The 144,179-nt window shown below is 35.5% G+C and overlaps 2 protein-coding genes across 2 annotated transcripts; both read left to right on the forward strand.

Moving 5' to 3' along the window:
* The first annotated feature begins 832 nt into the window (after nt 1-832).
* LOC145677996 (sorting nexin-24-like) lies at nt 833-69,474 on the forward strand. The gene is made up of 4 exons (XM_081748197.1): nt 833-1,151; nt 16,091-16,248; nt 63,987-64,168; nt 69,315-69,474. Exons 2-4 carry the CDS (start codon nt 16,105-16,107, stop codon nt 69,472-69,474), a joined length of 486 nt encoding a protein of 161 aa, XP_081604323.1. The 5' UTR covers nt 833-1,151; nt 16,091-16,104.
* A 14-nt stretch (nt 69,475-69,488) lies between these two features.
* LOC145677980 (uncharacterized) lies at nt 69,489-75,229 on the forward strand. Its single transcript, XM_081748194.1, has one exon. It carries the CDS (start codon nt 69,489-69,491, stop codon nt 70,770-70,772), a length of 1,284 nt encoding a protein of 427 aa, XP_081604320.1. The 3' UTR covers nt 70,773-75,229.
* Nucleotides 75,230-144,179: the final 68,950 nt, after the last annotated feature.

Below are 144,179 nucleotides of genomic sequence, written 5' to 3' on the forward strand. Positions count from 1 at the left end.
AGAGATGATTAGCTTATCAAATGAGATAAAGAAATCGGCACAATTAATTGCTCCTCTCGTAGCTGACTTTCCTAATGTTATAGAATAGAGTAAATTGTAACAAGTAGACACAGAAGACGGTTATTGCGAAACACAGATTTGAATTAGGTTTCTGTTCAAGATTTTTGAATGCTTGTCAGGAGCGTCATTTCAGATTTTCCTTAGGGGAATAAGACCCTTTGTTATAAGTAAACTTTCGCACATTTCATTGATTCATTACTATTCTATTGATAAAATCAATATAAATCTCCGACTCAGTTAGGGCAATTGCCCCTCCCCGTCCTTCCTAAATGACGCCTCTGATGCTTGTTAGTAAAAAAAAGAAGTAGATAGCCTAACCAGTTAATATTTCCGAATTTATCCACATTTGTTATGTATTTGCTCTGCCTTCCTCAAGTGTCACTGTAGAAAAAAGTGTTTTCAATCGTAAATTTGATGAAGGCGAAACAGACAGACTTGATACCCAAACATTGTAAGGATTGCTGCACACAACAAGGCTCACTTCTAACAACTCATGCTAGGATCCCCTGTGAATCGCTCTCTGACAGCAGAGTCAATGTTGGCATGTACGCAGATAAAGATGATTAACCTTTTATTGGTAAGTGTAATCATTGATGGGTTGACTATTTGCCTTGTAAAAGAAATAATCATCCTAATTAACATCTTTAGATTTTAAGTTGTATCTCCTGGATTTTTCCTGGATTTTGAATAAGAATTTTCCTGATTTTTCGAAAAATTGGTTGGCAACACTGGTTTGCTGTTGCCAACCTTCCAAACTTCTTATCCAAACTTCCGAGGAGAAAGGAAGGAAAATACCTTGAACCTGAACCTGAACCTGGGTACTGGAGTAAACATATAAGCTGTCAAATTTGCGCAGGCTGTTCTATTAGTTTTATATTGTGTTACAAGTAGTATAAATCAATGGTAGTAATGTAAATGAACTTGTATAGCTGTAAAATTGCGAAGTAGATTATGTTACGTAAATGAAAGTAGGACTGTTTTTTGATAACTTGAGTCGCAGTACTGAAACTATTTTTACTTCTGTAGTGATTCACAACATAAAGCAAGAAGTTGTAATTGGGCTGCAAGGGAAAGCATAAAACAACAGTGAGGTAATAAGAGAAGCTTTTTATTTTTTTAAGTATGGTAATCTATTGCTTAGTAAGTTTGGATGATACTGTAAAGTAACAAAACTGAAAGGTTGGTAAACAGTTTATCTATCCGTTATCTATTATTGGAAACTTCGTTACCTTGTGAATAAGAATTTTATAGTTTTTGCGATTTACCATTATTAGATAGTTTAAGATGCCTTTAGTGCAGGTTTACTTTTGGTACACCATGCGAAATAATTGTTGAAAAATTAGGATTCTTTCACTAATTTCCTTTTTATTCTTTCGTAAATGATTTACGCTGAACAATGTGAAAATATCTCAATCGGCAACGGTCTGTATACGCGGGTAGTGAAAGCTAGTTGGATTTTACAGTGATTTGAGTTTCAGTACTACTTGTCGTCGTTTCATACTAACGCTCCAGTTGTAAACATGAAATATAGCTTCTGTACGCTGTGTAGGAATACACCCCCGGTGGAAAATAGTATCTAATCTTTCATATGCACTCACTCATTTATCCTTCGTAAAGCACTGGTAATGATTTTACACTAATCCTACACTTGTAAACCTTAAAACACAGGTGTACCTTATTACTTTACATATAATTCGAACACCTGCAGAAATTTGTTCTTTATAAATATGTCTTTTCATGCAAAGTATTGACTTTTACCGTAGTTCTTCCAAAATGTACTGTGCCAAAAGTAAACCAGCACCATGCCATTTTTCATTTACGGGTTTTCTTGTTCTTGGGAACTCGATAGTTTGAATTGATTGTATAGTATTTTATGGCACCATTGCTTCGAGACCAAATATTTTACCGGTCCAGGTGAACAGAAAAAATATGTTTTGGCATTACTCGAGCAGACGGCTCTACAAAATTTTCATACATTTATTGCATTTTCCGATTTCTTCTTGCAGAGCATGCACTATATGAGGAGCTAATACATAAACCACGAACCAACATGTGCTAGGTGGCCACTAAAAACGAATGCTATCTAAGCGAGTGAGGGCAGGAGTGTAGCAGGGGGGCCCGAGCCAGGGTTTGAAAAAACCCAACCCACCTGGGCCCATGTGGGTTTTTTCGGGTTTTTTCGAAATATTTCAATCTCTTTGGGGTAAAAATGTTAAAATGTGATTTATATTTCATGAGTGTCATTGTCACAACTTGCAACAACTCTCTATTTACTGCTGTTTTGAAAAAAAAATGCCGCCATTTTGAAATTTTATATTGGATCGCCGAAAAAATCCATACAGCAAATTTAGAATGTCTTGTTCTTCTACCCTCAAAATATCAACTTAAAAAGTCCGAAAATTGCACCTTGTAGCATGGATACCCGCTATTTTGAAAAATGGACGCCATTTGAAATTTTATGCCGCCAAAATATATACAGCTAATTTAGTCTTTCGTGCTTTCTACTTTGAAAATTTCAACTTGAATGACCTAAAATCGCGCTTTGTAGTGTGGATATCAGCAGCGGCGCAAATTTGTCTTCAACATTGGGGGGACGGGTAACGGTATATGCGATGTACAAAATATTTATGAAGGCGAAAAACAATGCTGAGAAGGATTACCCATGTCGGTCTCGGCGTCCTTCATAGGGGACATAAAATATGACATTATTATTGCTTTATAACTTTAAAATCCGCCCGGCAACATTGAAAACTGTTTACAAGGGATAATCCAAGTATGATCATTCCCTGTAAACAGTTTTCAATGTTGCCAGTCTGATTTTAAAGTTGTAAAGCAATAATAATATCGTCATATTTTATGTCCCCTGTGTGGGACTCCGAGACAACATGGGTAGGGGAGCAGACTTGTCTTCAACATTGGGAGGCGGTCAGATTTGAGGCTTATTCTGGGAGGTATCAATTTCATCTCACTTTCCTTTGTGACAGTTGGACACAAATCATCACATTTCTTCCTAAAAGACACATTTCCAATCGGATTATTGAGGGGAACAGTTCCAAGATTGTAGGGGATATGTCCCCATCATCCCCCCGGGAGTTTCACCAGTGGATATCAGCTATTTTTTAAAAAAAGCTCGCCATTTTGTAATTTTACGTTGGTATGCTGCCAAAATCTAAACAGAAAATTTAGAGTGTCTGTGGTTTGTATCCTGAAGATTTAAAAGACCGAAAGTTGAACACTGTGTGGTAAAGGCAGACAAACTAACAAATGTAGATCGAGTCATCCTAGGAGCCTCAGTGACGTTCGCCAAATATGAATACCAAATAGCTATATTAATTTAGAACAAAGACATAATTCATCAAAATGTCTTAAATATTTTTCAACGTAAAATAAATGGTCTTATTGTTGAAGTTCACTTTCGATGCTTTGTGCATTCAATTACGGGAATTACCCGAGCACTTGTTGCAAGACCGCTCTTTTCCGAAAATTAATTTAAAACAATTAACAAAGATAGGCCTATAATTCATCTATCTATATAAAAGAGAACGTACAAATCCTTTGTCCGCTCATCACGCTAATACGGCTGAACCAATTTCTTTTATTTTTGGGGGGTTATTAGGATTTGGACCCTAGATGGTTTTTATCATATCACTTTAATTTTCAATTACCAGTGTCTTGAGATAATTGACCATTCAGGTGTCCATTACGTACAAATCCTTTGTTAGTTCATCATAGGTATAAAAATAAACGTATGTATATGCAACCCGCATGACCGTGTCACTTGGCGGGTTAACATAAATGACAGGCGTTATAATGGTTTTTATCATATCACTTGAAAGCGAAAAAGTAAAAATTATCTAAGTAACAAAGTTTATTGCGTTCGGGGGTGACCGCAGCGAAGCGGGGCGGGTTAACATAAATGACAGGCGATATAATGTTAACATTTACTGCAATCTTCTATGGTTTTTATCATATCACTTGAAAGCGAAAAAGTAAAAATTATCTAAGTAACAAAGTTTATTGCGTTCCGGGGTGACCGCAGCGAAGCGGGGTGAACGCTGCTAGTCTATATATATAAAAGAGAACGTACAAATCCTTTGTCCGCTCATCACGCTAATACGGCTGAACCAATTTCTTTTATTTTTGGGGGGTTATTAGGATTTGGACCCTAGATGGTTTTTATCATATCACTTTAATTTTCAATTACCAGTGTCTTGAGATAATTGACCATTCAGGTGTCCATTACGTACAAATCCTTTGTTATTGATATACCACATTGACTTGATCCCTAGTCTTCCGTTGCAAGCGCTGCTATCGGCTGAAGGAAATCCACTCGCTTTCTCTCGCTTAGCAACAGCTGAACCCTTATTGGCTGAACGCGTGGGTGTGTGAGGGTGTGAGCGTTAGTTCGCATTTTTGCCACGGCTCAAGTCATTTTGGCAGCACAATAGTTCATCATAGGTATAAAAATAAACGTATGTATATGCAACCCGCATGACCGTGTCACTCGGCGGGTTAACATAAATGACAGGCGTTATAATGGTTTTTATCATATCACTTGAAAGCGAAAAAGTAAAAATTATCTAAGTAACAAAGTTTATTGCGTTCGGGGGTGACCGCAGCGAAGCGGGGCGGGTTAACATAAATGACAGGCGATATAATGTTAACATTTACTGCAATCTTCTATGGTTTTTATCATATCACTTGAAAGCGAAAAAGTAAAAATTATCTAAGTAACAAAGTTTATTGCGTTCCGGGGTGACCGCAGCGAAGCGGGGTGAACGCTGCTAGTATTTTATAAAGTAAATGTTTCAAAATGTCTAAAATGAAATGAAATATCCTCCAACGTAAAATAAATAGATTTATTGTTGAAGTATTCACTTTCGATGCTTTGTGAGTTCAATTGCGGGAATTTCCCAAACACTTCTTTCACGACGGGTTTTCCCTGAAAATGCAGCTTGCTTTACTGTACATCGAAACTTCCATTAATACTGAAGTTTGAATGCAACACTTGAAATAGTAAGCGTTATGTAGTCTTCGGAGCTCCGACCATTAAGCTTCTTAATTTTGACAAGAATTTTTACGTTATTGCTAGTGTTGATTCTACAGAATGCTTATTTGAAGGCTAGCAACAAATGACTGAACTTAACTGTTGTTGTTGGAGAGCCAAATTTTACTGAATACTTTTGTTACCATCAAAGGTAAGAAATAAAACTAATAGTTTTACTAATGTATTTACATATTTACTGTTAGTACCGGCACCTATGACCTTAAACCCGTCAACGTATGAGGGATAACGTCCCTCGGTGGCGCCGAGTCAGGAAACACCTTATTCACGGAAAGTATTTTCTAAAATATACAATCGCTTACTTTACTTCAAATAGGCTGTAAGCATAATCCGCACATTAATTTGTTCTACAATTATCTCAAGCTAAGGTGAGGTTTTTATTTATTTATTTATTTATTTATTCAGTGCATTTAGAGCTTTATAAAGGTCTTATGTTGATTATTGTTGTCTATCTTAACATCTTAACATGAAAGCCATATAATTCGCCCAAAGAAAGTTTAAAATCTGATAAAAATAACTTTCAATGTGATCACCTTAGTTGTACCAATAATACACTAACAAAAAAGTCAAAAACCCAGGTGGGTTTTAAGATGGGTTTTTTCAGGTGGGTCCAACCCGAAAAAACCCGGTGGGTTTTTTCGGGCTGGGCCCACTTGGGCAAACCCTGGCCCGAGCGGAGCGAGGGGGTTCGTCTGTAGGGAGCAGGCGCGTCAGCGACGGGGGGCATGCGCATAAACAAGGAAAGTGGAAAAATACATAAAATATCCGCAGTAATTTTTACCTTCAAAAACACTTAAATAATCGTAATGACTCTTACTTTCAAAGTGGCTTCACTGGTTTCCCGGATACAAATGGCCCGCTGCGAGGAGAAATTCGTCTGTTTTGAGTTTTTACTTCTTTTTCACACTTCGCATAGTTGATTTTACGCTTCAACATACCATGACGCTGCAAAAGCTTTATAATATGACGCTCTTTATCACACAATTCTTTGTAATAAAATCGTATGTTTACATTATATCCATTGCTAACACGAACAGAACATCCCCTCCGTTTATTTCCACCTGTTTCGCATTCTTGTATTCTTACGCCTTTCGTTTCAGTAAATAGTTACACTTAGAATACGTTCACTCCCATTCAAAATGTATTTCAATATGATATCTAATGAGAAATTACTTATATTCACACTCTACTTCTTTTACGAAAAGTGTTTGACATCGTATTTTACCTACAAATTTGGTTTTTGGTAGAGCCGTCTGCTCGAGTGAACCCATATATTTCATTCGTACATACATACATAACGAATGGCATTTAGTATCTCCCCCAACTCTTTTCATGGTTCCAGAACCGAGTCCCTTGTTTTTGTCTAAATTGTGATAAGGTAGAAGTACAAGGGCCCTGGGGGCTTCTAATTCTCTTCGGTAGCTGTCCCTAGCTCAGCTATATTTTGTAAACTAAGTAACACACTGTAAATCTTATGTGTGGAAGATTGGGGGAGATACTAAATATCAGCCTATATATATATATATATATTGTATTTTATATCTTCGTTACAAATGAAATGTCTGTTACTTGGAAAAAGGAGTGAGATGAACTTTACAATGTCGACTTCAGGTTTTATCCTTACACTAACAGGAGAAATTACATTAAAATAATTTTAAGAACATTGCTCCAAACTTTTCCAGCGCTAAGCTAACTCTTCTATACCATTTTGTAACGGTCGTACTTATTGATGTGCAGCTGGAGCATGTATTGTGAAGTTTACACAAGGAGGATAAAATTAATCAAAATGTATGAGATCTGTATTACACTGTTATATCTAATAATGTAAGGAAACGTAATCTGAAACGTGTGCTTTACACCATGTAATAGTCTATAAAGGAGCTCTGATGAACTGAATTTCTTTGTAAGTACACTGTCGTAAGTCATAATCCAAAACGCTCTCCCATACGTAAAACATCTAGTAATACGAGGAGCAATCGGCTAATCTTCTGGTGATGACGTCTTCGGATGACACCCAGGTGAACCCGTTTTCAACGTTGTATTACTAATTGTTTGCTGATATTTTAATACCGGTATATCTTACCTACAATTATTCTGTTTCATTTTCATCCTTCAGTCCTAAATGTTAATCACAAGTATTTCTTATTTGCGTGCTTTGCTTGCTCTTCCCTAAATACGTATGAATCTTTATTGTATTATTGCTCAAAATTAATACTTTTACCAACGTTCATTACTACACGATGTCAACCAATAATGAAAACACTGATTCCTTTTCAATCTCGCTTGAATGGAAAGTATAGCTTCGAAATAGCAAGTGAGAATTTGTGAACGATGTTAGTCTTTTTGTTGCGCTTTTGAATAGATATTCCGCAAAATATCCATTCCAACTGTTTTTTTTAGGGAGGGGTTGCATTACTTGGTGCAGATTCACCTTAGCAGACTGAGTAAATACAGCGTCTGGACATATAGTGTATAAGACACGAACTAACTTAAAAACACAAACCAACTTGTGCCAAGTGGGTACTAAGAAGCACGAATTGTATCTAAGTCAGAGGACGAGCACAGCAGAGGGCCCTCGCAGAGGTGCATCCGTAAGTCTGAGGAAGTCAGCGACATATGAACGAGTATATTGGGAAGAGACATCTAATGGTATAAAAACATATACTTTGCGCGCACGCGTGTGTGTAGGGGGAAGGGGAGTTTTCTTGGTTCCTTCAGGAATTATCAAGGAGTGACTTTTGTTCATAAACGTATTGTCCCACTTCACATGCACATGATGCTGCATTCATAAAGTAAATCTTAACCACATTTAATTAAGATTAATCTTTGGTTCCTTCTGTTTTCTCCCCGTTATTGCAGCATTTTGAAAACTGACACATTACACTCTGTTTATGGTTCAAGATGTTGCTATTATTGCCTTACTTGCAACTAGTAGCGTGTATTTATAACTCCTAATTTCCAATTCATTCTCGTGTGTCCTATATTGTTTCCTGCCCGTTGAGCACCAAACTTGCGTTTGGAGACCGATTGCTGTTCATCTTCTCTATTACTCACCTGCCACACGTTCTCTCTTACTTTCCACCAGTACATTGCCAACAACATCTGAATATGGATTCATGTTGGTCATAAGTATAATCTGGGAGAGAAGTTGAGCAGGTACAAATATTACAATTGGACACGTGTCCTAGCGTTTTCAAAAATGGAAAAAGGTATTTTTTTTAACATAATTTTCCTTCTGTTTTCAAACCAATGTCTCCTCATGATAAGAAAAATAATAAAAAGCTGAACCATTTCAAGTGGATTTTTTTATCATGTAACTTTTATTAAAATGCTTATCCAAAAGGGAATTTAAATATATTCTAAAAATAGTGTGTCTCTCGAGCCCCTCATATTCAGAAGATGAAACTTCGTATATAACTTCCTTGTTATAATTAAGTGACCAAGGGGTGAGACAATATCTGTTGTTCTCAATATATACAAATAAAATCAACGTTGTCCCTTTCATCACAGGAGAGTGGATGAAATGAATTTTTGAGCATAGTTAGCACTTGACTCTTGTCAAGTTTTTATCTTTTAACTTTCACCAAAATGCATATCTTATGGAGGAAGGATTCAAAATTTATGACATCATGTATATCTCATGAGCCCTTCAAACTAGGCACATAGAACTTGGCGTATAAAATTATTGATCCCTGGTTCGATTCCCTGTGAGAACACTGGGTCGAAAACATGTAACAGCTTTTTCGGGCCAGCCATTCTGAGTGAGATTTTCCTGAGTTCTCCTTGTTCACACCAGGGAAATGCCGGGATGTGCCGAACATACAGATCCTATGCCGCTTTTGTCCTTTCCCAATCCTTTCTTCTTTCCGTTTCCTCGGATAGTATGGTAATCCTTCATGCGTGACGGGCTTACATGGCCATATATGCCGAAAGGCCAGAAATCTAATTCCTTCCTAAAATCCTTGTTGAGTCGTGTCCCAGGTTTTTCGAAAGTTCTTCCTCGAAGGAGAAACATTTGTAGTATTTTAATTTCTTATTTGATATTCATAAAATTTGGAAAGTGAGGGCATGTTTAAACCGTTTAAACATAACTTAGATTGGCCTCGTTAAACTTAATTAAAAAATATTCTCAGCTATCAGTCATTAAATAAATAACTCAGTTATTGATATCTAACCATATACTTATTTTATTTCTATCCGCCAGTATGTACACATATACAAATAAAAACATTTCTTCTTGTTTTTTTTTTTTTTTTTTTTTTTTTGGTTCGTGTGTGTGTGTGTTTGTTTACTACTACTTTTAGGAAACATTTCCCCACCAACCTACTTTATTGTTTAATTAATTTATTTATTTTTCTATTATATCTCCATCTGTCCAGCAAATTTTTAGTTCTGGGGCTCAGTCTCTGAGTACCTTCCGTATGTTTTTTATGAGTCTTACCTTCATTCGAAACCACTTTATCCGTGACATGATCTGTCTAATCCGGTTTTAAAGTTCTCTCTCAACAAATTAGCATTGTTTCTCAGCTCATAATCTCTCTCTTTGGCTTTAGAAATGTGATTTCTATGCACCCTTTGCATATTCTGTGCACATTTGTGTCACAACAACCTAGACTGCCTTCCAGAGACTAAATCCGAAAAAATGACCCTAAATGCTTGTGAATTTTCTTTAGGTCTTTATCATTTTCCCTGCATTTTTGCTACCGTCAGGAATGAAAATTGAATGATAATATTGCAGTATGCATATGAAAATCTCATTGTAGATAAACAAAATAGCTATAATACTGGAAATTACGGTATATATATAAATGAAAATGACTATGCTTGTGACTTCATACCTCTTGAACCACCCGACCGGTTTCGATCAAAAACATAGATGAGGTTCGGGCCTGGAATGGCTTTTATCATTTCACTTTGACGGTGCAATTTAGAGGAGGAGGAGATGAGAGATACTTAAAAATGATCGAAAGTGACTGATATTGTTGTCGAATCCGTAGTTTTCGGGGTCGCTGAGATGAACAGTGACACTTCCAGTATATGTATATATATGATTTTTTTTTTTTTTTTTTTTTTAAAAGGGCATCAGTCAACGAATATAAAATTTTGGAGAAAAAAAAAACTGCCCAAATGAAAGTAGAGATTTCGTAGCCTCCAATGGTTTGGGCTGGTGATTTGTTATCTTTTACTAGGCATTTTAACATAATTATTAACTATGCATACATGATGTATATTATGGTGTGATGGTGCAAAATTTGCAAAATGATGCCCTTTCAACACAAAAGACGCAAATTATGTTAAAACTTGACAATTTTTTTTATTACTAGACTACACATATTACTTGTTACAAAATAGTTATACTATTTAATAAAGAAAAGTTCATATCTATAAAGACAGTTCATATCTATATCATGGGCAAAACAGTTTTGTATATACAGAGTGTTTCAAAACAACACCGACAACATTTGGGAGTTGATTCCTGACACCAAGATGAGACGAAAAGTATAGACCAACCTGCGAGGACAAATGCTCCTTTTCGGAGTTATAGGCTGCCGAAAGCATAAAGAAATGAACTTTAAAGGTCCATAACTCCAATACTATGGGATCTTCCGTAGTCGGGTCAACACTTCGTTTAGGAACTAATATGTGCCCTATCCAAATATAAATGTTTCAGAATCTTGCGGCACTTCCGCAACGACTTTTATAGAGGTAGTTGGTGAGTACTTCATATTATATGCCCGTAGTCAAACAGCCTCTATAAAAACTGTTGCTTGAGTACCTTAGGATTCAGGAACATAGACTTTTGGATAGGGCACATATTCCTAAGTGAAGTCTTGGTCCGACTACGATAGGTCCCATAGTTTTGGAGCTATGGACCTTTAAACTTCATTTTTTCATGTTTTCGGCAGCCTATAACTGCGAAATGAGGCATTTGTGCACCCAAGTTGGTCTATACTTTTCGTTTTGTCTTGGTGTCAGGAATCACCTCCGAAACGTTGTCGGTGTTATTTGAAACACCCTGTATATAGGAAAAGTGGAAACCTGGTTTTGTGCCCATCCCTAATAAAACACAGTTCAGAAGTCACATAAAGTGATTTGTTGAACAAAATGTATTATCGAAATTCAGCATACCTAATTATCATCTTTGTCAGTGACTAGCGCAGAAGTTCACAATAAAGCTACGTCTTCTCCGCAGGAACATGTCTTTCATTTTACATTATTTAATGGGAACTTTCCCTGTAGGATAAACTTTCTCGTGTGCAGGTTGAATCACGTGATGTCGCTGGAAGTGTCATTTGAAATATAGATATGACGAATGAGACCATTGATTGTTGTGTAGCCTTTGACAACCTTTCCCTTACTTTTCTAAAACGAAGTGAAACAGAGTTGATATAGTAAATGACACTCGTTCAGTCGGTGGGTTTGTTCACTTTCAATGGAAATAGGTATCTTCTTGTAATAGTAATCCATCCACTACTGCTTGTAGTTGTAGATGTCGCAAGCTTCCTTAACTGTAAACTTGCCAGGTTTATCTGTATTTAAGTAGCATATATTTTTTTCCTGAATATTGCGACTCCTTCACCGGAAATTCAAAATGGTTGCGAATCATCAACTCGATGTCACGTAGAATGGCATTAAACACAATTCTCCCTCTTCGTCTTCTGGCTATTTTCTCACTAATTTTAAGTCACGAATTCCTTTTACGTTTACATGCATTTGTTACTTTCCTCCTAGTCTCTTCAAGATTACCTTCCGTTGCTAGACACATGAAAAGAACAACATTTTCGTCAGATATACTTCAGTGAATCTAATGTGAATCACAATTGCCAGCTATTAACAACTTCCAGTTTGCATCAGTGTCCAAATTTTGTGTCTTCATCTTTCCGTATTAGCAACTGGAAATGGCCTTTTCTCAGGCCACAATCTCTCGTTCGATTCAAGTTCCATCAGCACAGTATCATACTTATGCTAATAATACATGTTACTGGCAAAGAAAGCAATGAAAATGTGTTCACCAATTTACGCTTCTGAAGACGTTATCAAATTTTGTGCTAAAACGCAGTGACTGATGCCCTTTCAACACAACTTCGCTTTTTTCCGCCTTGTTTTTTAGCATTTCCATCCATCAGTTTTATGCCTCTGTAACATCAGTATATGGACATATGGTCGATGATTATGAATTCGCACAAAACTCAATTTCGGTAAAATTTTGACTGATCCCTTTCAAAACAAAGCGATTCATATATATATATATATATATATATATATATATATATATATATATATATATATATATATAAAAGGAGCTTGCTTCCAAACACCACCTAATTCTTTTTATTTTTTATTTTCGTGTTTGCGCTTTATTTGTGTTTTAGGAGTCGATACACATGCCTAACTATATAACCTCTCAAAACTCACGTAAGTCGTCTCGAAATTAAATGTAAAAAATCAAATTTTTTTCCAAAATGCGCCTAAGTCATTAAAAATATTAATTCCAAACTCCACTCAAGTCACGTCGGTATTATTTATCTCCTTTGAAAGTTTGATATTCATTGTTACCATTTCTCTGATTGGGGAGCATTGGGTGTGTAAGGACTTTAAGAGATTTTCCAAAGATGCGTTGAAATTAGCGATGCCAATAAAACTATCACAAGTGCGTGTACTTTCGTTCTGCAAATATAAATCTATTGGTATAGAAATACTTATGCAGGGTCAAACTCTTACTCAATTGTTTTAAAGAGGAGCCTTACAAAAGTTCCAAGCTTCAGAATTGCAACTACTTTTCCCAGTGTAAATTGTGTAAGTGATGTAAAGAAAGAAGACGTAAAAAAACTTTTAAAGTTTATAGAGCTCAGTGACGACGACCAAGCTTGCTCTCGACGTAAGTGATCCCTTGCTCGATAACTGGTGGGAGAGTCTTGCAATTTGAATGCATTACGGTGATCCGGATTCCATCTTAAACTGAAAGTCCATGTCTTGTATAGCCTCGGGGCTGAAAGAGGAATCTAAACTTCAACAAATAAATGCGTGTGTGTTTATTAATAGTGGTGGTAGTTGTAGGAGTATGAATCGAAAGAATAAGCTTCGGTAAAGTTTGGCTATTTCAGTGTGTCTTTGGAAAGAATGAGAAACATACTTTTAACCCATCCCCTTTCCCTCTTGCGTGAGAGAAGTTTGTTATTTAGGAAAACAAATTAACGATTTTGAGGTGTTAGCCTCTTCTCCTTTCCAAGGGGACAGAGAAGAAAGTTCACATGTCTTTTCGAGTCTTATCATCAAATCTTCGATTATTTTTATCGAGTGAGCTTTCTCATGGCTAAAACTGTTAGTGTATGCGCTTTTGAAGTGAGACACTACGTTTCGATTCCCGGCGGGATCTCATGTTAAGCTGTAGGTCCTCGTCTCATATAGCCTTGCTGCTGATAAGGACACTCAACTCAAAATCAAATTAAACATTTGTTAAATAAATAAATAAGAATGAATACTTCGAGTCAGGAACTAAGTATAAGAGCATAAAGTTGTATAGTTGTGAGATTTTGTTATAAAAAGACGTATTCATGCTCATTTTTCTCTCAAAAATCTTAAGTATAGTGGTTTTCAAAGCTAAACCAAGTTTTCTTATCAGCAGTAAAATATCATATGGTTGTTAGCGGCCACGTGCGGTTTGTCAACCAGTTGGATGTTACCGGCATTACAAAAGCTTAGCCGCTGTCCCTGTCACCAGGGTAAACAATGAAGTCTCTAACTATTCTTTCTGAGTATTGCAAACCAATAAGCAGATACATAAAACCAGAATAACCATTTAAAATAGGAATAAAATACGTACAGGTTATTCAACAAGTAATTTTCTCTCCTATTAATATAATAATAATAACAATATGATAGTTTTTACGTCCGAGCTGTTTCGGGCTACTGTGCATTTTCGGTAATGCTCGGAAAATAGACTAGATCCTGGACCGCCCGTTGGACCGATATTGTATTTTTGCCCGATTGAACCGTATGAATAGGGATGACCTGATAATCCCGTTTTAATGAAAACAAGCTTAGTCTGTCATTATTGTAAATGTGTTGTTTCACTTTATTATCATAACACAAATTGTTCTAATTATCATGTACGAACTCGTAACGAGTCTATCGGGTCAAACGGTCCAAACAGGGGTCAAACGGGTTTATCAGGTCTAAGGATCGAGTAAACCAAACGCAATGGGTATCGGGCGGGTACAGTTTACCCGAAAAGTTCAAGCACTAATTATAGGTTAAAGTCAATACTTAAGAGGTCTAATTGTTTGCATTCACTTTTTCTTTTTTTCTTTCTTTTTTTTAGTAGCCGACCAACGAACTTGCGGATACATAAATATTAATGCTCAAGTCTAAATTATTGCAATGAGCATCAATGTGATTTACTATTAGGAGCTAGCGTGATGCACTAATGTTAGTCTTTTATAAATATTATTATTATTATTATTATTATTATTATTATTTATTATTATTATTATTTATTATTATTATTATTTGTTGTGTTGATTTTGAGTTTAACGTCCCGTTCAGCAGCGAGGCTATATGAGACGTGGACCTACTGATTAACGTGGAATCCGAACCACATGAACTCCCGCCGGGAATCGAACCCGGGTCTCCCACGCCAAAGGCGCGTACGCTAACCGCTTAGCCACGGAGGAGCTCTATTATTATTTGTTTATGACCTTCATGCAACTTAGAATCAATCTCACATAAAGCACTATATCAGACCTGATTGAACATTATTTTGAAAATTCTCACATAAATAGATAAAATAAACAATTGGAACTTAACACTTCAAGAGTTCAAAACATGTCCTCGTTTTCGTTTTCCTCAGTTTCTGAGGACGATTGATGTATCTCGATGACAACATGATCTTTGTCTCCATCAAAAATATTTTGCAAGACACGATAACTTTGTTCAATGTCCTGGGAAAACATTATTATTATTATTATTATTATTATTATTATTATTATTATTATTATTATTATTATTATTCGACAGGCCATCTGCCTATAATGACAATTTAAAACTTTTTTCTTTTTAAAAAAAGAAATGATTAAAAAGCATTCTATTAAGTACCTAAATCCTCATATGTATTAATGTATTCAGGTTAATATCTGAGTAATAAAACTATCATTATTAATTTCCTGTGTATAGTATCCTAATTTGTAGTTTGTCCAGTTTTTATACACATGACGAATCACATTAGAAAGAAACTGATATATTGACCTGTATCACTATATCTTAAAGTTAGAAATAATATACTTACAAGCAGAGCAGATAAACAGGCAGAATCTTTATTAAGTCTATTACTAATATTACATATTATTATTCGCAATAATAATAATAACTAAATTCCTGGTGCAACAGCCTTTAGAAGGCCTGGACTTATGGCACTCATTTCTGTGGGGTAATGTGTTTAGAGGTCTGCACGGGCTCGGGCTAGTATGATAACCGTAATGGGGTTAGCCATACTGAGAGCTTTATACAGTTCTACCTGAGTTGGAGGGGCAACGCCGGAATCTAGTTACAAGAAAGGATTTATGGTAGGGACAAGTAAACCCTTAGATCTTGACCTTCGAGGGAAAAATTGGTTATGTTTTGTCGCGTGCTATACTTCGTAAGCTTCGTCTTTGGTCTATATCACCATTCCTACGAGTAAGATTGTATAGTTTAACATATAGAGAGACAGTACACCAGATTTTCTAAAGCTAACAACACGTGTAAGATAAGAAGACTTGAGAAAGAAACCAAAATTACTTCGTTTTACTAGTTATAGTTAAGTAGTATTAACTGTAGTTTTGTGTAGTTGCTTTACTTCTTGAATTTCCGAAGTAAATGCTTATAGGGAAAATAAGTAATGTAATAATTTTATTATTATTATAAGGTTTTTATGTTGTACTTGTAACCTAATTCTGAATTACATTACTACACTGTTTCTTTTTACAGGCAGAAATTATGATATGAGTCAGATCTCTATTCCCCAGTATAAATTAGCTGAAGACTCCGATAAACCTCATTATGTTTATGTAGTAGAAGTGTTAGATTGTGGGAGATACCAAAGAGTGGAGAAGAGATACAGTGCTTTCCATTGCCTTCATCGAGAGGTTAGTTCGTATTATTTACATTATGTCTTTATAAAACATAAATTAAGAAGTTCCATTCCGTTTATTCCTTTATTGTACAGCTATCTTCAGAAATAAATGTCTCTCATATATGAGAAATCTAGTCAGTAACTTTTGAATAAACTGATTAGTAAGCATTATTTAGTTGTGGACTACCATGAAAGGTGGAACAAGGTGCAGGAGAAATGTATTTCATGCGAAATTTTCAGACGTTGAACACATAGTTGCTGGCTCTTTGCTTCAGAGAATACACCATTCACTAGCATAAAGTCGCTGGGGCCGGTGGCGTATTCCTATAATCCAGCTCTCTCAGAGGCGAGGTCATATGGTGGGGAACGTCATATAATGTGAGAGTTGATCCCATGTACCCGCCAACTACACTGGATTCAAGCCACACTTATTTACTATACAGAGAAACCCACTATGTCCACTTTATATTTGTCCATTTCCACTTTTAAATTTTCAAGTTTCCCTCACGTCGTAGAGTCCGTACGTTCCAGGTTCCTATGCTGAAATTAAAGTTATTATTTTCTCCTCTGATGATTCTTCCCGGAGTAGTCCCCATCCGGAGATCCGAACGGGGGACTATTTTACCTCCTGAATTTTTTACCTCAGGAAGAACCATCATATTTATTTATTCTCCTCCTTCGCCCCTTCTGGGAAAAAGATAATGTAGTAATATTCCCATTTTCTTTTCACATCTCCATGCCGTTGACCATCTAGTGGTTCATCCGTCTTTCAGGACAGTTTCCCCTCCTAAGGACAAAAAGGTTTCCTGACCTCCACCCGCTCGTCCGCCCTCCGAGAAGGCCGTTGGCACTTGGTAGAAGCTGGCTCCTTATCCCGGGAGTCGGTCGGTTCCCGCCTACGTTAGCCGCCAAAGACGTTGCCCGCTTTCTCCCGCAAGGAGGTGTATGTTGGGATTTTACCTTCGTTTAGGATGAGACCCGAAGGCTTTTCTCAAACCTCTCCAGTACTTGCAGGTTTTTTGCTGCGGACTGTACAATAGGGTCAGGTTAGGTAAATTTCTTCTTTCAACTAACGTCAGCCATGACAGTTTTTTATAGAATCATGTGAGATGTTTCCTGTAAGTTAAATTGAAAATAAATCTAATGCAAGCATTTTGCACTCTCTGCGAGCGCTTTGATTGATTTTCATGCAGATCGGAATAGACTGAGTCGCAATAGTCAAGATGTGGAAACATCAGTACCTTGACAAGATTGATCTTTAGACATACTAGTAACAAATTTCTTAGTCGATTTAATGTATGCAGGGCACCAAATGCTCTCTTACAAACTGCATTTATTTGATCTGACCAAGAGAGATTTTGATTTAGTATGATTGCGGCACTCCACTGTTAATACAATGTCATGTCGATTTGTGATCCTGATTGATCACTACTCTTTGTTTACTTTGGTCAAGGTAAGAGTGAAACCATTTAACCACTGATTCAGAAAAATTAAACAATAATGATAATTTATGAAGTACCTCTCTAAGTTGGCCACCTGCTTATCTTGGCCTAGTTCGTCTTGAACCTGCATTTTACCATAAGACATTCGTTACTTACTACTCTATTAGTTGGCCATCTGTCTATCTTGCAAGTTGGCCACACTGAAGCACTGTTTACCCTATGATAATAATGATAAATTTACCTGCGTATCTTGGCCACGCAAAATACAGTTTTATTATTTTTCTTAACTCTTTCGAATTCCCATATGAGAGGCAGATGTTCTGTATTTATAACTGGACACAAAGAAGCATAGATTCGCACGATTTGTTCTTGGAGGTCAATGGCCAGAACACTACCCTCATAAAGGGGTGGTGAAGGAAGATGTGAATAAGAAAAAGCACGTACAGGAATTCAGGAAATGATTGTACGTATTTGTTTACCCTGTCTGTTTTGGTAAAACCATTAGCTAAATCAACTTCTCTCATCAGTGAGGAGCTTTAGTAATTCCGGAAAATTCTCAAGGTTAAAACTAACCGTCTCAATTGTCAACTATTGGCACCTGTCGGCTTGTCAAAAGATAGCGGAGTTTTTGAGATATGAATTCCCTCAAGAATTTTTCAAAACATCTTTTGCTCCGAGGGAAACACTTCTAGCTCATTAACAAGAGGTAGTTAACTACAATATTAGAATGTGCATATCTGCCAAAAAGAATAAAACAAATACGTCTAGAATGAACCACCATTCAGTAACAACTGAAAAGAAGTCATATAAATTGCATATAACCTTTCTCAATTTATAACTTAGATTTTCTTGTTTTCAATCTGAATAACTCAGTGTGCTATAATATCAATTTCAATAAACTGCGTACGTACGCTTCCATTTCATGGTTGTTTGTGTTATTGTGTTTTCAATCCGAATAATTCAATGTACCAGACTAATTTTCAGGAAGAGAAAGGTATGCACATATATTAAACATACTATAGTAATATTTTCTAGTACTATATATTTTTATGATTACTCTATATACATTATTTATAAGTAGCTGTCGTGCCACTGCTTATTAAAATTTTACAATAAAGTAATACTAGAAATCCTATTCTAAAAATACACAAATCACACTTTTATGTAAGTTGGCCACCTGTCTAAATTGTCCACCTTTCGATGGAACCGATGGTGTCCAACATAGACAGGTTTGACTGTAATATGTCAAAATCAATCGTTTGAAATGCCTTGCTATAGTGAAGTAGAGTAAGGAGCGTCAGTTTTCTGTTATCAATAGCCGGTCTTATATCATCCGTTACGTTTACTAGCGTAGTATATGTGCTATGATTACTTCGAAAACCAGATTGAAATGTATCCAATAAATTATTTGTTGTTAAATATTCCCGAATTTGATCATTTACAATATATTCAAAAACTCTGGAAAACACGGAAAGGACACTGATAGGACGGTAGTCTGCAATTTTGTCAGCGTTGTTCTTTTTCGGAAGTGGGCGGACCTTAGCGAGTTTCCATACTGTGGGAAAAGTACCTGTGAAAAGAGAGTAATTAAATATGTCAGTGATATGATTAAGTACATGCGGTAGGTTTTACCTGATCATGGTTATTGAAATAATATCTGTGCCAGTAGCTTGAGATTTAATCTTTTGGATCGCTTTCAATACATATGTAGGCTGTACGTGAGAAAACGAGAACAAAGAGTTCATTTCCGAAGCTACAATATTATTCATTGTTTACAGTTTCATAGAGGCTGGTATCATTTGGCTTTGACAGAAAAAAAAATGTTCAGTTCATCTGGTGTATAGTTAACTGCGCTGTTGGCTATGTTTCTCCCAACACCTAACATTTTGAGTCGTTTTCAAAGAACTGCTCCATTATTTTCGAGTTCAAGTATTTCATAGGCAAAGCGCCGTTTTGCCTTCCTTACTTCTTGAATGCAACGGTTTCTTAATATTCTATAGTTTTCGAATTTTGTATTGGGGTTTATTGTGCTATCATTAGAAGGATCATTATTTTTAACATGTCTCCAGTATATTCAATAAGTTTTATCTTTCCGCGCCATTAACGAATGTAATTCATCGGTTAACCATGGTGATGGAGGTCGCGAAACGCGTTTCTTAACTACAGGGGCGTGTCTATCATACACAATTATTATTAAAGAATTTGGAGTATTTACCTGCTCATCAACTGTAGGGAGGCAGTTTATTGAGTGCCACGGCAAGTAGGCAGCGTTGATTTTCAGGTCTATTTCATTCATGTACCTAAAGTCTCTGTGTGATGTGAATTTAGTTTTATATTGCGGAACTCGAAGTTTGTAAGATATCGATATATATATATATATATATATATATATATATATATATATATATATATATATATATATATATATATATAGTGTGTGTGTGTGTGTGTGTGTGTGTGTGTGTGTGTGTGTGTGTGTGTGTGTGTGTGTGTGTGTGTGTGTGTGTGTGTGTGTGTGTGTGTTCCCGCATTCCTATCCTTGTTGGCACCTGCATATGGTTTAACACCTTACCAGTTGGGACCGGAAAAATTGTTGGGACAATTTCCGGTGCCAACAATTTTTAAGCCTACAGGAGCTTCGTGGCGACGCCCTGGGCCTCCTGGCCGAATTTCGGGAAGGTCCCAATAATTATAGAAAAATGTAAGAATCTGTGTATACCGTGTGTATGCTCTACCGAATTAGCTGCCTCCTGGTGGTCTCACACTTTAACTAAGAAACAGTGTGTAAATATGACGTATACCGCATTTATTGGCACTGCCCTGCTTACGGGATGGAGAAACGTAAGGGGAGTGGAAAGAGGAGGTGAGTCGTGCGGGGGAATAAACACACAAGCAAATTTACACAGTGCTTGTTGGTACCGACGCAACCTTGAAATTTTCGTTTGCGCAGTCGCGTCTACTCACAGTAGCCTGCCTGTCACATGACATAGTTAAAGAGCAGAAGGTGGGTTGAAATCAGGGGGAGGCATTGATCACAATTGGAGAAACGTATATGCATATATTTACAACTCGTACTTCCAGAAACGGTGGGAACAGAAACAAAGATTGTGATAAATGAATGGAAGATAGGCTAGCGTAAAACATATACACAGAGCGTTATCTTATCGGGACACAATTATTGTTTCTATCTACACACGTAGTTCGATTTTCTGTTGCTCCATGTAAGAAGGTCTGGGACCAGTGTCTGAAGCGAAAGTTAATTTATTTGAACAAGAGCAAAAACAAATGTATCCTAAGAGGTACACTAGAATTGTCTAAGATTGAAGACTTACAAGCACATTGGCAGAGCACAGATTTGTACATACCTACATACTATATGTTCCAACTTTCACACTATTTTATTTCCTTCTTTTGTCAAACAGAACTCATTAGTTTAAAAATATACACCGTGCTCGTGGGTTTTCTCGGTGTACTCCCGTTTCCTCCCACTTTCTTCATTCCACCATTTCACTCATCTCTCATTATCATCGTCTCCTTTAGCCTAACCGGCATAACCGTGGGACGTAAAACTTACAGATTTCATTTCATTTTTTTAGTTTAAAAATAATAATAAACTAAATATTTATTTTAACCTTTAACAAATAAAAAAGCACAACCGTAGTTTACAGATATGTCGCATACAGATTTATTAAATTAATTCAAACATATGGAGTAGGAAACATGTAAGATGTCTGGGTTGGCAAAGGATATGCAGCGACCGCAGCCCTTGATTGTTGGTGGGGGTGATAGGGCTAACTACGTATTCTGTGAGTCTCAGTAGAAAAGTAGTGTGCCTGTATCGAGCAAGCGGTCATAAAGTAAAATAAATTAACTAATTTCCAAAGAGGCCAAACTATTAAAGCTCGGATATATGGTGTTAGCGGGTGAAAGTGGTAAGTATGCTGAGTGTCGCGAGTAACAACATTTAGGTGACGGTCAAAGTGATGAAATTCTACAAAATTTACGGGGAAACCACATCCTCAAAGAGGAACAGGGGTTAAAAAATATTTGGTGACAGGTCCCACGTACAGCTGTGCGATATTACGATATATCGATTGGTAGATATTTTTAAGTATCGAAAACTTTTAAGATCGGTGTTTTTATTATTTCAATATTTTTCAATATTTCGGTATTTTTCAGTATTACGATATTACGATTCTTCGATACTTTTAATGCTTTAATATGTCCATGTTTCACAATATGTCGATATTTTCTATTTAACCTCTTCAATCCCAGGTAATTATCTGCAATTATACAAATTTATATATTTGTGTATTTGTATCGTAGGAAAAACAAATTTGTATATTTTAAAATTGGAGTGTTATAAAACATAGAAATGACGTTTTGTAAGAAGACAGTACCTAGGTATATTTATTTAAATAACCCGAACCTGCCTAATCGAAAAAATAAAAACCTGTGAATTTCAGTATATTTGTTATCTAGTGCACTATGTATATTAGAGTTGTTCAACTATCAAAATACGAGCACAATATGTTAAAGGTGTCTACCAAAGGCGCCTTGTAAGGTAAATTACGACAGTAAAAAATAAAATGATATAGCGTAAAACAAACAGATGTATTACTTTCTCGTGTTCTGACTGTTGATTACAAAAATAGAAACAGTAAGTAACATTTCTTCTCTCAGTCTGATGCGACAAAACTTTTAAGCTTTACGGACATGACTTCCCTCCGGAGCCGAGTCTGGTGTTGAAATTGCAATAGTTATTATTATTATGTCCCTTCTTTCTTCTGTATTTCATATCTGTTTTACTTTACATGCAAATCATCAGGACGGTTTCTGTTTTCTCAATACACACAAAAAAATCTTTCACTTAGCGCACTTGAAACTTTTTGATTTCGAACACCCAAACTTAGTCCATCTTTGGCAGTTTTTGTCTTCAGCTTTCTTTCTTTACATATCTGCATCACATTCATCCGTTTCTTCAGATCCTTACGCAAGAGTTGTTGGTTGATTCAGGGCCTAGCATCCTATACAGCACCGAGACTATAGGAAACATGAAATGCAGCTTAACGCGGGATCCTAACCACATGAGGTCCCACCAGAAATCGAACCCGGGTTTCACGCACTTAAGGCGCGCATACTAACCATGTAACCACTAGGGAATATGAAAGCGGAAGTCCAGTAAGTCTTTCTAAGAGTATCCGAAATTAAAATTGTATTTTCTATGGACTATCAACGAATTCACTAAATACGCTTCCACTCAATTCCCATATACCCAACGTACCAATATTTGTTCTTCCAGATCTACAAATGCTTAACTATTTAACAGTCACACCTGGAGTTGGAAACACGTCATATATCTGGGTCACCAAAGATTACGCGGCCACCACAGATCTGAGACGATGGTAGTGACGTGTTACGGGCAACTCCATACTACGTGAGGGGTAGTAGAACGTGAATGGACAGTGAGCTTAGCAGTGTTAGTGTAAAATGAGAGTTCTATTTAGTTTTCAAGGAAGGAAAATTGTTTCTTCGTCAAGTTCTGCAAGCGCGACAAAACTTACAGACCTGTTAGGTGTGCCGCAAAGGACAGTGTCCAAAGTGATTACAACCTACAAAACTGATGGCAAATCCTCATCCGCGAAGTGAAACAGTGGATGGAACAATACCGCCGTTGACAGATCTCGCCAAGCCTTACGGCGTATTGTCACTTTGAATCATCGTCTGAGTGCGGAGCAAATAATGGAGAAACAAATAGCACCTTCCTCAACCGGCGTCGACAATCAGTCTGCCAAGTTACATGACATGAATATGACCTGACATGGATGGCCTTCATAATGGACCATGACGCTTTGGCACAATGTCAACAGTGAAACATGTCGACGGTTGTGTGTCGTTGTTGTCTCAAATATGCTGTTTTCAGTAGATTCTGTGCTCACGCCAGTGCCCGTGATTATGTTGTCATTTTTGGGAATCAGGTATTTTATGGTCCAATTGTGTCCGTTATGGAACAGAAGAACACCGAGAAAACCCATTGAATACAAAGAAGTTTTTCCGCACCTGAGGTATGAGTAGGTAATGCAAAAGCTCAACCCTCCTAGCATCCTGCAGACAGAGCAAAAACATTAACACGCTGTTTCAAATCTTTACAGGGAAAAATAACTGAAGAACGAGTAATTTCGTTGAGAACTTGTACCAAAATTGTAAACCAAGTATTCCAAATCCGACTATCAACAAAGGTCATGATTTTTTGAAACTGTTCACAGCTGAGAAATTTAGAAACGAAGAAAAATGTTATTTTATAGAAAGAACTCGACTAAAGAAAAGATAGCAACCGTCTAATTAACGTTTGAGGAGTCCAGGGGGAAATGCGGGATGTCCACTTTTGGGCGAAATTTCGATTTTCATGCCATCTTGTTGAGCACGCTGTGAGTTTCATTCAATATATCGAAAAGGGGGAAAGGGTTACTGTTAGCCTGCTATAGCAGTTTAAAAATCCTTTTAAAATGGAAGGAGATATCGTCATCACTTGCAGTGGAAGAAAGGGGAATTCATTTTACTCTTATTTTTCTGTCTCTTTTGTCGATAACGTTCAACTGTATTTATGTTCCAGTGTTGACTGATCATACAGCTAAATGTAGCTTCAACAATCTATTTCTTTAAAAAATAGTAAGACAAATCATCTCCCAACATTCATCTTGAGCATTTCTGTTACTCTTGAGCATTTCTGTTACTCTTACAGTAGTCAAAATAAGGATTATACTTCATTCAGATGCCTTCATTGCATTGCACATGAAAGGCAGGGGTTCATTTTCTTTCAAGTGACATTCCCAGTTCGTGTCATTCCTACCTTGAACGTGATAAGAACATGAGACTGGTTAACATAAAATCAAGAGATCAAATACCAGAGGATTAGAATAATGTAATCAAAGGCAGCAGAGTGAAAGGTACACCATATAAAAGTAAGTGAATTTACAATTTCATAATTCGAGATTTGATATTCTTACAATCACTGTACTTGCGAAAATGCTCATTCCATTCTAGGCCAATAATGAGCTTCGAGTAGAGAAAAGTCACCCATGTTTTGTGATACCTAGGGAGACTTATAATGGACTTTAGTTTTATTCTTTGATTCACGTACTATTAACAAATGGCCCACCACAACCAGATTTATTGGAGGGAGAATTCTTTAATCCATAAATGACTCGCGTCGGAAAGCTGGACGATTTTACCATAAATTGTATTAATGTTGAAATATAGTACTATAACACTGCACGAGAGACCCGGGTTCGATTCCCGGTGGGAGCTCATGTGGATCGGATTCCACGTTAATCAGTAGGTCCACGTCTCATATAGCCTCGCTGCTGAAAGGGACGCTAAACTGAAATTCAACTCAACAACTCAATAACACTGCAATAATGCGCAAAGGACCGCATATACTTGTTTCACTCTCCCATACTTGATATTGATTAGAGGATAAAAGTACATTTCCAAGATTTTTCGTTGTACATTAAGGAACTAGGTTAAATCGGTTGAGAACAGTTTGAATAGAATGCTATGACCAACATCAATTATTGGTAGGATTTACAAGATCGTTTCCTCTTTCTTAAAGGGAAGTTGCCTATCTAGGAAGAAAAATGGTAGGATCTGTATGCTTTGAATGTCTTATGCAGCCTATACGCTTACGCCTTCTATACGAAACTCAAAAGAGAAGTAATTAGCGGAGTAAAGGAGAACAAAGATGTCATATTTTTAATAATATTATTTATAATTTGATAAACAATTGCCTCTTTTTTCCGTTATTTTGCCTGCAATAGACCCGTTTTTCCCAGTATATACCTCATGTCAGTTTTCTTGTATTCTTTTACTTACAATAATATACATTGAACATAAGATTTTGTAAGCTAGTTTCCAATATCATAAATAACTTGTAAACCAAATCTGAAGCATTTTCCACGACTAGTTTCCGAAATAAAATGTTTTGAACTTTAAAAATCGTTTCCTGAAAAAATTGTAAAAATGGACATCCCCTTTTCCACTAGACTCTTTATTTATGACAATTTAAGAAGGGACTACTCGGTAGCCTTATACAAGCTCATGCAAACGATAAGCATACCTGCGACATGAAAGCATTCGACCTATGTTTGCGCCATGAGTGACAGTATTTCTTGTCGAATGGCCTTGCCGTCTGATTGTCTTTGTATGGTGGTGCTCTAAAGCTATTTGTAGGTAGCGCGTATACGCAATAGTAGCGTTGGTTAATTTAGTTTATTCAGTAATATGAGTAATGTTTTTCGAATCCAGGTTTTCTGCATCCAAGACTGTAACGACAGTGATTTAGCTACAAGGGAACTAAAGAAGGAAACTAAAATTATCCAAAATTTTTGTGTTGGAAAAAATGCGACCGTAGCTATGCAAAACATAAAACCAAAGAGCCCATTGGGAATGAAACGAAATCTTTTACGTGCCACAGTTATGCCGGCTAGGCTAAAGGAGACAGTAATGGTTATGAAATGGTGTAATGAAGAAAATGGGGGAAAACTGAGGAACCCCCAGAAAACCCACGCACACGGTGTTTGTCCACCACGAAGTTTATTTGGCGTAATCAAACCAGGGATCCCACTCACAGGAGCCCATAGGGAATAATATGGAAGAAATGGAAGTAACTTGAGACAAAAATAGGTTAGGCCATCACTGCTGAACAAATTGTATTGTGGGAGAGTCGGTAGTACATGGGAGAGGAAAAGGGATAAATACTACAATTTATGATGGTATAAAAGCATGGTCACTTACTCTGAGGGAAGAACATAGACTGAAAGTATTTGAGAACAAGATCCTGAGACGAATATTCGGACCCAGGAGGAACGGTAATGGGGAATGGCGGAAACTTCATAACGAGGAACTACATAAGTTATATGGTCTACCCAACATTGTTAGGGTCATCAAGTCTAGGAGGCTTAGGTGGGCGGGTCATGTAGCTAGATTTGAAGAAAGTAGAAACGCTTTCAAAGTCTTGACTGGAAGACCAATTGGAAAACGACCATTAGGAAGACCTAGGCGCAGATGGGAGGATAATATTAAGTATCTCGCAGAGATTGGAATACAAAGTAGAAACTGGATGCAGTTAGCTAAGGATAGAAGTCAGTGGAGAGCTTTTTTGAACGCGGCATTGAACCTCCGGGTTCCATAGGCCATAGAGTTAGTTAGTTAGTTTTATTAAAGCTGACAATTCGCATATCAGGACGATAAAATTGCTGAGAATCGCAACGATGAAAATTCGCTTCAAGTGGTCTACTTGAGATGGCAAACAGCTATAATGAATTATATAATACTGTAGTAGAGACAACAACTGTATTTCGTGTCGCAATGTGAACACGGTACACTTTGAAACTATGAACATTCAATATTAAAACTGGTTGCAGGAGATATATATCTTTCGATTACAATAGAAGAATAAGATTAGAGGTTACATGTTCTTAGGACGCTGAATACACAACAAAAAAGTTCTATGTATTATCGTATTTGCTTTATGGAGACCAACAATGAAACCGGAAGTAGTATTCGGTTTTACTGGTTTCGCCTTTAGTGCCGAGGTAAGAGTGAAAAAATATTCTTGGGACGATGAATCGAATACAAAAAACAGATTTTCACTATCTATTTCCATTTTTGCTGTATAGAGATTAACGTTAAAACCAGAAATTGTCTACTTTGACCACTTCTTAATTAAATTGGTCAAAGACTCAATGGATCCTTGGGACCTTGAATCGATCACAGAAAACCGATTCTCATACATAACTTTCAGTTTTATCTCAATGCACATCCATACTGACACTAGCAGCAGTAGTAATTTCTTTACCATTTCCGCTTTAATAGAGAGAGAGAGTGAAGATGGTATATTTTCTTGAGATGCTCAATTAATTCTAGAAAACCGCTTGGCGCTATCTGTTACTGTGTTCTTTCTATGGTAATCAGTGTTGAAACCGTAAAATATTTATTTCCACTACTTCGGTTTTAGAAAAGCGTTAACGGAGAAAATGAAAGCTATTCTTGGAATGGCGAATCAATTCCAGAAAACCGATTCTTGATATACCTTACGGTTTTCTTCCTGTATGGAGATTGATATTGAAACGCTGGCTATAGCTCTTTTCAAATGTCAAGTTAAATACCTTTGAGAAGGTTTCCTGCTCCTTTAATAGCAGTGAAGCGACGTTGTCATCATTGTGGGGCAGATGACAGACAGTATATAGACACACAGAATTTCGTACTACTATGATTTTTGTCAATATCTGCCGCAGTACCTAGAAATATCGCGTATCATTGGCTACCGCTCAAGTAGGTTTTCATGTGAAAAAAGGTATAGTAATAATTTCTGGTTTTAGCAGACAGACGACAGATATATTTCCTTAACACGCTCAATCCATTCCAAAAAAACTTGTCGTTATATATTGAAGCTTTTATTCTATGGCAATTAATTTTGAAACCGGATACGGTTGTCTTCTACCACTTCCAGTTTGAATAGAGACTTATCAGAGCCGATTGAATCTATTCTTCAGCAGCATAATAGATTCCAGAAAGCGCATTTTCTATATCTTACTTTCGCTCTCTATCTCTCCATCCCTCTGTGTAGATTAATATTGAAACCGGAAACAGTAGTAAAATAATACAATTTCGAATTATAGTAAAGAAATACAGATTCTTTTCTTGAGAAACTGAATCGATTTCTGGAAACTATTTGTCAGTATTTAGTACAGCTTTTGTTATGCTTAATTTCTACCATTTCTGTTTGAACAGCATATTAACGGAGTAAAAAGAACCCTATCTTGGGACGCTGAATCGATTAAAAAACTGGTTTTCGATATATCTTACCGTTTTTTCTATGGATATCAATACTTCAACCGGAAGTAACATTAAATTTATAATGCTTTCGGTTTTACTACCATATGGATGAAGATTCTAAAATCTTTCAAAATTGAATTGATTCCCGAAAACAGCATATTCTGCAGCTCTTTTCAAGTGAGAAGTTACATGAGTGATAGCCAATGATACGAGATATTTCCAGGTAGCTCATCTGGCATTGAGAATAATCATAGTATTGCGAAAAGTCTTGAAAAGATTTTTGATTATTACTGTTATTACTGTGTTAATTTTAAGGTGATCAATTGTTGAGACTGCATAAGGTTGACTTTTACCACTTAGGACTTCAATAGTGGATTAACGGAGGATAAGATGGTGCCTATTCTTGAGACGCTGAATCGATTTTCGAAAACCACTTCTCAATATATCTCACCAGTTTTGCTCTAATCCCCGTCGACAAATGGAAGGACGGGTATAGCCATTTTGTAAAACTTCCGATATTTATGTACAGTAGAAACTCGATTAACCGTCACCCTTTTAACCGTCACTCTCTGTTATCCGTCACTGCTCCGGACAGCACTGTACTTTAAATGTGCCATAATTGACGCCGTGCGCCGTACAGAGCACGGAATAAAGTGTAAGCGAAATGGACTGAAATAGTCATGCGTCACTTCCGGTCATGCTAGTTTCCACATAAAACTTGGTACAGTACTGAAACCCTTATGGAAAAAAGCATGGACATGTACTATTCACTTGTATAAGGTTATTTATTTCTTCCAGAACCTTTTAAATCTACTTACTGTAGAGGTTTATAACGATATTTCTGTTATCCGTCTATTCGCTTAACCGTCATGGTCCCGGTCCCGAGGGTGACGGTTAATCGAGTTTCTACTGTATGACATAGTTTGGAAAACTAAAAATTGAAACTCATTAGCTTTTAATTCAAATATCCATCTAATTGCCTTACCATTTCAACATAACTTTAGTTAAGTCTACAAGTATTATAATGTTAACTTTAGTTAAGTCTATAAGTATTATAATGCTTTTATTGTACCCATCAATTATAACATTCAAGAGACGCCCATGCTTATATGGAGTTATTCTGTGCTCATCCAGTAACGTTTTGTCTTTTATGAGGAGCTATTCTTTTACTTTGTACATTTTCATATTTCTCGATTGAGTAGCCTAGAGCTTCAGCAGTACCCGTGTCACGACGCGCTCACACGTTTCCTCATTTTAGTTTTTACAGGAATGTTTCCCTTTATCATAAAATGTTAGGCCATTATGAAGCATTGGATTCAATTATTTTCAAACACAAGAATACGTAAGAAAAATGTATTTAAAAGATTTGTTGATCATTTCAGTTTGGATAAAGTTTCAGTTGCCTTTTTTTTTTTTATCATAACTTAATCAACTGAGGTATCAGTAGATTTAACTTCGTATCAGTATTCTATATCACTATATCTCTCTATATTCTATATCTCTCCATCAGTATTCTATAAGTATTTATCGTTCTACTCTGTTCTATATTCTTAAACGAAAATAATAATAAATGGTATCTATTAAGAATGCCAAATTTTTAAGTGACTTTATTAAAATTTAAGCTTCGTAAAAAAAATCGCGGATTTAGAAGACAAAAATCCTCACCACCAGGAACGACATTTTGGGAGGGCATAAACGGTAATTGTCACTCCTAGTTTTTTTACAAATACAGACCATTTAATAAAAATCGTATTTTGGCAAGCAGTTCTTGTTGCAGGGTCTGTCACTTTTCCGTAAGAGTTTTTCGAAAGTCTGGAAGAGTACTTGGTGGAGGTATACGCTCGGCAACACGTCTCCCTAGAGCATCCCAAGCATGCTCTATGGGTTGAACTCCAGGGAATACGCTGGCCCTCAGATTTAATGAATATCCTCTTCCTCAAGGAGGGCGGCCACGGCAGCTGTACGATGCGGACAAGCATTGACATTCATAAAACGAAACTTCGAACCGATAGCTCCACGCAACAAACGAACATAACGGAGAATGACATTAATGCAACAACTGGCCTCTGTTATAGTCCCTCCTTCTACGAACTGCATTTCACTGATTGTTAAATAACAAAATTGTATCTTTCGTGCCCTTACCTAGCTAAAAAGGAATTCGGAGACAGATTGTCGGTTGAGAGAGAAAGTTTGGAATTTCACTATTAGCTAAGCCTAGGACTATTTTCATCATCTATTTACAAGTAGCATTAACAACGTTTCAGCTGTTGTGTGTGATCTAATGGTCTTAACGGTAAGTTCGGATATCTTATAATTAGCTATCTGTACTTTTTGCGAAACACGCACCGTGGAAGCAGTGACGACACCAGCTTTACTTTCTTGGGGGAAGGGGTGTGTGTGAATAGGCAGATACATTTTTGGAAACCCAGTTATATTTTGTGTACCCCAAAACTGCTGTGTGATAATACAGCTTGCCTGGGAAGCGGGGGTTGTCACGAGGACGGAAGGCGGACGATGTGATCGGAAGGCGCCCGTTCCCCTGGTCCCTTCTAGTGTCGTCACTGCGTAGCAGTCATAAACGTCTTCTTTTTTTGTTCCAACAACCGACGAAATTAGTATATAGAGAATAAAATACGACAGAGAACGAAATACTATACAAGCGTATGAAGCATAGTAACTGGAATAATAATAGACTCTAATAACAATAATAATAACTCAAAAAATAATTTCTTACGATGTCTAAAATTTTGTATCACATTTTCCACCTTGCCATGGCACTCTGGCGCCGCGGTACGGCGGTTGCAGATCACTCGTTTAGTATACGGGGTGCATCAAAAGACCGGAACTTTGTTATGATAAAGATGCAACAACAGAAAAAGGAAGGTTGTTGGAAATAGAAGGTTTTCAATCTAAAATCTCGGATTTATTCCAATCGCTCCAGCCGTTTCCGCTCCACACTGTAAGGCGTCCAGTGTCAAACGTTGACAGTGTTTTTCTGTTTAATTTGAAGGATATACGAGTATACCGTATATATCGTATATAATACTCATTGTCAAAGCTGCTTCAAGATAGATTCCCGGCGACGTCACCATCAAACAGGTCAGGACTTTGGAAATACGTTAGTAAGGCGAAGATTATAACTCACACTGTAATGTAGGTTCGATAACTTTTTATTTTCAGTATAAAGTCGAAATTCCTAAATATATATCTTGACTATGTCACTGATTTAGATACAATCAAAACCACCAGTAGGATTTTATTGATTATAAATCTCACGACCGCAGCTGAAAATTACAACATGATTGCTTAATTTGATGCATGATTATAAAAATAATGGTTAATGCTTATGAACTAAAGCTTAAGAGAACAACAGAAACGGTAATGAAAATGATAAAATTATCGTCTTGTGTAACTAATAAGGACAGAATTCTGCTTTGATAAACAAGGAGTAGGAAGAAGTTATAGTCTTGATTTTTATAAAAGGTATGGGCCACCGCACTACACTTTGACGCTCCAATTTCCTAAACTGTTAGGCCACACTTCCTATTGAAACTTGTATTTGGGAAATAGGAATAAAATAATCTGTCTTGGAAAACTCAATTGAATAAACTTCACCCTTCCTCCCAAAAAATGTACCACCCCTTCAGATATTTTCATTAGATATGTCATACTGTATATTAGAGCAATTAACAAAATAATTGTTTTTGCAATATTAACAAAAGCACCTGAGCCATTTTTGAGAAAATCGTTAGAAATCTCACCCCAAGAGTAAACTACATATTGTGGATCATTTTCGATCCTGCGAGTTTAGCCATATATTTTAGCTAATTAATGAAACATTTATTTTCGAAACTTGAACAAAATAGTCTGAGTCGTTTGAGAAAATTGTCGGGAAAAACATTGAGTAAACTACCTTTTTTTTTTTTTTTAGGAACAATGAGTTATTTCATGTTATTAGATTACTAATGAAATACTTATTTATGAAATCACTTGAGTTGTTTTCTAAAACGAAAAGTAGCCGAAAATACGCGAATATGCTACCCCTGGTAGATTTTTCCCAGGGAAATTATTTTTACCACAATATAGGGTTATAAAAAATATTTATAAATTATCAACAAAATCGCCTGGGACATTTTTGTGAAAATCGTCGATAAACAACTCACTCCCAATTCACAAACTGCCCCTACTATATTTCTTCACGTCAAATGACTTATGCCATATTCCCATGTTATTCATGAAATACTTATTTATGAAATACGAATAAAATAGCCTGAGCCGATTTTGAGAAAAGCATCGATAAAAAGCTCAACCCCAAGAATAAACTACCCCTCGCAGATTTTTCCCAGGGAAATGTCTTATACCACAATATAGGGTTCTTAATTAAATATTGATTTATGAAACATAAAAAAATGTTGGAGTCATTTTTGAGAAAATCGTGTTTTTCGATTTTTACTCTTCAGTAAACTACTCTAATTTGAAGAAAACTTAGCGAACGGACGGACGGATATATATCGAAAAATCACCGAACCTAGAAGTGTAATAGGTAAATTGCGGAGAAACCGGGAGGATGCTCATTAAAAGGAAAACTTCATATTAAAAATGGAAAATTGACATAAGATTTCATGTAGAAAAGATTTGTTTTTAAGAAAAGAAGTTGATTTAGTTGTTTGTATAACGATAAAAGTCCTAACATTACAACCCACGAAGATTTGGAGGGCTTTTATAATGACATTTCATTAGCACTATGGTTCCAATCGCAAATTATTTTTGGTTTTCTAATGTGTGAAAATAACCAATGACTGACGACGCTCATTGATCGACTGGTTGGAATTAAGTCTCCCTTTTTAGCACCTAGGCTATATCACAAGAGGCACACTAATGTAATATCCAAAACACATTGCTCGGGTTTGTATTTGAAGCAACTACCACCACTAAAGCTTGAACCAATGATACAAACTTGTGGGATAAATCCATATTGTAGGATTTTTTAACATTTGCTTTTAGAAAAGGGATAAAGGAAGTTTTCATCGAAATTGGCAGCGTAGGTTTATGTGGGATTTTAACAATTTATCGACGCCAACAATTATTTTATGAACCGAAAATAGTCTAATAAATCTTCAATCTAAAATCAGGTTAATTGTAATTGTATGCTACAAACACATGGTAGAGGAAAATGTCTTTAAAAAACTGCTATCGGCCTCCAACAAACTTAAATTGTGCTCTGGCATTGAAAATATATACTGCGAAATGAAGATGTTTTTTTGTTTTTTATTTTTCCTATTTCCTTTTCTTGTTATTTTCATATTAATTTTTGTTGTTACATCCAGTACAAGATGATGGCACAAAGGAGAGGCAGAAATAATAAGTTTTGAAAACAATATATATATATATATATATATATATATATATATTATATATTTGTTTCTGTCAACATACTAAATTGCTTCTTTCAAGGAAAATCATTCTTTAAAAGCTATTTGATAAACGTAGAAAATCTATATTTGCGGATAATTAATTATATATCGCAGAAAATAACATTCAGTACTTCTGTTTTTCTTATTTTGCAAGTTTCGTAAATTTATAATTAGCATAACATGGGAAATTCAAGAGCAAAATGGGAATTTCTACACCACGAATGGAATTTTATAACGTTTGAAGTTAGCATAACTGATTTGGAACCATAATCATAATCTGTCACGAAGGACATACAATGGCGGTAATTATGTGGATTTATTGATAATGTGTGCGGGACTACGTATACCATAAGTGCATTCGCGGTCTCATTGTTAAGACCCGTACTCCGAGGTCATATATTCAAGGAATTTTCAAATGAAAAGGCACGAAACGTCGTAGAAACCAAACGTCGTATGTTGAAATAGGAATATATCGCTTTGAAATAGGAATATATCGCCTACTAAGGAGAGAATGTAGTGTCCGGCCTGGTTGTGTCCATGTGTGGCTGCCTTTCACATGATACAGGAGAGAATCAGGCAATTATGTGTTCCGTCCAAGTCGAATTGACTCGGCAGTGTGTGTGAGGAAATAATAGCGTTCACAATGAAACATTCGATGAGTGAGGAGCAGCGAGGTATTATCCGATTTCTGACTGGGAAAAGGGGTTTAATCGGTCGATATTCATGGCCGGATGGTGACTGTATACGGGAAAGATTGTGTGTCCAACAAGTCAGTGAGAAAGTGGAGTGATTCTGCTCCACGATTACGCTTGTCAACACGTCTCGCAGGTCACACGAAGTGTACTGAATAAGTTGAAGTGGGAGCAGCTCCGCCCTACAGTTTGCACATATCTCACTGCGACTTCCATCTGTTTGGTCCGCTAAAAAGACATCTCAAAGCCAAGCGCTTGAACTCGGACGAGAACTGAAAGAAACAATGGAAGACTGGCTGCTATCACACCCACTGGATAGCATAAACAGTGGGATAGTTGTGCTCAGGCGTCTGGTAATTACTTTCGAACAAAAACTTCGATTATATCCACAGTGTCATCTTTCACCTTTCCATTTGAACACACCTCGTATATCTGACTTAAATATAATAAAATCAATACATTCTTTGTATCAGGTCTAGTTAGAGAGAACGATGAGAAGCAAAACTTGGCTGCCATAATGGTTTTCTGTTTTTGATAAGAACTGCTTCTTAACTGTTATATAATGATCCAACTTTTTTTAAATCACCAACTTTTTAATTCGATAAATTTGTGTTCTTCTATCGCAAGCATGCATATTATTAATTAAACGCACAGTGCTAATAATATTATCAAGCAAATAGGTGGTAGTAACGATCCTCCAGACCCTTGGAGGAGGGGTGAACTTTGAAACTGTTTTGCACAGGACTTGGGTGTTATTCCAGTGATGGGAAAACTTATTTAGGAAGGGGCCAAAAGAAAAACTAAAAACACTTTGGCGGGCTAATATTCAAAGAAAAAGAACAATTAGGTGGCCTATACATTTTCTTAAAAAAAAAAAAAAACGTAATACTAAGCCCATGATTGAAAGACTATAAAGTGGAAGTGCTAAATGAAATTTGTACAGCATTTCTACAAGTTTCTCACAATATTGATTAAAGTGGAATTCACGGATTTTCAGAAGTGAAGTTAAATTCTGTAGATCAGGACTCATACTGCGAACCTTGTGGTGGACAAACACAGTGCTCGTGGGTTTTCTCGGGGTTCTTCCGTTTCCTCCCACTTTCTTCATTCCACCATTTCACTCATCTCTCATCATTAAAGATTTGGGTGTAATATTAGACTCAAAACTTACGTTTAACAATCACCTGGATTATATAGTTAAATGTGCATACAAACAATTAGGTTTTATCATCAGAAACGCTGCAAACTTTAGAACTATTAATTCTAGTAAAGTTTTATTTAATAGTCTAGTAAGAAGTAAGTTGGAATACGGATCCTTAATATGGAAAACTTCTACATTCTCCCATTCCAATAAAATAGAAGCAGTTCAGAAACGTTTTCTACGTTATTTATATTTCCGGAAATACCACATCTCAGCTACAAGACATAGAATATCATACCAGCATTTGCTAAATGAATTTGATTATACTAAATTATCTAATAGACAAAAACTACATGAACAAATATTTTTATACAAACTGATTAAAGGTATATACGATAACAGTTCGTTTCTGGGACTATTAAAATTTAACACAAAAATGGCTAATACTCGACAGAGGTGCTTATTATTATATGATACACCTAGAACGGAGCATTACAGCAGTTCACCATTGATCCGAATGTGCAAAACATATAATATTATATCACAAAAATTGCCGTATTTAGATTTTAATATGTCATTTCGAACCTATTGTGAATTGTTGCGACAAAATGTTTTATGAATTCCTAAAAGCATATTCACATGTTTATGTATAAGCGTATTAATTTCATGTATTTCTGCTACTGTAGCTATTTCACTTTTAAATAGTTTGTTACAAAATTAATTGTATATATTTATCTATATTCTTATTACTTTTTTTATTATTTTTCTTTTAAATCTATTACAATAGTAAACTTGTAAAATATATTGTACAGGTCTTCTGTAATTGGAGAATATATTCTCTGTTGAAGACAATAAATAAATAAATAAAAAATAAATAAATAAATCACCGTCTCCTTTAGCCTAACCGGCATAAGCATGTGACGTAAAACTTAAATATTTCATTTCATTTTTCATATTGCGGACATGATAGAATGTTTCAGCCGGTGGCATCTGGCCCGTGGGCCGTAGTTTGCCCATCACTGTTCTAGTCTACAGATGGATCAGACAAAACCTGTTCCGTCACCACTGTGCCAAGTTGCTGCATAATTAATATCAGTGTCAGACCTTAGTTATGCACTGAAAACTTTTGTTTATTTTTGTAAGGTGTTGGCATGTCTGCACTCCTATTCTTTGCTGTCTTGGGTTATAGATTGTTTTCTTTCTTTAACTGCAGTGACCAAACGCCCTGGGCTCTACACCAATCACATAAATGTTTTGCTTTACCTCTGATACATCGAAAGATTTCGGTATACGATTCGTGGAGCCGTCTTGCGAACGCACGCTTGACAAAACGTCAAACACCAAAAGTTCACCAACAATATTACCAAACTTTGAAGACGTGATGATGATTTGGTTTCGCAAAAACACATACTAAATAAATCTAAAGACATTGTATCCTCGTGAGATATTCTCCATACAATGCGAGAGACGACAGAGGCAAAATTTCATGCATAGGAGTTGTAAACCGACCCCCTCACGTTCTATAGGAAGGGAAATCGGTATATATAGGTGAATTAGGCAATGTAGGCAGTGATGAATGATATTACGAGGAGTGTTCGATAATTCCTGATATAGAAGATCTTCCGTTTTCCCACATAGTCCCCTTTCACTATAATGCACTTCTCCCAACAATGTTCTAGAACATGAATACCAGTTTTAAAAAAATCCTTAACGGCTATACTGGAAGCCATTCTTCGACAGCCTGCATAACATGCTCATTGTTGGCAAACTTTGTTCTTCGCGGGTGCTACTTAATCTTGGGAAACTCGTGAAAGTCACTTGGGGCAAGATCTGGAGAGTGGGGAAGGTGCTCACGTATTTCATACCTGACATCGGCAATAGCGGTGGAGGAAAGGTGACTTTTGTGAGTAGAAGCATTGTACTGCAGCAGCAGCACTTTCATATGTAGCTGCGTTTCCCCTTGATTGCCTGCCTTACTTTTGGAATCAGTTGGGAATAGTAGTAACTTGTAATTGTCGTTGGACCCTGAAGATAATCAATGAAAAGTATGCCCTTACTATATCCCCTCCCAGAAAAAAAATAATTGCCATAATCTTGCCATCTGATTGCATTATCTTGAATTTCTTGAGGGGTGGACATCATGAAGCCGCCACTGCATGCTATGTTGATTGGACTCTGGACCGCAATGATGTACCTAGGTTCCACACAGCCATAATAATACATAGCCAAATCAATTCAACTCTCTCCACTGTTCGGATTTTTCCGCACTCGTGCTATGTGAAAGGAATTTTTAAGTTTACAAGAGAAGAAGAATCTTTGTTTTAATAGAACGTCACTTCAGTTTCCGTATTTCAAGATAATTTATTAAGAGTCTGGTTTAAGATAGATTAACAGGGAAAAGAATTGAAATATTTTCATTTTTCTAATGCTTTTCCGTAGTACGTAAGGTGTTAGTCAGGGCTGGATTAACCTATCTGGAGGACCGGGGTTAGGAAAAAAATATGTGGCCCCTGCTGACTTCACCTAATAAATTTCTCTTAAAGTACAGTAGGAAAGTTAATGGAATATGTTTAATATTTTCGGTCATATTTTATTTTATGATGATGATTATATATCCATGATTCTTTTTAGAAAGCCAGTTGAGGGGTGATATCAATAAAACGGAGAAGTTACTCATTATTCCCAGTTTTGTAGTAGTTACTCGCATTGGTATCAATAAAAAGAGAACTGAGCACTACTCGTCTCGGCTGACCTCGGAGAAGCCCCGCCCTTTTGAAGTAACCACACCTCTATTCTCAAGCCGAGTAACTACTCCGCGTTTGATATCAATAAAAATCAAAGACTCCTCTGTGATGCTAGTAACTTCTCCAAATTTATGGAGCAAGCTAAATGGGTGACTCCGTGCGAAATATAGCAGAGTATATGATTGTTTTGCTACGTAGAAAAACTTGTAAACTGCATAGTAATGTTGCAAATGGAAATTACAAAAAAACGTTATAGGTTCATGAAAGAAAATGTAAAGTGATTAGCACAACTTTTTTTTTTTTTTTTTTTTTTTTTTTTAAGGAGAATCAACCGAAATTCGGGGTGGTGCACTACGTAATGAGGAAAGGATGCGGGTTTTCTTGCATTGCATGAGTGATCCGGCATTCCAGATCGGAATGTCAGGGGATTCTGGTGTGGCTCAAGGTACTGTGTCTATGACTACTACAAGTGTAATGAATGCGATTATTGCAAAATCTGAGAAACCTAGTATTTTGGAGACGATTACACTAATAGGAAGAGCTCACTCGTGGCTAAGCGGTTAGCGTACATACTAGGGATGGCCAAAAATTTTCGGATCCGGATATCCCGGATCCAGTGAGATCCGGATCCGGATCTTGCCGGATCCGGACCTAGAACCGGATCTCGGATCCGAATCTCAGATCCGGATCTCGGATCCGAATCCCAGATCCGGATCTAGGATCCGAATCTCAGATCCGGATCTCGGATCCGAATCTCAGATCCGAATCCCAGATCCGGATCTCGGATCCGAATCCCAGATCCGGATCTCGGATCTGGATCCGAAATTCGGATTTCGGATCTGGGTCCGGATCTCGGGTCTGGATCCGAAATTCGGATCTCGGACCTGGATCCGGATCTCGGATCTGGATCCGAAATTCGAATCTCAGATCTTGATTCGTATCCAAACCTACATCTGAAATTTGATGATAAAATTGAATATCTAAAATTCGTTAAAACTTTTTTCGGATTCACTGATATAGTAGGTTGCTGTGCTTTTAAATGTTTCCATAACACGTTTGTGCTACCTTTGTTCTTTATATTTATTTTAACCTTGCAATATTTACATGTTGCACTTTCTGTCGAAGTCTCTTTAGTAAAATGTTTCCCAGTTTGATTTCTTGCCATTTCAGAGTATAGTGAACTGTCTGAAAACTGATGTAAGTGGTAACAAACTCTTCTGTTTAGCTCATCTTCGAAACTTAATGTTAGCTTCACATTGAAAATATTTATTTTATTCTTAGAAAATAAACTTTCTTCTTTTCTCATATACAAATCAAATATCTTTTAGATAAGGCCCTTCTAATCGCAGGGATAGTAGACAAAACAAACTCTATTCCCGGCGGGAGCTCATGTGGTTCGGATTCCACGTTAATCAGTAGGTCCACGTCTCATATAGCCTCGCTGCTGAACGGGACGTAAAACTCAAAAATCAATCAATCAAAACAAACTCTTTATTAATAGTAGTTTCTGACTCACGAGTCCAACCACCAACAAATGTAATAATGAATATCTTTCACTTCGAAGGTATATACAACAAAAAATATAGACTGATTGACGTGGAACAACAGTAGATTTTTAAACATACACACGAGAATTTCAGGAGAGCGATATGGTTGTGTTCGTTGTATGACTTTATTACCTAACTTATGGCTTGCCATTCTGAGGTCGGGAGTTTGTTGAAGGAGTAAATATGAAAGAGATTTCTGTTATTTTTTCTTCACCCTCCTGGCTTCTTTAATCATACATTGCAGGACGTAACCAAAACATATCCATGCATCGTATCATTGAAGCGTTTTGTGTTTCGTATATTAAAGTCTTCAAAAATATTTAACATATTCACATTTGTTCATGTGATCTCAGGTTCAATTCTCGGCGGGAACATACATGAGAAAATTGAAAGCTGAAACAATATGAAAGTATATAAAAGTCAGGAAATTGATATTAAAACTTTAGCTATCTATTGGGACTGTAAGGCTGTAGTTAAATTAACCCACACATTTCGTGAAGATATATTACGTCGTTATTGTTTATTTACTATAAGCTACCAGATACATCCTCAGAGGTCATTTTACACTGTAGTAATCAACAGATGAAAACATTGGAAAAGGAATGAAAGGAAGGTCCCCAGAGCCTTAGATCAAGGTACTAACCTAGCATTTGCCCAGTATAACTGAGGAACAACCCTGGAAAATCCTCAGTGAGGATGGCTGGTCTCCGAATTCGAACCCGGTATTATCCAATTGCGAAGCAAGAATCCTAACAAGTAGCCTGAGCTCGCTCCGTATTATTATTATTATTTAATTAACGTAATGTTTTAAAATTAGTGCAAATTAAACCGTACTTTCTTTATTGCTGATGTTATAGTTAATAAGCCTACATGAGACATCAGTCCCCATTAAGAAAGAATACTAGAACTGGAATTCAGGAAGCGAGGGTGAAGAGATTAATAAGGATGAGGAAACTAGGTACAATGCAAAAACTGAGTAATTATGTAATTATTACTTCGTCACAGATATATTCACTTACACACGTCAATTAATATTTCTCTGATACAGTGCACTCTTACTTTCTATAGTGGCAGGAAAATGGCCCGCTTTTGTAAACGAACACACTAAGCACGTGCGTATAGGCGCAATGTCCGTGCAAAGAAACATAGGTAAAACTAGAAAAAAATAGGGAAAGCGAGGGGAAAATGATAAACCGCCCTTCAACTTGAAAAAAAAAAGAAAACTAAAAATAACTAAACTTAGAGCTACGAAAGACGCGAGGCGAATTTTATTGAAAAGATTGTTTTTCCTTAGTGATTAGTTGTGCTAACTATGAACATGAATTAAAAAGAAAACAAGTAGCTAGCTCTGAGTTTCCCAAACTAGTTGAAAAGAAAATATTGGATAAAATTTAATAATGAAGAAGCAATTTATGATAATTAAAACAAACTAAATTCTTGGCACGACAGTCCTTTGGTTCCTACCAGCGGGCTTACGTTGAAAGTGGGGATGTGTAGTCAACGCATCGACACCCGAAGTCCCTAATGCCGGCTTTCTAGACTGCAGTCCGCTACCTCTTACTTAAGATAACTCCCCAATTGTCCTCACGATGCTGGGTCAACATCGAAATTGTTGGGTGCTTCTCCGGGAATTGAACCCATGACCACGGGCACCTAAGGCACGCTCTCTGTCTTCTATAGACGAAAAGCTATAGTTACCCACATTGTCTAATACAGAAATAAGTTCTGATTCTCTAATAGCATGATGGTGATAGTCAAGGTTCACCGAAACATGATCCCAAACCCAAACTGAGATATTGATGTCACTGGAATGCCTGAAAAGTCAATGTGGGTAAGTGAATTGCCCACTTGTCAGGATGAAGGGCGATGGTGATGTGAAATGCGGAGCTGTCAGAGGTACTACTAATGATAATTGGATTTATAATATTCTATGTTGCCATAAACCCTCTTCAGGAACAAAACTGTTAATCTTAGCTTTGAAAATGTTACATAAGGAGTTTTATTGCTATCATTAGGTTGCATTAGGAATTATCGGATTTATTTTAACGCTTAACTTTTACATCTCTTCTGATTTACGAATATTTAAATCGCGATTATCCCCTTAAGGCCAATTAGTGATATTTTAAATCATTTCGAACCAACTTTATATATGGTTAGTCTTGTTATATGGGAATAATTGAGACCAGAAGCAGTCTACAGGCTAAGTCCAAAGCAATCTTGGCCGACCTCCTGATAAACCACGTCTTTCAGCAAGGTGAATTGTGGCAATCCGATACCCACATGAGGAAATCTTCGGTTCAGTGTGAAAGCTTCCATAAGAACCAGCACTCTAACAGTGAAATGTGCTTTGCTAATTTTTATTCAATGTGAAAGTACCTAACTTTAATGCCAGAAAAGAAAAGGCATTTATTTCAAACAAGTCGCCCTTACAGTTTTCGTATTTGAACACAATTAGCTTCTCGTGTTCCCCAAAGTACCGGTACATGCGGAATTAGTGCTCGCCTTCCGCTCGCATTACCTAGGTAAAACGGCTACGATCTTGGTACTAGCACTTGTTTCGGTGTCCATATCTCAAATATTTATCTTTCAGCCTGATTCTATGTATGAATCCGAAATTTCAAATCTAGATAAGGGGCACCAAAATTCATAGTTTATTCTCGGTGCTCATATTGTGATTTACTAAATAATTATTAAATCTAATTGTAAGGTATACATTTGATATTTAGAGCAGACTGAGCAAGATAAATATACGTAAAAAGTAGTCAATACTTGTCTTAACCCTTTATGTTTTCTTAACTGTCAATGAAATAGGTGTATTGAGGAATTTTAAATATTTGAGTTTTGTATTCCGGTTTCAAATATAAATATGTGTGTATTTCATCTCGGTCCTGCAACCGGGTGGACCTAGATTCGACATTCGAATTCTCATCCGGGTCACATGAGATTATTTTTTAGTAAGGCAAGCATTTGATCTTTAGTGTAGAATGAAGGAGACAAATAGACTTGTCAATACCCGTCTTAATTTTCTGTTTTCTTCTTCACTGTCAGGACTTCGTGAAATTACTTTCGGTGAATTTTTGATATTCAAGTTTATCACAATTTGGGTGGGATGTGGGTTTGGATAAGAATCAAGATCTGAGATCCGGATTTCGGATGCAGATCCGAATTTCGAACCCAGATCCGAGGTTTGAAATCCGGATCCAGATCCGAAATCCGAATCCAGATCCGAGATTCGAGATCCGGATCCAGATCCGAGATTCGAGATCCGGATCCAGATCCGAGATCCGGATCCAAAGGATCCGGATCTTCGGATCCGGCCATCCCTAGTACATACCTTTGGCATGGGAGACCCGCGTTCGATTCTCAGCAGGAGCTCATGTGGTTCGGATTCCACGTTAATCAGTGGGTCCCGTCTCATATAGCATCGCTACTGAAAAGGACGTTAAACTGAAAATCAACTCAACTCAACGTTGATAGGAAGGGTATATACATGATAATGTATTTTGTTTATGTCAAGGCGAAAGGGGACACGTATGGTGTAGAAAACGCAATCAGATGGACGTGCTTTATGACGTGACTGGCTTAACTTATTTAAAAAGAAAACAAAGGGGCCAAGTGTCTGATTTCGTTCTTAAAGCCAAACAATCTACAAAGACCTTTGGCAACACGTGACATGCACTTGTCGTGTTAATTTTGATATTGCTGGATTCGAACCAACATCCATCAGCTCCAATAGGTTCGTTCCCATGGTTTCGGTGTTACTTTCTTGTTTCCCATTTTTTCTTCTTTTTATTTTTGTTTTTTTCTCGCTCAAATATTAAATATTCTCTTTTTGATTTGTGTCTCAGTCGTCGATGTATTTGATATTTCGTTGCATTTCACTATAATTGCCTTCAAAGCTTCGGCTTTCCTTCGTTTACTTTCTAGTAACTGTGACTTTTAAAGTACTACTGGAAACTCTTTTATAACATCCACAAATGAACTTTGAAGCTATCGTTGCTATTTGCCCGTTCCATGGCGTTTAGGATACTACGCCATAGGTTAAAAACAACGAAATGACCGCGCGACGGATGGGAGAAATGAGTAATCAGTTCTTTTATTGATACGACTCTCTGCCACGCGCAGAGGAAACGCGAGCGAACGTTCATAAATCTGGAGCAGTCTAGACTTGAGTAGTGGCTGACTCTATTGATACGAAATTGAGGGAGGAGATTACTCTAGCTGTAGTTACTCCGATTCTCGAGCAGGACTTCTCAGGAGTAGTTACTTATTTTTATTGATATCACCCGAGATTTTGATCAGATTGGAGGATCCTATTCACCTAGTCGCCCGGGGCTATAACCAGGGATGTAGCCAGCAGGTTTCTGTAGGAGGGGCCTGTAGTTTTAAAAGGGGGGCCAGCTACAATATACAAAACCAAAAAAAAAAAAAAGTGTTGCAGCTAGTGTTTTTGAAGCCTGAAAAAACTGGAAAATTTTAATATTCTTCCGGAAAACTAAAACCACTCTTTTTTAGATTATTTATTTATTTATTTATTTATTGTTTTTTTTTATATATTATATTCCAGGTAGTTTTTATTATATTTAACCAAGAACTACTGCCCCGAACCAAACATTATACCTTTGTGCATAACTATTTCAATACACAGAACCTATCTATAAAGGTAACCAAGAAAGTTCTATCGTTTTCTCACCCACTACCTCCGATCATTTATATGTCATCTAAGACGTACCTGAAAGATCAAAAATAGTCCCCATCACCATCGACAACTTCTGCAAACGTTCTGAAAGGCCATGGATTCCATCGCGGTAGAACTTGCATTTTCCGAAGAAGATATCAAGTGCATTTTGCACCTCTATTAGGGATTTGAATTGGCGTCCTTTAAGATGACTGTCCAAGGAATGGAACAGATGATAATCGGACGGTGTAATGTCCGGGGAGTATGATGGATGCAATAGTGTTTCCCATCCAAGGCGTAGAATGGTATCCCGGTTTATTCTAGCCGCGTGGGGCTGAGCGTTGTCCTGTAACAGGAGGACCCCTTTGGGACTCAGAAGTGCTGGCTCCAGAGTTTTGAGTTTTTCTTGAACACGGCTCAACTGTTGACAGTACACAGATACATTGATTATCTGACCAGCTGGAAGCAGTTCCCGATGCACGATGCCACGAGCAGTTCATCAAACACACAGGAGGAACTTCTGGTGCAGTGCTGGTTTCGGCTGTTTTGGAACCGGTTCATGGGATGCTGACCAATTATGACAGTGCCGTGGAACTTCGTACAGGACCCACTTCTCATCACAGTCAACATCCTGTCCAGAAATGGCTCCTTTCTCAGCCGGGACAGCGAAGAAACACAGGTGTCTGCTCACGTTTAGTGATGAGCAAATGCAAGACCAAGACCAAGACCCGGGTGGTCTTGGTCTTGGTCTTGGTCTTGCACATGCGGTCTTGGTCTTGGTCTTGCACTGGAACCCTCGGTCTTGGTCTTGGTCTTGGTCTTGCACACCTAGTCTTGGTCTTGGTCTTGGTCTTGCACACCCAATCTTGGTCTTGCTTGCAAGAGTCTTGCAAGTTTTGATTTTAAGAAATCTATGATTTTCATAAGTAAATTTTACTCTGGATATAAGGGATAATAAATCCTGCATTGCGTCAATAGTGAGGGAAATACAATGTATGTTTCTAAATGTAATATATTTTACCTTCGTGTAAGTGTGATGATACTGTACAACATAGGCGATGACCTTTATTTTATTTTTTTTTTCAATGGGTGATCACGCTTCACCACTTATAAGAAAAATCACAACATTTCGTAATATTTCTATGTTTTAACAGATCCAAGACTCCACTGGTTCCCAAACTGGGGAGGCTATCCCTGACAGTGAGACGCATGAAAGAAAATCAAGACGGCACAGATTACTGAAATACCATAAATTGCAAAATTATTTTTACACTCTAAAGGCGTCAGATTTTTTTTTTCTTTCCAACCACGATTAGCTCATCTTTGTATTGAACAAACTCCCAATTAAATATTGAAATTTTGTTTTACTGATTCTAATATGTACTGTATGGGGCAGAAACAAGGACATTACGCAAAAACGATGAAACAATTAGACTTTCGAAATGTGGGCATGGAGAAAAAAGGAGAGAATCAGCTGGGTTGAACGGAAAACGAATGAGGTGTTAGAAATAGTAGCAGTCGGGGAGAAAAGAAGAATTTTAGATATAATTAAGAGGAGGACATTGGCTGAGGAGGAACTGTATTATGAGGGACGTGCTAGAGGGAGGGGGCGAAGAAGATTGTAGTTGAAGGAAGATATTAAGACAGAAAATTGCTACGTTAAGACGAAGAGACTAGCTGAGGACTACAGTCATCGAAGCTTCTCAGCTGCAGCAAGTGACCTGCCAATAATGGCAGAATAGCTATTATTGTGACGATGATAATATGTTTTGCAATATTGACCAAAAAAAGAGAGAAAAAATTAAAATAATAATAATTAAACCTCTTAATATTTTAGAATATGAAATGAAATGAAATTTGTGAGTTTTACGTCCCACGATTATGCCGACTAGGCTAAAGGAGACGGTGATGATGAAAAGTGAATGAAAATGGTGGAAAGAAGAAAGTGGGAGGAAACGGGAGAACCCCGAGGAAACCCACGCACACGGTGTTTGTCCACCACAAAGTTCACTTGGCGGGGGCTGGGATCGAACGCGGGACCCCAAACACCAGAGCTGAACGCTCTACCACTGAGCCACCGCGGCCCCAATATTTTAGAATAATTTGAGTGAAAACTGAAAACGACTCAATTTTTTATGTCTTTTGTGTAAACTCAATTTATATAAATACTTTTGACCTACATTAGAAATACATAATAACGGCATCAAACTTCAAGTTATTTGAAATAAGTACGAAATCACTCTCAGTTGTGAATATAGATTATTTATTGTTGTATAACGTTATATCGTTGAATCCTAGCTATGAGGTATACCTAAGGGGGCTATATATTATATTGATAACAATTATTCAACGTATAAGCATCTACCTATGAAATCAAACTGCGGTCACATGCTCTAAGTTTTTGTCAATGTCATGAAAATGTTATTTCAATATTAATTTTATAAGTACACATTAAAAATTTCCAATGGATGCTTCAACTTCAGAGCCAAGGCCATACCCATGTAATCGGCACCTATGGTGTACGGAATTGCCGATGTTCAATCCTACATTTCTTTAGTTTTGGAAGAAGAACACCACTAATATGTTGAACCGTTGAAATGAAATGAAATATCTACTTTAACGTCCCACGATTATTACACTGAGGCTAAGGGAAACAGTGATGATGAGAAAAGGTGGAATGAAGAAAGTACGAGGAAACGGGAAAACCCACGCACAGGGTGTTTGTTCACCAAAGAAGCTCACAAGCTGCGATCGAACCAGGGCCCTATGTACCAGAGGTGAACGCTCTGCCACTGAGCTACCGTGTCCATAACATGCTCTAGTTTATTTTTGCTTATCCACTTCTTATGGACACAACTATTCTTCGTATGATTTTCCAAAATCCAATCATGGGCCGTCGTGAATGATCAAATGATGACCAAAGTAAATCAGACACTGAAGTTATTATAGCTTGTAACAATTCATAGAATTATGCTGTCGGTCGTCTCGTGAACAACCGATTCAAAAAACGACATACTGTAGCTATATGTTGCAGGAGCAGATCGACTCACATGGATTGCATAAACTACTGGGAACTCATTCACTCCGGCGGTATTTTTACTGGAGCCTACAAGTTCACGTGAAAGATGTAATGATTTTTCCCCTTTCTTTTTACATTCTATAAAAAATCAAGTAGTACCATACTTGTGCAAGACTCTTGCGCAAGAGTCTTGGTCTTGGTCTTGGTCTTGCAAGTATGGTCTTGGTCTTGGTCTTGGTCTTGGTCTTTCACCCCTTGGTCTTGGTCTTGGTCTTGCATCGGGATTCCTGGTCTTGGTCTTGGTCTTGGTCTTGGTCTTGCATGCAAGACTCTTGCAAAAACTGCAAGACCAAGACTCTTGCGCTCATCACTACTCAGGTTGCCTTCTGCTCCGGAGTCAAGTTATGTGGGACCAATTGATCCAACTTCTAGTGTTTCCCCAATTGATGAAGATGCTGCCGAACGGTTTCTCCACTCACACTGAATTGTAGCCCCAGTTCCTCACATGTCTGGCCTCTGTTCGCCTAATTGCTGCCTGAAAATCTTCATTAAATGCATGTGTTGGTTTTCCGGCACGTGGTGTATCTTCGAGTGTTTCGTCACCGTCCTGAAACTTATTAAACCACCACTGCACTGTCCGCGTAGTCACGACACGCTCATCAAACGCCTGGCATATCCACTCTACTGCACCGTGGCATATCTTTCATCCCAGTTTGAACTCGTACAGCACATGGCGCTCTGTGGTGGTTACATGTTCACTCTGTCGTTACGCAAGTTCACGGTGTAACTGAACTGCCAGAAGCAGGTAGAGCCTGTCTATTCCACCCGTGCCCTCGGAAACTATGTGAACTGTACTTCGACCCCACCCTCGCCACCCTCTGACTGATGAAACCCTCCCTTTGCGTAGGGAGAAGAAGCGAATGACCTAAGCTGTGTTGCCAATTTGTCATTCAGTCGTTTGGTCTTGACGAGTGAAGATCGTAGGCTACTTAGAATGGCTAACAAGATAGCGCACAGCGAAGTGCATGAAATAATTCATTCTGGCAACGATTCTGCATCCAATAATTGAAAGATCTTGGTCGCAGCAACTTGTCCCTCCTCTTTCGAGGGAAGGTACAGGAAAACACACATCGACAGTAGCGCAAGAAAGGGCATAGTTGAGATAGAAAGGCTCTAGTACGTTGGATGTACCACCCCCAGCAACTGATCTTCGCATTATCTTCATTCTCGTTTAACTCACGGTGTGAGAGCCAATTGAACACAGACCTCCACAAAAAGCGACAGAACTTCCTTGGTTACCTTTATACATAAGACTGGTTTTCTTTGAAATTGCTCTTAATTTCTTTAAGATTTTCTAAAAAAAATTTTTTTATTTATTATTCGTGGCTAAAAAAAAATATTACAGCTGTTTTACACGAAGTAGCATTTTAAAAAAGCGAATGAAATCTAAACTAAAAAACTGAATAAAAACCACCAAATTATTTTCACCAAATTTTCCATCTGATAATTTTTAAAAAAATAATTACAGCATATAAATAACGTAATGTACTTACAATTTAGTTTAGTACCATTGTTTAATGGTAGTATGTCTAGTACCTTTTAAAACGTTTGTCTTCAAACTGTCAAATACAAATCACCGTAAATTGTGTAATCTGCTCTCACAAAAAAGTATACCATACTATTTTCCGATCGCTATAAGAAAGAGATACCAAACTGTTTTCCGAACGGTATGATAAAATACTATATACTATTTTTCCGTATTATTTTACCGTAAATTATTAATCATATGTAAACCTTGTTATTTTTAAATGATTGAAGCGAGGTAATCTCACTATGATGTTTTAAGAAGCTAGTCATTAGGGGGACCAAGAGATCATTTGGGGAGCTGGCCCCGATGGGCCCCCCGTGGCTACACGCCTGGCTATAGCCTCCCTAAGTCCCTCCCTTAATCCGGCCCTGGTGTTGATGCATGTGCTTTCGTTATCAGGTTCATCCCGAAAGTTACCGAAATTCATGTTAATTATTTATTATCTGCCCTCATACAGTGATTTGTTATTATGATTTTTTTTTAACTGATGCGGTAGTGGGAAGTCTGCATTTGATGTTTTGATTGGACTATAGGATATAAATACACCGTACACTTACCAACTGATCAATATTTGTTCTCATTTCATTTTTTATTCTACGATTTTGTAAGATTATTACAACGAAATTGTCAAACAGTGGACATTCTTTCAGGAAACAGCTGACTTTTTATTTAAAAGCTGGACTTTTTTTTTTACATGTAAATTTGAAAACGTTTTGCCTTATAATTGTGTGGATGATGTTGAATCTGCATTGGTTCTTAAATCAGAATTGTAGTTGCCCCAGCCAGCATTTTTTGACCAAAATAATGCATTATGTTGTTGCAACAAGTATTTGTAAAATTTTTCATAATTCATGTGCATAAAACTACGTACATTTTAGGACAATGATCGATCCCGTAACTGACTCTATTAACGACTTTTTTTTTTTTTTACACTAAGCATTGATTAGAGAAAACACTCTTTACTCTCTGCATTACCGTACTGCTAAAATCGCAAAATAAAGTTGATAAAGTTCACTGGAAATTTCAATGCTATTGTTATTTCTGAAAAATGCCCATCACTACTCTTCAGCAAGAGTTAAATTTTCATTCTAGACTAAGAACTCATATAAAATAACGGACACATAATGAGTTATTAGGACTAGGCTATATGCGATACGCCTATGCTTATATAACTACTTACATAACTTTCGTCATTTATAGCTTCGTCTTTCATTGATTATTTTCTGAAAGATCAATCAAACTCATTGATCTGAATTAAATTTGGCATGGTTGTAAATCTTGACAACGTTGTATTCATATGAAATAAATATGATTTGCAGGCTTTTAGTTCCTGAGTTAGATGAGATCAAATTTGAAGTTTGGACTTCGACACATTTTCGAGAATCAATTTTAATAAAGAGTTCATTAAAAACCAATGAAGGACAGTTTTCTAACGCTATTGAGAAACATACTAATGTTTCAACCAAAATATTGAACAAAGAGAAATATGATTAAATGTCAGACTATTCAAAAATAATTGAAATGATGTCTTGACATTGAAAAATCACAAAATGTCGGACATGCTCGGCAAACTCCGAAAGGGTGGCAACCCTAATTTCACTGAAATTACCTGTGAAGAAATATAAATGTTCTATTTCGGTATCTTACCAATACTTTCCATTTACTAATATTGATATGATTCAAATGCCGGAAAGAGGTGGGTAACTACTTGTTTACTAACACGCTGAATCAGAAGAACTATATCTCCAATTTAGATTCAATTCCAGATCTCGGATACAAATTCAAAAAACGATTTAGATTGTGATTTTGATCCGACTACTTCCACCTCACAAGTTGACAATTTTTATTCCCGGCGGGAGCTCAAGTGGTTCGATTGCCGCGTTAATCAGTAGGTCCACGTCTCATATAGCCTCGCTGGTGAAAGAGACGCTCAGCTGAAATCAACAACATTCCGGGTGGGAACTGAAGGGGTTAGAACGTAACGATAAGGCGGAAGTTTGTGTCAAATGATTCAGTGCTCAAAAGGCATGTTAAAATCCGAACCAACCATCCAATCAATCAAGCTGCAGAAGCACATGAGATGCCCATGTACGTTCAGCACGACAAAAGATTACGTTAAACAACTTATTTTTTTCCAGGGCACAGGAGCGATAGTGAATATTGAGAAAAGCACTATGTTCTCAAACGTTATATAAAATACATGTTTTAGATAAATGTTAATCTAAAAAGTTAATTTCAGAGACAGATTAAACATTTATGGATAAGATGTTTATCTCACAAGGAGACTTACGAAAGTGAAACTCACCGATTTGAATGAAACTTTGTACACTTGTAAAATTTCGAAAAATAATCGATACGTATTTTTTTATATTTTTTTTTTATTTCGGCACTGGTGGAGGATTAAGAGTAGAAATAAACTTTGAACGTTAGAGGTGATCTTGAAGCGTGGGCAGAAAACAATTATTTAATGTAGAAAAAAACATACTGCCAGGGGGTTTTAGGACAGCTGATTCAGAATCTGACGTCAATATTAGAAAATGCAAAATGGTGGATCCAATATGGTGATTACAATTACAAAAGTCTTATGGTTTGAAATGGTATGCAATTAGCCAAGAACAATTATAGTTGGTAGGGGTTACTGCGAGGAGATTGCAGAACGATTTGAAACACCTTTTTCTACTTATTTTAACGAGATACTTGATTAAAGTGCATCTCTATACCTCTCACTATTCGGGGTGCTTGTTTATAGTGAGTCTCCTCGCTTGTCAATATGTCCGAGTTTCATATGTCCTCAGTTGTTATAATTATTAATTTATTGAAAAAATGTTTTACAGTTATGATATTCCGTAAAAAGATATGTGATGCATAAACATAGTTCACACGACGCACACCTTATTACAGCAATAACTGCGCACAAATTACAAAATGATGCACAATCTTTGAAATAAAATGTTACGGGATTGTCAAATGTAGGAGGTTTTTGTTCAAATAACCGCTTTCGTATCCTAGATACCTAATATTTACAAATGTGGGAGAAGAAAAGATATTTATGAATCAATGATTGGATCTTAATTATATTATTACGGATATGTAAATTTATGTTATAGAAATTTATGTTATAGAATGTCAGAAAAATGTCCCAAGAAGTTTTTCCAGGGACTCATAATGAAAATACATCAAGATACTAAATCCAGTTGTTCCTGCAGGAATGGTTTCTATTTTGAGATACACTTTTGAGGTTTAACTCGGGACTCAAATAGGAATATAAATCACTTAAATACTCACCCCGACTAGTAAGAAGCGAGGGGACTCACTTTAAATAAGCACCCGAATAGTGAGAGGTGCAGAAACTCACTTTAATCAAACATGCCTCTAAAATAAATACAGAAAGGGGTTTCAAATCGGTTTGCAACCTTCTCGCAATAACTCATGCCAATTATGATTGTTCTTGGCTAACTGCAAACCATTTCAAACCAGAATACTTTTGTCCATTTTGAATTTTCTAATTTTGACATCAAATTCTGAATCAGCTGTCCTAAAACCTCCCTGGGAGTATGTTTTCTATATTAAATGATTGTTTTCTGTCTATGCTTCAAAACCTTCCCTAACGTTCAAAGGGTTAACGAGGGAATTTAAATCCGTACTATTGCCGAAATTTTAAAAAAATACGTGTCGATTCTTTTTCGATGTTGTACAAATCTGCAAAGTTTCATTCAAATCGGTGAATTACACTCCTGTAAGTTTCCTTGTTAGAGACGTATTCAGTAATGTAATAATGATGGCCACAAGAATTGAATCGGTGAGTAGAAAAAGGAGAATATTCCTCAACACGTTACTTTTGAAAAACGAAAAGTAAAACTGTTTACCAGAAATACCATTGCTTACGTAAAAATATCTGTATGGGAGATTTGTAGCGTATGTTAAGACCTTTCATTTCTCAAAATTGCAAAAACGTAAAGGAATTGGATATTTAGTTATAGAGAAATTGTTATCGTGGAATGTTATCCTTTATTTTTGGAATGTTCTCCTTTTTCTACTCACCGATTCAATTATCTTACACAGTGACCAGGATTATTACAAGAATATTTTCTAATTCTAGAATTTACATACAAACTGTGGAAACAAAGTTGTCACAGTCATTTTCTAATGTGCAATTTTTGTACTGAGTGCTCATGTTTCAATAGTGTCAAATGTGGAATACATTTAAATTCATATGATCAGTACAAGAGCCCGATCAAAAGTCCAGTTCATCTATTCGAAAAGCAATTCCAAATGTCCCACATTGAACGTCTAAGTACTTAGCAAAAAAATGCAAAAAGTAGCTACGCGTTAAAATTCTCAGCATATCCTATTTATGTTTCTGTATTAACATTTTTCTTTCGAAACAATTCAGATCTTATGTTTTTCCTTTCTATCGACGAATGTGATATAAAACGAGTCTCACTGTCGTGAGAATGTTTCTACGTCATCGTCACGCAGAAGGGAAAGGAACTGTTTGAATGGCGGGAGAGTTAATCGAAAAGGTGGATATATTCTTCTGAGCGTTTATTAACAAATGCAGCGAGCAGTTGTAATCATAGCAAACCTCAAACTGCCTCTCGCCCGTTTACGAACGAGTTGTTTCTTTCTTGGTAGAACTTGTTTTAAATACCCACTTCTACTCCGATAAAGCGAAGTGGAGACCAAACATACAGAGTGTCTCCCGGTTTAACGTGGTTGCCAGATTTAAGGAGTAGTGTAGGAAGTTAACTTGACGAATATCTTGTAATTTAAATATAATAATATGTAGTTTCTTTCCACATACTTTTAAATTCTTGTCGACTTATTTCCCCAAAACTGCGTGTACTTATCTACTTTGTGCTATTATTTTACACTGTAGATAAGTGAAATATTGCAACATTGTAGAGGTCCCAACAGCGCCTGCAATTCTGTAGAAGAATGTTAATAGTGTGTATGTGTGTGACATTAGATCATCCAGATATGTTATTGGTACCGGTACCAATTATATCTTGCAGGTGATGTTGGCACCAGGATCCAATAAATATAGTACGGCACCACACGTGTTTCCCAAGAAACTGCCAGAAATAGCGACATAAGTATTTTCCCACCGCAAATATGAATAAAATTAATGCATCTTGATCTCACTCTCGTTCTTGTATCTCTTCTAGTTTTTTATGCACATTTGGTTCCAACAAGTCGGTCTCCCAACTCGGAGCTAACAAGTACGCAAATACGCGTATACGTGTGTGTGTGTGTGTGTGTGTGTGTGTGTGTGTGTGTGTGTGTGTAACATTATCATGATACGAGATGCCAGGTGTGTGGATTTGACCGTGGCTAATTACATGTTCGTCCTTGGATACCAGTATCACTTCTATCCATAATTTTGAGTTCCTGATGTGATGAGTTGGTCCAAGAGGACAGATAGCAAGGTTAAGGCCCGAGATCGTATCCTGATATTGCAAGACTTCGTCTTTCGTTGTTAAAAGATCCCAATTTGTATCACCCATTACTGCAGAATGCTGATAATTGGGTAAATGTTTTGCAATATCGTCAACGAAGTTTGTGAAAGATGTACGAGGGGGACGATACACAACACTCAAAAGCAATGTCTGGTGGCTTACAGTGACTTCGAGTATAATATATTCTGAACTACTGTTATATACACCAGCTGACTGAGACAGAAGTTTGACCTGGAAGTTGTCTCGTAAGTATATTGCCACACCCTCGCCACGTTTACCCTTTCCATTGTTTGTAAAGAGATGGAAACCTGATAAATGAACGAGGTTGTTTCAGAGGGAATCCTGTAGCCAAGACTCAGAAATAAGTACTGCATGCGCATGTTTAAAAGAGTATACAATATTTCCAATTTCCACGAAATGTGAAAGAAGGTTTTGAGCGTTGAAGTTTCCTTCGGCAAATGCTTGTCTCTGGTCACAGGAGGTAGTTTCCAAAGGAGAGGAAGAAAGGTCATTTTCACTTTCTATCAGGGTGGAAATGTCAAGCCCATTGAAACCGTTAGAAATCAAGGGCCATATTTAAGTCTGCGAATGTGTCATTCATTACAGGATGACATGTGTCACTCATGTCATCCTTACAGTTAGAAGATAATCAGATGCAATGTAATGTATTATACTTGAGATGTTTACAAGAATCCCTTCCCTATACATACGTACAAGATAATCAGTAGTTCTACTTACCAGAATGTTCATCAAAAATAAAAGCAAGACGAAACACCGACATATATATATATATATCTGGCACATGGGGAGAATGTTGTAGGCACTGCACAAGATATAACTTAGGCATCACTAATTTGCAGTATGAAGTGGAGTACAAATACAAATTGAAATAGTTATTGATATATATGTTAAATACACTGAACTATAAAAATAATTCACGAAACTATCAACAAATAAAAAAAATAAGTTGAATAGAAACATATTGCAAGAAAGTGTTCATAATTATTCACAGAAACGTGCTACCAGGATTGCACCTATATGTTGTCCATCTGAGCAAAGCTACTAATATAATCAGGGTGTCTACTGACCTGGAAAACCTTGAAAACCTGGAATTAGCCTGGAATTTACTTTTGGACCTGGAAAACCTGGAAATAGCCTGGAATTGGACGAGGAACCTGGAAGTTTTAAAATTGTTTTTAAAATATTGTTTTTGGGATTGGTATGGAATAAGTAAATTTTTGTAAAATGCAAGAAAGTTATGTACTACAGCTTAAAAGCCAATAATAACTTATTCAGTAGAGACGTAGTTGAGAAAGACAGACAAACGTGAGCAGAGTGCAGGCGGTGAATGTTTTTGGAAAGTATGTTGATGGTACTAGAAGAGACTGAATACAATTTTATTTGTTTGGCATGGTCGTTGTGAATAACAGTGACTACAAAAAGAGATAAATTAGTCCCCGATGATGAGAGTAAGGTAATTGAAAAAGTTAAATTTTATGATCTATTAAGTTCGTGTCTTGGGGATACTGGCATACAAGCTAGAAGCTTTCTCTGTAGTTGCTGCTTATTTGCATAGTATGAATCAAGCTTATTTGCTGCCTTGTGAAGACATTGGTTTACATGTTTCTGTAGCAAGAGTAGTAGACAGGTCTGAAACAACATTCCGCTTATACTCCTGTGCCGAAGCTTTTTCACAGGAGTCCAAGCCCGCGGATGTCGCAGTGAACACCATTCCTGGTGGCCGAAAGGTGTATCACCGGAAAAAAGTAAAATTTCCCACATCTTAACGGAATCACTTTTTGTATTTAGGTTAACATTTTGCTAGTCTTGCAATAAATCCTGTTACACACTAACAATTAACATTTTATTTTTCAGCCATTACAATGGCGAAAAGTAAAACTAAATTCCAGGACTCGTGGAAAGGCCAGTGGAAATGGGCTATTAGGTTCAACGATCCATTTAAAGCAGGTTGTAAACTCTGCAGAATTGATTTTGACATTTCAAATATGGGAGCTGGATCATTGAAATCTCATGAAAAAGGAAAGAAACATCAAATAGCTGTTAAAGCTCTTAATGTACAATGTTCGATTGTAAAGTTCTCAAGCAATGTTAACAAGGAGCCTTCCTGTACAAAAAATTCTACAGCGTCTTCCAGTTCAGTGACTGGCACATCATCTACTCCATTTGTTCAGGAGAAAAATGAAAGCCCAGCAAAAACTAGTGGTGTAATAAAGAGTTATCTTATCAAAGATCAAGTGACGAAAGCAGAAATAATCTGGACATTACGCAGTTACAAGTCATGCATCGGCCAGAAGCCAAGCGAGCGCAACGGATTTATTTCCTTTAATGTTTCCTGAGTGTGATGTCGCTAAAAATATGAAGTCATACAAAGACAAAATAGGTTGTCATCACTTTTGGATTGGGTCCATATTTCCAACAGGCGTTACTTCGTGAACTAAAAAATTGTGAATTTTTAGCAGTATCGTTCGATGAAAACCTAAACACTATCTTACAAAAAAATCAAATGGACTTAGTAGTTCGTTTCTGGCACAGTGACGAAAATAAAGTTTTAACACGTTATTTAACATCAGTATTCCTCGGACATGCTACTGCCCAGGATTTGTTAAGTGCATTTATAAATACTTTCAAAGACACGGGTCTCGATTTTTGTAAGTTACTTCAGGTTTCTCTTGATGGCCCCAACGTTAATTTGAAATTTCGAGTGATTTGAAAGCCTATCTGAGTGAAGAAAATGGTGAAGGTCCACAGCTTTTGGAGACAGGAGCGTGCTCTTTACATATTGTTAATGGGGCTTTTAAGACTGCGCATACCAAAGCTGGTTGGAATGTGACAGAGTTTTTGAGAGCGTTGTACTATTTATTCAAGGATTTCCCTTCAAGAAGAGCAGATTTCATGGCAGCATCTGGAACAGCAGTTTTCCCTCTTAAATTTTTGTTCTATTAGGTGGGTGGAGAATTCTAAAGTTATCAACCGTGCCATAACTATGATTTCTGCCTTAAAAGTTTATGTTGATGCAGTGAAAACAAAACCTCCTGAAACATCAAACTCCTCTAAAGTAAAAGCCCACATCTCTGATGTACTGTTGCCTGCTAGAGTAGGGTTCCTTCAGTCCGTATCTGTAAAACTAGAAAAATTCCTCACTAAGTACCAGACAGACAGTCCATTACTACCGTTTCTATGGAATGACCTAAACACGTTGTAGTTTGTTAAGCCGCTTCGTGAAAGATGATGTCTTAAAAGTAGCTAAAACTTCAAAAAAACTGACCTCATTAGATGTTTTTGATAAGGACATCTTAAAACCACTTAATCTAGTTGATGTTGGATTTTCTGCCGTTACATCGCTTGAAGGAGTGAAGGATGTTAATATATATTGAACTTTAAGAAAGAATGCAGAAGATTCTTACAAGAACTGTGTAAAAAACGTTTGCTAAAATGTTCTTTAAAATACAGTGTAACAAGAGCCGCAAATTGCTTGTCTCCAGAAACTATGACCAACGAAACCCTTCGTGAATCACGTATCACACTCGCCCTGGATACATTTGTCGAGAAGGAGCAAATAACACTTGTAAATGCTGATATGGTGAATTTGGAATATTTAAAATTTTGTTCAGACCAAGACACAGCACGAAAACTGTCAAATTTCAGTTACAAAAATGACAGATTAGACGTTTTTCTCCATGATCTGTTAAGTAAAGAAGGTGTCTCCAATGCGTTTAAAACATTCATGCATAAGATATGTGTACTTTTCCATAGCAACGCAGCAGTGGAAAGGAGTTTCTCCATTAACAAAGAGTGCATTGTTGAAAATCTCCAAGAGGAGTGCTTGATTGTCTAGAGAAGTGTGTTGATTGCTGTGCGTGTTGCTGATGACATACGTAATATGAATATCACAAAGAGTATGATCTAGTATGTGAGAAATGCATCAAGCAGAAGAAATGAATATCTGAAAGACCGCGGCGAAAAAGAAGACAGAGCAGCCCGAGAAAAGAAAGATATTAAGAAGAAAATAAGAGAGTTGGAATTAAAGAAGAAAAGAATACTAACTGACACCGAAGCAGTAGTAGATGTGTTGGAAGAACAGGCGAAAAAGTTAAAAGGGATGTTGAACTCTAGAAATTAAATGTCAAAAACTGTTCACTGTGAAAGTTGTTTTCTATATTTGTTCATATAATGTGCGTCGTCCCATAACATTTTCAGTTTTTTAAACTTTCATGTTATAATATATTTTTAAATAAAATATAACTGATGGCCAGTCCCTATCCAAGAAGAATGTGCAGTAACGTTTAACAATATGGACTACTTTGAGTTAAGAATTTGTATTATATATGATCATTTTCTTTTTACTTCTAAACTAATACTAGTTTGACAAATAATGGCGGGAAAATAGCTTACTCACCGCTAAGTCCTACCAGTACTTAGCATAAAATACCACAAGAGTACTTTAAAGGGGAGTGCTTGTAGTAAAATACTCTTGTGGTATTTTATCCCACAACTTAGCGGTGAGTAAGCTATTTTCCCGCCGTTTTTGTCATTGTTTATCAACACTCACGTGCTACTACTATAATATTAGTTTATTTGAAGTAACGTTTTTGACGGAAATTTACTATTATAGAGGGTGAACCTTAACTAAACCGATGAACTTCGGGAGGTGATTCTCGAGCCCGAAACAAGAAGAAAATTCCTCTAACTTTTCTCCACTGTACATAGTTTTGGACCTACAAGGTGCCGAAAATGTGGAAAAATGAACTTCCGAGTCCTATATTTCCAAACCTATCCAACGTAGAGAGTGCAGCTTAATATCTCTTTAAGGAAGTCTTTTCTGTTCTGATCATATGATTTCCTTTGTGAGATTTTAAGCAGCACTCTCTAGTTTGGATAATTTTGGAAATATAGGCGTCGGAAGTTCATTTTTCCACACTTTCGGCACCTTTTAGCTCGGAAACTATGCGTCCTGGAGAAGAGTTAAAGAGGATTTTTTTTTTTTTTTTTTTTTTTTTGTTTGGGTGCCGAGAATCATTTCCCGAAGTTTGTCGGTTTAATTAAGGTTCACCCCTGTATAGTATTCCTACAATAGGATATTTAAAGCTACTGCACATTTTTCTCGACCGGCCTTCTGGTAGGGGATATTTTAATTAAACATTTTCTTGTGTAAAATGTTTTGGGAAACTACATTTCACTCAGTTTTTTCTTTTCATCTTGTCACTTAAAGAAACTATCACTTGCCATATGCATTCTCTAATTATAACCAGTTTTTGTTAAGAACTAGATAAAATTGCATTAACTTATACGTGTTACAATAAATGTCACTACTGAATAGACCTGGAAAAAAAGGAAAAATAAACCTTGAAAACCTTGATAAAACCTGGAATTTGAAAATGAACATTTAGTAGACACCCTGATAATGCTTGATATTTCCATGTTTCACTACAATTTGTCCGTCGTAAGTCCAAGTATTCTTAAAGCCAAACCGAGTTGGTGCTGCTTTGTAGAGCTGCATGCGCTGAGAACATGGGTCTTCACGAACTGTTATTCTCGTTCCTTTCAGTTTGTTCTTATTTACAAACACCTTGGCCTTGGTCTTATAATTGGTGAATTTAACTATGATAGGTCTAATTTTGCCTGAGGCATTGGGACCAACACGATGGCTGCGACACACTTCACTTGGTGTAACTTCAACACCTATTTTTTCTCCGAACAATGAGATTACTGATTCTGTAGTATCTTCATCTGCCTTATGGGGTGCAAGAAAAATGCGTACCCTATTTCTTCGTGAATATTGTTCTAGATGAACTACTCTCGTGAAGATAAGAAATTTCTGCAGTTAGATCGTCGATAGTATCTTCCTTTTTCTTCAGCTTCTCTTCAAGGTCATACACCACTTCTGTATTGGATTTCAAAAGATCTTCAATACATTGCACTAAAGACCTGTCACAGTTTCAGTGATATTGTCCACCATGATTTTCATCACTTTGGGGGATTGTATCACTGATTTTACCTCCGCACACATTTGCTTTGCCAGTTCGCAGTGAGAGGGCATCTCCAGGAGACGAGATAGGTTTGCTGATTTTCTTCTGTGGAGCCATGCTTTCGAAATATATTTATGAAGACAAATGTCTTCACTTAGAATACTTAGAACTCACGAATTTAGAAGCACAACACCCACACACTATCACACGAAGAGTTACAAGTTTACATGAAATCTCGTTCTGCCTTCTATAAAATACTGTGATTTTCCTGGTGCACGATCAACACAAATCTAACGTCCCACCGCGAGCTTCCTCTTATTTATTTGATTAATATATTTTCTTTCTCTCTCGCCTCTTATTTAATTTAATATACATAGTTCTTTTTTTTTTTTTTTTTACTTATTATTTTTCAACTCGACCAGAGAAGTAGTGAGTAGTACTTTTTCCCTGAATGCATAAACACGAAACCTGTAAAGAAACATTGCATTGTTTTACATAGAATTTTGGAAATTTGTCACCGATGAGTTGAAGTAAGGGAAAAATAAGTAAGACGGACGGAGAAAATAAGAGCTTTTCCTTTAATAATGGGACATAAAAGGACTAAAATTTATTATGTGACAAAAGCTTTTTGATACGCAGAATACGAATAATTCATTCATTGCAAAAGTAGTTTCCCCACTGTGCTGCCGAGTTTAATGAAACCTGGAAAAATGTAGTAGTTGTGTGACATTTGTAAAAGACATGTATTTAGTAATATCCGAAATGTGTGTATGTTCAAGATGAGAAAACTTCTATTTCATTGCAAAGACATGCAAATAAATTTAGTTTTTTTTTTTTTAATCCCTAAATTTAAAAAGGGAGGAGCATAAATATTCATATTTTATTTATTTCTATGGATCAATATTGTCCTCACTATTGGTTTCTTATATGGAATAGATTATATTAACATTAATCTATGAATCTTTACTGAGGAAAATACACGTGAAATAGCAGTTATTGTATAAAGGCTTAAAGTAAAGAATGTAAGAGGCACAAAATATGTTTAAATCAATTATTTATGTGAAAGGTATCAGAATATTCTACCAAATATGCAGTTCGAAACTTGAAATTTTCTCTGAAAAGGTTATTATGATTTCTGTTGTCCACATAACACAGGTTCCATTTAACGAAGAGAATTTAACACTTTTTTACCCCTGAATTTATTGTATCGTGGCAATATTTCCGTTTCAAAAGGGTCCGTTGAAGGTAGTTTTTACTGTTTTTTTTAAAAGAATTTAACTACTTTTTTCTTTTAATTCAGCTGAAGGAATTGTAGCACAGAATTATTGATTATTTTCTGGAAGAACTTCGTTATGTGAAGTTTTTGTCATTTTTACATTTTGTAGAAATAAATTTATATATACATGATTAGAATAGAAAAACATAATTTTTATTGTCATAACGTCAATTATGTACAAAAATCAGATTACTTATCACGATTTACATTCTTTTTTTTTCTTTTTTTTTTCAAATTCTTTAATATTATGATTAAACTTATCTACAAGAAATGATTTGCAATGCTTTTCGAAATCTTCATTTCACACCAGTCTAATATGTACTGGTAATATATTATACAGTTTCATACCAGTATATTTATAGCTTCTTTGAGTTGTCTTTAGCCTAATATGAGAGGTATTTATTTATTTATTTATTTATTTATTTTTTATATGTCTTGTATTATATGAGTGAATTATTGCGACAAACAATATTATCCTCATTTTCTTTAACGTGCATAAGACATCTATAAATATACAAAAAAGGAACTGTCATGATTTTTATCTCCTTAAAGAATGGTCTACATGATATAATATCTTGTAAATCTTTTATTACTCTCGTATCTTTCTTCTCCCATTTGAAGACAGTTTGAACACCAGATGAAATACCCCACAATATTACACGGTACTGCAAATAATAATAATAATAATAAAAAGTAATATGTAGTAAGAAGCAGGGCTTTGGTAACAGTTGTCCTTAATTTTCGAATTAAAAATAATATTTTATATTTTTTTTTATTTTTTTATTTACTTATTTATTTTTTTTTCATAGATTTTTCAGTATGCACATTCCAGTTTAGCATTAAATCCAGATAGATTCCCAGAAGTTTTACAGAATGTCAAACATCTACGTCAATAACATGATTACTAATGGTTTCTGTTAGATTCATTGAGATAAAGTTTGTTATACTTTAACCATATTGATGACATTTCTATCATTTCTTTGTTTTTAATTTTAAAGCTCATTAAAGTCTTCCTGTATTAAGAAGTGTGTTGTCAGCAGATAAAACAGATTTACAAGGTAGAAAACTTGGAATATCATTTACATAAATAAGAGAAAGTAAAGATCCTAACATTCACCTAAGGCACTTCTGGTGTTATATTAAAAAATACTTGAGCTTTTATTTTCAGTACTGCCAGCCTGATGTCTGTTACTAAGATAGAACTTAACTAATGACAACTCAATTCCTTTATAATTTTGCAACCAACACATCGTTTAGTACTGTATCGAAAACATTATTCAGATTTAACAATGTTTTACGCGTTCAAAAATTACTTTCGAAATTGTCTAGTATATGTAATACTATATTTCCACAGCCTTAGTCCTGGAAAATCCCGGTTTGAATCCAAAGGAGCTCTCACACACTTACCTCACTAGTAAAATAACATTTTATTGTACTTTTCTATGTGAAAGTATGCACGAAAACAAGTGAAAGGTAAAGTACAGTCTTGTTCAAAAACCGTTGGCCACCCACTTTGCTTTAGAAGGTGATATGCTGCCAACCGTAGATAGGAAATTCTATTTTGATTCTTAAAAAGATCTCAGTTGACATAAAGAAAATCTATACTTGTTTGATTTAATTCCAAATGTGGATAACAGTATCAAAATACAGAGCTTTTCAAAGAGACACAAGTTGCTTTTTTTTTTATTTAAAAAACCTAGGTGTACATAAAAATGACATGAAAACGTCAGAACAAATTAAATTATTTTCTCGGATCAAACTACAGTTCGTTTGTACACATTATTAATGTTGTAAAAGGGCGTTGTTCAAAAGTGAACATAAATTAACTTAAATTTAATAAAGAAGATTAAGTTACCGTGCCCTCGTAGAGTGTTGGTGATATTTGAACTTCCTCAGTGTTTATGTATCATGTGTATTTTATTTTGCAGCTGCGGAAGCATTATGACACACCAGTTTTTCCACCAAAGAGAGTCCGGAATTCAAATCCTAAAGTTCTGGAGCAAAGGAGGCAAGGCTTAGAACAGTATTTGCAGGCTATGCTGAAATTTGGTCCAACCCGTGCACATGTGTTGTCATTTCTAGGAATTCAGAGACCTCGAGGAAGCATAGAGTAAGTGTTTCATGATTGATTGATTGATCGTGACATGCAATTTTTTTTCTCCTTTTGAGATCTTCATTTCCCTTGCTAGTATTCGATTTAATATTGATAAAAATTTGAAACTGTATCCAATTCAGTTTTATTTTTTTTAAAAGAATGTAGTCCAGTGGGTTTTATTGGGCAAAATTGTTTTTTATTAAACTTTGTGACTTATATTTAAAGCCATATTCCTATTTAAGATACCATAAGTATTCTTGTTCTATTGTATATATAAAACTATGGAATTCTCTTGTGAGTCCGCGGTGGATCGCCTCTGGCGCGGGTTCCTGATTCGATACCAGATCCCGCCAAGTGGGCTTTCTGGTGGATAAACACTATGTGCGTGCTTTTTCTAGGGTTTATCACGTTTCCTCCCACTTCTGTCATGCCAACAATATAATTCATCTCTTCATCACCGTCTTCCTTAGTTTCAACCATAGTCGTGAGACATTAAACTTAACAAAAAATAAAACAATGTCGCACAAGGGAATCCATGAAGTCCCATCTGCGTTTCATAGACACACTTCGCACCATTGATACTAGCTTATACTTCGATTTCCAGAAAGAAGGAAGTAGGCAATTTTGTAAAATAATAAAAGGTGGGTAATTCTATAGAATAACGAATAGGAATAAAATCTCCAATTACAACTCAGGACTCAAATCCCTGAGCCAGCCTTCCTGACTGAAGATTCCTTTAGTTTCATTCAAAACACGTTAGACAAATACTAAGTACTTCAAGTTCAGGAGACAGAGTAGTAAAAATAGCTTTATTACATGCATGTTTCTTTAAAATAAAAATAAGAAGTTTTTTGGGGGGGAGGGGGGAAGAACTCAAAAATTAGAAATGGATTTTTTTTTTTTTTTCGTTTAGCCACTAGTATAGTTTCTTATAGTAGATTTTACGATTAAAGCACCTTGTAACATGCTATAATTGTACTATACATAACATATTCTATCAGATACGTAAGAGGAATTCGGGATTTGCACGATCTTATTGCCGTTAGTATTGAGAAGATAGAGGTAGCTATATCTTCAGTAATTTCTTTTTTTAATTGAACCGTTTTCGATTCGTAATTAACTGACAAAGGGAAAAATAGTCGCAATGCTTTTTTTTTCCTCCAAACTAACTGAAATTCCTATTCTTTACACGGGAAGAATCAGATTCATGGAAAATATTTGAGCCTCCCTTCCTCATTGGAATACGCATATCGACGAAAGTGTAATAATAGAAACTCGTTAAAATATTATATTTTTGACAAATTTCGAACTCCCTTATCCATTAGGATACGCCCTTTAAGCAAAATTACGCGGTAAATTCCAGCTTGAGACAGGTACTAACTATGTTGGAAAACTCATTTCAAACTGTTCAACCGTTTCCCCGGGATGCGATTACAAACAGGCAGTGTTGATTGAAATGTGAAAAAAGAAAATGTAGGAAATATCCTCCTTCTCCCTTTAAAACGTACATTTTCAAAAACCGGAAGAGACGTGTCCCTTATTTTTAATGAGGAGTTTATCAAGTTTCATATTCCTAACTGGGGAGGGAGTTGGAAATATATTGTATTTTTACACAAATTTTAACACCCTTTGCCCCCTCCCGTAGGATGCGCTCCTAAATCAAAGCAATATGTTAAAAACTCAACGTAGGTACCAACTGTTAAAATATTCATTTCAGACTGTTTAACCGTTTCCCTGTGATGTGATCTCAAACAACTGGCAACATCGCTTTCAGTGTAAAGAAAGTTCGCCCCTTAAAACAGGAATTCTCAAACTCTGGTACACGGGTCCGCTTAATTTTAATGAGGAGTTTCTACACCAAGTTTCATATTCGTAACTCGGCAGGATCCTGAGACACTAAATTTTCCGCATAGATTTTGACCCTCCGCTCCCCCCTTTCCCGTCTTAGAATACACATTTTAATAAATGGTAACATGAAAAATAAATAAATAAAAAAATGATAAAACAAAAAAAGTGATAACAACACCCCAAAGTTCATTTCAAACTGTTCAGCTGTTTTCCGTGAACACAAAAAAAAAAAAATCCTTTTCATTTTTATATAATAGATTACAGTCGAGTACTGTTATAAAGAATTGATCGAGCGCAAACAAAATTTGTTATGCATGGTTCTTAAACTTTTTTGTTTTTACTGGTATTTTACGCTGGTGGTGATGTCTTGATAAATACAAATTACAAGCAGATTCTGAAACCAAGTACGTGCCAGTTTTTTGTTTGTGTTTTGTTTTGTTTTAAGCTGTACCACATCGCAGTTTGCGATACAAAATCATAGAAATAAAATGCAAACGAAATATTGCGTTGCAAAATGTGATGCACCTTTCATCATAATTTATTACCGAAGTGAGCTACTTTTGCAACAAAAGGCAATATTTTATTACTTTTTCTTCAAGGCAGAACTGTTCTTTCGATGTCACATATACCAGTAAACCTTCAGTAATAAATAATCCCACACTCGAAACCCACCCTTTCCCCTGTAGATCTATTTTATATTCTCAGTAATAGAAACCAATCTACTACGGAGTAGACCATATTACTGAAGATTGGTTATAGAATTGACGAAAGAGATACCTTGTTACTTCGACATTATATTGAATCTAGAAATAAAGCGCCTTAATGAGATTTCGAAATGCAAGGCCTCACATCTTACGTTTAGGAAAGGAAATCACTAGCAAAAGTACTCGTCTTTACCAATACTCTCTTTCCTACCGTTCTGTCTTTTCATAGTTGTAGCCTTGGTCAACAAATATTCTTTTTATTAAGCACTTATACTTTCCATTAAAACTGAGGAAAGACAATTAGTGTTTGATTTAGAACTTTTAGAATGTGAGAAAATGAGCTGGATTCGAGTACAGCATTTGGCTACAATATTAGAAAACGAACATTTGTGTGAAATTAAGTTATTGTATCTTTATCGTAAAAATGAAGGCTGTATATTTATCGTAAAAATGAAGGTTATATATAGATCACATAATTCCAATCCTCCGTTTTGTGACGTCGTTACAGATTCAGCACGTAATAGAAAACTCGATATAAACGCTTACAAAACCAGCTATCCCTTAGATAATTTATACGACAAAAAATGTACGGTAACTGATATTACTTTGCATTGCTTTTCATTCTTATTGTTGTGTGAGATTTTTTTTTTTATTTTATTTTTCCTATCCACATAAAAGAGTAAAATATAATAATTTCTTAAACCGCCGAAAATACGACACAAAACCTACAAATCTGCGATGCAAATTTAAATTTGATTAGCAATCTGCGACGAAAAAAGACCGCTGGGCACTAAGAATGACGATTGAAACAAGTAACTATAATCGCATTAAGGTTAATATTTCAGTTCAAGTTTTGATGTAAATTTTCGTGTTTTTTATGTGGATTTTACGCAAGAAAAATGGTGATTTTTGAGCTGGGAAAAATTTCAACAATCCTAATTCAGTTATCCAGCATGATGTAAAATATTTGCTGTTACACAAGTATTTATTAAATTTCATTTCGGCAATTGGTAATGTGCAAGTTTTAGCATTGAATATTATAACCAAAGAGTGCTAATAATTTATAGCAAATGTGAGAACTGATTGCTTAGTCATAAAAAAGGCGGTTTAAATACTTGTCACTATTATGTAAAGTTAGTCTTAAAATTTGTTGCCAGTTAATCTGAAAATTTGTTGCACTTGTAGTAACGGTTAAAAGAAAACTGACTAGATTTCGTAGAGCCATCAATCTCATACGCTTGTAGGATTAATGTGCACAAAGGTATATTTTATTTGACGAGGAAAAGAATTTAAATGTAACAAAATTTTTTACTTGGTCAATGCTCAAATTGCCTAAATTATAAAACCATTTGAGGGAAAAATCCATGATTTGTATCATTTTGAAATATCAGGGTTAGAGATCACTTCCAATACTTCTTATGTCTCGATTGTGTGTTCAGTTACTTTAAAGAAAATTAGTGTAAAGTAATTTAAAGACCTGTAATGGGACCTGTGTCAGAACTTTATTGCGAATGGGAAAGAGGAAGAAGCGAGAAAATGGTAGCATAGGAATAAGAAGCATATTTAATAAGAGTATGTGACTTGAATTAAATTAATGTATTATCGAATGTAAAGAGGATAAATGCATGATGATAGAATAGATTTATATCTCTACTGTGATGTTTTAACAAGAAAAGTTTCTTTGCATGAAAGAGGAAAGGCAAATCGATAATTGATTTCGGGAACACAATCATGATTTCGTGTTCACAAACACGAGCACAAATACTATAACATGCTTTCGAAAGATTCATAGTTTTAGGGAAGTAGCTTAGCAGATATCCTTGTTTATGATATTATTGCTTCGGTTCCCTTGTCTACAAAATACTATGTTACGAATCCCATAATACCCAAACCGTAGGTTCCCCTGTGATATATCTGTAAATAAACTTAGACCACAATCGAAATACTAAACACTGTAATTGATTGCCGATAATAGTGTAAAACGGTAAACACACACACACACACACACACACATATATATATATATATATATATATATATATATATATATATATATATATATATATATATCGTGACTCTGAATATTCTAATTAAACTGGATGCTTTGCATTTAGTATTCTGTTCTTTAGTATGTATACATAAATGGGTTGATAGTTCTTAAAGTTAAATCAGTTCAATAATGTGTTCAAAACTTTTCAGGTTACACACACAAAATTTGATTTGTCAATGAAGTTTTACTACAAGCATTCTTCGATCTGTCATTTAATATAGAGATATTTTAAAATAGTTATTTTGTATGAATACTGGTCATACTAGCTTTGGAATTATGTCTAGCGTAATTAAAAATAAAATATGACTAAAGCAGACACCACTAATCAGTTACAGTTTCGCAATATACCATTGCCTTTGTTAAACAAGATAACGTGTCTGATGAAAGCAATGATATAGTACCAAAACTGTAACGCAGATTTGTTAAATAGTTGCTTACTTTGGTAAGATTTTTTTTTAAAATTTAAGTTACTTTCATTTGAATAAAATAAATTTATTGTACAATTTGTTAATTATGCTAGTGTTATTCAGTTTTACTCATTCAGTGTTTTTCTTTGCAGCTCTCTGGACACATTGGAAGAAGATAAAGGTCTCGATCATCAGCCTATTTTCTCCTACATGAAAGATCCTTATGTGGAAATAGAAACGAATAGCAAGTTACCAGATATAGTGACGAAGGGCATGCTGGTTGGCTTGTATGGTGAGCACCAGTGGGGATAAGTAAATACTTGTTTATGTGTTTACACCGTCTGTATATCATGGCTGTCAACTTGAGAATGAAACAGGTGATTACCTGTATAATCATCTGGGTAGCTTATGCGTCGACGTACTTAGTACGAAAGCCACTTGGTATTATTAAATCTGATATGGAGACTGAACTTCATTTCACAAAATCAGAACTTGGATGTCTTGATATGGCCATGCTTATGCCATATGCCATCGTACAAATGTGTTTTGGCCCTATTGGAGATAAACTTGGACCAAGGAAGACTGTAAGTTTAGCTTTAATTCTGACAGGACTTAGTACGTTAAGTCTTGGTCTATGGAATAATTTCATAATATTTCTATTTTTGATGTTTCTTGCTGGTGCTGCGCAAGCTCCGTGTTGGCCAGCTGCTTCCAAATGTTTATCTGAATGGTTTCCGGAACACCAACTGAATACTGTGTTCGGAATTGTATCTACAGCAGCGTTTGGAGGGAGTATTCTTGGAACGGCGCTCGCAGTATATATGCAAGAACTCAGTGGATGGCGTACAACTTACTTCGTTCCATCATTGATTCTTATATTTATGGGTGTGCTAGTGCGCTTATTTTTGAAAGGTCCTAATGATGTTACTCAGAGCAATAAAACAACTGAAAAACCTGCAAGTCACAATTATACCCTTTGTGAGCTATGGAAATTACCCATGGTTGCAGAAATAGCGATTGCTATGTTATGTTTGAAATTAGCACGTTATTGTATGTATTCGTGGTTGCCAATGTATCTCCTGCAATCGCTCCATTATTCGCAAGTTCAAGCAGGGATGTTTTCCACGTTGTTTGACATAGGCGGTGTCGTGGGGAGCATTGTTATTGGTATTATTGTAGACCGCTACTGTAATCAATATAGCCTGTTTGGAATTTGGATCTGTATGGTTGTAAGTTCCATAAGTTTTCTTCTATTCATAGCTACAGCTAAGAGTGGGTTAGTGTATAATTCCGTATTCATGCTATTGGCTGGAGCATGCATTTGTGGACCTGATGGTTTGTTAGGTGGTTCTATTGCCGTGTCTATCGGTGAAATGACTGGCCGCAGCGCAGGGGCAGCTGTTACAGGGCTCATAAACGGCTTTGGAGGAGTGGGAAGTATAATTCAAGGTCCATTAGTAGGATTTGTGACGGAAAAGTTTGGTTGGAATATTATGTTGATGATGTTGGTGGGTTTTCTTGTTTTCGGATCAGCCACTGTGTTAAGAGCTTTCTTTATACAAAAGAAACAAGCTCGTGAAGAACTGCTTAAAACTATAGAAGAGAGTTAAATTGTAAGACTGAGAGTAAAGATACTTGCACGGTGGTGTGAAAGTATTTGATGTTAAATATTATTGAGTTTAACACTCAAATCATATGAAAGGTAAATATTTATCCGTATGAATTATATGATTTCATACCGTCGTGTTCATATTTATTTCAATGATAAAATCTTTTTTTATATATATGAGAGTGTGATATGATACACATCAGTCGCTTTAGTTCAAGTATTCGCCTTGTTTTGTAGAGATATCAATGGAGGTGTTTACAAATAGACAGAGTAACTATTACAATGTGTGTGATTAGTAGTATAGTCAATAGAGTACAACGAACCACAAATATAATTCACTGTAGTTTTGTTATACTTTTTGTCCTTCCTGATACTTTGTTTTAACTTTTGTACTTTGGAACTAGAACAAACTTATCAAGTGGTAATTGCCCGTTTATACTCTTGATCCATGTGTAGAACCGTGTGGTATAGAATATGCTCATAGGTGATACTAATTTCATCGTAAAGCAAAAAGTGCGGAGAAATAGACAAATGTAAGATCAAGGTAATTACTGTGAGAATTATTTTAAAAGCAGATGTCTTCTAAAAGCATTAAAATTTATTTGAGAGATATTAAGGGCCAAGACTAATTTTTCAGTTATACATATTTAAATGTAAATGTTGTTGCAGTTACAAGATGAACCATTTATCCTGAGACACCCTTGTAACTTTTAAACTAATAGACAAAATGCAATGAAATTTTGAACCGTGCAAATATTAACGTGGGGATATTCTTGGACATACTCTATGATACCACAAGATTAACGGTGTTGTCAACCCAACATAAAGTTAACATTTTTTTCAAATGGCACTATGTCTGGTTATTACACATTTCAAATCTACATGTTAAATGAAAATTTGTAATATTAAATTTATTAATCAGTGTTGCAAATTAAGGATGCTACAGTACCACAAACATCGAAATTTTAGTGGCTTCTACAGTAGTAATAACGCAAGTGAGATAGAACGGGTAATGCACATTAGTGTGTAATACTGTGATCATGATGTGACAGATTTCAAATAAACACAATCACAAGGGATGAAATATTTTATTTTTTCAAAAGCCTTGTATTTGAAAAAACTTCTTATCCAATTGGGTAGATGGTTTTCAATAGATATAAAGATCACTGTTCCGTTTACATTGATATCTAAAACCGTTCTTGAGATACGGCAAAAAGTGTTAAAATTTGTGTGTTAAAGTTTAAATTATGTAATTCTAAGATCTTGTAATTAAACCTACCAAAAAAAACTTGGTTGTATTGTTATAGAAGCAAGGTAAATTAAAAATTGTTTTAAGAAGTTCCCACAAGTTTGTCATATTAAGCAATATACCAAATTTAACTTTTTTTCATATCTTTCGAACAATTTGAGATATCAAATTTTGTAAACGATATAATGATCTTTGTGTCTGTTGGAAACCATACACGTAATTCGATATGATACTTATTAAAACGCTTCTCGAAATAAAGTCCTTTGAAAAAAGTCAAATTTTCGGTCTTGTAAAACTTAGTTTCTATTTGCTCGAATGATATGCATTAATCTGTCACTTGCGTCATTACTGTTATGGAATCCTCCAAAATTTGGTTGCTTTTTCGATACTTTTGATACTGTAGCGTCCTTAGTTTGCAACAATGCATGGCAAGTGTGATATTGTAAGTTTTCAATTTATATGTAGATTTGAAACATATAATAACATGACGGCAGCTGCCGTTTGAAAAAATTAAAACTTTGTTAGGTTGACAATACTGTTAATGTGGTTGTATTGCAGGGTATGTTAAGCAATGCCCCCATGCCAGTATTTGCATGGTACGAAATCTCAGGGTTGTATTTATTAGTTTAAAAGTTACAAAGGAGTATCAAGATAAATGGCCTACTCTGTATAATCATTAAATCCTTGATCCACTGATGATAATTTTAAGCTGTACACATTCAAGGATTTTTTTGTGGCAATTGGTATATGTAAAGATGTGAATACAACCTTGTAATTATTATCAAAGTGAATCAATATTAGAGGTAGTTTTTATGAAGGAATAAAAAAAACAAAAAAACTTAAGGTAATGATAGCTAGTTTATGGTTATTTGCATTTGTACTTGAATAATTTACAGGAAAATAAAGATTAAATATTGGTAATTTTTGACGCCATAGAAGATGAATGTTTCGTGAGAGAAACAAAATAAAATATTTGTGTATTTTCTATATGTTTTGTTCGCGCCGTGTGGACTTTGTGGTGGACAAACACCGTGCTCGTGGGTTTTCTCAGGGTTCTCGCGTTTTCTCCCCTTTCTTCATTCCACCATTTCATTCATTTCTCATCATCACCGTCTCTTTTAGCCTAACCTGCAAAACTGTGGGATGTAAAACTGGAAGATTTAATTTTTTTTCGGATGTTTTGTGAATGCCGAACAGTTAAGAATAGACGACAATAAAATACCAGTAAGAAGAATATCGTTAAATTTCAAGCACATTGTCCGTCCTTTGTGAGAATTAAATAAATAAATAAATCATTTAGTATGAGCGTACATAATGAAGTTTATACGGAACGAACAGAAATCGTAAGTGAAATTGCTGAAAGAACTACTGTATCTTTGGCTCATTTTTGTATGTTCTAGTGATGTAATGAATTTCTTAATCTTGAGTGAACAGAATGGAATTCGATGAAAAATTTACCTCTAATATTAAATTCTTTAACTGTATTTTACATTCAGTAATCGAGTGACTGCGTTGATTTCGTTATGTTGGCTATCATTTTACCTATGATGTAAATTTTAATGGAAATCATTTCTGTATTGTCTATGAACTATAATAATTTGCAACAGTTGCACAAAATGCTTGAGTAGGCATCAAACTCATATTCAAGATCATGTGATGAAAAACGAGAAAGAAAGAATATATTCTTTGATTTATTTATCACAATGTTCTTTTATGATATATAGTCGTATTCAACAATGAAATCACTCTGATTTTGTCATAACTTTTGAATGAGTGAACCTATTTCAATGTAATTTTTTCAACAAAGAAATTCGAGTTAGGACAAAACTCTACTGACGTTGAATATTTCGTTCAGAAATTACACCAGAAAAGAAATTTCGTTAAAAGTGTCTATGAATGACTAATGCACAATATTTTGTCGGATCTGTTTGTAGTATTAAACATTAATTTCTTGTTTTTGTGCTATATTTTACTTCACTTGATCAATAAAGTTGTTGCACTTATAGACTTGTAATGTGTTACTGTGGGGTGGACTTTACGAATGTATATGTTCTAAAGTTTGAATCCAAGATTGCCGCCGTGACGAAATTACGTAGTAATAAATGCGGTTCTACATCCATTACACCTATCCAAGATATGGTTTCACTCTCTCCATCCGTTCCCAACTTATAAAATTCATCGTACCTTTGCCTCGTATACAGTACATGCGTTAAAACTTTAGGTCGCATGGAGTACCATTTAGTATTATTCAATTGACCTACTTTTTCTCATTGTTTACTTTGCTCTGATATGGAACCATTTTAGGAGGCGAGGCTAAGAAAGCTCGGAAATCGAAAAGTGTTTATTAATTATGAAAATTTACTAATCAATATATGAATCGTAGGATGGAGAGTGTAGCGGGAGTTCAATAAGTGGCTCCATAGAAATACAGTGGTAACTATAACAATGCTGACATCTCAGTAAAGTACTGATTAATCGTTCGTGTGTCTAGAGTGAAAATATTCATTGTATAAAATTATAGATCGCAGTTTAGCTACCAGCTAAAACACAATGATTTTCGAGATAATGTTTTATATGTATATAACTACTTGCATATTGACAGACAAGAAATGAATTTAAGAAGTTCGAAATACTAATCCTACTTGATATAAATTGTATAACTGTGTGTTGATACATGCATAATTGCAATTTATTCTCCGTTTGAAAGCTCTGTTTGATTTTTTTTTTTTAATTAATTCTATATGGTCATGTTTCTTCTTGGACTTAGATTGTCCCAGACCGAGGAAAGGAAAGCACAATTGCGACCTGTACTCTATTGAAAATGTGACTCAATTTTGGTAATAATTTCTGACAGAGCTGACGAGTACTCTCGCTAATGTGGTAATGATACTACTGATACAGCTTTGAAATTTTCAAATAGAAAGCAGCCCAATGTAGCACTGTGTTTTGATTTTAATTTTATCGGGGTGTTTTTTTTTCTTTTTTTTTTTAAAGCGTGTATTTGCACATTGATATGTTCATGGAAAGGAAGCTAGTTCACTAGTTTCATCTCTAGAATAAGCTTATATCTGTCTAGTCTTCTAGTCTGATTTATTTTACTTAGTTACTAATTAAAAAAAAAATAATATTGGGTACTTCCCATGTGCTTGTGACAAAAGAATTGTGTACTTTATATTTATTAGTTAATAAAAATAGATTTTCTGATTAAAGTAGTGCTTTTAAAATTATTTATTTTAAAATCTGTCTAAATGCAGAAAGATAGCACAAGTTTCTTCATTAACAAGATTATTTTATGTATATTTTACCTGTTCATATCAATCTTATTTTTGCTTCAACTGTAGTGGATCTTGTGCATTGTTTTTCTATTTATTATTTTTATAATAGAATCTCAGATTTCATATGAACTTCGCGACGCAGCAACACTATGAATTTTGTGTGTTTCATCTCACTTTTATTTTGTTAGTTCATCATCATTGTATTTCTCTCTTCTTGATGATCCTACAAGAAAATGGTTGTTTTAGGAGCGTTAAACTGAAAATCAGTAAATCTGTATGTCATGTTGCTTTGTAAATAGTTCATGTTTTGAATACGGTGTTCTGCGATGTACAATATTTGGCACTATTCTAACTTTTAAAATGTGATTGTGTTACTCCAACAAAAAGTAACACCATTACGTTACCTTACGGGAAAATGTGTTAGTTACTTAAAATGGAACTCGTTATACGTAGTTTTTTCTTGAAATTAAAACAAGAAAATTTCTCTACAAGTATGTTTTTTAAAATGTGTTGAAGAATTCCCCGCAGTTGACAGTTATATTGTGCTAAATAGAAGCCCCTGAAACTAAATCAATTTCAAACTTATTTCACTTAGTCGTCTGTTGTTTTTACTTATTATGAAAAAAGCGAAAATATATGATCTGCTTGTTCCTTTTTCATATCTAAATAGCTTAAACTTTCTGTATAGAATCTGATACCGAAGTCTTTCCTTACAAAATGTAAGTTTTCAAAAGAAAAGAACCACACACAAAGATATCTCGATTTAACTTGCAAGTAGAGAAACAGAGTGCACTCATTATGGAAACCAGTTCTGAACAGGTGTCAAAAACTTTGGAACAAGAATAATTCCATGATCTGTACGTATGTACCGAACATTATATTTGAGAAGCAGAAAATGTCAGTGACACAAAACTTCCAATCACAAATACTATTGTAATTCTTAGAAATTCGTTCCCGAAAAATATTATTTTTTCTTTCTTTCAAAGGAATTCATGTTTTAAATCTGCATTCCAAACGTGAAAAAGTGAAAATAATTCATTATCACACCAAACATTACAACGTGTTACTTAGCATTATGTTAGTTCCAGGATTAGTCGTGTTTGTTTGTGTTTGTGTGTGTGTGCACGTAATTAGCATTCTGAAATAATTAAAGAGTTCCGGATAGTAAAAGCGGACTCAACAAAAGCTTGAAGCTTGTTTCCTGAAAATTTAAAAAAAAAAAAAAAAGTCATTTTGAAACTATTTTCTAAGGGAGCGAGAAACTATTTCTACAAACTATATATATAGGCACGAGAACTGACTGTCACAGAGCAATTTAATATTACTACACGGAACTCATTAAATATAGTTTCTGAACATTCAGATTGCACTCGATTTTGGTTGAGATCTCCTTTTCCACCCGGAACACCTCAATTCGTCAAATACTTTCCGTATTGAAGAAATGGTGTGTGAAGTGAATATTGCCTGTATGCTACATACTGTGGAAATTTCGGTTAAGTTTCTAGGGGATTTTCAGGGTGATTTACTTAAAACTTGCAACACGAGTGGTTTGAAGTGAACAGTACAGTATCTAGACGTCAACTGTGTGTATAAGAAGTGATGGTTTTAGCCCATAAAAAAAATGTGTTTTGTAAAACGAAGACATTAATTTTCCTTAATGGAACAACCTTCACCGTTGGTCTAGTGGCTAGCGCGTACGTCTTTGGTGTACGTGGTCCCGAGTTCGATTTTTGGTGAAAGATCACAAAATTTAACTTTACGACCATTCACCCTCATTAATCCGTTCTTTTCAGCCTAAAGGGCATAAATAATTATGGGATGTTAAAAATTCCAAATTTAAGTGAAACAACGCCTTGGAATATCATGTAAAATACAAGTAGTGAGAAAGTTATTGTGTTAATTTAAGACCCAATTAAAATACGAGGTCCGAAATCATGGGGAGTTCCCACACTAATAACTTACTATACGCTAAATGAAGTGTCACTACTGTCAGAAGTTTGGAAGTTAATAACACTAATTCGTATATAATCAATGAGTGAATTAATGATTAGCAGTATCCCTGATCATACATAGTTTAATAATTATGGATGTCGAAATATGTGAACAGTCTATGTTGAAACATTCCAGTATGATTTTTTACTCTCTCTCCCACTTAGACTTTTATGATTTCGCACCCTGTCGAGCAATATCGTCGGAAGTAACCAAAGACCAGGCCAGTGCCACATTCAGTAAGTACGAGACAAGCATCATGGGCGGAAAAAAAAAAAAAATCATTAGTTCCACAAATCTCCAATCTAGCATGTGGATATTTTTACATAGTTCTCACCGATTCTGAAAAGTCACGGAATTGATCTTGCTCATAGAAAGTCCTGCCAAAATTAGAGAATTTCATGAGAAAAAATTGAAAAGTCAAGGCATTTTTAGTACGAACTTTTACTTCTCGAAACCCATTTTTCTTTTTGTCTGGCCGGGTATTTGGTAAGAGAATATTTTATAAATAAATTGGTTTGTTGTGCAAATCTCCTGTTCCTGTGCATACACACAAGCATAGTAGATGAGGATCCTCCTGGTCGGGAAAGATATAGTTTTTTTTTTTTTTTAACATTATATATAGACCTGGAAATTTGTAAATCGAGACCTGGAAAATATGGAAAAGTCAGGAGTTCGTGCTCGCCAATTAAGTGGAAACACTGATGTAGCATTTCAGTTGAAATGGTAAAACAGCCTGAAGTAATAGGGCTGGTATGTCCTTATACATGGATTTCTTTACCATTCGCCATAGAAAAATATCTAAAGGAATCAAATTTGGCCCCTTCCCATTCAACAATGAAACATTTCATTAAGACAGACCGTGATGAGTCGTGCACTGTGGGCTGAGCAGTCGTCATGTTGGAACGTTCTGCTCTCCAGTGGACTGTCCTCTAACATCCGGTTCGTCAGTAAGTCAGCATACTCCCGAGACTCTAGTACGCATTTCCACACCACACATCAATATTCCTTATCATTCTACTTAACGAGCCAATAGGTTGTCGACCGACCAATATTGCATATTTCAGCGGTTCACCTGTCCATGATCAGCAAATGTTGCTTCGTTATAGAACAAGATGCAAGACAAATCAAGTGCATTCTGGCATAATGTCAATTCATAAAATTGGTAAGTAATGTGAGACGTTTGTATGTAGCTCTGGGTAGAGTGACGTGGTACACGTGAAACTTGTCACGCTGGAGAATATTAACGACACTTACCTGACTCAAGCCAGAACTCCTTGCGATGGAGTGTGCTAACGTAAGGATTTACTGCAAAAACAGTTACATTACGAATAGTATTTTCACACTGAATGACACAGTTCGGAATGGGTGGGAGGAGTAGAAAAATCACCTAAAATGTAGTCCATTTCGACATAAAATTAGGAGGAATGTTTATTGTTTCCTGATTTCCTGTTGAAGTACTTCACTCTTTTTCGTTCTTGCTTCAACTTCTTTACGTATCTTATCTTGGCATTTTGCTGGTGTCTTTTCAAAGTTTTGTGACTACGTCCGAAATAACGCCTTTTTTTTAAGGGGGGGGGAAGCTCATTTGGTATCAGTTTAAGCACATTTGGTATCAGTTTACGATATTCGATACGACGTATTGATTGGAGTTCATCCATTGAATTTAAGAAAGTTTTTGTACTCCAAATGGAAGTGATAAGAATAGTCACAAATACTTCATATTATACTTCTTGCAGAACGCTATTCAAAGATCTAAATATTCTTCCACTTCCTTCATTGTGTATTCTATAGAGGAAAGTAGGTGAATACCGCGCACTTAAGGTTTAATCGCGAATTACGCAGACACACTGGGGTGAAAAAAAAAAAAAACTAAGAAATCAGGAACACATAATTACAACCTTTATCTTTAAATGCATGTATAAGCCGTTACGTAAACTGCATTAGATTATGAAAAAACAAATGAAAAAGTGAGGCAAATGCGCGGTATTCTCCACCCCCGTGGGGTAATAGCGCGCAGATAATTTTCTAACATTAAATAATCCAATTTAACATAGAAACCAAACATATGTTTATGTATTTAATAATCTTCTACGTATTATGAACTTGAAATACTGAAAACAGAGAAATAAACTTGAAATACTATACTTGAAATGAAATACTTGAAGTAAAACATAGAATAGTGTATACTGCAAACATTAACACAAACTATTGTCAAGTCTACTTGCACAATGCTTCTGTCCAGCTTTTAGGTTTAGTTTTCTTTAAGTACGCTCTCTGCATCTGCGAAAATAAAAGAAGAAAATTTTGAGTATATTTTGTCCCCTAAAAAACAATGAGGGAGAAAACTGCGCACTAATGTAATACATTACGCGCCATTACGCCACATACACCTTCACACACAAAAAAATAATTGAAAATAGAACATGCTAATATTATCGTGTAGTTCTTTTATATTTTAAAAGAGCATAGTATCCTACTTACCTTAGCAACATAATTTCGTTCTTCAAAACACATCCAACACACGTTTTAATGTCTCTGCTCAAATTATAAGCACTTTCCCACTTTAAATATGTATTGCGCAGTTATTATGGCGGGCACAGCCAATTGTTATATGTTGTATTGTATCACTCCTTGTTCGCTACCTGTCACTCTCACCATTATAAATATCATGGTCTGCGATAATATATATATATATATATATACCGTCAAATGGGGTGAATAGAAACATGGGGGTGAATAGAAACAAAACTTCCAGATTAGTTTTGGATTTATCTGGACGATAAATTAATCAAGAAAACTGAAATTTTTTAACATAGTCTTATACGGCTAAAGTATTCAGGGCAGTGACAAAATGTTTACTGAGTTGGAAACACTGAGGTAGACGCCAGTAGCATTAATGTGTTACTGAAATCTTACACGGTATTTTAGCGCTTCTCGAACTTTCTTGGTAAGTATGACATTTTCATATTTGTTGCATTTGAACATATGCCTATTTTGTAGTTTGTTGTTTCATTTACTGACGTTCATAGTAAAAGCTTTCCTTTTGTAAATTATTTGTAATCAAAATTTAACTTTACTGGGTTATTGTTATGATTTTTAATTAGTGGGGTGAATAGAAACACTTCTTGAGGAGTGGAAAATTCTTGAGAAGCGGGGAAAAAAAGGATAGGAATGAATCAACAATCTCTAAGAACAAATTTCCAAGTCTTCTGAAAAAAAAAAAATGTGTGACAAACTGAAGGAGGAAAATATCAGGGTTGGATTTGAAAAGTGTGGAATTTTTCCCCTTTGTCGAGACCAAATACTGAGGATGCTGCCAAAAAGAGACAATGAACGAGAAGAAACAGAACAGCAAAAGGCATCTCAGACTATAAACCGTTCCCTTATGGATCTTCTCAAGAGCATGAGAGAAGATGAAAAAATAAACAAGGAAAGAAGAGAGTACGAAGAGTTTTGATTTGTTTTCTGAAAATGATGCATTTTCATCAAATCACAACGAAACAACCTACCCTTGTATTGTCGGAAGAGGAGAAAGACAACACTCCAGAAGACAACATTCCAGACGATCACGAACTAGATGATGGTTTTCTAAAGCTGGTGATTTTGCTGTGGTAAAGGTTTATGAGAAGCTAAAACTCGATGAGATTATTCACTACCCAAGTGCGAAAATGTGAACATGATGGATATGTGGGTGTTTTATAAGAGAGCACATAAACAATGAAATTTTCGGAAACTTCTGAAGAATCGTTTTTTCTATATGAGGATATTGTTTCGAAACTGTTGGGTTTTATTAGGAGTTCGTCAGCACGCTTTAAGTATATGCTAAGTTTCGGGCTCCTTCGTGGCTAAGCGGTTAGCGTACTCGCCTTTGGCGTGGGAGACCCGGGTTCGATTACCGGCGGGAGCTCATGTGGTTCTGATTCCACGTTAATCAGTAGGTCCACGTCTCATATAGCCTCGCTGCTGAACGGGACGTTAACCTCAAAATCAACTCAACTCATGATAAGTTTCCCTGGTGATTTCAGTGGTTTAAATCTTATTGATATATCATCAAAACTGTATGGTCGTTTGTACCTATATTGTGCATTATATTGTTTTATAAGTTTGTAACTTAAGTAATACTGGTCTTATTGAACTTATATCCTGCAGGTATCAAATAAATAGTTCGTTTCAACAAATACGCTGTTTCTTTTTACATTTCCAATAGTATAAAAGAAACAACAATAAAAATAAAGTCATTGTTTCTATTCACCCCTACTCATGGGGTGAATATAAACATTAAGAAAAATCAAGGTGAAGAAAAGTGGAGTTGATAAATTAATATGAGGTTTACTGAACTTCATTAGCATATTAAGACCTTTTCTTTGAAATAATCTGATACGCGAAATCTTTAACATCACCAGACTTATATACTCATATAGCCAAAAATGTGTTTCTATTCACCCCATTTGACGGTATATATATATATATATACGAAAGATTACTTTTGGTCCACAGGAAACAGGAACTATACAAAAGAACTCAGATAATACGAGAACAAAGTCACATCTCCAAGTTCCTCTTCATAATACCACTTTGTTTGTGAAAACAATTGCATACAAAGGTGTACACTCATTGCCTAATGAAATTAAGTCTCTTACCAAACATGAAAGTTTCAAAAAGTCAGTACGTACTTTTTTGCCAAATTACTGCTTTTACGGTGTGCAGGAATACTTCCAAACTGATCTACGTTCTGCTAAATCGTAAATGTATTTTTTGTGCATATTATATTTGTCTATTTTGTTAAAAAAAAATAATAATAACAAATAAAATAAAAATCTGCGTAAGGAAACAACACGATATTTTATCGTTTTTTTCTATCATCTAGAAAATATTGTAAAAGTAGTTATATTTTTAATATAATATGAATATATATTTGTATAATAACATCATTGACATGTTCTATACCATATGGCAATCAGCGAATGTAAATGGTCATTGAATGCAATTCAATTCAATTGTGCAAATTTGTGATACGATACCAGTAGTGCAAATTCTACATTTTGTTACCATATATCCTCCGCAACTTTTTTCACAAACTTATTTCCACATTTCTTAAAACATTTTGCGATGGATTGCTGTCCTCAAATTTTGCTATGACCAATACGGAATTAAGTTCATGGTTTTGCAATCAATTGTTCATCATATCAAGATTTTTCCACTCCCACACTATTAAAGCTTTCACTCCAATCTCCTCGATTTGGAAGGGGGGGAATCTAAAGCTGTACGCGAGATCATGTTCAGCACCTACATACTACACCTTTATCATCAAAAAATTGGGACAGATTCTAGGGGCGTTATGGAGAGCCTTTATAATGCGTGATTAGTGCCATACTAAAGAGTTCGATTAAAATGTTTCCTGCAGTAGGTAGACCTTTAGTATGACGCTAATCATACGTCAAAACGACTCTGCATAACGATTACCATTGACCAGGTATGAAATTCGTTGGCGATCGCTCTGGGTTTGTATTTTTCTACGTCCACTAGTCTTACGCTGGTTTACGTTCAAATCACGAATACGCGGAAATTGGCTGCGGAACTCATTCAGGACCTGGAACACCCTATTGTGACACCAGTTGTGTAACCGAACAACTGGGTTGTGATTTCTAAACTGCTAATCATTGCCAGCAACGCTTTAGAGCGAAGAAAATTGTACTGAGAATAGATCAAGTGTTGTGAGCAATGATATGTAGGCGTCGTCGCCCCGTAGCTGCAAGGAGCCCCAACATCTCTATCAGTATCCGCACCCACGTCCGCAGATAATAAGAACAAATGTGTAGGCTACAATTATTTGTATATGACTATTATTATTTCAGAAATAGTTTCTAACATAACAAATATACAAACATGTAAACGCCTTCTTTATAACTTTGTCAATTCTTGATGTAATACCAATAAAATTCAAGCTAAATATTAATTACAATAGCTTTGTATTGTAGGCTACTTGCATTAAATAAAATGGAATAAAATTGAAGGAGAAACAAGAAATTAATGGATAATACGTACGTACGTAATTATCCCCTAAATACAGATGCAGATTTCTGACGAGAAAATGATTAAGTTAGTAATACCATACTTGTCAATTGATTTCAGAGCAAATCACTAATTTTCATTACTCATAGAAAGTGTCTTTGTTTAGAACGCAAAGGCGAAATGGAGATAGAAAGTCCATAAGAAAGAACAGGCTATGTGAAACGAACTCACAAAATCACTTAAGTGCTTTATATTATTATAGGACTTTGAAAGCATAGAAAATCCTACGACCTCCAACTTTGTTCTGTAACCAGAGTAATCATGCTTAGTGTAAAACATAAAAATAACTAATATTGTTTAGATGAATGATAAGAAAATTCTAATATTTTCACGAATATTAGCAATTTTATCCGTCATCTGCACAGAAATTAAAATTATATCCACGAAAGCTATTACGATACGGATATCCTCATCTGTGCAGACCTCTACCTATGCCTTTTCCCTGTAAGCGATTCATTTATTAATTGATAAAACTGCTATGGGTAGTCTCTTCAGTATATCTCGAAAATCACAAAAAATGGACTCCATGTGTGTTTCCCCATACCTTTCGTCATATGTATTTATGTGTGGGTTTGTGTTTCTTTATTTGAGTACATTTGTTTGTGTGTAATAGTATTATTCTTGCGTGATTTTAATGGTCGTTTACAGGAGATAATTTATACAAATTTTTAAAAGAATTATTTCAGAAAGATCATGGTGAGAAAGTATAACAGGAGATCTGATCGAAGCCAATGGAACAAAACTACTATAGACAGCGCTGTGTCAGACGTCGTGAACAAAAGAGTTTTCTATATCTAAAGCTAGTTGGTCATACGATGTACCCAAAATAACTCTATTTAGATACTGTCGATGCTCGTCATAAAATAAACCCCGTTTTATATATTATCGTTTTATATTTTTGACGACGGAATAAACTTCTGGAATAGCCTACTGCAAAGAGTTTGTCAAACGTAAACACGGGTTAAGTGATCCAAAAGTGTTAAACGTAAATGCGGGTTAAGTGATCTAAAAGGCCTGAGTTCACAGAAAGGAAGGGCCTGAAACAAAATTTTGACAACGAAACAAGATGGCGGGCCTAGGTTAGACTTCATCATTCCTAAAGAGACATCCTAACTTCACGCTTCGAAGTAGTCAAAATACAATTATAGCTCGAGCAGCATATGACAATCCTGAAAATGTGACTAGCACAAAAATGTCAAGGAACAATTGGAAAAATAGAACATTAAATCACAAAACATCTACAACAAGGACGAATCTTGTGTTTCTATTGTGTCAAAATCTCCAAAAGTCGTGACTGCTACTAGACAAGAACAGTTGGTGTAATTAAAAGTGCTGAAAGAGGAAGTAATATTACTGTTGTGTATTTCTTTATGCCTCAGGAAATTTTGTGCCGGCGATGTTTATTTTTGGACGAAAGCGCTCAATTTCTGGTATAGTCGATGACGCTCCTCCTGGTTCAGTCGCAGTCTTTCATGACAATGGATGGATGACAAAATACATATTTGTATAGTGGTTGCAGTATTTCATAAACCATGTTCACTGAATTACATAATCAAAGTTATTCTCGTGCTTGTCAACCATACGAGCCATATTTCAAGTATAGCTTTGAACTATGTGTCAGAAAAGAACCTAATAATGATCAGCATTCCATCTCATTATGGTCATAGATTACAGCCACTCGTTCTATCGTTCCTCGGTCTGCTGAAGAAACGTTATGGGAAAGTGTGTCAACAGTGAATGCTCAACTATTCTAGTCGTTCGATTTCAATAAGAGAAGTGTCTGAAGTGTTCAAGGAAACATACATGAGTACTGACACATCGAAAATTGCAGAAACAGGATTTAGAGTATCTGAAATCTTCCTCTTTAATAATACGAAGTTTAATGAAACTGACTTTGTCTCTTCAGTAGCAACGTGTAGATCTACAGAATCTGTATCTGACCAGCATTGTAATACATCTACAACAGAACTTGGACTAACTGTTCCATATTATCTGAAGGAACCTCAGCTCACAACCTGGAGGGAGTGATCAGCCCTACATTTTCACCTGTTTCAATCCGGCCATTCCCATCTGTAAACTACTCAACTTTCCAAAAGGAAAACCTTAAAATCAGACTTGTTGACAAGCTCTTCTTGTTTAAAAGAAGAAGTGATAGTGAAAGAGCTTGCGTTAAAAAAATAAGAAGGGGGAAATTATCAATACCGTAAGACGGGATTACTTTGCACTAGAATTAAGTAATTTTAAAGGAAATTGCATGTAACTTACAAACGTAATGATTTAGAATGTTGTATTTTAAACATATAGGGCCTTATGCAGAGTCGTTTTGACGCGTGATTAGTGCCATACTAAAGAGTTGGACTAACAAGTTTCCTGCAGTAGTCAGATCTTTAGTATGATGCTAATCTTACGTCAAAACGACTGTGCATAAGGCGGATAATAGCTAAATATAGGCTATAAGGAAAACATTTGTGCAAGTGTATTAGTAAACATTTACTATGATCATAGTTATTGAAATACAAACTTTGGTGCAAAGTAACCCTATCGGAGGGGATACTTTGCACAACATACAAAAAAGTATGTTCAACGTACGAACATAATGTTTCTGTACAATGTTTTCCTTTCAGTATTTATACATTTTACTTCCTATGTAAAACTGCATGCAATCTACAAATATTGATATTAGAATGATGTACTGGTACTAGTACTTAGTATGAATTATCGATATTTGTAAAGAAAATTATGTATTTTCTAGTACCGGCACAGGAACCATATTCTGATAGTTTAGCATATGCCCACAAAAATGCCAACTCAGGAACAGGAAAAAAATTCCCTTAAACTGATTTGCCTTGGTTGCTCTTTATACCTGAGAATATCATCCCAAACGTAATCAGTTGAATATTTACGGGGTTTGGGACTTTCAGGCTGAAGCATACCCAAACTGCATGATTTTTTAAAAAAAAATCTAATGGTAGTCATGCCTATGCGTACAAGGTTCAAGGCATTCGCCCCCATAAATCTAGTGATTTCTAAAAAAATCGTAATTTATTTTCTAACAAAAAATCCAATTCGGCATCTACCTAAATAGGAAATTTACCAAAAATTAGAAGGCAGGAGTACCAGCAGTAGTAATTTCCTATCTAAGGGGTTACTTTGGACCGATGGAAAGTAACCCCGATTAGAGGCTGAAACCGCCTTCTCCCAGTTTTATCTTTTTTATGACTTTAAAACGTTTCGCACTTCAATTTCAACTATTGTTTCAAAGTTCCATTATACACAGTAGTATTCTACGAAACTGACTTAACTTTAACGGAAATTCTTGTAGGGGATATCTTTCAAATTTTGGCGCCTTTACAATGTCTGCTTTCCATACCTCTACAACAACAAACCCTCCCGCCAATTAGAGCTGAAGTTAATCGCCAATATGATAGGCAAAATACAGTTAGATGTTCTATCTTACGGTGGCAGTTGAAGTTTTCTCTTTACAGTTCATAGTTTTACCGACAGAGGACTGTGTAACTCTTTTCATATTTTGTGCAAAGTAAGCCGGTCTTACAGTAGTTATCAACACCCATACCTGCATATTACTACCCAATAATTTTGGAAAGATATGCCGATCTTGTATCCACTGATTGGATGAGTGTTGTGAGTATGAACAATGGTTTCATAATGACTATACAAATTATAATGGCATTGGTCCTTTGGGTCAGTACAAAAGTGTCCTGAGCGCGTAAGCCAAAATCGTGTCCTGAGCGCAACAGCAGGTGTCTGGCGTATCCTGAGCACAACACAAAAAAATTGGTTGACCTTGACTGGTTAAATTTGAATAGCTTTTACGGGAGTCCATAATTTTTTTAAAAAAACTTTTTTTCGCTGATTGAGCGTGAGAGATTTATACCATTAAGAAAGGAACAACAGAAATTTATTATTTTTAAAATCCGTTTTCCATGTTGGTTTCCAATTAAGCATATGGATAATACCAGGTGCACTAACAAATGCACAATACCAGGTGCAATATTTTCGCACCGAAAAGGATAATTATGTACTTAAAATAAACATAGGAAAATAAATTTATTTTGCGTTCAGTGGCATAAAATCTTCAAAGTTGTGTATTATGGAATTTCGAGAATTGGAAGCAGAATTGAAAGATACTTGAGTACAATTAAAATGTTTATCTGTAGAAAGAGTTTATTTTTGTTGTTCATCTCTTGATTGGTTCTCCCTGTTCTTTGGTACCAATGAGATACGGAAGGGGCGTGGTCTTTCACTTTTCAAGAATTTTAATATCTGCTATCAACCGATTTTGGCGATGCGAAATGGCAAGTAAATTTGAAATTGTACAGCCTGATAAAGGGAGGCCTTCTTCAATACGAAATGGTTATCGTTACCGAGTTGGACACCGTAAAGATGAAATTACATTTTAGCGTTGTGTATTGGCAAAGAAGCAAAAATGTTGTGGGAAGGTGAGAACTTAAGGTGACACAATTATATACGAGGAACGGCACACTTGTGTTCCTGACGTCGCTGCTAATGAAGTGAGAAGAATAGTGACACAGTGTCGGAAAAGATCCCGAGATGAACTGCTGACCGGTAAAGATATATTTTATGATGAAGTGAAGCAGGCGTATGCACGCGGTTATGAACTAATAACCAATGCTCCATCCTACGACAACATAAAATCAGGTATGTAACTATGATCTATAACAAGTGTACTATTTTATTAGCATTTATTGATTCAAGATCACGTCCATATAATTAAGTCTGTGTGAACTAACATTTGGGTCCTCCATATATATATTACTGGATTCTGTTTACTGTGCATAATTGTGTGTGTTTATAATGAATATAATGCATTTTCAAAGTTCTTACAATAGAATACAAAATTACGGGTCTTTCTGAGCAATTGTATACTAAGTAGCTTGCGGTATTTCGTTATTGGTCAGGCACCATCGAGAGTAGTGGGTTCGACTTCCATGGCAATTGTACACGAAAGAAAGCTCATGTTACAATTTCACTTTATTTCAGGGCTACACAAAATTAGAAAGAACGCTCTTGGAACATGTCAAGATTCACCTACAGCCTCAGAGGTAGTTTTTCCAGACGATTTACTGATGTTTGTAGATGGAAGCACTTTTCTTCAGATTGATGACATCTAAAAAGGACAAAGAATTTTATCGCTTTCAACCAGTGAGCTGAAATCCAAATTGGAATCTGAAAATACTTTTTTCTGTGATAGTACATTTAAAAGTTGTCCGAAGCAATTTAAGCAGCTCTACACCATTCATGTGGATATGGGCAGCACAACTGAAAGCACTTGTGTTGTGCCAGTGGTCTTTGCGCTATTACCGGATAAGACAGATTATACATATTTGCGGTTATTCACACTTCTGAAAAATTGCGGCAGGTGATAAAATTGCGGCAATCAGTTCTCTTAAAAGAAGTTTCCCTTCGGCAGTGATATCTAATTGTAGTTTTCATTTTACTCAAAGTTTATGGCGAAAGGTGCAGGAACTTGGACTTGCAACTCTTTAAAATGGCAACGCAGATATATTCCTTCATATTAAAATGTACGGTGCATTATCTTACCTACCAGAAGATAGAGTGGTCGATGGTTGGTTGTGCATAATGGAAACTTCGCCGGAAAATGACAAGCTTCAACAATTTTTTGACTATTTTGTTTATCAGTGATTGGATAATGAAGATTGCCACTTTCCTTATGGAATGTCTACAATCAACGACATCAGACTATAATCCAGTTGAAGCATGGAACAGGAAGTTTAATTCAACAGTGCAAACAAGATCCTCAAACATTTTTACATTAATGCAAAAGTTGAAAGAAGAGGCTCAACGTACTGAATTCTTCCTGAGACGCCAAGAGATAGAACCAATATTCAAAAGGAAGAGAAAATATCTCACTGTGGACGACAGAGTGAGAACATTACTTGAGCTGTTAAATTTGGATGCAGATTTGGGGAAATGTCTGCGGTCCTTAGCGTACATACAGAAGTTCGATTGGAATTTTGGGACAATAGGCCTATACCGGCAATTGCTTTGTACAGACTCTGACTACTATCAACATATCGTATGACAACGAAAAAATTTTGGAGCTAGTAATTGTGTTATATATATTTAAATATCTATATATTCATTACAATCTGTACGATCTTATATACAGTACATTTATAGTCACCTAGGGAAGACAAATAAATCTGATGAGATTACGCAGAGAATGGAGATGATGTTGTATAGAAGAGAAAGGCTCTTTAAGGGCCGCATTATGCATTCTTTTGCATTGTTTTCGTTTAATATATGACCAAACATGACTTCAGGATGTAAATTGTGGCACTTTTTACATGCAATGAGTCCTTATAAACTGATAATATCTAGGTACATTGATCTGTCTCTCTTTGATTTAACATATCTCATCTGATACAGAAGTTAGTGCAAAACGGTGGAAATAAAGATTAGTACAACAATTATTATAGTGAAAATATCTGGCTATGATGGCTATTTTTAAAATCTGCTAAAATATGTCCGTAACACGTATGATTTTGTGATATGTATTCTTTAAAATTTACTTTCGGTAATATTGATCGTGATCTATTTCTTATAATTTAAAATTAGATGATTTTTTTGTGAGTATAAGTAAATTTTTTAGAAGATTATTATTATTATTATTATTATTATTATTATTATTATTATTATTATTATTATTATTATTATTATTATTATTATTATTATTATTGTGTTATGCAAGGGCTACTTCCCTTCCCTTCAAGGTCAACTTGTTTTTCTTGCTTGCGCTTAGGAAACGTCAGATGTCTGCTCTTGCGCTCAGTGCACGGCCTTGGTCCTTTTACCTGCCCTGATGAAAATGTTTTTGCCTGTACAGGCATTTTGAGTCTGTTGCACCTCTGTTTAGTGCCTGTCTTCCGCTTGTAAATTGGTACAACTATGAAACAGAGGGTCACAGGAGCCCTGTGCAACCATGTTTGGTGCCTGTATCGGCCTGTGCCTCGCCTGTAATGTATGTGAAAACATTACAGGTAAGGCCCAGGTCTTGTAGCGAGAAACTGTACACGCTATGTAATGTGGGAAAGTACAAGGTCTGTATGATAAGTAATGAGACTCGCCGCGCCGCGGCGCGCGTGTTGCTGGAGCGGGTTTGTCGGTGATGGAGGATGTAGGGGGGGGGGGGTCCGAGCAAAGCAACGCACCGCGCGTCAGTTGGCTCCGAGCCTTAGTGGAGCGCGGACAAGCCTTGGACAAAGCCCTTGTGAACATTCTTGTCACGGCGGAAAATCAACAAACATGGAGGGTTCCATCGAACAGCGTTATGCGATCAAATTTTGCGTTCGCCTGGGGAAAACGGCTACTCAGACGCTTTCTCTCATCACGGAGGCCTACAAAGAGGAAGCCCTATCCAAAGCCCAGGTGTTTCGTTGGCACAGTGCGTTCCGGAACGGCCGGGAAAGCGTTGAGGATCTGGAGAGGGCTGGACGCCCGACAACAGTGACTACGGACGAAACTGTGGCAAAAGTGAGGGATCTCCTGAACTCAGACCGTCGATTATCGTTGAGATTGATTGCTGATGAACTCGATATGAACCACACAACAGTGCACAAGATTGTGACGGAACAATTGGGAATGAGAAAAATCTGTGCGAAACTGGTGCCGCGAGTGTTGACTGACGAACAAAAGCAACGACGTGTTGATTGTTGTCAGGAACTGTTGAACCTCATGAACAGTGACCCTAACTTTGAAGATGACGTCATAACAGGTGACGAGTCGTGGGTGTTCCAGTACGACCCTGAAACGAAACGTCAAAGCGCGGAGTGGCACACTCCTGCGTCCCCGCGCCCCAAGAAGGCCAGAATGTCGAAGTCAAAGGTGAAAACAATGTTGATTGTTTTTTTTGACAATGTGGGGGTGGTCCACAAGGAGTTTGTACCCCAAGGACAAGCCGTCAACGCCGCCTTCTACAAACAAGTCCTTGAGAGACTGCACAGGAGCGTCAAGCGGAAAAGACCGGCGATCGCTAGCCGGTGGAAGTTGCATCACGACAATGCCCCTGCCCACACCGCCTTCTTAGTGACCTCCTTTTTGACCCGGATTGGGGTGGAAGTCCTTCCACAACCACCCTACAGCCCAGATGTGAGCCCGGCCGACTTCTTCCTCTTCCCGAAGCTGAAGCCACGCTTGAAAGGAACCCGTTTTGCAGACGTCACAGCCATCCAAGCAGCCGTGACCACATTTCTAAAGGACATGCCGGCTGCTGACTTCCAGGGGGCGTTTGCAGCGTGGAAACATCGATTGCAGAAGTGCATCGACGCAAGAGGAGAGTACTTCGAAAGCTTTTAAGTCCCTGTACAGATCAGATCAATAAAACAATGTTTCCAGACCTGGTCTCATTACTTATCATACAAACCCTGTACATGATATGGCATGTACTCCCATGCGCAAAAAATATTGCGCGTATACTGTAACTCACAATTTTTCGCAATTATCCCATTTTCCATATGTTTATTGGTAAAATTCAGTTATTAGTACCTGGAGATAATAGAAAGCAATCCATCTAAGGAGATATTTCCAAAAAATATAATAAAATAATAAAAATATAAGCAAAAAAAACAAAATTATGTTCGGTTTTGTGTATACTGGCAATAATGTTTTCGAGGGAATTTTTGGAGTAGCACAGCACGATTGCAGAGAGAATAACAAGATTAGTAGGAGAACAGCTGAATCAAGGAACTGGAAATTGGAGCAAAATATTGCATTTATTGGCTTAAATCTAGGGTGTAAATTGTCTGCCAAATATAAATTAGCTTCTGTAAGCAAGATGTTATACGGAAATATATAAACAAAGAGAAAAACTGTTGTCTTAAGTTTGGAAGTGACATGCTCTACAGCCATGAGCATTTATTTCTTAAGAAAAAAATAGGCAACAAAAGAAAAACTGTGTGGGCAAGTGGATAGAGTGACGGACTAGTAATTCTTATACTGTTTTGACACCAGATCGAATCCCATCCGGTCCTGTTCATTTTTTTCTTTACAAAACATTGTAGAAAGTGTATAATTTTTATGTTAATAAGAAACGAAATAATATAATAATGAAATAACTTTTTGTTTTTCTGATGACGTATTTATTCAGAATTAGCTTACTATTTATTACTAATAGCGATTGTTTTTAGTTTATGGTATGGTATGCTTAACCGTTCCCTCTCCGTTTTTACACAGCTTCAACTCACTGCGAGTGTCTGTGAGTCAGGAACAGGAAAAAACAAAACAAGAGCAACCTGCAGCTTTACACACAGCGTGAGGAACACAGTCATAGCGATAGCTCGTTGTCATGAAGAAAAAAAACTGTTCTAGTGTTTCTGTGTGTGTGTTTCTTTTTAAAGTATTGACTCTCTCTCTCTCTCCTTTTGTTTCATATCCACAAGTGCAACAAATGCAAGTCTGTGTGAAAAAAAAATCAAGAGTGCTTTCTTTAAACAAAACTAAATTTTACAGCTCTCTTTGTGAGGAACGCGAATGCTTCCAAAAGATGCCATGAATATTAACTATAATCGTACCGAATTATACAGTAGCGTGAAAAACTGATAATAAAATGATCTAACATGCATAAGCTTTTTTTTCTCGAGTAACCACACATTAAACATAACAAATTAAATTTTTGGGATTACAAATTATCACATTACGTGTCGGTGTAGGCCTATTCGTTTTCACATTCGAGCGACGAAAGAAGAAAGTGTGGTGATAGTTATAAAAACCGAATACCAGATTTCAATAAATTCAAGTTACATGGCTCCTACATATCGAAAAAAATGATTTTTCGATGTCTGTCCATCTATTTGTCTCTCGGTTCGTCACGCTTTTACACGCACTCAAATAGAGGCCATACTGTTCAACGTATCTGCACCGAATTCTAGACATAACGTTTTAATAACATAATATCTTTCGAATTTTATGTCCTTTGACACCTAAAAGCAAGGGTAATTTACTGAAGGATTAAAATTTAAAATAATTCAATTTTCTCAAATAAAAAAAAGCTGTGACGATTTTATTTACTTTTGATAAATATATATTTTATTAACAAATCTCCACCACATATGAATAATTTTTCTGAAAAAATATATATGGTGTAATTTACTGTATGGTATGCGTTCTTTTTGCACAATTTTCTCAACCACATTTCATAAATAAACGTATCATTAATTACCTAACAATATGTCAACTCGTTGGAAGGAGTAGCTTAATCTTAGGGTGAGCTTTCCCCCGATGGTTTTCCCATTAACGCCTCAGGCAATTTTGTTCATATTTCGTAAAGAAATATTTCATTAATAAACTAACATAGAGCATAAATAGTTTATTCCGATAACATACAGAAGAAGTGGTTTTCTCAAGGGTTGATTTTTTTTTTTTTGGACAATTGTCTCAGTAATAACAGAGACAAATTTGTTCTAATTTCAGTAAAAATATTTTCTGTAATAATCTTACAATATGGTATAACTCGCTTGTTCCGAAAAGAAAAATCCAAAAGAGATAGTTTACTTTGACAGTGAAATTTTTTCCGACGATTTGCTTAAAAATTACTCGATATACTGTCAAAATTACAGATAGAAGAGTTTACCTTTGGGGGTAAGCTTTTCCCGATGACCTTCCTAAAAACAACTCAGGAGATGTTTGTTGTTCATATTTTATAAATACGTATTACATAAATAACCTAGCTATATGGTATAATTCCCTCATCCGGAAAATCTAGAAATGGTATATTACTTTTGACAGTAAGTTTTACCCTGCGATTTTCTCAAGAACGACTCAGGCGATTGTGTTCGTATTTCATAAATAAATGTTTTATGAAAACACTAACAATATAGCATAGCTCGTTTATACTGAAAAGATCCACAAGGGATAATTTATTCTTGGGGGTGACTTTTTGCATAATTTTCTCAGAAATTACTCAGACGCTTTTGCTTATAGTTCACATACAATTATATCCTTTATAATTCTAATATATGGATCAAGTTATTTCTAACGGAAATATGACCAATGGGTACTTTACTTTTGGGCCTGAAGTTTCTTCTAGCAAAGTTTTCCAAAACATTATTTTATTCGCAATTTCCCAAATAAATGTTTCAATAACAGTTGCAGCCTAACATAAGTCAGTGTAAAATATTCGAGCGAGAAAGTACAGTGCGTTTACTCCGTACCCTTTCTTAAATATATTTTTAAATGTTACACCTAATCACAATTTTCCGAACAAAATCGAAACTTCTTTTTAAATGTGCCTTGTTGTGGTCAAATGGTTCAAGTGCATTGGTTCTGGATTAGATTTCCAGTGAGAGCTAGTGTATCTTCATCCAAGAGATGTGACACGTCGGTGCAAAGAAGAAAGTGTTTAAATAAGCCAAACCAAGCTAATCAACAAAAGAAATAATACAATGTTACGAAATTATCGTAGAAACGTTGTTAATATTAGGTAGGTTCGACTGGAATGTCAAAACAATTGTCAATTCCAAAGGTCTTTGTTTTCGTCCGGCGGGAGCTCATGTGGTTCGGATTTCACGTTAATCAGTAGGTCCACGTCTCATATAGCCTCGCTGCTGAAAGGGACGATAAACTCAAAATCACATCACACATCTTTGTTTTCGCCTTTGTTTTAGCTCATAAATGTCTCTGTTCATAAGCTCCTTAGTGGTTAGCGTACGCGCCTTTGGCGTGGAAGATCCGGCTTCGATTCCCGGCGAGAGCTCACGTGGTTCGGAGTCCACGTTAATCAGTAGGCCGACGTCTCATATAGCTTCGTTGCTGAACGAGACGTTAAACTCAAACTCAATGTCTTTATTCATAAATGTCTTTGTGTATGGTTTTTCATATACGTGGCATGGACATTAAATTTTGATTTCTACGCCATATGTATCTAATTACATACACACCTATAGAACGAACACAACAAACTTGGAATATCTACATTGTTTGCGTAAGGAAAATAATCACGCTCTACTGTACAGGACAGCCGTGTGTATGGAATTCCATACACATGGCAATCAACGTATTAAGAAATGTATAATAATAAGAATTATTATTATTATTATTATTATTATTATTATTATTATTATTATTATTATTATTATTATTATTAATAATAATAATAATAATAATAATAATAATAATAAACAGAAAACGATACGATCACTTACATAATTTATAAATATAAGTTAACATTTAATAAGCATACAACTGCAATGGAATTAAGTTGTTTTTCTCTCTCCCTGAACGCTACAGCCCTTATTGTTCTAAGGCGTAGAAGCGAACTTGTGGCATCCACGATTTGGGGCGGTGTGTGGTCACAACTTGGTATCCCTTTGTTGTTAGTCCTAGCTTTCTAGACGGATGCAGTTATTACCGGTAGAATATACAAGCAAATATATTTTTGTATTACTATTAAAGTAAATAATTACACTCATTCCTTCAATGTGATACTTGTGGTTGCTTAACCGTATACAGACAGCTGATCCATGGAAAAATCGTTAATAATAATAATAATAATAATAATAATAATAATAATAATAATAATAATAATAATAATAATAATAATAATAATAATAATAATAATAAATAACAGGAACTCGACAAATATTCTTGCAAATAATAGGAAAAAGTTTGCGTCACACTGTTCACTTTGCTGGACACACCAGTGTGGCGCGTTATACCGATTGTGGCACACTGGAATATAGGGTATGTTTTTTTTTATTTTTTTTCCAACTATTCCAACTGCTTCAATTGAAATGGATCTATAATAATAAGAGAATGAATTTAGTCTTCTTACCCTTCAATTTAGAAATAAGGTTCGCGAGAATTTCATAAAAGAATAATATACTCAGAATTGTATATAGTAGTTTGTTTTATTCGAAATTGCATACTTCCTGCAACTGTTTTTTGATTGAAATGATTTGAAATGAAATTTTTAAGTTTTACGTCCCACGATTATGCCGGATAGGCTAAAGGAGACAGTGATGATAAGAAATGAATGAAATGGTGGAATGAAAAAAGTGGGATAAAACGGGAGAACCTCGAGAAAACCCACACACACAGTGTTTGTCCAACACAAGGTTCACTTGGCGCGAGCATAGATCGAACCAAGGACTCCATGCACCAAAGGTGAACGCTCTACCACTGAAACACCGTGGTGTCTGAAATTACTTATGGAACTACCGAGAACTATGCTGTAATATTTGAATGTGCTTCAAGTTTACAATAATTAGTTTAGTTAAATTCATTATTAACAATTAAATAATTGCATTCACTATTAACAGGTAAATGCTGCTGATGCAAAGACTTAAATCTAGCGATACCGCGAGCGTAATTATTAAACAGAGGGATTTTAAAGGGCCCCCTGAGCTGGGGGCCCTGGGCTCCATTGGCTCCGCCCTTAATCCTCTAATGCCTATAGATTATAAATTAAAGGGGACGGGCCGGGTCCGTTCTAAAATTCCCGGCCCGTGCAGACCTCTAGCTCCTGTGTATATGCTATCTGAAAATACAGTAAAGTTTCGCTTATCCGACATAAAACAGGCAGGCAGAACGCCGGATAATATGGATGTGTTAAGAAAAGACCTATAAAAAGTCAAACTATGATATAATTTTACACATTACGCATCTAATTATCATCTTTGCAAGAAACAAATATAATGCATTGACTCAGTGACGTATCCAGCGTGAGGTCATGGAAGCTGTCCCTTACCAAACCTCAAGCACTTTTTAATAAACCTACTTTTTCCCTTTTGAGGTTTTTTTTTATGTCAGATTACTTTGAGTCAGTGTCCAAACTGTGGACAATGCGTTGTTGTTATAATTCTAACAAGTAACACTTCCCAAGTGTAACACTCCGATTTTGATAAAATTTGGCAGGTAGATACTATACATAAAATAAACAAATAAGTGCTTTTTATTTTTTTTATTTTTTTTGCTGAAAAACGGTTTTAGGGGGCAAAAGCCCTCACCCAAAATTTGAAAGTTGACGCTCGAAAGGCAAAAACAAATGGACCAAAGTGAACGAAATTGTGAACAGATATTGCGGACATAAAATTAGAGAATACGTGTTTTGTATTTTCCTGGAAAAAAGGTTAGGTGGGGATACCTCCAAACAGGGATCCCTCCAAACAGATCCCTCCAATCCTTTGATCATGAAATATCAAAAGTGCTAATAACAGTATGTCAGAAGTGCCTAAATTTACATGAAGAATTGGAACAAAACTTTGTGTTAGGACAATAAGCAAAAAATAAACAAATTCGGCTTTTTTATTTCCTGTGAAAAAACGGTTTTAGAGACAAAAGGTTCTCCGCATGAATTTTGAAATTTGACGCAAGAAAGGCAAGTAAAAATGTACCGAACTGAATGAAATTGTTCACAAATGTTGTAGAGGTAAGATGAGGAAATACGTGCTTCGTATTTTCCTGAAAAGAGAAAAAAACCTTTTGAGTGGACCGAGGCGTTGAGTGTCGGAAGGATTGGACCGAAGCGAATGAAATTGTCTGTAGATATTGGATATGAAAAATAAAGCCTCTCGTGTTTCACAAGCGTCTCCATCAGATTTCTTCAAATTTGGCAGATCAACAACAAGCACAAGCAGTATAGCGTATTTTGTAGTATTTCACGAGGCAACTTTAACCCTTACAATGTTTTTCCGCATAAACAAAAACACGTGCCGATTAATTTCCTGTTTGCTGTTGATGTGCCAAAATTGATAGGGACATCTTTAAAACACGAAAGTCCTTATTTTACATACAGTCTATACAATATCTACACACAATTTCATTTGCTTCGGTCCACTCCTTTCTGCACTTTTACGGTAATATAAACTTTTTTTTGGAGGGGCTCTAGGCCCCAACACTGTTTTTTCATACAAATTAAAATGCATTTCATTTATTGTTTTGCTAATTGTCCCTATACGAAGTTTCGTTGCAATTCTCCATACTCTTTAGGAACTTCTGGCGTATACATACTTATTTGCACTTTTGATATTTCCTAATCAACAGCTTAGAAGATCCGTGCCCCACTCAATCGCTTTTTTCCAGGAAAATACGAAACACAATTACCTCAATTTACGTCTAGATTATCTGTGCACGATTTCAAAATTTTGGGTGGGGAATTCTGCCCCCTAAAACCAATTTTTCGCAGAAAATAAACACTTTTTTTTTTTTGCGTATTGTCCCTACACAATGTGTCGTTCCAATTCTTCATGTCCTTTAAGCACTTCTGACATTCTGTTATTAGCACTTTTGATATTTCACGATCAAAGTTTTGGAGGGGTCTGTGTCCCACCGAAACGTTTTTCTTTTTTTTCAGGAAAATACGGAACCCATATTCCCTCATTTTTCGTCTACAATATCTGTGCACAATTTCATTCATTTCGGTTCACTTCTTCTTGCCTTTCGGGCGTCAACTTTCATCATTTTGGATGGGGAATTTTGTCCCCTAAAACAGGCATTCGTTTAGTTTTTGCGTATTGTCCATACATAAAGTGTCATCGGAATTCTTCGTCCTTTACACACATCAGACATATTGTTACTAGCACTTTTGATATTTCATGATTAAAGGTTTGGAGGGGTCTGCGTCCCACCTAACCGTTTTTTCCAGGAAAATACAAAACACGTATTCCTTCATTTTACGTCTGCCATATCTGTGCACAATTTCGTACACTTTGGTCCACTTGTTTTTGTCTTTCGGGCGTCAACTTTCAAAATTTTGGGTGAGTGCTTTTGCCCCCGCAAAACAGTTTTTCCGCAGAAAATAAAAAACATGTATTCGTTTATTTTATGTGTAGTATCTGCCTGTCAAATTTTATCAAAATCGGAGTGTTACACTTGGAAAGTGTTACTTGTAAGAATATACCGTAATGCCATTGATACCAGGTGGAATTAAAGAACACTTTTAAATGGGATTACAATTTCGTTTCCGGTCTGTTTATAACATTACTGTATTAGAACAATACACTCATTGCCATCTGCTATTTTTGTTATGTGATATACGTAGCAGACAGTTTTCCTTACATGTCTCTAGAAAATATTTTTTTGATTTCGTGTGAGTTAGAATTAAGTTTGACCGGTTCATAAATGACAAGTAAGAAACGTTTAAGAGAAATACAGAACTGTTGCATTATTATTATTATTATTATTATTATTATTATTATTATTATTATTATTATTATTATTATTATTATTATTGATATTTTTGAAACATTAGAATTACGTGCTTACGAGGATTCGTGTCGGGTCCCCTCCGAAAAGAAAAGCTGGATATGTGCCGGCACTCAATGATAGACGTATGAGTCAAAGTATAGACGAGCGTGTTAGGCGATCGAGTCCGGAGCATCAGAAACAGAGTAAGACCACAACTTGCAGTTCTTCTTGCCGATTGATGCTGCTTTTTACCTGCTATGATATGTCGGATAATAATGTGAAATAAACGAAGGTCAAGACCATGGCGTATTGGTGTTTCATGCACCTAAACCTGTAAAATATTTGTGCCGAAAACATCTCTCACTCACTAGCTAAATTTGAGGGTATGATCGCTCATCTTGCCTTATAAAGTATAGTCTTATAAAGAATATATATAGCATAATAAAAACCTTAAGACCAAATTCAATGATTTTCTATAGTTTTATTTTTTAATAACGGGAAACTTGTTTATTTCATCACGATAAATCATGTTTGATACTAAGATGTCTGTTTCTGACTATATATATTTTTCATACTTTATTGGAGACATTTTTTTTTTCAAGAAAAGAGGATGATAAAGGAAGCTATACAACACCATAAACTGAAAGCAATCGGTATTACTAATAGTACACTAATTCTAAATAAATACGTCATCAGAGGAAACAAAAAGTTATTTCCTGTTTCAGTTTTCTTAACATAAAAATTATACACTTTCTACAATGTTTTGTAAAGAAAAAAAATTGAACAGGACCGGATGGGATTCGATCTGGTGTCAAAACAGTATAAGAATTACTAGTCCGTCACTCTACCCACTTGACCACACAGATTTTCTTTTGTTGCCTATCTTTTTCTTAAGAAATAAATGCTCATGGCTATAGAGCATGTCACTTCCAAACTTAAGACAACAGTTTTTCTCTTTGTTTATATATTTCCGTATAACATCTTGCTTACAGAAGCTAATTTATATTTGGCAGACAATTTACACCCTAGATTTAAGCCAATAAATGCAATATTTTGCTCCAATTTCCAGTTCCTTGGTTCAGCTGTTCTCCTACTAATCTTGTTATTCCCTCTGCAATCGTGCTGTGCTATTCCAAAAATTCCCTCGAAAACATTATTGCCAGTATACACAAAACCGAACATAATTTTGTTTTTTGCTTATATTTTTATTATTTTATTATATTTTTTGGAAATATCTACTTAGATGGATTGCTTTCTATTATCTCCACTTGCTAATAACTAAATTTTACCCATAAACATATGGAAAATGAAATAATTGCGAAAAATCGTGAGTTACAGTATACGCGCATTTTTTTTTGCGCATGGGAGTACTTCATATCGCACTCTTTACAATTAACCTAGTACACTACTCCTTCCTCTTCTGAGCTCCTTCGTGACTAAGCGGTTAGCGTAAGTGCCTCTGGCGTGGGAGCCCCGGGTTCGATTCCCGGCGGGAGCTCATGTGGTTCGGATTCCACGTTAACCAGTAGGTCCACGTCTCATATAGCCTCGCTGCTGAACGGGACGTTAAAACTCAAACAATCAATCAATCAATCCTTCCTCTTCTGATCTTATCTATTTTCTTTCTTCTTTCTTTTCTCTCTCACTAAGTCTATTATCCTCTTTCCTCCTTTCCTGTATGTTTTAATCCCTTCCTTTCTCAATCTGTTTGGGGTGAATTATTTCTCTTTCTCAAGAATGTTTCATCTCCAATTCTTTCACCTTTACGTTTTGAACAAAGATGAGTTCGTTTGAATGATTTCGAACATAATAATGGGTTCATTTGAAAATTTTGAAAATTCTCTTATTTTGACTGACATTGTCGTATAGTAGAATTTATGCCTATAGTTGATTAGCTAAAATGTCCGTTTTTCGCACGGAAAGAAATGGAAAATATTCTAAAGGTATATTTGAACCCTCTTTCTCCGCTTAGGATGCGTATTTGAATCGAAATAAATTATAAGACCCAGCTCCACGTAGGCGCTAACTATTTTCAGTACGAACTATTACATTTCGAACGATGCAGCCGTTATTCCTTGCAAAGAATTTAAACACCTTCCCTTCCCTTGGATACGCATTTCAATTAGAGTATGATTATTTAAACAAAGGTTCGCCTAAATGCTAAATATGTTTCAAAAAATTAATTTCAAATGATTCAAGCACTTTCTCACTTTCACCATTTTATGAATATGAACTGGAATAGTAAAAACAGAAATTGCCCTATTCTTCCTTCTGAAGCGTAATTTTTGAAAAAAAAAAAAAAAAAGCTGGAACACATATCAATCTATTTTTGATAGCGAGTTTATTTATATACTAAGTTTCGTCTTAACTTAAGGGACTGGCGAAGAACTATTTTTGACGTACAGAAACTCTGAATCAGAGATGGAGTGAGTCAGTGGGTCATGGGTCAAGATTTGTGAGTGAGTCAGTAGATCATGATTCCACAGAGCGTGACACACTGTGATCCACAACCCGTTGTAGTGATCCGCTACAACAGACACAATAATTAATATTGCCTACACTACAATTAACATTATTAGTTATGTTAACACGTCCATTTTATTTTAATCTGTGTCTGTTATTATTTTGATAGTTGTTTGTTCATTATTATTTTTAAAAAAATATCTGTTATGTTTAAAGTTAGATTTTTACGAATGGAAAATCAAATGGCGCTAATGAAATAAATCTGCACCTCAAAAAGAAGAGGAAGTTGTAATATAAAATAAACAAACGAATGTATAGATGTACCAAAAATAACGTATGGAAAAAGAATCTGCATATTTTAATTAGTGTATAAAATCTGTTAAAATCGTTGATTGCATCATAGTGAAGACTTTAAACTACTTGTGGGTATTATTACTTTTCCTATATATATATATATATATATATATATATATATATATATATATATATATATATATATATATATATATATATATATATATATATATATATATATTTCAATTTAGATTTTTGAACGGTGATGACACTTAAAATGAAAGTTCACTAGAAGAGCAGGTTCGGAGTAGTGTTGTAAATAGAAAAAAAACCGTTCGTATTTTTTCAGAAATGTACGTTTTTTTTAGAAAAAAAACATTGCCTCTCGTTTTTTTTCTAAATTTCGTTTTTTTTCAAATAGTCATTTGTAATGCATCTTACGTCTGTTTCAGTACTAAATATTTTTATGTAGGTATAATCACCATAAAATGCAACATAAATTAAACGCTAGATACTGATACGCTACAAATATTTTACAATTTACATGAATACCATACCTATTAACAATTCGGGTTTCAGCAGTTTTCATCAATATCAACTAAGAAATAAAAGTAGAAATGAAATTTTGTTTTTTCGTGAAAGCAGGCCTTTAATAACTACGAAAATAATGTCACGAACAGTATAAAATTCAAATAACTTGTCTAATGGTAAAAACTAATACTAATTTGCCTAATAGTATTTTTCTAAATGTCATATATAAATAATTTCTCGACTAGATATATATGATAGGCACAGCCGGCTCTACCATACTTGCAACACGTGCATTTGCGTGGAGCGGCAAGTTTGGATGGTCCGGCAAAAATGTCATAAATATATTATTTAAATTAAATATCTCTTGTTGGAAACATACTTCATGATGATGGTAGTTACATTTACTAAGCTGACCTTCTATTTGAATACTACATTCATAAATTATGTTTAGGTTGCATTAGTTTAAGGCCACATGGACAATGCTAAAGCAAATGGTCGAATAAATCCGAGCACAAATTGCTTGATTGTTGCCAAATGCAATAATTCAATTCTCGAACAGTAGTGAATATCTGTTCCATTTAGTAAGTTATCATAGTTTTGATAATGACAACTAGTCTTGTTTCTGTCAGAAACAAGTTCCTTATCATTGAAGATAGAAACAAGTTTTTTTTTAAAAAAAATGTTAACAGATATAGAAGAGAAATCAAGAAATAAAGATAAAAGAGCTAGTTGCACTGGAATTGCAAACTGATACATTGAGATTGAAGCTCGATAGTGAATTCTATAAAAAGGATTACCATCTTTCCTCTGCAGGTGTGTTTGCTTTATCTTTCACTAACATAATACCGGTAGATTAATATTAAAAAAAAAAAAAAAAAACAGACACAACGGGATTGCATTTTTAGTAAGTATTTAAGCCTTTCTGAGTGCAACTTCACTTACCCTCACCTTTGTTGTTCATGCTGGAGTAGCATAATTAAATTAATGACTTTTAAGATTTGTTCTTTCTGGAGAAAGAGGGAGGCGGCAAATTATGCTATTGCACGAGGCGACAAATTGACTAGGACCGGCCCTGATGATATGTATATAAAAGACATGAATATAGGATTACACAATTTGAAGCAATGCAGGGTGTTTCAAAATTAATATTAGGGTTTTGAAACTTTGTAGTATCTATTACAATTAACTTACAATTATAAATATTATATCAAATGAAAGAGCAACTCAAACAGTTTTGTACGCACGCATGTACATGCATTGTTTCTTCTGTCTGCCGTTAGAAAGAGCAAGCAGCAAAGATGTAGACTAGAGAGCAGAAAGTTTTTTGTATTTTAATAAAAACTGAATCTGTACAGTGCAACGGTCTGTGTGAAGAATATTAAGGAGACGCTTGCAACTACGTCCTTATCGTTTGCAGTTGCTACAGGTCTAAAGCCTACAGACTACGGTTTACGTGCCAATTTCGCAAGTGAAATATTGCTGCATAACAATGAAGATTTTCTGGATCGTGTAGTCTTCAGTGATAAATCGACATTTCACCTAAGAGCTAATGTGAACATTCATAATGTTTGTATCTGGCCGTCAGCAAATCCTCAGGAGATGGTACACTTGAAACGAGACTCCCCTAAATTGAATGTGTTTTGTACCATATGGCGGAAAGTTTATGGGCCTTTCTCGCCTATCGACTAGATGTGTGCCGTGTGACGAATGAATATCACATTGAACACTTGTAGCAAAGAGGTGCTCTTTTACTTGATGCATTGCTTTGAGGTGCTCTTTTACTTGATGCATTGCTTATAAATGTACGTAAAATGTAATAAGTACTACGAAGACTTAAAACCTCAAAATTCATTTTGAAACACCCTGCATTTCTCACCTACACTGTTGGAACTCAGATGTAAAAAGGAGAGAAAATTTTCCTTATAAAGTTATTGTTTACAACAACGATATTATTATTAGTCGAGACTATAACTACAACAACAACACGAGTTAGTAGTCAAAAAATGTAATCTAATGTACACTCGGTGGCCCAGGTGGCCAAAGTGGCACACACGGGTGCGTCATTTGTTTAATCCGCTCCTGTGTGGACATTAACATATCGGGATATTATTCTTGCAAGATATGGTTGGACTATAGTTTATCATATTATTTTTTTTTCTTCTGGTGTCGAATTTCCTTCTCAAATTTTACCCCAGTCAAAAATTCGAGAATTTTCTAATTTCGAATTTCCTTTACTTCTTTTTTCCTTTGTAGCTTCCTTCCTTGTAGAAAGACCTCCTTAAGACTTGCCAGGTAGATACCTCGGATAGATACCTAACTGTTGACATTAATTGGACGGGCCTGCGCGCAGTGTTGCCAATTAGGGAAATTAAAATTTTCCTAAGTTTGGGCAAAAAATTAGAAATTTTTGTTTATAAATTCGTACCTATACGTCCGAGTGCAAGTCAACTTACGCCAATCGAACATTTGTTCTTACTTAACAAATGCAAGTACAGATTGTTACAATGGGTTGATTAGGGAACGCACGAAAATTCGTATTTATGTTTTAATACTTAATTTTTCTAGTTTTTCCTTACTTTTCTGTTTACCGTAATATATTTTTGGTAATTAGAAGTTTTGTTCTTTAAATATCGTCATAATACTTGTAGGATATATTAGTGGTGTACCAATGTTTAATTTAAGATAGTTTGCATCTGTCTGGTAGCAGTGTTACCAGCTACAGAAAATTTTAATTCCATATTTTAGGGGGAAATTTTTGAAAAATTATCTGTTTTGTCTCCATTATTTCCCTCTTGTTGGCTATATCGGACCAAACGTACCAGTATCTGGAAGTATCGTCTTTGCTCTACACAACGCACTATAAAAAGTTTCAATAGGATAATTAGGGGAAGTACAGTTGAGGTTTACAGTACACCTTGTTCTCTAATTGGGAAGATGACTGTGATTTTTTTAAAGGTAGAATGAGATATTTTTTATTGACATGCTTACTTTATTAGATATCGTCACAATACTTGTAGGATATATTAGAGGGATACCAAAGCTTATTTTAAGATAGTTTGTGTGTCTGATAGTAGTGTTGCGAGCTACAGAAAATTTTAATTCCAGATTTTAGGGGCAAATTTTGGAAAAAATTCCCTTTTTTATTTCTATTTCCTTCTTGTTGGCTACATTCGAACAAACGTACCAGTATCTAACAGCCTCATCCTTAGCCTACACAGCGCACCATAAAAAGTTTCACTAGAATAATTAGAGAAGTACAGTTGAGGTTTATAATAAACCATGTTCTGTAAATGGTAAGAAACTGGTGAATTTCTGAGGTAGAATGAGATTTTTTTAATTTACTCGCTTCCTTTGTTAGATATCGCCATGATACTTGTAGGATATATTCTTGGAGTACTGAGGTTTATTTTCAGATAGTTTTCGTCTGTCTGATGGTAGTGTTTCCAGGCAAAACAATCAATTGCCGCTTTTAGGTGAAAAATTTGGAAAATTTCCCTTTTCCCCTCTATTATTACCTTCTTACTGGCTACATTGAAACAAACGTACCACTACCTGAAAGCTTCCTCTTTGCCCTACAGAAGGCACCATAAAAAGTTTCAATAGGTTAATTAGAGAAGCTGTAACCCCGGCATATTTGATTTTTGCTTGTGAGGCGTAAAAAGTGTCAAAATTTCATGTGATGACAGAATTTTTTCTTTCTCTCTTTGGATGGAAGCAAGCGACTTCAGGATTTCGCTGTATCTTGTCAACACGCCAAAGATTTTTTTAGGTGACTTGAACCCATATAGCAGCAGTGGTACTAGATACAAAAAAAATTGAAATTCGGTTAGGGAATTTTTTGTAAATTTTCACCCCTACATTTCCCTCAATAATTTCCCACCCATTGGCAACATTGCAATGCAACTTACACCAAAAAATAGCCACATCCATTTTCTAAAAAACAAGGACTTAACCACATCAATCGAATGAATGGTTTTTGAGCAATAAGTCACTAACTGGAAATGTAGGAAAACGCCAAAAATGACCTGGGGCCGAAAGGAATAATCACACAATTTTGCTAGTATGTATGTACAAAGAAACAAAAAATTTGTAAGTTACGAGGGCTTCGACTCAAGTTCTGTTGATTATTTCAATAATCTGCAACGTAAATCAATAAATAATAGTTGCCAGAAAAAAAACAGAGATTTGAAAAAAAACATGAAAAAGAACGATGTTTTTTATTGAAAAAAAACTTCACAGAAAAAAAACCGTTTTTTTACAACACTAGTTCGGAGGGTGGAAAACCTTCCCCCTCATAATTCATTAGCCACTCAAAATGAAAATTAATAGTTAAAACACTTAATTATCAACAAAATTTTCAGTATAAGTTCAATCTGGCATTCATTGCTACACTCAACGTTTTGGTAATTTGTTCATATACAAAGAAATTAGTACTGACGGAACTGACGTAGTTTATGGCATACTTTAATAATGTACGTACTGTGATATATGTGATATCATGCATGCAAAGATATTTATGTGGGTAAGAGAGCAGCAATCGGAGTATGCACTACTTATAGTTTCATCTGTTTTGTCACCTTATAATCAGTAATCTCGTGCTGCAATGAGGTATGTAAGCATACGTAAGCGTTATATGACGAAAGTTATAAAGTATAAAAATAAGTAGTAATGATGAACATGGTAAATGAATTATGAATTGAAAGTATAAGGAAATGAAACGGCCTATGTTTAGCAGAAGGGGTCCAGCTCTTTTCTCTAAAAAATGTTACAATTTTGGTAATTTCTGTTCACATTCGGTTAGTTTAGGGTAGTGTTGGTTAGTTTAAGTTAGGTTAGGCTAATTTAGGTTACGTTAGGTTAGTTTAGTTTATATTATATTAGTGTAGAAGTCCTGCATAATTTTCCGAAAGATAATAGAATTTCGCTTATTTCTACTAATATTACGTTAGTTTAGGTTAGTTCAGGTTAGCTTACGTTAGTTTATGTTAGGTTAGGTTAGATTTGGTTACGTTATGTTACGTCTAAGTACTTGCATCACTCATTTCTCCTGTAAATTTTGTGTTTTTTACGTGCTTCTGGACCCCTTGTACTAAACATACCTCAATGAAACTACGTAAATAATAATAATAATAATAATAATAATAATAAAATGATAATATTAATATATAATAATAATAGCAATGCTTATGTGTAAATAATTGCACGATTGATCGAGTCTATCGCCAGGAACTAAATGAAGAAACGAGTTAATAAAGTGCGTTTGTAGAGTAAACAAGAATTACAAATAGCAATATGTACTATGAACTACTCAATATTGCTATTATAATCCATAAACATCTCCATTTTCTTATCAGGCTATTAATGTGATTGTTCACTATTATGTATGGCACTGTGACGTTATCATCTAATTTTGCAAGTACTACAAACATTGATGAATGTTGTGATGCTATTGTCAAATGTTATTTACTTATCAAAATTTATTAAAAGAAGTTATGTCTTAACCTATTGATTTTCTTTGTTTCACGTTAGATGTAAAATTTTGTCATATGATTTTAATCTATTGATAATATAATATCACATGGAAGTTTGTTGTTAAGGATATTCCGAATTATCAATTTTGTGTTTAGAGTGTAATATTGCTTTCGTAGAATGTGCCAACGATAATAATAAACAATATGTATGGTATAATCGGAAAATCAAATTTACGTGAGGCATTTACCCCCGCAACAACGAATTTGGATTGCGTTAACATGATTTCCACGGCGATTGCTGGGGTGGTGACCTAACAACTGGGCTACTAAAGTCAGTTTTCCCCCGGAAAACCAGGCGATGGAAGGACAAAACTGACTGAACAGAATACAACAAATTCAACGTTGCGCGAACAACACAAAATAGTTTTAGTATACCCACTCTGACCCACCATGACCCACCATGACCCACCGACCCACTGTGCTTACTGCATTGTATTTAGCGTCTTCTGAACAGGGGTGAATTTGTCTTCAATTTACTTTCAAGGTCTCTTGTTTTCTTCCTTTTTATTTTGTTTCTATTTACTTACCGGAAATTAGTATATAGGCCTACATTGAGAAGAAAAGTACGTGGTAAGTGAAAACGTAGATTTCATGTGTGTATCCTGTAGTTTTTGGACTTAACGTACAGCAAGCATATAACTGAAAAAGTATATTTTATACGAACTTTCCGTATAAGTGTTCCAAATAAACGTACAGTAGAGCGTCGATTATCCGAAGTAATTGGGGGACATGGGTGTTCGGAAAACTGGTTTGTTCGGATAATCGAACTGTACATGTTTATTTGCCATGCGCGGAGCGGCACGCCTCAACTCTAAGCTGGCGCAGCTGTTGCTGTGAACAGCTTTGATACTGCCACTACTTCTACAGCCAGTGCCAAACCGACAGAAGTGTGCTGATTGTTGAAACACAGCGACTGGCGGCTTGGCCGGTCAGCAGCGCCTTATGAAGGCCCCATTAGAAGCAATGTTCCGCCAGCGGTGGCTCAGTGCGGCGACTACTGTGGGAAACTTGGTTTGGGAGTGAGGGATGATGGACGGTAGGGTGGGAGAGTAACAGGTGCGAGCGAGTACACAGCTCGGTTAAGCGGTCGTTCGGTTGACCGACGTTCGGATAATCGACGCTCTACTGTACTTTCCGTACGAATGAAAGAACTGTATATAGGCGGAAGGATCTCACATACAAATGGACGTATGTAACATACGTATATATATGTAATATAAGGAATATATATACACGAAAGACTGTTAGATGCCATACATCCTGCAACGGCATGATCTAACATCTAAGCGAGAAAAGTATGTAGCGTATGGATAACGTATACTCCATAATAATTTCTGTAGTAAACATAAGGATTCCGTACATTTGTACAATATACCGCTGTCCGGATAACGGATTTTTCTCATTGTATGAGTGAAGAAAAGAACTTCGGTCACTTTTGGATATTTGTAATTGTAATAATAGGAACAGGACCTACTTCTTGGATTTCGAGATACAGTCAAATTTTACAATGTTTTTTTTTTCTTTCTTTCTTTACGTTGGTTTTGATTTGAGACTTTCAAATTTCATCCTATTTTCCACTGAAAAGTATCTGTAATTCAACAAGGACATAATTATATATGATAATTAAGTTGAAATTCATCGTAACATGGGCCTTGACAAACACTTTACCATTTTATACCGTAAAGGTCAGATTCATTGGTATTGTAACAACGGTGCTTGAGCGATTGACCGTAGAAATTTAAACTCCGATTAGTGGTAATTTCACGTCTTCTTTTACTACAAGTATAAACTCTTTACTCAATGGAGAGGAGGGCGTGGATCATGGGTCAGAGTTGATGGGTTTTGATGGGTGGTGGGTCTGAGTGGGTCGCGGTGGGTCTTGGGTCCAGTGCGTAGTGCGTCAGTGGATCATGGGTCAAGTTTTCATTGTCACACGCCATCTCTGTTCTGAATTCCCCTCCCATCTTAGGATATGCATTTTAATCAAAATGACATGATAAGACCCAGTTCGAGGCAAGTATTAATTACTGTATGTTTGTTTAAAAAAATATTTTAAACGGTTCAGCTGTTTTCTCGTGATGATGTGATATAAATTTCATTTTTATGCATGCAGATTATATTCTGGTCTAATAAGATTTTTAATAATGAGTCGAAATACTTTGTAAGATATTTCCTCACTAAAAATCTAGGTAAAATGTTAACGTACTACGATAGATTGTCTTTTATACACTTGATTGTAATAGTGAAAACAACTACCACATATTTAGCAAGCACCTTGTTGCATAGAAAAATCTTAATCGGTATACGGTTGATTTATCACTACAGAATCCATTCATACATACATAGCGTGCTCGTTCTTATGTGGTTTGGACAAAGTAGTTCAAATCATAATCCAACAGAAGATTCATGATTGTTTATTGGCTAATAATTTCAGTTACTGGTAACCCATCAACAACGACCTTGTGAGAAGCCCATTTACCTCTGGATCTACAAAAATCGTTTTAGTATATGTCTAGTTTGTCAGAAGTGGATATGTTTTATTTCAATACACAAACAACTGCACTTGCTCTTCGGTCAAATTAGGGACTCTGCCATGGAAATTAAAACACGGTCCATGTTGTTGGCAAGTAACGAGAAAAGGAAGTCTGCTTTCAACGTCGTATCATTCGAATGTTTATTACGCAAGGAGTTAATGCCTTGAAATGCTCAAATGTTCTTGGAATCTTACTTATTATTGCTGTGGGGAAGATTTTATGTCTACACTGTTCCAATGGCCATTCACGTTGGTTGATATTTTTTTTAAAAAAGTCGTTTATTTATTGCAGGTTAATTTAGACACTTTCAATCATCGAGTGAGTTGTAGCAGTTATACCAGAGGTTTCTTGTAAAGTTTTAACAGAGAACTGGGTCGTTTTCTTCAATCACAGATTCTATGAAGCGATTGTTAGTTACTAATGGCATGCTTAGTCTACACCAGTGTTTGTAGGTTTCCTTAAGAAAATTTCCCTCGTCTGACACAAAATTTCCCTCGTCTGACACAAAATTTCCCTTTTCTGATCAAATTTCCCCTAGTTTGTTGACTGTCCAATTCCTATGACAGAAATTATCTGATAAGATTAATATAGCTCAGGGGCGTTATTTCAAGTTTTCCTTAGGGGGGACAAGATCCTTTATATATACCTCTTATTTTTCAACGTAGTCCCCTTGACGTTCAATGCAAGTATTCGGAAATGCATGGATACCTCGGTGGAAGAATTCTTTTGATCGAGATTGTAGCCACTCGTGCCCCGCATTTTTCACCTCTTCATCATTATTGAAATGTTTGCCGCCCATCGCTTCTTTGAGAGGTCCAAACAAATGAAAGTCACTGGGGGCAAGGTCTGGTGAATAAGGTGGATGAATGAGACACTCAAATTTGATGTCATCGATAGTCTCAACGGTCAAACGAGCAGTATGTTGTCGGGCGTTGTCATGCTGTAGGAGTACTCCTGAGGACAAAAGTCCTCGCCGTTTACGCCTGATTGCAGGGCGAAATTGGTTTTTCAGCATGTTTGAATACAAGGCACTGGTTACTGTCACTCCTTTTTCCATGTACTGTTCCAAAATTATTCCATTAGAATCCCAGAAGAGAGTGAGCATGACCTTTCCTGCTGATGGTTGAGTGCGGATTTTTTTTGGTTTGGGCGAAGAGCTATGCCGCCATTGCTTGCTCGCTTTGTTGGTTTCTGGTTGATGATAGTGAACCCAGGTCTCATCGCCTGTAACAATCCTGTCAAGAAATGCATCATCCTCGGCGTTGAAATGACGCAAAATTTCTTCACAGGCGTCGACGCGACGATCTTTCAATTCAGCAGTCAGCTGACGTGGGACCCATCTTGCTGATACCTTATTGAAATGCAGAACATTATGCACAATGTGTTGAGCTGAACCAAAGCTAATCGAATTATTCTTGCGATTTCTTTCAGGGTAATACGCCTGTTGTCCTTTATAAGCTATTCCACTAGCGCAATGATGTCGTCGGTCACTATGTGGTGAGCCTGTCCCGGTCGAGAAGCATCCTCCACAGATGTTACGCCATTTTTAAGCTTCCTACACTACTCGTATACTTGCTGCAGCGACAAACACGAATCACCATACTTTGCTGCCATCCTGCGATGAATTTCAATTGGTTTCACATCTTCACTACTAAAAAACCGGATCACCGAACGCTGTTCTAATGCGGTGCATGTGGACAGTGGGGCGGTCATCTTGAAACTGCTCCTGTGCCTGCGCTTGTTGGACTAGATTGTCCTGCCATCTACTGAAAAAAGAGAATGCTGTTAGAAACAATATTGCCAACTTTCAAAGCAATAGCACAACATTTGAAATTTATAATAAACTTTTAAGGTTTTCATTTGATCCTCCCTCGAATATACATCTCCACTAGTCGCACGTGAACAAGGTTCCGTTTAAATCCCCGATATGGGAATGTTGAACGTACTACAATTGTTAGATCCTTTGTTCCTATAGCTTTTATATGTACTCTGGGCATTATCTAACCCAGGGTGCAAAATTTCAGTCAGAAGCACTCGCCAATCCAAAAATGATGGTCGCCAATATCACTCACGTACAAATTAAGGGAGACAATCAATCTCCCACGGCCTTTGCTTTGACAAAAAAAAAAAAAAAAAAAAAAAAAAAAAAAAAAAAAAAAAAAAAAATAGATCAGGACAAAATTTTAAAAACAGATAATTAGATTCAGGATAACCAATTTCAATTGGACAATTCATATACATGTTAAAAAATATCTTACCTTAAGACTTCACGTTCGTGTAACGCTCTCTCTCTCTACACAGAAGTACCAGTTGTCGATTGCAGTTTTCGGATCAAAGTCCTTAAGTTAAGGAACACTGATGGAAATTGTCAGCAAATCATCCAGTGTGTCAGTCTTAAGTGGATTCCTGTAGGCAGTCTTAAATCTGTTGAGACTGCTGAAGCCTCTCTCACATGAAGCAGTGCTCACAGGTAAAATTGCACAAAATGTGATCATTTCAATTGAGGGTGGGAATGAAGGGGAGAATTACAACGTTGTCAAGACTTTGATTTCCATATCCGTTGTAAAGACTTCACATTCTGTGTTTTCTCTCCACTTAGTGACAAGTATTTTTGTGCGAAACATAAACTGCGCAGCCCTGTGACTTTAGGCAAAATCATTCCTACTGAATAATAATCGCCAGCTTTAAATTTCTAGTCGCCAATGGTGACCTGGCGACCGGAAATTTTGCGCCATGATCTAACCTATTGTTTAGATAATAAATATTTTAAGAAAACACTAAACAGCATTCATATGAGTATGAACTTTGTTTTTTATTTCTTCTTGAAAAATGAAAAAGAAAAAAACATCTGCATTCTGATCTTTTAGTGCTGTACATTTTCAAATCATTTTAAAGCAATATCCGTGTGTTAATTATATATTCATTAAAGTATATTATATCACTCATGGTTCATATTGTGGAGCACAAATGGAAAAGCACAGAAGTATATGCCTAACTATTTACTAAATACTTCAATAGTAGTCATACATTAATGAAACATTGATCATTTGTCTGCACCTGCAATATCTTAAAATCAGTCACTTAAAGAACAAACAAATTAACAATTAATATTGATCTCTATTCAGTTCCAACCGTCTTTCCCCATATGTTATCTTTCAAATAATATTGTCCATCTCTAATGCTCTGAATTATGAATCTCTGTATTAAAAGGTTTGAATTATGAAACAATGGAATAAAAAACTTATGCAATATAATTGAAAATATAAAAAAATAATACGAAAAAACATAACGAAAAACATATTTATCAATTCTACGAACTAATGTTCTATTGTATTAACTACGAAGCTACAAAACTATAGAGATCAGTGGCGTATTTAAGGGGGGTTCCGGGTTTAAGCCCTCCGAAATTTTATTCAGTATATTAAAGTAAATTAAATATTTTGCGGAATTTTCACATTTCCAGGAATAAAATTAGTAAAGCCCCCCGAAACAAAATCATAGATGCGCCACTGATAGAGATACATAGGTTACAGGACAATATTTGCCTCAAACCTCAAGAAATTTCTTGAATTTCAAGTTGACCATTATATTCTTTTTCTCCAGCAAATTTTACCTCTGTCATATTATATATATCTATTGTTGCGGGATATGAAGTAAGGACCCGCTAAGACATCTTTACTTTATGTGGAAATTCAATCAGTCATCGATGGAAGCCAAGCAGCATTCAAGAGTTCACTGCCTTATATTATTAACACAGATATCCTGTTGTAAAGCCACAGAAAAACTATCTCCCCTCAGAGTGCTCTAATTCCATTACTTAGGGTCCAGATAATTTGCAGTTGTGAAAACGCCTGGATAGATGCAACCCAACTTACACGAAAGTTTTCTCGGCACTGACAGCAGTTGATAGCACTGAGCCAGGTGTTTATGCAGTTAAAATTGAAGAGTAGGTGACTAGCTAAACAGTTCTCCATTCTAAGATGAATCTCTATGGTCGGAGAATGTTGAACAATGAACACCATATATTAATCTCAATATTACTGTGTATGCAATGCATTATTTCATTATATACTGTATATTCAGAGAAATAAAAACACTGACCACGCATAAATCAGAAAATGTTTGAAAGTAATGAAAATATCAAATCTAGAACAACCGCTGGAAATAAGTTTGTAAATGATTGCCTCCATTGACAGACCTTCTCCAATTTTCCTCATTCCAACATCTTTTTATTTCTGGAGAGGAGATCTTGCTTGTCACATTGAATATGCATTGAAATTGATATTGAAACGTTTGAAAAAGTTCCAACCTGGCTGGTATTTGAACCCTAGTCCGCTGAATAGAAGTTCAATGCGCTAACCATTTACCTACCGCTTCACTTCATCTTCAACTCGAACTATTAGCTAGTTAAAATAGATTCATGTAAGACATACACAAGATACTAATGCTCGTATAAGGAGACGTTCCTTATGTGAGTGTCATAATGACTTACTTTAGATTTCCTTCTTTAACTCAAAAAATAGTTATATAGACCTTCGTCAATGAGGAAAATATCACGAAAATTTCCGCCGTTTTCAACCACGATCCTGATTTAAATTACATTTCCTCCTCACTTTAAATTCTAATTTCCACAGAAGAGAAGACGACAGACATTATTTTCACATCCTTTGAATTGTAACAACACGTGTGGAAATAGAGTTCTATTTTTATCTTCCGTAACTACTAGCTTATTTTCTTATATTTGTCTGGGGAGTTTGTGGCAGAGTAGTAAAGCCTCATTTTCTAGTGGTAAAGACTCGCAGATACTTGGGTTCCAATCCCGTCGTGGTAACTATTTTTATCTTTTTTGGAAGGTATTGTTTACGTAATTTGTATTTTAATTCTGTTATTCCTGTATTATTATTATTATTATTATTATTATTATTATTATTATTATTATTATTATTATTATTATTATTGCAAAGTCGAGACTTGGCTAAATATTTTATACTTTATTAAGTTTCTGATTAGATTTCAAGTCTTTTTGTTGAAGAATCAACACACTCCATTGTAAGGTGTTGGTGGACGGTAACAATATCATGTTTTTTACTTGTTTCTTAGTTGCACGCTCCACCAAGCCTGGATACTGCATTTCACCTTCCTATATCTACGGAAAGTACCCTAACAGTTTTGATGATCATAAGAAAGTAAGTTAATAAGGGACGAGATCAATGAACTTCACGTATTAACAACATTTAAAGTATCAGGTTGTCGGAAAAGTCATGACGTATTTTGGTAAAATATGACAAATGATGCTTTGTGGTTATACTGGAGTTATTCGGATCCATGCAATTGTTGTCATGACTAGCTAAGAAGTTGAGACAAAAATTTGCATTTTCCCCATATTTTATTATTTTACTTCAGAAAAGTAAAGAACGTGCGAAGAGTCTTTGTGGTTTTTACTGTCCTCAACGTTTCTGTGTTTTTGTCCCTGCTCTTAAAGAGCTACTGGAAGAACTGTAAAAGTGACTGAAACGAGTATAATTAAGTAAAACGTGTAAAAATAGGAAATATAAGGTACTATCTGTCAAACAATTATATGCATGTTTTCTGCGGAATAGTATATTGCCCTTTGCTGCTATCGATGGTACGACAATAAAATACAACACATTACCCCATATCATTTCGCTAGTAGCTTCCTATTTGCTGATCAGTTAAAACAGTATTCCTGGATCTAGTAGCGAAAAGTGTATTTTTATGCATTGTATGAAAAACACAGAGTGAACGCAATAAAAACGAAACAAGGAAAATACATTCAATGTGCTGTAAAGTGCTTTGACTCTCGGCACTTTAATCAATGTATCGCTTTTGTTGTAAGCAGGTCTTGATGGCGTAATAGGTAACAACTTGGACTCGAGTTCATATGGTGCTCAGATCGATTTAATTATTCAGTTACAAGAAAAGGAAATTGTGTAGAAACACATTTCACTTTTGTATTCACATTATCGCGAAGAAATATTATCATTTCTTGCAGTTCAAACCGTGGACAATAAGTTAGTGAATACCGTTCTTTGGTCTTTTTATAAACAATGTCCGATGTGTTGTCGTCGGCAAAGCTCTACACTGTACAAAGTCGCAAGTTTCTGACAAGTCTAATTATTATTATTATTATTATTATTATTATTATTATTATTATTATTATTATTATTATTATTATTATTATTATTATTATTATAACGACAAAAGAAGGAAAGAAAAAGTTACATAGTCGAAACTATTTGTAGAAACAGAAGAGATATACTTTATGTCAGATGCTTCTTAGGTTTACACGTGAACGTAATGATATTACATTTATATACTGACAGATAGAACTATTGCAGTAATGAATTTTGTTTCGCCCTTCTAGATAGGTTGAGTTGATTTTGTGTTTAACGTCCCTTACAGCAGCGAGGCTATATTAGATGGGGCCTACTGATTAACGTGGAATCCGAACCATATGAGCTCCCACCGGGAATCGAACCAAGGTTTTCTTCTAGATAGGAAGGTAAAGTGGCACCTTGAATAGAATCCTCCATGTGACTAGAATTGTAAATTCGATTACTATTTGTAATTTGTGTCGTTTCTTTAATGCTTTATGAAACTTACATGTAGCGTTCAAGCTAATAATAACTTGTTGGCGAAATTACGAGTAAAATTTGAAGAACGAGTCAGTTATGTAAATTCGGACACGGATCGAACTAACGAAGCGAAAGTAATGTTCGTGTGTCTCTTGAACAAATAAATCAGTCTCCACTAGTACAGCCTTACAGTATTTGTTTGTTTTTTCTATAATTAATTAATTTCTTTTTGTTTCATTTTCGTTCCGAATTAATAATTTAATTATTTTAAATAGTTTCATTTTCTCTGGTATCACCGATTTATTTAATGAGCACAAAGCTATATTACAGAAAAGAAGAAGTAGTAGTTTTTTTAAATACATTTAATTTTAAATTTCGATTGTCAGATATTAGTTAATTGAAAAGAGATTCCAGAGTACTGACTAAAAAGAAAAGTTCTTTGATTCCTTAAAATATAAAATAGATGCAAACAAGATATAGCTAATCTTCAAAATAGGAAAATAAAATGGTCTATGTTTAGCAGAAGGGATCCAGCTCTTTTTCCTAAAAAAATGTTACATTTTTGGTAATTTCTGTACACATCAAGTTAGTTTAGGTTAGGTTAGGTTAGTTTAGGCAAGTTTAGATTAGGTTAGGTTAGTTTATGTTATATTATATTAGTGTATGGGTCAAGCATAATTTTCCAAAAAATGATGGAATCTCGCTTATTTTTACTAATACAGTCAAACCTGTCTATGTTGGCCACCATCGGTTCCATTGAAAAGTGGCCAACTTACACAGGTGGCCAACTTACAGAAAATAAGTGTGATTAGTGTATTTTTAAGATAGGATTTCTAGTATTACTTCATTGTAAAATTTTAATAAACAATGGTAGCATAGCTATTTTTAAATAATGTATTTAGAGTAATCATAACAATGTACAGTACTAGAAAAAAGTACTACAGTATGTTTAATATATGTACCTTTATCTTCCTGAAAACTAGTCTGGTACACTTAGTTATTCGGATTGAAAACGCAATAACACAAACAACCATATAATAGAAACATATTCAGGCAGTTTATTGAAATTGATATTGGAGCACACTGAGTTATTTAGATTGAAAACAGGGGCCGCAGTGTTCACTTCCAGTGCATGGGGTCTCTGGTTCGATCCCAGCTCGCGTCAAGTGAACTTTATGGTGGACAGATATCGTGTGCGTGGGTTTCCTCGGGGTTCTCCCGTTTCCTCCCAATTTCTTCATTCTACCATTTTACTCATTTCTCATTATCAACGTCTCCTTTACCCTACCCGGCATAAACGTGGGACGCAAAGATTTCATTTCAGATTGAAAACAAGAAAAGCAAAATTATAAATTGAACAATTTATGTGCAGTTTATATGTCTTTCTTTCGACAGTGACAAATATTTTCTGTAGATACCTTTCGAAAAAATAGCAAATCAGTTATTATACAAATTTATTCATCGTGGTTCATTCTAAACGTACTTCTTTTATTCTTTTTAGCACATACACACGTTCTAATTTTGTAGTTAACTACTTCTTGTTAATGAGCTACAAGTATTTCCTCGGAGCAAAATATGTTTTAAGAAAATCTTATGGGAATTCATATCTCCAAACTTCGTCTACCTTTCGACAAGCCGTCAGGTGCCAATACTTGACAATCGACATGGTTAGCTTTAACTTTGAGAATTTTCCGGAATTATTAAAGCTCCCCACTGATGAAAGGAGCTTATATAGCTAATGGTTTTTCGCAAACAGATAGGGTAAACAAATACGTATAACCATTTCCTGAATTCTTGTACGTGCTTTTTCATATTCACATCTTCTTTCACCAAAACTTTATGAGGGTAGTGTTCTGGCCATTGACCTCCAAGAACAAATCGTGCGAATCCATGTTTCTTTTCTCCAGTCACAAATACAGAACATCTGCCTCTCATATGGGAATACGAAAGAGTTAAGAAAAATAACAAAACGGTATTTTGCGTGGCCAAGATACGCAGGTAAATTTATCATTATCATCACAGGGTAAACATTGCTTCAATACGGCCAACTTCCAAGATAGACAGGTGGCCAACTTACAGAGTAATAAGTAACGAACTTCTTATGGGAAAATGCAGGTTCATCACGAACAAGGCCAAGATAAGCAGGTGGCCAACTTAGAGATGTGGCCAAGTTCACAGGTTTCACTGTATTAGGTTAGTTTAGGTTAGTTGAGGTTAGCTTAGGTTAGGTTAGGTTAGATTTGGTTACGTTATGTTACGTCTAAATACTTGCATCATCCATTTCTCCTGTAAATTTTGTGTTTCTTACGTGCTTCGGGACCCCTTCTGCTAAACATATTCCAATAAAATATTTATTTACAGAACCTTTATTGAAGCAAAATTTTAAACCTGGTGATTTTGAATACTGCATAATAAGTGTGGAAAGCGAACAGATAAAGCTGAGATTATTAAGCTCTGAATAGCCATTTTGAAATATTTGTGTTTAAAGATGTGCATAGAAAATAATGATTCAGCAATAATCATATTGTATGGGAAGGTCCATGTCCATTCTTCCCATTATATAATGCCACTACTTACGAATGTCTTGAAGATCTAAGTCGTTTTACTGCCTTCTAAATTCTAGTAAAAATAATTTTTCAAATTTATGGTAATCTCACAGATCTTCTCTGAATGCTCTAGATATACAGATTTAATTGAGAAGGAAGCATAATGGGTTTAACTTTACAATGCCTGCTCCAGCTGTTATACTCAGTCAGGAACAAGAAATTACACTCTATTAATTTTATCAAAATTAGTCAAAATTTACCTAACCTTATGCTAACCCGTTCTTACCCTTACCCTACTTATCTCTATCCTACTCTACTCTACCTTAACACACTCTACTATGCTCTTAAAGCGGTCCTACTTATGGATGCGCAGCTGGAGCATGTATTGTAAAGTTTACCCAATGATAGTTTGATGAATTTCACAATTACATACTATTGCAACATACCTTCAATTTAAGAAATATCATAGAATCCCTCCTGTTCATATCGAAATTATAATTTTAATAAAATATTTATACTATGAAGAATATGTTAGATTGCGATTGCAACCAAGGATACGGAGCGATTATAAATAATATTTCCATGGAAGGGCGCCCATCAGGGAAGGCAAGGTGGAAATTGTACTTCGGAATATCGAAAAACCAATAGAATTTTTGAATAGTTACAGCAAACTTTGAAACTATATTTGAAATGTTGCTTTTTCTTCTTCCCTTGGAAACCACAACATGGGCCCCCTTATTTCTATGTTTAAACTAATCTAATTTACTGTTTAAGAAAATACTTAACTGTCTGGAATACCTTAGAATACTTACCAAAATTGATGAATCGCTGTACCTGGAATCAGTACTCTGGAAGAAGTCTTGCACTTCTTCTGTAGAGCTGTAAAGAAAAATGAATATATGATTAATTTGTGTATCAGCGTACTTTTTCCAAATTGTGTTCTTAAAAATTATGCAAATATAATAAAACTAATTCTATTTCAGTTATTGTTATACAGTTAAAACACTTCATTAAAATAATGAAGATAAGTAGGGCGGGTATTTAAAATTCGTTTATGAAGATAATTTAAAAATCTGGCATAATTTACAAAATCTAGCATAATTCAGGTAGGCCGATGTTTGGCATCTTCTCAAGTGTGGCAATCCTGCTCTTTTCTTTTTGCTTTTCATTTGAAGTACTGATATAACGGATGTCCATTTACGTCCCTTGTTAAAACCAACATACTGTATTTCCAAGATTTCTCCTTGCGCGATACCACTAAGCTAACAAAAAATATCCTGACCAAATGGACTCTCTCTTTATATGTATATGTTTGAAGAAAGAACAGCCAATGCGTTGTTTTTCTTAGCCTAATTGTTCAATTTGCCGCTCTGATAAGACTCTCATTTAACTAAACTTGACAAATAATATAATAAAATATAATGCTTATCAAACATTGAGCGTGAATTGCAAAGAAAACCAGTAAACTCTAAAGTACCCCTATAGACTCTCTCCGGAACTAAATGCATTGATCCATTATTTCCAATTAGAATTAATTTTCGCTTTTAAGTTACTAGTGACGGAATTCTTGTTTTTGTATCATTGTAGTCGAGAAGATAATAATAATAATAATAATAATAATAATAATAATAATAATAATAATAATAATAATAATAATAATAATAATAATATATTCATAGGAGAAATCCAATAAATACTAAAGTAATTCACAGTTCCATTCATAATGAATGGAATTGTGAAGTACTTTATTATTTATTGGACTTCCTTTATGAATATATAATTATTCATTATAGTGCATAAAATGTCCTAAAATTGCGATAAAAATTGAAATTTTTATCCCAATTTGCTACATAAAATGTAAATTATTGAAAAAACGCTTATATAACCTCGTATGTTTCGAATTTAGAGTCGAAACAGTTTTAAATCTCGACTCGTGCATATCCCTACCGAGAAGTGAGTCGAGACAATAGCTTATTCGAGCCGATGGGTCATCCCAATCGAGTCGGCTTGAGCCGGTGGCTCACCTGAGAGGAACCGAACCAAGTTGATGGCTTATCCTAACCGAGCCTACTGGAGCCATTGGCTTAGTTGAACCGAGTCGAGCCAAGCCCATGGACTCGTCTTAACCGAGCTCTCTCGAGCTGAGTCAAGCTGAGTCGGTGGCTCATCCCAACCGAACCGGCTCGAGTTATCGACTCACTTGAGTTAAGTCGATGGCTCATCCCAACCGAACCAGCTCAAGCCGTCGTCTAAATTGAGCCGAGCTGATGGCTTACCACAACCGAGCCGGTTCGAGCTGTTCACTCAGTTGAACCGAGTCGAGCCGGTTCACGTCACTACCTGAGGTTGGCTTCTACTTGGGCTCAAAACTTCGACCGTGCAGGTCTCAGCCTTGATGGTAAGAACTACAGTATATACTTCCCTAGTGCTCTCAGTAGCGTCATGGCAGTGGTTGAAGATGGACGTTCCTATTCCAGCTCCGTGAAAGAACACTACTAGTCCACAAAACGCATTTTGAGATATTTGAAGAAAGAACTTTCGTTTGTTAATGCCACAAATGTACAGCCGACATTATAGCATTCTGCTATAACGTGCGAGGTCTTGGAAATTGTACTGCTCTTCATTACAACTTGTAGTTCTACATCTTTAGTGTTATTTTTGCCTTTTCTTCAAAATGGCTTATTTTGGACTCGCACTGTTTTCCCACTCACCGATTCAATTCTAACGTTATTTCCGAAAAGTTCTTTTTATTATTATTATTATTATTATTTGGATATGCACAACCAGAATTCTAAATACACAGAAATTCACATGAATAAACACATAATACTTATTAATGGGCATGGAAAAAGTACACATTACGGGGCCTATCTTGCGTACAAGATAGCCCCCAAATGTCATCTCCTCTTTCTCGAAAACTATCAGGGTACAAACAAAACTTTTTTCGGTACAAACGGTGCAAACGATTTGCTTTCGAATTGTGTATTTCAATTTTTTGTGCTGTGATACGGGGGGCTATCTTGGCGCCAAGATAAACCCCGCCTCAAATGTCATCCCCTCTTTCTCGAAAACTAACAGGGTACAGACAAAACTTTTTTCAGTACAAACGGTAGAAACGATTTGCTTTCGAATTGTGTATTTCAATTTTTTGTGCTGTGATACGGGGGAGGCTATCTTGGCGCCCAGATAGACCCCCAGTTGCCCTCTCAAGTAACCCTATAAGGAAAATGGTACAAAAGAAAATATTTTCGATACAAACGGTACAAACGTAGTACAAACGAATGACCTAGTCATTGTTTCAATTTTGTAAAGTGGGGGCCTTCCTTGCCATACGTAAAAATTTTGTAAGAAAAGAGAAAATTTTCTTTTAAAAAACCTACAAACACTGTCCTTAATTTGTACAGGTCCAGTATAATTTGAGAACACCAAATTATACTGCTAAAAGGGTTTAAAAATAAATTGTTTAATAAAAATCAGTAAGTGTTTATTACAGCAGTTGAAGTTAAATGATTTAATCGAATTTCTGTCTAGTATGTAAGCATTACCTTCCATGTATGTGAATTAGAATTTTGTACGTAATATTTCACTTTTTCTATCTACCATTGTTAACTATCATTTGTTTCTCTTTATTATTGAGTATCCAACAACTATTTTTTGCCTAGCAATTGAAGAATAAACAAAAGGATTTATTGATTATTAATCATTCAACTTGATGAAAAATAATTTTCTCTTATCTGCGGAATTAGCTAGACACACACTGAGGTAAGATAAAAACAAATATTCACGCCGTCTCTCGTACCACTCTTTCTTATTTTGAACTTTATTTTGTAAAAAAAAAAAAAAAAAAAAAAATGGCTGAAAAGATTGTCTCGGTCCAGGATTCTGTAACATGTATAGCTCCATTTGAACAAATAGCCAAAAGTTGTGAGAACTCGTTCAGGGCAGGCCTTCGCGCACTCATTTGCTTGTGGATTCAGGCTGGTTATTCACCTGCGGATATTAGAATGAAAGTCGAGAGCGTACGTGCGCGCATCAGTCACGTCATAGATGACATTCGAGAAGAAACCGATATCAAGAGTGGCATTGATGATAATAGGAACTTTTTATATGCTGAACCTCTACCAATAACTCAAAACAAACATCAAGATCAGTTTGTAGAATCTAGTGCGATAGATCAGGTCAGTGATAGAAAGCCATTTGTAGTCTGGAAACAGTTTAACCTGCACTTATTAGACATCAATTTGAAGGTGGAAACAGTAATATGGATGGTAAAATCAATTGAAGCCTCTCCAATAATGTTCTTACGCCGTATTGTGATAGGATATACTATTGTGAGATCGCATCTGAGCGAATTCGCTTTATTAAGCCAGTATTATCCCGCCATTTCGTACAAGAGTGCGAAACCACGGACAAGTGGTATTACAAACTCCCTGTCACCAGAAAACCATGCTATCACTGAAAAGACTTCCAGCGTTACTTTGGGATCGGATGTGGAAAAAGCTTCAGTTTCTCCTTTAGAATTTGGGTCTAAAGTTGAGTGCATCACAGCTTCAATGACAACCGAAGCAGCTGTTGATTATATGTCGCCATCACATGAAGTTGCTGTTAGTTCTTTTCCCGTTCCTCCACGTTTGCCACAAATGATCTCCAGCAATAGTATGCCATTAAGTGAATTGCAAGCTCCAATTGATACGCAACATGCAAAGAAACAATCCAGGAATTCTCTGATTACCATAGAAAAAGTAGAAACTCTTGATGCGTCGTTGCCAGCAATTGAAAAAGATCCAATATCGTATGCAGTAAGTGATGCAATTGATCTTGCTGGTGATAAATTCTCTAATAAACATGAGAATTACATATCTTATAACATGGCGTTTAAACCACTTCACTGCTATGAGTTTGCTGCTCCTTACTTGCCACGTTTATGCTCTCAAGAGACTGCAGAAGATTCATCATCTGAGCAGGATTCTTTGCAGAAGAATTTGGAGAAAGTTATACAGATGTATCCAACGGAACACGATCTGATAACGCATTTGGAGGTCTCTCCATCAGGCACAATAATACAACGTGAACCACGTAGTAACGAATATGACGAATTTGTGAAAGACAGCAGCGTGAACAACGAAAACATCCTTCTGTATAGTAGGATTGTCTAGATTTGTCAACAACAATAGCTTTTATTGCCCTCTTAATTGCTTTTATGACTGTATACTTTTGATGTCAATATGGCCGTGTCGGCCTTGGGGAGGTTTTAGGGGGAGGTGGTTTTATTACCCTGTTTGTTAGGTGGTTAGACGGGTTCCTGGAAAAGGTTGAGTGTTAGGAGGGATGGAGTAGTTTCTAGAAAAGAGGTTGAAGGACATGATTTTGATAGGGTTGTTTCTAACAGCTATGCTATGATCAAATTAATTATTCTTTTATTTGTATTTTCCTAATAAATTAGTCGGAGCAATTGTATTGGTTCGCTTGCTAAGCAAGCTCCTTATTTATTGGATCGTTTGCTAAAGCATACTCTGCTTATTTATTGGATCGTTTGCTGTGCAAACTCGTTGTTAAATTTGATTGTGATTATATTAATTAATTCGCTTCATTAGAAGCTCATTCTTATTTGCATTCTCTTAATAAATTAATCGGAACATCTTATTTTACGGATTGCTTGCTAAGCAAGCTCCTTATTTATTGGATCGCTTCATTAGAAGCTCATTATAAAAATATTATGTTCGAACAATATGTGAGCATACTAGAAACGCTTGTTGTTAAATTTGATTGTGATTATATTAATTAATTCGATCATTTGCATAGCAACTTGTATTTGATGAATCGTTTTTCATTCTTTCGCTTCATTAGAAGCTCTTTCTTATTTGTATTTTCCTAATAAATTGGAGGGAATAAACTTTATTCATGCGGGGCACATTGTGGATTCTCCGTCTGAAAGACGTCGTGTATAGAATATGTATGTATACTGCGGTACGATATGCAATGCTGGTACATATACAGAGCGTGGTTCTTGTACGTCTTTCGCTGCTGAACTTAAGACATGAACTGAATTTTTCGCGCGCTTTTTGGAAAGTCGTTGGGCAAGAGGGAAAGATGGCGTTGTTGGGTAACAGGTGCATGTTAAAACATGAAGACAAATACAAAGGAAAACCGACGACACGTTTAGTACACATCACAGAGTGCCGACAGAGTAATAAAAACAAGTTTGGCGCCAGGGTAGGTGAACACAAGACATTGTCGGCGAAGAATACAAAGAGGATTGAGGTTGTGGCAAGTAAACATGTTGAATCATGCCCCTATGCTAATTGGTAATAGAAAAGAAGTTTTGCGCGGTGAATCATGAACACGCGATTACCTTGTGGCTATGAAAATACTTTAAATACGGGTTATAGCGGAAAATATATATAGAGACACCATGCATCTCTTTGAGAAAGAAGAACACTACGAGGTTAACACTGAAGCAATATCCGATGCTGAAACAGAAATATACGAATCATCGTCAGATGAAGAATATGATTTTGATGCAATAGATTCACCAGTGCTAACAACAGTTTCACCAACACCACCGTCATCACCAGCAGTATTATCAAGAACATCACGATTTTGGGGTTTAGATTGTTGTTGTAATAGTCAAAAGGTGGACCGTGAATGTATAAAGAAGGCTATTGAAAAATGGGATTTCAACGATACATTAATATGCGATGGATGTAGAGAAGGAGCCCCTCATGATTTTGCGCATGATTGTATGAATGTACACCCAGTCATTGGAAACCCGTGCATGGAGTATTATTGCAAGTCCTAGTGTTGAAGAAGATGTGTTTTACTTGTATGCAAACACCCATATTATTGGAATATTAACAAGAGAAAAATTCTATGAAACGTATGCGGAATTATTAAGTGATACAGACTATCTTCCGGAATTACTGGACACTTTCATAAGAAAAGACAAACGGAAAGCGAATATTTCAGATTGAGAAAATGTATTCGAATAGAGTTAGTGTTTCATGTGTGTTATGCAGTGATGAAAACATTAATGTGAACTGGGTATTAAAAACTATAAAAGTATACTTACGTAACACCAATCCAGTTGAATGCATGGAATGCAAGTTAAATCTTGCTCATGATTGTACTCATCTTCATAATACTGGAACATTTGCAACGAAGTACTTATCTCTTGATAAAACTCTTAGTGAACTTTTTGAAGTTTTTGAACAAGAACATAGTGAAATCTCATTTATATGGTTTATGCGTAAAATTTGTGATCTTTTAAAAAATACAGAATTTGTTGGACAGATTATTCCGTTTTTCATTTATCACACAAATGAAATTTCACCATGTGTAAATCAATATATTATCGATATTCAAGGTTTTAAAATGTCTGATAATGAATTTATCATTCGTGAGTTTTGTTTAACTGCATGCGATGATACAGTAAATTTCCATTGCTTGGTAAAATCACCAATAGATTATAATTTATTATCATTAGGATGTCAAAAACAAATTGATTGGTTAACTTTAAATTTACATGGTTTGAAATGGATTAGCAAAACTGGATATACTGTATCATGCATACGAAACCTTGTATATCAATTATGTTCAAAGAATTCATCCTTTTATTGTAAAGGTTTAGAGAAATCTCTTTGGATTAAAAGAATATTTGCATTAGATAATGTCATTGATTTAGAAACAAAACATTGTCCACCATTAAGTGAATTATGTGGAAACACATTTAATGATTATTGTAATTTTCATACAAATATTGTAAAGAAATCAGGATGTGCATATCGTAATGCACAACAGTTGAATTATTGGTGGAAATATGAAAGATCAACAGCATTAACTAATGCATTATCAAGATTGTAATGTTTTTTTTCTTAGGAATTGTAAATAAAATGCAGGGATGTAAGTTTTAAAAAAAATTTTATTGAAAATTTAAGAAAAAAAATTGTATATATGATAAAAAATAAAAAAAATTGTAAACATATAATAAGAAAAAAATTAAAAAATTTAAAAAAATTATTTCTGTTTTCTTTTTTTAAAAAATTTGTTCACATGTTTATAAACGATATCATCATTCTTTTTCAAATTTTTCTTGTTAAACATTTTTAAACACTTTTGAAATGATTGAGTGCGGATAATATGATGCAAAAAGAACAAGACAAAATACCCGCACAATACAGAATTATCATGTTGATATTGATGATTATTCGTAAAGTACATTTTAGTATTTTTCGACAAAAAGTTTTTTATTTCTTTGGGAATGTCCATAGCAAGACTGTCAAAGTAGTACCCATGTTTTTTCTTATTGATGTACACTGCGACCCAGTGGGAACCAGCAGAATCAGATGTATCAAGATTAATCACAAGTGCAGCAGGAGGTTCTACCGTTACAGGAAGTCTGTCAATAGGGTAAATTCCAGTAACACTTACACCAGTCACTTTATCAGTTAGTAACACTTTTAACAATTCGTCACTATACATGATGAAGATTATTATTTTTAATTCTAGTAGGTATGTAACTATCACTGTTATTCACATGTAAGACATAGTCATACACTTTTACATATTCACTATACAGTAATGCTTCATGAACACTGCACCTATATTGTCCGAAACGATGCTTATTATGTGCACACCGATGAACGTGAAAACTTAATGCAGTATACTTTGGACAGTTTATTTCTTCTAAATTTGTAACTTCTCTTTGAAGAATTTCTTGAAGAAAACACTTTCTATTTATTCCGTAGGTGTATATTGTTGTAGTATTTGAACAATATGATTGAAGTATTTCCTTAAGATGGGAATATTCTACATCGCCTTCGTGCCAGGTAATGCCATACACATTCTCACCTAGATATTTGTTTGTACTTACGATCGGCTCAGCTAACTTATTTAAAGGAAATGGTGGTTTAAAAATCCAATTTTGGAAAAAGGGAACGTCAGGATTTACAATGGCTAATTCTTTTACAATAAAGTCATCTTCGTTATCATGATACGCCGAGAAGTGTACAACAACCCTCATCCTACTCAACTGAATAAATTAGAAGGTGTTATCAGTATAAATATTTCTATCTTTGTCTACTTGTGCTAAAGAATCGAATTGTGCGTACACAATGCATGTAACAGGTTCAGTTAAAGTTTCTGAAAATGATACTTTTAAATTTACAGGGGAATCGCGTACCACATCCCACGTGTTATCGTCTAAAGTTCCTGTTGGAGATAGAATAAAAGCATACAGAGCATATCCGTTTGGATACTCATCAAGAGTAACAGTATGTGAATAATTTTGATAATATATACCAGTACCTGAAATCAAAGTATAGTAACTTAGAAGATATAAATTGTTATTAAAATCAGGAGTGAGGGGGTTGGGAGGAAATGATTTTGACCCGACTTGTAATTGCAGTTTGTTAACGTTAAAGTTTCGAAATTCAAAGGGATTAAGATGTGATTTCCCATTGAAGGCTGTGTTGGAGATGAAACCAATAACCAGGCCTTTAGGAACATTACCCAGGAAAAGATTATCAATGTTGTAAGACTTTACTTGTGCAGGTATAGTATAAGATCTTGTCTCCACTCTCGTCAGAGGTAACTTGGCTGTTTCCGAACCCATTCGTGTATTTAATTGCATAGCTAAATCTGCAGCTACATCAATACGTCGTACATGGAGAATAACTTCCTCAAGTGCAACTTTATAACTTGTATTTTCAGGAGACATTAAGCAAAAATTATCTTTACTACGATGTAGTTTTACACGTAAACTTACTTTGTTAGGAAGCATACGATCTAAACTTACAATATCAGTATGAAGACGTCCATACATTTCAAAAGATTTACTATTTTTCACCTTATTAGCACGTTTTTGAAAACCAGCATTTGTATTATCTAATTTATTAAAATTTTTTGCAGTATCTTTATGCCACAATCCACATGCTAAATGTGTTTGAGAAGCATCATAAGAATAATTTAATAATGTTTCAATGTATGCACGATAAGGATAAGATTCTGAAGAGGAACTAATTAATTTATCATTTAACGAAATATCAATTTGACTAAATAAAGAATGTAAGAAATTATTTACTGGTGCAACAGTATCATCATTAGCTAAAGTTGTACCATCAGCTTTAGTAATTTTACAACGTACATAAAGATATAGATATGCAGGATGAATAAATTCCCCTGTTTCTCCTGGAATAACAAATTCAATAGGTCCTTCTGAGGTTAATGTGGAAATAGGACGATATTCAGCATTTGTAGTTGCTTCAATAGCTGTTTGTGTCATTGGTATAGAAAAGAAATCAAATTCATTGGTACAACATTCAAAACTACTTGAATTTAGGAGTGCCATTATGAAAAGATGTCGTGTATATGTTTACGTTTTGTTGGTGGTCCAAACTTTACAATTGCAGGAGCTTTCCTCTTGCGTGACCGTCTCTTGCCGTTACCAGTTAGCAACTGTCCAACTTTATTAATTGCTTTTGTCTTTAAACTATTACCAGCTTCTTTTACAGGCGCACGAACAGATTCTTTAAATGGTCGATTTTCTAATACATCACCCGCAACTTGCATACCGGTTTGTAACGCCTGACGTCCTACAGTTTTTGCACCTTGTTTAAGAAATGGTAAAGCAAAACGAAATAATCCTTTAAAGAAACTACCTATACCATGTCCCCTTTGATATACAGGTCCTGAAAAATATGGTATTCCGCGTCCACGGTGATAAGTAACACGTCTTGCTCTCATCTTTTTTCTATAATTATTATTATTTAGCAGATGCAGGAGAGCGTTTAAAATGTAGTGTTACGGTCAGTGTCCCAGAACGAAATGGCAAATTTCGCCCTGCATGATCTTTTAATAGTATTTCAATTGTGTTAAAACAAAATTTTGCAAGTGGCATATAATGAATATCTTCGAAGGTAATTGTTTGAACTTTTCCGTATTTAATATCAGAGATTGTTGCTATACGTAATAATGGTGCTTTTGTATCACCTAAAAATTGATATTGTATAATATCTGTATAAATAAAAATTTGATGTGGATATCCGATATCAACATATGGTTGTTTGAATCCACGAGATTCTTTAACAAGATCTGATTTTTCAGCAAAACCTAATTGTAAAGCTAATGTAGGCGACAATGTCACTGATTCTACACGTTCATCACATTCAACATGCACAACATTTGAAAAACTAAATTTTATAAAACTTGATATCGCGTTTAATTCCTCTAGTAAATGATGAATGGATGGATAATATCCAACAAGAATTTTACTTTTCATAGGTCCTGCATTTTTAAATTTGTACCATATAACATTTTCACCTTCAGTAACATTATAACATGTTAATGGAATATGTACTTCACTTAATCCTACATACCAATCGGATTCTGATAAACGAATATTATTTTTTAATTGATTAATAAAATGTGTTGGACTATTTGTAGGATATACATCTGCACTAGCATTTGAAACTAGTGTAATGTAAAAACTATCATCAATACTTTCAGAAATCATTTTCGTTTAAAGTGAAGTGTTAGGTTTGAAGTTCCAAAACGAAATGGTAATTTTAACCCGTGTTCATCTTTTAAGTTTACTTCTATCGTATCAAAATATTTCTTTTCAACTTTAACATAATGTGGTGAGTGAAACACAAAAGATTTTACATGACCGTGTTGTACATTATATACACTAAGTTTCCGAACTAATGGTCCTATATTTTTTGTTGTTTTACAATATCAATGCAAACATTAATTGTATTGGGAATATTATAATCTAAATCACATGGAAATTTTCCACGTGCTAATATTAAATCAACATTTCTAACTTTTGTGTATATAACTTTTTTAACATCATACGTATTTTCATTAATAAATCCGAAAATGTGTTGTAATCCTGGTGCAACACCAATCATACATTGATCTTCTAATTTCAAAGAATGTTTAATAACAATTTGATTTTTATTTTTTAAATAGTGTAACATACGAGCATTTTCAGGAATTAATTCTAGAATAGATTCAATTGATGAATAATATCCAGGTGTTATTGGAACATGATGGCGTTCAACTTTACCATCGATAACACTAGTAATTATAATTTCTTCATTTTCACCAACATTGTAAAAACTCCACGGAATATTAATTTGTGTTAATGCAACACCCCATTCCCCATCACGTAAATCAATAGGTTGTGCCAATTTAACTCGAAATGATGATGTTATATTATTATCAAAAAGATTGCTACTTGCATTTGAAGGAAGAGTAACGTAAAAGTCGTGTGTAAAGTTCGAATTCATTTTGCAGACTGAATAGAATCTGATCTAATCCACGAATTCATACTTGATGGATATCCTAGCCATTTTACATACATCAACCCATTTTTACGTTTCAATACTTTTTCAATAAGATATGTTTTCTTTGAATTTATAATTACTTTTTGTAATTCTTCTGCATAAAATATTCCTTTAATTTCTTCACCGTTCCAATCTTTTAATTTGTAAGTGACAGGATCTGACTTTATACATTTGTCAACAATAAATATTTCTTGTGACCATTTAGGTAAATATCCTTTTTCTAATTTATGTTTATACTTACTAACACGAACATAATCACCCGAACTAAATTTACAAGTTATATTTTTCTTATTCTTTTTATTTCCGTATAATGTTTCCCACACTTGATTCACATTGGAATCATTTACTTGTGCAGGTGCCATTTTAATACTTGAATGGTATGAATGATTATAATTTTTTACAATTTGATCTAATATATTAATATAACGATAAGTATTCTTTGCAGTAAAATAACGATACAATCTTTCTTTTAATGTACGTATAAAGCGTTCTGCTAACGCACACTTAATTTCGGAATGAACACTATAATGATTAATTTCATATTCTTTAAACAATTGTTTTACATGCCGATTATAAAATTCACCACCTAAATCTGTTTGTACGTTAAACACAGGTAACTTGAAATTTTTAAAAATTTTTGTTATTGCTTTTACCATTTCAGGACCTTTCTTTGTTTTTAACGGAACACAATATGCATAACGTGAAAAAATGTCAATACAACATAATATATATTTATAATTATTATTATACTTTGCAATATTTTGCATATCTGCTAAATCCATTTGTAATGTTTCATTTGGTGCACTCACATAATACTTTTTACGTTCAAAAACTTTACGAGCTGGTGCATGTAATGTATAAGCATCTTGAGAAGCTAACCATTTTTTAATTTTCTTTTTAGATAACTTTGTTTTGCGTTGTAATGTTTGTATACTTGATAAAGAATCAGGATTTGAATAATCATAATATATTTTTGATAATTTTGTCATTTTACATACTATATTCTTTCCAATAATTAAATAAATTAGCTACTACTGCAGGACTAGGAGATTTTCTTACTTTAGGAATACGTTGTCTACTACTACTACTACTACTACTACTACTTTTCACTTTTGATGCTGGCGTGCTAATAGGTGTACCAATAAATTCTTTAGGAACATTAAGATCTTCTAATAAATTTTTAAATTCATGAATACCTATAGGATTTCTTGAATATTTTCTTGTACGAACAACATCATTTACTAAATCTATAATATTTGAACCTGGTATTGTTTTTTCATGAATACGTACTGTACCAAACTTATCCCACTGAATTTTATTACAACTTGTCAACTGTTTTAATAATAGATCTGTTTTCCTACGAAGTGTTTTCGGTACTGATTGTAAAATGTCTGATACAAATGGTAAAATAGAAGTATTGCTATCTTGTTTGGAAGTTGATGATGATGATGATTTTTCTTCTTCTTCTTCTTGAATGATAGGTAAAGTAATAGGTTTATGTGAAGAAGATGTATACTGTAAATAACGATGCAAAGCTTGTTGATATAAATTCCACTTTTGTTGTACACTAAGATCACGACGTTTTAAGATGTTATTCATTTCTTCATCTAAACGTGACTGATGTGAATCTATGGATTAAGATTCGATTGAATTTCATGTACAGCATTTTCAGGAACTAAAATCATTTTACGTAATTCTGACATATTTAACGACTAAAAATACTGCTTCCCACTGCTGCAAGAAGTGGTCCCAAGATTAACGGTAAAAGAGCACCACCTTTCTGTAGTAACAACTTTTTCTTTTTATTCAATGTAGTACGTTGCTGAGATAGAGCACGTAAGATCTTTTTATGTCTACGTAAACGTTGCTTCTGACGAGAATTTAAAGGGATGTTTCCTTTTATTGTGTTCTTAGCTACTTGAGATATTGTTCTTATTAAATCCCCTGAAGCATTTTGTAAAATTTGTTTTCGTTTGGTATTCTTGCATTTGCACAGAGCACGGAGCGTGCTGTAGTGTTGTTTCACCTTCAACATCTTGATGCAGACTAAACAAAAATTTCTGTATGTATGTCTTTTACGTCAGCGTACACATACATGATTTCATTCGGAAAAATATTTGTACGTATTCGCAATGCATCGTTTGTTTTTTGTGTCAAGTCAAATAATAAATAAGTGTGAGGCTCTCGTGTTACTTCTTCGAACACACTCACGACTTCTTTGCTATACCGAGGCATAATTTGCCTTGCTAGATATTGTATTTGTAATTTATCACGTGGATTTTTAAATACTATAATATAATGTGCATTTAAACTAATATCACGTGCATGTTTTCCTTTTGGAAATAAATTTTGAATAATAAATATTACAGTTAACTTTTTGTGATGTGCATACTTTGTAAATAAATTAGCAACATCACCATTAGTTTCTGACATTAAATCATCAAGTATTAATAATGAATTTTCTTTGATTTCAAAATTATTCATGTCAGGTATTCCCTCTACAAAACGTATTTTTGCATTTGCATCTAATTTTGGTATTACTGCACCATAACACCAAACAATATCATTAAACTTTATACTAAACATTTGATCATGTTCATTAAGTAAACGATTTACAAAACAAGTTTTACCAGACCTTGAAGGACCAGCGATTAAAATAGTAGAGGGATGTTGAAACTTTAACATCTTGTAATCAAATGAATGCATACAATAGAGACTCTGCTTTATATACACACTCACACTCACACATTGAATATCAAGTTTCCAAGGGAATTTTAATATTTTCACAATCGTTGATTGTTCGGAGTATACATAGTAATGAAATGGATAAAAATCACTGGGATATAAGATTAAAGCTGAAGTGACTAGTTTATACATTGTTTGCACAGCAAACGAAAATATAAAAAAGAATAAAATAAATTAAGAATAAATGAAATAAATTAGGAATAAATTAAATAAATTAGGAATAAATTAAGAATAAATTAAAAAATAAATATTTTTACAATCGATGATGGTTCGGGGTTTCATTACACGAAAGAGACATTCATACAAGTCACATTCACTCATTCGTGGGCCTATAACCGTAAGGTACACTTGCACGTTTTCGTATTGGTTCATCGTCGGTTATGTCAGGTTCGTCAATCCGTTTTCGTTTTTTGTTGACCTCACGATGTGTCTTTGTCTCTCTACAGCTAAAGATACGGAACCCCGGTCTACGAACGATGCTATTTGGGTTTTCTATTACTGTGGACTCTAATTGTCCAGACACTAATTTATAGAAACTCTCAAAGTTAATTTTCTGAGAGGTCCTATCATTTAGTGTTATCCCCCTAATTTTGTATATATGCCGAACATCCCCTTGGGCGTTTGTTAGCCGCATAGCATAATTTTTACAGCCAAGACCAATAAAGGTTGTAAACTCCCAACCTTCAGGAATTTCATTCGTCAGATCACCCAAGTAGTTTCCGAGCGGTAACAAGGGTTCCTCATCTTTTTTCTGTAAGTACATGATACTGTCAGTGTCACAGTAGATTACTCTGTCAGGTCCTACAGTCGTCAGTAGTTCGTAAAGTCTAAGTCTAGCCCACGAAGTAATAAATGCGGCTAGTATCACATTGGAAAACTCCAACGGAACGTTTTCATTTTCAATGTCTCTGTACGTGAGAATGAGATGGTCATCATCAATTGGCACCACACTTTGAATTTCATACCTTGCCGTAGTTAAATACCTAAGAAAGGTAACCTCATCACTAACGATTATACTCTGCGACATGTTTGTGCGTTGCCCCCACTTTCCATACAATGAATTGAGGTATAGCTTCGCACACTGCCTCAATCCCGGGTTCATCCTAATATTGCCATAATTTAATCGTATGCCTTCATGGGCATAATATTCATCGATACATTTTTGTTTGGTACAGTAAGCAGGATAACCAGAGGCTTCCTGCTTCATCTGAAGGAAGGAATTCACGTAGGTCCCGAACAGCCCTCCTGAATTCCCCTCTTCAGGATCTAAAAGTTCAAATTCCCATATCTCATGTATATCGATTATTTTGTAACCTTTTTTAAGAGCAAGGTGTAACTCTGGTGTACAAAATGTTCCTGTGAGAGCACACTCAGCATCGCTATGGGTACATTCGTTAGTGTTTTCTTCTTCCATGCATGTGCGGCAAAGGCCGAAAAGTAATCGACCTCCCGCAACGTATGGTAAGATCGGAAAGTAGAGGTCCTTTGCAGGGACGATTGTGCATTTGACTACACCGTGAATACTTTCCACATCTGGAAAGTCCGGTCCCGTGTGAATCTTAGGTGATTTAATCGGCATAGGTTTACGTGCCATCACCCAAGGGTATAACGATGTCACATCGGCGTAGGAAATTCGCTCATCACTCGCACAATTGACGTAGGAACGAAAGACCTCCGTGCGACCACCGTTGTAACAGTTCTTAGGAATAAGAAAATCAGGTAGATTAGTACAACGTTCTTGAACAAACTTTTGCACTTCCTTATCCGTCTTTACCTTATTATCCCAAGAACATTCTCATATTTCGTATAGGTTTACACCTATACTTTTCAGGTACCTACGGCGGCGCATGGTTTGCTCATATCGTTTCTCCATCGTATTGTACGAGTCCTGGGCATCGTGCAAAACCGCGTCACGGTTAAAGGGGAAGCAAAGGTGGCAGGCATGGAAATAACACCCGTAAAAGTCGAAGGCAGCGTTGAGTCCTTCGTGCCATCCATCGACCTTGTACCTACCAATATACTTTTCCCCACCTCTCCTAGCATGTTGGATTTCTATCCCTAATTGGTCTTCCATATAGATAAGCCATTGCATAGCTTTTGTACTATACTTGGTCTTATGATAAAATCCCAACGCGGGAATGATAGGAATAGTATTCTCCGGTAAGTGCAAGGTACGATATGTCCGCATTGCAAGACTTGCAATGGTAGATGATGTTATGAAACATTGCAAACCCTCCGTTTTCTCTTCGATGATATCGCTAAACTTAATGACCGTTTCTGTTAGAATTCTAACATCATTCTCACAATAAGCCAGCATATCCCTCTGCAGGTTAAACTCCTCGCCACTTTCCGCACGTTCTTGGTGCCAGGCTTCCAGTTGTTTTCTTTCTTCTGTGCTTCGCCCTTCAGGGTCATAGTACTCAATCGGAGGGTAGGGACCAACATAATTTTGATTTTCTTCAGTATTGAATAAATATGGGAAATCTCCCTTCTTTAAATTTTGACTAAGGCCTAACGTTTTTGGTAATTTGGATAATTTCGCGCCAATAAAAAGGAAAGAGTCGCGGAAAAAGATACGATTACCTATGCTGATATTAAAAATCTTTTGACCCTGAATAAGGACACTAGGTACAATATGCTGGTCTTCTATTAGAGTTCTAAGACAGAAGAGACCATCGTAGCGACTACCATTATGGGCGATTGCCACGATCTTCTGAAAGACAGGACGCTCTACTAACACGTGGTTAATAAAAGCCGTCATTGTCTTAAAAGAAAACGAACGATTTCCAACATTGTCACCGCACGTTTTACAAGGCTCATCAATACCTTTTCTTATACAGGCGTGACAAACATGACGACAACACACCAGTACAACTTCGTGTTCTTTTTCACCGCGATCATTCGGTGCCTTCAACATCGTCTCTACATCATAGGTGATGTACATAAACCTTTTCGTATGAACAGGTCGCTGTCTCTGAACAAAACATGTATGGTTTGTATCAACATATGCGTGGCACGTTGAACAATAATGTTCACCACACATGTGATCAGATTTTCGCCCTCTCTTATCAAAGATGACACCGCAATTGATGCAGAGCTTTACATTATCACATACAGATCTAGCCGCTTTATTAGGTGTCAGATGATTATTAAAGCATTCACCTTCAGCAAACTCTCTATTGCATGCATTGCATTTCATTCTGTTCGCAGTATAATCGCGTTCGTGAGTATGTTCGCAATAAGTACAACGAGTTTTACACTTGTGTGCACGTGACCTTTCATCATAAGCTTCCAAACAATAATAACAATACTTTCGTGCCTTGAGGAAAGTTCTAATGTTACGAATAGGTTCGAAATGACCAATAGTGTTACCTCTCCGATAAAGGATAAAAATCTTATTTTCTGCCGGTTCTCCCGGGTAACGCACTATATATTCCCGGTTATTCTTTTCATGCTCCTCATAAACTACGATTTGATATACCCCTTTCAAATATGTTTGAAAGAGGTCCAGATCGGAAAAGTCACAACCTTGCTTACTTTCAACGTTAACCCCTGCCATCTCGCAGAGAACTTCTGCTTTAAGAAGCCATGTATCTTGGTCTCTTGTTCTTAAAAGATGCAAACTCTGCCTGCTTGATGTATGCTTGGTTATCCAGTATACTATGGCCATAGGGAGACAGTAAATATTTCTATTTTCAATATGAATTAATCGTTTTTCTAAGTAATCTTGGTATTTTGCATATTTGTCAACGGCACTCGTTGCATTTCTTCCCTGGCCGTGCATACTCTCAGCGATATGGAATCGAAACAATAGTTCTTGCCCCAAAAGGAACACTTCATTCGAATTTAATACACGTTCGATTGAAGTGAGGACTGTCCTAGCAGAGAAATTGCCCTTTCTTCTAAACGGAACGTACACTGGCTTGTTGTTGGTACTATTACTACTCTCTATGTATAAGCCAATGTAGTCCGAGGGGCGTGCGTTGGAGATCACATGTTCCAACGCAAAATTAATTAAACTTTCGATATAAGCCTCTGGGTTATTAATGTTCCTTTCATCACCCACAGGTCTGACGGCAATTTCATGTCCCGTAAGATGGAACTTTGTCTGCTTTCTCTTACAACTTCGAAATTACTATTTCTTTGATTATCCCCGCCATTATTATTATCACTACCACTACCACCTGTACTACCACTATTAGGACTACTAGTAGTACCAGTTGTACTATTGTTGTTGTTTATGTTGCCATGTCCAACCATTGCTGGAACATTGGCATATGACGGGTCAGGCTGAGGAGTAAAAAACATTTGGTCCCCATAGTCATGATTATCCTGTACACAGTATTCAATTTGATTGTATACAGGATTTTCTCCCTGGACTTGTTGCGTGGGTATATCCACAGCATTGTCCTCGTTTTGAACCAAACTCCTCATTTCTTCAGCTGGTATTTCATCGGAATTTTGAGTGCCAATCCCATTTACTTCATCCAAGAAAGCTAAATCTTCATTTGTTAATTGATATAAATTATTAGGACTCAAGTTATGATTTTCTTGAGGGGGCATGACTATGGCATTATTTGTGGATGGGATTAAGCACGGTTCCGAAACAAAGCGCGTGCCAAAATCAAAAAAGTTCGATAACTCTGTATCTTTTATCCTATCCACCTGACCTTCCCCACATGATAATAAATAAAAGAGTTTTGACTGCGCCGATTCGTAAGTATCACATGTACGGAAAAATCCATACAAAAATTAATCTATTATATCAGCACTGCTTACGCAGTGCTGGAGAAGTAATGTATCATTACCTTCGAAGGCACGAAGGGCGCGTAGGAGTGCGTCGCATCTCCCCGACCCCCGATATCCCAGCCTGTTCAATTCCATGATGGCTTTCCAGGTACTGAAGACCCTCGGGTAGTCGTTGAAACCGCGCACCAATTCCTGGAGATAAATTTCATCAACCATATTCAATTCTTCGGATGGGCAGAAGAAATCCATCTGAAAGAAATAAAACAAAGAAAAAACTATTTTGAGTTATCAAGTTGACGTTAATATATCACTTGAATATAAAAGAGAGAGAGCACATTCAATTACTTTCAACCTATAGTTATATTTTAATGATATGTAAATAAAAAAGCATTCACTTATTTTCAATCTATAGTCAAATAATGATATGTAAATAGAAAAGCATTCACTTATTTTCAATCTATAGTCAAATAATGATATGTAAATAGAAAAGCATTCACTTATTTTCAATCTATAGTCAAATAATGATATGTAAATAGAAAGCAATTTGTTCAATTTATGAAAAAAATCAATAAAATATATTGAGTTGTAAACTATTCTTTTAAAATATCCAAACACAATAAGTCTCTCTCTGTTCATTAATATTGGTTAAATACAGCTCAAATATGTATAATTTCTTTCTTTTTTAAAAAAAACAATAAGTGAAGAAATACACACCTTTCAAGCCTCAGTTGTTCGTTCACAAAACCAAAAAAAGAAGAAAAAATGTCGACTCTGCGTCGCTGTAAGTCTAAACAAGAATATGTCTGGGTGTTCTATTTGTGCTGCTACCACCACTCACGGTTCGGCAAAGCTTTAATGTCTGGAATACAATAGGCTTGAATCAATTTCTTTATACTTTATTTAATAGTATTAAAACTATATAGTTAATTAATTAAGATGCGCTAAAGCTTGTCCTTGATCTTACACGTACGCTGCCGTGAAAGGAAATGATACCCCCACACGCCAAATGCATGTTATATCGTGTCCTATCATGTATTGCACAACCACTACTACTAGTGACACCTATCGGGAAAAGTCATAATTAAAGATTAGTTGTGCGTTGAAAGTCCCGCAGTGCTGACGCGTGTGTGACAAAGTTCCGTATATTTCTCAGGTGAGTATAGTATATATGTTTTCAATGTGTAATAAACCATAGCACATATTCACTTCATTCAAATACATATGCTTGTATATTCTGTTGGTCTTAATATTCTATAAAAGTATTGAAAATCAAACGCGTATAAGTAAAACTATTAGGTTAAATAAGGAATATAAACCCAAGTCTTTCAGTGACAGAGCAAATATTTACTTAAGTGGTGCGGTACCACATCATTTCTGTGGTATGAACCCCAGTCTTTCAGTGAGGGATCACTACCTCCTCATTTCAGGGGGATGACCCCCTCTACTAGTATTGCTGCATACGTTTACATTGAAATCCTAGTGCCAAAAAAAAAGACGGGGTATAACCAAAATCTCTCTCACTGCGAAATCCATATATAAAACAAGTAACGTTCAGTAATGGGAGGCATTACTCTTAAAGACGGGTATAGCCCCCTCTTCTCTACGCAAAAAGAGTGCATTCAGTAATTGAAAAGTTGTGAGGGGGAATTCACTCCGGGTATAGCCCCCCTCTTCCTCCACGCAAAAGAGCGCGTTCACACTGCATTGGATTCTCTTTCTGCACCCCTAACAAGATATTTCGTATTTCATTTCATTTACAAAGCCAATATTTATTTTTCTCACTCATTACCTTGCTTAATATAGAGTTAGTATGTATAAAAAGCATGCGACTACCATATGATTAAGATTCTGAATACTGCAACACATGTTAAAAATACGCAAGTTCATTTTTCAAATATATTCCCAACACTTATTCAGAAATAAAGAACATCTAGCTTAAATTTCTCTCACTCAATTACATTCTTTCATTTGTCATGTCTTGGAAAAGAGAAACATTTGAGTATTCACTACGTTTCGTGATAGCCAAGCTATTCTAACACGAATTCAAAGGGGGAGTCCGCTGCTATGATCCAAAATGAATCAATGAACGTAGTTCTTTTCTTTCGAGTCTAACTGTGGGAAAGAAAAGTCTACACATTTACGTAAAAATAGCAATATTCACATGTATCTTGGAAAATTGCATCCACTACAACTAAGAACTCTTTATATAAGTACATTTTTCAGTATGAAAACACTTTTTCGCGGTTCTGAACACTTTTTGTTCAGTTCTGAACACTTTGTGAATACATCTGTACACTTAATACTGACTGATTTTCTAAATATTAGGGATACAAGCAAAACAAATGTCTATCTTTTCTCTTGAACTTAATTATTTTACACTAAACAATATATTTTGAACATTATCTGTAGTAAATATTGAATATGTATCTGTTCTAAAAGTGTTCTTTATGTGTAAATTGCTTATTTTCCGAAAATACTTCCCAATATGAATACAGATTCATGACAAATCATTCAGACACAATGTATTTATATAAAATCTACCATCAAAAATATTGGACAGTACGCAATTCTGTTTAATCACAATTTCAGTTATAAAGATTCAAAGAAATTGCACACTTGATTTTTACCGTAAAGTCCGTCAGTGGCGGGTCTTAAGGCACATTACCAAACATTTCTAAAATACTAACTATTATGTATTAAACTATAAAGTATCTCATTGACGGCTCTTAAGGGACGTCACCACGCATTTCTAAAACTATAAAGTATCTCATTGACGGTTCTTAATGGCTGTCACCACGCATTTCTAAAACTATAAAGTATCTCATTGACGGCTCTTAAGGGACGTCACCACACGTTTCTAAAACCTCCAAAAAATTATGTAGTAAACTATAAGTCCGTCCGTCATTGGCGATTCTTAAGGGTTGTCACCACGCATTTCTAAAACTATAAGTCCATCCGTCATTGGCGATTCTTAAGGGATGTCACCACGCATTTTTCTCTAAAAAGATTAACACTGCCAAGATATTTTTTGTGTCCCCACATATTCTTAACTATAATAATAATGCTAGTTCCATTCTTCACTCTTTCCTGTGGTCAACTTGTCCAAAAAACGCAACCAAAACGGAATCAAAACTCAAACATAGTATTCAAACAATTTAAAAAAAAAACAAATATTTCGTTCCTTCGTGGTGACCGTTCAGGAAGCTAGCTTTTCCCTGTTGGGCGTTATGCCCCCATATATGGTTCCCCTGTTTGGCAAACACGGAAGGCAATATAAGTCAGACGCGGTTCCCTCAGGTTTGGGGGGCTATGCCCCCATGTATGGTTCCCCCGGTTTTCGGTAAACAGAAAAGGCGATATAAGTCAGACGCGGTTCCCCTCAGGTTTGGGGCACTATGCCCCCATGCCTGGTTCCCCCGGTTTTCGGTAAACACGGAAGGCGATATAAGTCACACGCGGTTCCCCTCAGGTTTGGGGGGCTATGCCCCCATGTATGGATCCACCAATTTTCGGTAAACACGGAAGGCGATATAAGTCATGGGAGGTTCCCCTGTTTGGGGGTGCTATGCTCCCCCACAAGTTAAAACATATTGGCAAACTCTTAGTTCGTTTCTACACTGTGTTAATTATTTTCATAAGTAAAAACAATATGTGTTAATTTTCTAGGGGAGTCCCACCATTCGATACTTATGCAAATATATCTAATCAATTATAATGATATAAAACTTACTTGAATATAATATCTTCTTTGAACAAAACACAGAAAAAAAATTCAGAAAACACTTTAAAGAACCAACGCAAAAGACTTCACGAGCAAAATTGTCAATACAGGAATGTGTACTCCATTTATATAATATATTTTTTATTTATTCATTAACATAAGGGGAATGGAATAGGTGGAAAAAAAATAAAGTAAATGAATTTGCCTTGTAATACAGCATTGCCTCACTCTGCAAAGAAGCAGAAAAGAATTCCTTTGTCGGTCTCTTGCCGAATCGAAGGAAATATTTTTCTTTCTTTTTTCTATAGAGGTAATACCAGGGAATTTTCACACAATGCCTAAAGTTTGAAAAACATCGCCAGCATGTCTGAATTCGTACCTCAAAGACGCCAAATTGTCGTATTTTTCACAGCAAATAGTTGTTTACCAAGCAATAAAATTCGTTAGCTGGGTTCAGGCGACAATGTTCCTAGATTTTAAAATTCCGGCTTTATTCAGTAAGCTATATAGCTATCATTTTCAACATCTGTTTCAATAACTTGTATTTTGCCGAAAAGAACAGGACAATTATTGTATGTGGCAAT

This window comes from Thermobia domestica, chromosome 2, assembly GCF_964235325.1.
Source record: "Thermobia domestica chromosome 2, izTheDome1.hap1.1, whole genome shotgun sequence".
In the NCBI taxonomy this organism is placed as follows: domain Eukaryota; kingdom Metazoa; phylum Arthropoda; class Insecta; order Zygentoma; family Lepismatidae; genus Thermobia; species Thermobia domestica.

Bases quoted from the DNA above. Each gene is read 5' to 3' on its own strand.
- LOC145677996 (XM_081748197.1), top strand. From the start codon at position 16,105: ATGAGTCAGATCTCTATTCCCCAGTATAAATTAGCTGAAGACTCCGAT. The intron at 16,249-63,986 runs GTTAGTTCGTAT...TTTATTTTGCAG, and splicing joins TCCATTGCCTTCATCGAGAG to CTGCGGAAGCATTATGACAC. The intron at 64,169-69,314 runs GTAAGTGTTTCA...TTTTCTTTGCAG, and splicing joins AGACCTCGAGGAAGCATAGA to CTCTCTGGACACATTGGAAG.
- LOC145677980 (XM_081748194.1), top strand. From the start codon at position 69,489: ATGTGTTTACACCGTCTGTATATCATGGCTGTCAACTTGAGAATGAAA.